This window comes from Bubalus bubalis, chromosome 7 (genome assembly GCF_019923935.1).
Source record: "Bubalus bubalis isolate 160015118507 breed Murrah chromosome 7, NDDB_SH_1, whole genome shotgun sequence".
Classification (NCBI taxonomy): Eukaryota; Metazoa; Chordata; class Mammalia; order Artiodactyla; family Bovidae; genus Bubalus; species Bubalus bubalis.
In genome coordinates this window covers 27108925-27248055 of record NC_059163.1, presented here as the reverse complement: position 1 = coordinate 27248055, position 139131 = coordinate 27108925, and the positions used below count along the sequence as shown (strand labels likewise).

At 40.3% G+C, this 139131-nt stretch overlaps 3 protein-coding genes across 8 annotated transcripts; 2 read left to right on the top strand and 1 right to left on the bottom strand.

Moving 5' to 3' along the window:
- Positions 1–29974: 29974 nt before the first annotated feature.
- Positions 29975–83490, bottom strand: RCHY1 (ring finger and CHY zinc finger domain containing 1). 2 transcript variants are annotated; one of them, XM_025289895.3, is made up of 9 exons: positions 83198–83490; positions 81560–81679; positions 81210–81325; positions 74777–74855; positions 72815–72859; positions 72647–72705; positions 72529–72555; positions 71474–71594; positions 29975–30936 (listed from the first exon to the last, which is right to left on the bottom strand). In XM_025289895.3, the coding sequence occupies exons 1-9, from the start codon at positions 83285–83287 to the stop codon at positions 30760–30762; spliced, it is 834 nt and encodes a 277-aa protein (XP_025145680.2). In that variant the 5' UTR covers positions 83288–83490; the 3' UTR covers positions 29975–30759. The 2 variants fall into 2 exon arrangements, with proteins under 2 accessions (XP_025145680.2, XP_006059715.1); XM_006059653.3 differs by lacking the exon at positions 29975–30936 and adding an exon at positions 68458–69116.
- Positions 83385–109858, top strand: THAP6 (THAP domain containing 6). 4 transcript variants are annotated; one of them, XM_006059650.3, is made up of 5 exons: positions 83385–83522; positions 84422–84524; positions 95558–95765; positions 100093–100218; positions 107329–109858. In XM_006059650.3, the coding sequence occupies exons 2-5, from the start codon at positions 84445–84447 to the stop codon at positions 107578–107580; spliced, it is 666 nt and encodes a 221-aa protein (XP_006059712.1). In that variant the 5' UTR covers positions 83385–83522; positions 84422–84444; the 3' UTR covers positions 107581–109858. The 4 variants fall into 4 exon arrangements, with proteins under 4 accessions (XP_006059712.1, XP_006059714.1, XP_044801717.1 ...); XM_044945782.1 differs by having other exon boundaries at positions 83512–83900; XM_006059651.3 differs by lacking the exon at positions 83385–83522 and adding an exon at positions 83676–83977.
- Positions 109859–120321: 10463 nt separating this feature from the next.
- On the top strand, positions 120322–135790 carry ODAPH (odontogenesis associated phosphoprotein). Of its 2 annotated transcripts, XM_025289894.3 has the most exons (4): positions 120322–121628; positions 125016–125189; positions 125451–125636; positions 134174–135790. In XM_025289894.3, exons 3-4 carry the CDS (start codon positions 125570–125572, stop codon positions 134536–134538), a joined length of 432 nt encoding a protein of 143 aa, XP_025145679.1. In that variant the 5' UTR covers positions 120322–121628; positions 125016–125189; positions 125451–125569; the 3' UTR covers positions 134539–135790. The 2 variants fall into 2 exon arrangements, 1 of the variants encoding a protein (XP_025145679.1); XR_006552190.1 differs by lacking the exon at positions 125451–125636 and having other exon boundaries at positions 134174–134294.
- Positions 135791–139131: the final 3341 nt, after the last annotated feature.

The following is a 139131-nucleotide window of genomic DNA, read 5'->3' as shown; positions in this document are numbered from 1 at the left end:
ATCAGCCTCCTTTCTGGAACACAGGGCTCCTGTTGAAACATTTCCTAAAATTAGAAACAAGCTGAAATGAGACTTGGTCAACCCTATCAGGGGCTTCCCAGGTGGCACAGCGGTAAAGAACCAGCCTACCAGTGCAGGAAATGCCAGTTCAATCCCTGGGTCAGGAAGATCCCTTGGAGTAGGAAATGGCAACCCATTCCAGTATTCTTGATTAGAACATTCTATGAACAGAGGAGCCTGGTGGGCTACAGTCATGGCATCATAAAGAGTCAGACACAACTGAGCACGCACGCATGCACGCACGCATGCGATGACCCTATCAAGAGTACTGTCCTGTAGGAAAAGACTTATGTGTTTGGTTCTAGACTTGATTCTAGACTCCTGGGTGCAACCTTTGGAAAATGATAATAGGAATAATGGTTTGGATAATAGGATAATGGTTAGGAAGACCCTTGATCTCATAAGTCCTTAGGTGAAGATTTCTCCATTTTATTGACAGATTTCTTTTGACGTTAAGATTTTAAGATAGCAAAACTGTGTATTACTCATCTTCGTCTTTCTAAAAATGACATAGATCCAGACACGAGTGCCAAATGCTTGAAGGTAGAAGGAAGGAAAGATGAAAGGAGGAGAGAGACGGAGGAAGTGAGGGAGAGAGGGAGGGAGAGGAGATGGTTCCTACAAAGGCAAACTTGGGGCCCACACTAGCCAGGTGGAGATGGAGGTGGCATCACAGGCATGAAAAATGACTGAAGCAGGACTCAGTCAAGAGCCAGGTGCTCTAAGCCTGACTCTGCCATCAATTTGCCACGTGAATTTTAAAAACTCTATCCCAAACCTTTTTGTAGCCTATGGTCTGAGAAACAGAATTCAGATCTCATCAAGGTTATCTGGACATTCCTGTCCCTTCTGAGTTTCCTGGAACTTAGTTGATTTTAGATTACACTTGGTCCCCTCTGGACAAGCCTCTGTCAGTCAACTCCAGAGGGTCCCTGAGATTTGGGGTCTCTATTCAAGCTTTCCTATAGCACTTGGGTCTTAGAAATATGACCCCAACTAGTCAAAGACCAGCCAAACCTCCTAGACAGCCAATGTCTGAGGAATCTGTTCCTTATTCAGATACTCCTCAGCCCCCCTAGTCCCAGAGCGTTCTGGAAAATAACCCCAGAAGCCTCAAATAGCTACTGCAGATGGTCCCAGACCTGAAAAACAGGAAATATCAGGCTCCAGGCTTTGAGCCCTCATCCTTTAAACTGCCAACAGATCTATCTATAATGTCCCTTTAAATTTAAAATTCTATTTAGTGCTTTCTAGTTTCACGTTTAAACAACTTCTCGATTTTTAGGGTTGTCTCCAGTTTTATGTAAGCCACAGATCACAAGAAGGATAAAGAACTCATTAAGAGAAACTTGAGCTCATCACAGAGGCTCAAGTGGTTGTATTTCAAAGACCAAGGCTTTCAACTACCCTGGAGTCTGTCATGTTGAGCCTTAGTGGAGGATCCTGCTTTTTTAAGACATTCACAAAATGAAATAATTCATAAACCCAAAGTAGAAAGAAGATTCATAAGCTTTTGTTCCTCCGCATTCAACCATCTCCCCCCTCTTTGGTTGTCCTGGGTGATGACCCTCCCAGGCATACAGCAGGATGGACAGTGGCCACTTTCATGTTTCCCAGCAGGCATGCCCCCTCTCAGGCCTGGGAGGGTCTTTGCATGTGTACACGTAACTTTAGGCTATGAGATGGGTTCTGCAGCCCCGGGACCATACAGAGTCCATAAGACAGTGCCAGAAAAGCTGCCAAAAGACTAAAATCCCAATGACACAGACTTCTATGTTATAGAAATGGACGGCACTGGTGTTCACTTGATCTATTCAGGACTGTTAAATTATATTCAATTTTAAGGGGATTACTTTGAATTCTGGTCAAAGATAAGTTCTGAAGCCCATCTGTGATCAGACCCCACCCTCAGTCAGTGAGATAGAGGAGGAAGGTGAGACAGGCATCTCACAGGGCTGGCTCACAATGTGTTCAAGACCCCAACTGACCATAGGATAAGGAAGCCCCACCCACATCGTCCCACAGCCAGGACCCTCTCCCGACCCCCTGGGGCCTTTCAGCTCCCTCCCTGCAAGACCACAGAACCCCATAAGGGCGTTCTCCCTGTATTCCAAAATCTACCTCCTGCCTCCTGTCCTCGCTGTCAGACTCTAGTCCAGTCCTACCCGACTTCCAGTGTAGACCCTTTATTTCAGACTCTATCCTTGACTCTCAACCCCTCTGTACATGGTAATGAGCAATACTCAGTATCAAGTTCCTATGGACCTTGGGCTGCCCTGCACACAGGATGTTGTCCCCAGTTCCCCTCACTCCAGGACTGCCGCTGTGGCTGGGCCCCTCTCCACCCCCACATTCAGCCCCAGAATCCCAGTCTCTGCTGGAACTCTGGGACTCCCACACGCATCAGACAGGAGGGCTCACACTCACTGTGCCCAGACACCAAGTGATTCGTGTCACCCCTCAGGACCTGGGGGGTATTGGCCAAATGCCACGGGCTTGGGATTCAAAGAAAACCTGCTCTTCAACCCAGTGTGTTCACACTGGGATCCTCAGAACTCCAGGGATACCACAGAGTTGCCCAAGTGGTCACCCCAGAGTTCAGGAAGGATGACAAACAAGACGGGCTCTACAGACTTCCCTGGTGGGCTCCAGTGGGTAAGACTCTGCTCTTCCATTGCAGAGGGAACAGGTTCGATCCCTGGTCAAGAAACTAAGATCCCACAAGTCATGTGGCCAAAAATAATAATAATATTAATAAAAGATCGGCTCTAAGCATCCAGCCTCCCTTCCACCACACCAGCTCCCTCTGATCGACCTTGCATGTTTGCTATTCCCATATGATTTTATTGAATGAACATCTCTATGTTTTTAAGTGTCCAATCTACTGCATACACATCTTCATGTAAATAATAATGTGCTAAGTCGCTTCAGTCGTGTCCAACTCTATGCGACCCTATGGACTATAGCCCGCCAGGTTCCTCTGTCCATGGGATTCTCCAGGCGAGAATACCGGAGTATGTTGCCATTTCCTCCTCCAGGGGATCTTCCCCACCCAAGGATCAAATCCATGTCTCTTACATCTCCTGCACTGGCACTTCTTTACCACTAGTGCCATGTGGGAAGCCTAAAAATAATTATAACCAATTTGAATTATGACACTTATCTTCAAATTTTTAACTCTATAGTTACACTTTCTTTTTAATAGCTCAAAACTCCAGCTAAATGGACATAAACTCTTCTACCCACCTCAAATACAAAGCCAATTATTTGAAATCACAGCTGAGTGAGATCAGTCACCCCTGTTTTCTCTGCAATGGGCACAAAAATACACCCATTTTTTCTTCAGCAGGATCTCTTTAAAGTGTCCATATTTATAACAACATAATTATAACCCATGAGCGAGAAATAAAAATGTTAATGACTATTTTCCCCAAGAAACAGAAAGTCATTCAATGTTTGTGAATAAAATGCTATGGAAATGATCTTTTTAAAAAAGATGCATTTAAATTTGGCATTGACCTTTGTAGCAGCCAGCGCTAGCTTTCTCTCAGCTGGGAACAGTATGCAAAGATATCCACAGCTTTCAACAGCAAATCTGCAAATCCCCTTCATTATGTGCTGCCCCAAGCTGCCAGGATAATCCTCATAAAAAAGATGCCACCTCCTCCTCCTCGCATGTTAACACATCTCCACAGAAGTAAGAGGTAGAAACGAATGTTCTCTTTTTTCCCCCTACAGCCACGAAATACACGTTTCTCTGAAGGAGACACAGTGGGGAAGAAAAAGTCCTGTTTTCTCAGACTTGGCAGCTGGCAGGAAGAAAAAGAAATTCTTCAACTCTCCAGGCTGCCTTGCCGCAGTTCCTTGTTTCCCAGACCACACACCTTGTCACAGGACATTGTGAAGTAAAGGATTACAAGTCCACACAGTTGCACACTGGTTCCCTTTCAAAAGCCCAGGGTCCATCATGTTATCCACTTGCAAGAAAACAGGACACGTCCTCACTACCTACAAGTCCACAAAAACAAACTCAAGCCTCCAGTTCTGGTTTCATTCGCTGAAGCCTGCCATGACGCCTTCCTCAGCCTGAGAAGAGTGGTTTCTCTCCTCCCCCGTTCAGTTTCCTAACTGATCTCTGCATGGTTCTTTTCCAAACCCAGCACGTCTACAGATGGCTTCTTCTCTGAACACACTGAGTGTATGAGACCCCTTTAGTGGCCAGAGCTCCTGTTGATGAGGAAAAAAAAAAAAAAAAACCTTCTCATGGTAGATGGAATTCCCCAAGCAATAATACTGTAGTGTGTAAACATTCAATTCTCCAGGGGATCTTCTCAACCCAGGGATTGAACCTGGGTCTCCTGAATTGTAGGCAGATTCTTTACCATCTGAGCCAGCAGGGAAGCCCTACTTATCTTTATCAAAGCATAAACTATATAGAAGAGACTCCTTGGCTTCTAGCACATGTTCTCCCTTTTCTGCAATTCTCCAAGGGATGGTGTTATAATTGCACCTCATTATCCAGTCACCACCACCACCACAACAACAAAAAAAACTCTAGTATTTTTTCTAGAAGTCATTTTTGATGGTTCTGTGATCTTAGACCAAAGGATTATGACTTCATCTTTCAGCTAGTCAGTGTACATTTTTCAGAGTTACAGAATTCTGCAGAGTGGCTGAGTGGGGGGATGGTAGCATCTTCCATCATGCCACCAAAGGAGGAGCCTACTTCTAAATCTGTGTGATGCACTGGGTTTATGTATGTATGCCCGTAGCTAAGGAAGCAAGAAAGGTAACAAGATACAACCGTCTGCAAACAGAAGCCATACTATTCATAATCACACACACACATGCAATGCAGCCTGGGCAAAAGCTCTTTTTAGCTATTCCCCTGGGTTCTAAGTTCATCAGAGATGGATACCAGAGAACCCAGCCTTTGGTCTCCTTCCCTCATCTTCTGCCTTCCCTGTTGAAAGAAGCTCTTCAACACACTTCCTTCCTTCTAGAATTCTTCTTCTTCCCCTCACTCCTGGAGAAATGGGACTACAGGAGGGGCGTTAAGGAGTAGAGACACCTCATATTCAGTCCCTCTGGAGGTGAAGGGGATGAGAGAAAAGAACTTCCTGCTTCCAGACTCAGAGTCAAACATTCACAAGAAAACCCTTGTTCTCCTAACATCCCTCACTTTTGTAGCAAAACTAAAGGCATTATCATGCCAACAGAGATTCTAAATCTTTTCACTTTGGGTAAATTCCCTTTTCCACTATCCTAGACTGGTACAGATCAATGTTCCAGGATGGAAATATCATAAGGAAAGAGGGCAGGAGAAAAAGAAAACTGTGCTCTATCACACCACACACAAAGAGTACTCTTCCAAGAGAGGGCTATTCCTTCAGCCTGGAAGCCAGAATGAAGAAGACAATTGAGCAGAGTCACAAGCTAAGAGCTGGCTTTGACCCAGAGTTGGTGGATTGGTGTAGCATGTAGCAAGAATTATAACTTTGTTGTTGAAATCCACTAAGATATGGGGGTTGTTGCCACTGCAATATAACCTAAAAAAGGCTGACATGTAAATAAATAGGTTGTTGGGACTTCCCTGGCAGTCCAGTGGTTAAGACTTCGCCTTCAGGGACTTCCCTGGTGGTCCAGTCGCTAAGATTCCAGGCTCCCAATGCAGGGGGGCCTGGTTTCAACCCCTGGTCAGGGAATAGATCCTGCATGCCTCAATGAAAGATCCTGCCTGCTGCAACTGAAAGATCCCACATGGTGCAATGAAGGCTGAAGATCCCACGTGCCACAACTAAGACCCAGCTCCACAAGAGAAGCCCGAGAATACTGGAGCGGGTAGCCTATCCCTTCTCCAGCAGATCTTCCTGACCCAGGAATCGAATCGGGGTCTCCTCCATTGCAGGCAGATTCTTTATCAACTGAGCTATGAGGAAAACCCAAAGACCCAGCACAGCCAAATAAGTAAATAAGTATATACATTTTTTGAAAAAAAGACTTCATCTTCCAATTCAAGGGGTGTGGGTTCAATTCTTGGTTGGAGACCTAAGATGGCATGTGCTTTGGGGCCAAAAAAATAAATAAATAAAGCAGAAACAATATTGTAACAAATTAAATAAAGATTTTTAAATGGTCCACATAGAGAAATGGCTACTTGCTGTAAGAACAAAAAATATATATTATGTAGCATTATCTTTGAGACAAGGTGATAGGTGGTAAGAAACTGTTTTAAGTGATGTGCCATTTCTGAGCAGAAACTTGAAAGCCATTGCATAGGTCCATCCTTTGTTGCTTTTCTTCCCTCTGCTATGAGACCAAGATTGCAGCAGCTTCTCCGTGTAGATCTTAGAATGAAGAAGACATGTGGGGCCAACCGCTGAGCCATGGCCATGACTCAGACTGAGGAATGCACCTGTGTGAAGCACCCCCAAAAGTTTGATGAGAAATTTCAAAGGAAGAGGGATGTTTGGCCTATTGTTTGTCACCAAACGGCTGCAAACAAGACCCCAGTGGAGTTAGAAAAGGGGAGTATTCCCATGGAAACTGGGCAGGTGGGTCAATTCAGACAAGTAGTTGCTGCCCCAGGTCTAACTGAGCATGGTTCTGAAAGAGGCATCACAGCAAACAAGTGAAAAACCATTACATTCACAAAGCCTATTGTCAGCAATACCCCCACGCACCTCTTCCCTCCACTTTCCACCCTACCAAATTTATCAACCTAATAACCCATTTACCAGCATCAAAACTGATAAAAACTTGATTCTTTTCCCACAGTGTAAATGGCATTGTGAAATCCTTTCTGGATGCAAAATCCTCAGGAAAGGTGACAGTAAAATTGCCCTAGTCCATTATATAAACAGAACACTTCTTTGTATGTGACTATGAAGATGAATGGAAAAGATTTTCACACCATCATCAGAACAGGTGGTGAGTGGGGATGGAGGAGGGAAGCGGGATGGAGCCCACAGAAGAGGAAGATTATAAAATTATTTGTTCATCCAAGAGGGGCCAGTACCCTTAAGGAACAAGTGGAGTTGGACAACCTCAGGGGCAAAAAGGCAGAAAAGTCATTCTTGATTTTTTCTTTCCTGCTTAAGCCCCTATACTCAATCAGTTACCAATTTCTATTCATTCTGACTCCATAGCACCAACCCCATTCATCTCTAACACCCTTCATCTCCTTAATAGTACTGAGTTCATAGCCTTAGCTTTTCTTGGACCATGGCAATACTTTCAAGGCATCTCCCTGCTCTTTTTCCCTTACTCACCCATTCTACCTGACGTGAATGGATTCATCTTCCTAAAACAATTCTGCTGATAGCACCACCTGCTCCCTATTGCTATGGACTAAAGCCCCAAATCCCCACCCTAGTTTCCAAACTCCTCCCTAATCTGGCCCCCTGTTCCCTTCACACTCTTGGAAATGTGACCAAAATAAAGGACTCATTCCTTTATACAACCATCATTTTTTTCCTTTCAATATATTTTTGAGTTGTTACCTTCCTCTTTAACTTACAAATTTAACTTACTTACTTTAACTTACTTAACCTCTAAATCTTACAAATCCTTCAGAACCCAGCTCATTGTCACTTCCTCCTTGAAGCCTTCTGAAATCCTTCCAGTCAGCATTGCCCCCCATTCTGAACTACAGATCACATCGTCTGAGTCTCTTCTAGGATAATCATCCCTCCCCGTGGGGCGCATTTGTGTGCATGCCTTTCTCCCTCGTAGAGTTTGCTGCAAGGCAAGGTCTGTCTTGTTCTTTCTCCCATAGAAGCTAGGATAGAGGGAAGCAAAACAAGGAAAGAAGGACTCTGGCTAGTCTCCTGGTACCCAAGCATGCCCTGTGTGGTCCCCCAATAAACTGAGTACCTGCTTTACTGTTTCCCTGGACTTTCTATGTCTCTCCAAAATGTTTTCTACTTTCTTCTTCCCCTCTAATTAGCAATCAAATGCTAATTGGGTCCCAGATTAGGTTCCCAGATTCCTGAGCCTTGCCAGCCTTTCTCCGTGTTGGGGAGAGGAAAGCCAAGAATAGGAAACACAAGAGTCAGACCACACCGAGGAAGGCAAGGAGAGGTCGCACGGTAGATAAAGCAACTTGCATGAAAGTCTTGAATCAACATCACATCAATTCACAAGGCTACCTTGGCACTCCAGCCTCAAACACAAAACAGCAAGGTGTCCTGACACCTTCCAGAGACAGAAGAACAGGGCTCTGAAATGAAGGGTTCCCCCAAACCCCGCAGGCACACTGTCCCCAGAGCAGCCCTAGGGAACGGTAACAGTGCTACTTTCCGAGGGCGCCTGCCAAGGACTGCACATGAATTATTTAACTTAGTCTTCAAAATACCTGCCATTTTACAGGTGAAGGGTGTGCTTTGTGGCCCTCTCACAGAGATCCAGTTTGCTGGAGTTGCCGAATTTCACTCCCGCAGCTTCAAGGTGAGGTGTAGGCAGCTCAGATGGCAGAAGGACCTCCTGCCTCTCCTCCCCTCCACCCTCCACCACCCATTTCCCCGGGAAGGTCCTCCCGGGAGGTGACTGCTTCAGCACAGCCAGTTGCATGCAGTCTTTTATTCCATCACCTGTTGTGCTCTGCCAACTGGCACTCTCAAAGCTGTGGCACTGATTGTAAAGCTCCCATGTGACTTAATACACTTGATTAGTTTTGAGCACTGGGACAATGGATGCTGCCTGTCTTCCATCTGCTGTCATCTTTTCTTCTGTACCTGCCACCTTCCTGATAACAAGGGTGGCAGCTTCAGCCAGGGAGTACGTCCTGTTTCGGTTGCTGAGCTTCAGCAGCCTGTCATTCCACAAGGGCTGTCTTTTCCCACCAAAGCCTGATCTCACACTGGTCCCACATAGTGTCCTCAAAGAAGTCTTCACTGCCGCTCTGTATCCAGGCTCTCTCCACTCATCCTGCAGCCAGCTGCCAAATGCTCCTGGCTAACCACTCAGTGGCTCCCTGTGGACTCAAAACTTTGGAGCAAGTGTTCTTTAATGTCTACAGCCCTTTTTGTTCTAGGACAGGCAGATTCCCAACCTCACCTCCAACCTCTCCCATGCAGGTACCCTGGATTCTAGCTGAACCAACCCACAGTCCTCTCCTTCAAACTCTTCAAATGTTGGTAGTACTCTCTCTCCCTCTCTATTTCCACCTCTAGAAATCCCAACACCACCTCAAGACTCCACTAATATGCTGAAGCTTTTCAGAACTTCCTGAGCTTGTTCCTGAGACCCCATTCAGCTAGGATTTCTTCAATCCCTATGACTCTGTGTCTTGTGCCTCTTTTATTGCCCTGAACACATTCTCCCCTCCTCTATCCCTGCTACATTCTCTTCTCACTTCCTTTGTCATGAATTGTGGACTCCAAGGCTTTCCTGCATGCTCATCCCCAATTCCACCCCAGCACTTCCACAAAAGCAGCCCACAGAGCCTCTCAATTCCCAGTGCTCACAATCTGGTTATTGAATTACATTATAAATGGTCGAACTGGGTAAATATACTTGACAGAGCTGTTGGGATTCCTCCTTTGTCCTGGGGTTTTATTCTGAAGTCTATTATTTTCCCCTTCCTTGCTGCTCATGTGATCAAGTGGTGATTAACCAATCTAATCTGGTCACAATCCAGAAGTTTCACAAATATAATGTAATAAACAAAGGGTTTGAATATTCTGGGAATTTCCAAACAAATTTTTTCCATGTTCTGAAGATAAAATTTGAAGGGTACTGAGAAATTATTTTTTTCCCCTACTGTGTCCCTTTCCAACCATGAAGGCCTATGCAAAGCACCAGGCTGAAATGAGCCTCTTTTGATCCCAAAGTTTGTCTTTTAGGTTTTATGCTTTCCCTGGGTTAGAAAAATGATTAAGTGTTTTTTGATCAAAAGGCTTCTGCCTGACTTCAGACTTCAGAGGTAGAGAAATACATAAAAAGAGAGAAACAAAGGATATTAGGGCCTCTTCTGCTTAATTCTGCTAATTTATGGAACTGAAAAACCAAAAGCATCATTAATCAGAGGGCCAACCCACAGAATGGGAGAAAATAGTTGTAAATCATATATCTGATAAGTGACTATATCTAGAATATATAAAATACTCTTACAACTCAATAATTTTTTTAAAAATCCCAAATTTTAAAATGGAGGAAGGATCTCAATAGACATTTCACTAAGGAAGTAAATAGCCAGTAAGCACATTAAAAAAGGTGCTCAACACCACTAATCATTAGGCAAATGCAAATCAAAACTACAATCAATACCCTTCACATCCACTAGGATGGCTGGAATCAAATAAGGCAGATAATAATGAGTATTAGTGAGGATATGGATAAATTGGGACTTTCATATGCTGCAGATGGGAATGCAAAATGATGTGGCCATTTGGGAAACAAACCAGCTGGTAATACCTCAAATAATCCAACATAGAATTACCATGTGAGCCAGCAATTCCACTCCTGGGTGTATATTTCTGAGCAATGAAAACATATGTCCACACAAACACTTGTGTATAAATGTTGTTTAGGGTGGGGAAGGAAGATTAGAGATAAGGAATGGTATCTAAAGGGTACAGACTCTCTTTCTGAGATGATTAAATGTTCTAAACTGACTATGGTGGGAATTCCCTGGCAGACCAGTAGTTGGGACTCTGAGCTTTCACTGCTGAGGGACCAGGTTCAATCCCTGGTCAGGGAACTAAGATCCAACAAGCTGCACAGTGCCCCAAAAATAAATAAGTAAAATTGACTATGATGATGGTTGCATATATATGTGAATATACTAAAAACACGGAGAAGGCAATGGCACCCTACTCCAGTACTCTTGCCTGGAAAATCCCATGGATGGAGGAGCCTGGAAGGCTGCAGTCCATGGGGTCACTGAGGGTCGGACACGACTGAGTGACTTCACTTTCACTTTTCTCTTCATGCATTGGAGAAGGAAATGGCAACCCACTCCAGTGTTCCTGCCTGGAGAATCCCAGGGAAGGGGGAGCCTGGTGGGCTGCCGTCTATGGGGTCGCACAGAGTCGGACACGACTAAAGTGACTTAGCAGATACTAAAAACAAGTATATTCCCTGGAAAAGGGATACACACTCCAATATTCAGAAGACTTCCCTTGCTGCTCAGCTGGTAAAGAATCCGCTTGCAATGCCAGAGACCTGGGTTCGATCCCTGGGTTGGAAAGATCCCCTGGAGAAGGGAACAGCTACCCACTTCAGTATTCTGGCTTGGAGAATTCTATGGACTTCCATGGGGTCACAAAGAGTCATACACAACTGTGCAACTTCCACATACTAAAAATCGTTTACATTTTAAAGGGATGAATTGCATGGCATGCTTAGGTATGAATCAGATCCTAAAGGGTGAACCAGAAATGCTGCAGAAACTCAAGGGTTGCACAGTCTAACTAGGGTCACAAGAATCATATGTGAATTGCGAAAGTTCTCAGGAACAGAAGGAGGCTTACTTGATCAAGTCACCTCCTGGCCAGCACGTACTCTATTTGGGGTTAAATCTTAGAGGTTGTGGATTTTACTAATAAAGAAGATAATTCCCAGAATTTTCCTCTCTTAATCCACCACTGTCCTTGTTTTCAAGCAAGTTTCTTTACTGTGTTATAGTGATGATAAAATTTACACATAACAAAGTTGACTACAATTTAGTCCATAAAGTGACAGAAATGTCTGAAATAATGAAATAGAATATGGTGGTGGGATGAAAAAATTCCTCCTGCTGTGAACATGTATTTAGTCCAGCTGCTTCTTTATTCGTTAGTACTTTGCTCCAGCAGTGCAGGCTCCCCACTGAGAAGGTGGTACTAACACAGTATTCTTCTGAGACGGCTTACTGTGGCATTAATATTTTAGCTCACTTGTTGCAGCTTTCACATGGAGCCAAAATGGGTGTGCAACTGATGGGTTGTGTCATTGTTGTTCACCGTTCTTCAGATAATTATTCACCTTGAGAATGGTCAGCTCTGCTTTTCCTGCTGGGTTTAGTCATGTCTAATCCTTTGATCCATTTTTTCCATTGATGTTTCCTTTTTTTGTGATGATTGCTAATTGAATTGAGATCAGTGCCTACAGTATCTCTGAAGAAAGACACCCAGGGGAATACTTAAGGATCTAATCATATTTCCCCACCCTCCCCTCCCCCGGTGGCATTCATCATGGTATTATCAATAACTTGCTCCACTTTACAGAGGCATTAATTTACACAGTCTGGGTCTGGGTTTAGGATCCCAGGACTGCAACAAGTTTTGGTGAATGGTTTACCTAGAATGGCTGAAAATAACTTCATTAAGAATAGAATGTAAAAATTGTGATCAAGTCCATTGAGTTGGAATTCTTGGCCCTGTTATTGTTGGGTAGAGCCATTTAACCAGTTCTGAACTGAGTTTTAAGCAAATATGATATGTGTCCCTGCCAGGTCACTGCATTTCTTTGCCATTGCAAGACTCACCAGAGCCCTCTTTTTCCTCTAGAGTAGGGATTGGCAGCATTCACAAGGTGACTATAACATCAGCTGGGGTCATCAAGTAAGAAAATGTGGAAAAAGAACCCAACTGACCTGAAATGGATATATAATATAAGCAAGAAATAAACCCTTTTTGTGTTCAGTAATTGAGATTTTGAAGTGTTTTTTTTTTTTTTTTTTTTTTTTTTTTTTTTTACCACAGAAGACGCTACCCTAACCTGTCTAAGGACTAAAGACTAAAGTCTAAAGACTGTGTGTGTGCAGTCATGTCCAACTCTGTGTGACCGAATGGACTAGAGCCCACCAGGCCTCTCTGTCCATGGAATTTTCCAGGCAAGAATACTGGAGCGGGTTGCCACTTCTTTCTCCAGGGGATCTTCCCTGGAGTTCAAACCCAGGGATTGAACTCATGCCTCTTGCGTCTCCTGCATTAGCAGGCGAGTTCTTTAACAGCTGAACCATCAGGGAAGCCCCAATGAAGGGACAAAGAGATAATTCTGCTGGGTTGAAAGAGATGAGTTGGCCGAATATTACTCACATTTATACAAGAAGCATTATGATGTAGTAAAAAGAACATTGGACTAGGATTGTTGGAGGCATGAATGTATGGATGAGTAGATACAAATATACTTAAGACAGATATTGATGGTTAGAGTATCAGCTACAAACTGGCACTTGCCATTTTGCCATCTGCTTCTGTGGAGATTGAACCCTGTGCTGCTTCAGCTGATGACCTTTGACACATCCTGAGGGAGTTCAGGGTGGAGAGTGAGGCACTCTGGACTTCAGGGAAACTGGTGAAACTGGTCTTTAGATAGTTAGATGTTTTCAGGAACTGATTTCATGATCTCAATCCTTGCATCTCCCCATATCTAGAAAAGCACTAAATCACTTCATGGTGGCATCAGCTCCCTGCAACTAACAGAAAACGTTTTGTAAAATGAGTGCTTGATTACATTGAACTCTCCCTTCACCCTATCTTATATATTGACCTCCCCCCACTGCCTCTTTGGAGCAGTCTCTCAGAGCTCTCTGAGGTGCTGTCTCCTGGGCTGAAGTCCTCATTTTGCCCCAAATAAAACTTAATTCTCACATCATGCATCTTTTTTGTAGACAAGAGTGAAGAATTAAGACCTAGGGATCCTGGGTTTAACCTTACCACCTGTTATTTGTAACTGTGTTATCTTCAGTATCAGCTCATTTAACCTCTCTAAATGAACATCAATGTCTTCTTTCTTGTAATGGAAGTAAGAACATTTACTCAGCCTTATCAAAGGACTGTGTTGATAATTGTGGCTGACACACTCCAGGTGACCAACTACGATCCCTTCTTCCTAATGTCCATGACTTTGTTTATAATCCCCTCCCTTTGAGTGTGGGCAGGACATGTGACTTACTTCTAACCAGTTGAATATGGTGAAACTTACAGGTTACTCCATGATTATATTATATTAGATTTCATCTTGCTAATAGACCCTCCCTAAAACTCTTTGTGCAACTTGGTGAAGTCAGTGGGCAAGCTGGAAAAGCCCATGTGCCAAGGAACTATGGGCAGCTTCCAGGAGCTGAGTGTCTGGTAGCTCAGGCCCCAACAAGAAACCAGGGCTCTCAGTCCTACAACCACAGGAAATTAATTCTGCCAATAACCTGTGTGAGCTTGAAATCAGGTTCTTTCCCAGTTGATCCTCCAGATGGGAATATAGCCTAGCTGACACCTCAATTATATCTTTGTGGGACCCTAAGCAGAGAACCCAGCTAAGTTGTGCCCAGACTTCTGACCCATGAAAACTGTGAGAGAATAATCAGTCAAATTTACAGGCATTTGTCATTTGTTATACAATAATGGGAAATGAATACAAGAACTAAATTAGTTCAGTTCAGTTCAGTCGCTTAGTTGTGTCCGACTCTTTGCAACCCCATGAATCGCAGCACACCAGGCCTCCCTGTCCATCACCAACTCCCGGAGTTCACTCAAACTCATATCCATCGAGTCGGTGATGCCTCCAGCCATCTCATCCTCTGTCGTCCCCTTCTCTTCCTGCCCGCAATCCCTCCCAGCATCAAACTGGAAATACATGCTAGGTATTAGGCTCAAAGTATCAAAAATTTCATGGAGAGTTCCACACAGTACAAAGTCAAAAAAGTTACACATATGCTTTGAGGAGTTCACAAGGCATTTTTTTAACCAAGTCATCACATAAACATCTCCAATTTTCCTTAAAATTATAGTATCTACTCTTTTATTCTGACTTTGAAGTTCTAACAGCTGTGTCCACTGATTGTTTTTGGTCTGTGAAAGGTATAACTTCTATATTGCTGTCAATAAAGACAAAATCCGGGGTTTAACTGCTCTTCCTTAGAGAACTATGAAAAACCCAGGCTGTTTTAACTATGGATTCAATTTAATAGGTACACTTCAGCCCACATTTCGGTAGAATTGCCACTTTCATCATTTTTACTATTATCTTACACGTTGCTATGACTATTAACTGCATCAATGAATGCTTGTACTTTTGTGTCTACATTTTTCATCTGGAGACTTTTAAAATGGATGTTGGAGGAATATTGTTGATGTCAATATGCCAAATTTCATCTCAATTACAGGGGTATAAATGATATGCTCTCAATTTCTGTTACCAGTAATAACATTCCTTGCCTTCTGTAGCAAAGCTCTTTCCAAGAACCCCTGACCCATATGTAATCAGCTTTGTGGCTCTGGGACAGGGCAACATAGAGCTTTTCCTTAATCATTCCAAATCTGCTGTATGATGATTATAATAATACCCGGGAATGAGTATCCTCTAAATACCAGGCTCATTGCAGACATTCTACCTAATTCTCAAAACACCCCTGCAAAGTAAATACTTTCATTTCCATTTTACAGATCTGGAAACTCTGGCTTAGGGAGAATAATTTCCTTACCTGAGGTCACACATCTATAAGTCACTCAAGCAAGATTTGAAATCAGATATGTCAAATTACAAAGCCTTATTCCTGCCTCCACACCCTACAAACCCTTCTAACACTGAAAACTGAGAACACAGCACCAATTTAAGACTATTTCCCAATTTTCTTCCATTCATAATGTGTTAGCCCTTTTTATATGGTATCTGTATAATCATCTGTTCAGAAATAGAGCAGTATTCAACTCTGTAAAGGCAAAGGAAAAGAATCTTACATTAGTTAGGATTACACTTGGCTGTGAGTGATTAAAAGTACAAAATTACATTGGTTTAAACAAGACATGAGTTTACTTCTCTTTCATGTATGCACTCTATGGATTTGGTGATGACTAAATCCAGGATCCAGCCCTCAGGAAATTTGCTATCTAAAGAGAAACCTAAACAACTCCTGATAATGGGAAACAGAATCAACACTTTGCTATAATGAAAGAAGGAAAAGGGGACTAGGGAAGACAGAAGTTAGTTCTAACTGGTAGAGTCCAAGAAGACTCCTTTGAAGAAGTGACATTGAACTAAGCTTAAAGGTGAGAAAAAATTCAGTAGACAACAAAGGAATTAGGGAGATAGATGAGATCTAAGTGGAGGCGGGGGAAGGACATTCAACGCTAAATAAGTGACAAAAGTAAACAGATATAAAATGCTAGTCCATCTCCCATTCATAGAAAGGGATATCAGTCTGGAAAAGACTCCTTTTCCTTGTTCCCCCAATATCCATTCTTCCTTTCTTCTTTAGTAATAGGATCTTTAGCTAAGTACATGGCTGATCAAACTAAAGCCTACATTTCCAGACTCCCAAAGGCCTAGATGGACCATGAGACTAAATTCTGATTAATGGAATGTGTGCAGATGTATCATGAGGAAGTTCCTGAGAATCATCATTAAGAAACCAATTAGCACTGCCTTTGGCCTCTTCTACTTCTTCCCTTTTCTCTCTTCTTGCATGTTGGAATGTGAAGGTAGTGGCCAAAGCTTGAGCTGCCATCTTGGAACATGAGATGACCTGGAGCATAGAGGTACCAACATTCTATCCTACAGAACCTCCTATATCCTATAGAATATACAGAATATATATATCATATATAGAATTTTTATCCTATAGAACCTCCCCATGGATCTAGATAGGCTTTCAGTTGGGAATGGGGTCTGTGGGGGAAATTCTATGCCTACCCCTTACTATCAATGATGAGAATGTACCCTACTGAAGCCACAACCCTCAGAGCAATGTTGAAAAGAGACACAGGCTACCAAACAGACATCAGTCCTAGGTTAGCCCACATTCTCAGCTGTGTGTTTTGAGTATATGAAGAGAGTGGATACCTGCTCACAGTAACACACATGTTCAAATCCTCCTTCCCCTCATGTCTACTTTCCTCCCCACAGCTCTACTCGCCCTCAAACTCTAAATTTCCTCAAAAATTCCCTCCTAAAATCTCGTCCAGTAGCTTTAGCCCTCATGCCATTTCTCCCTCTATCCCTCTGAAGACCCCAGGCAGGTAGCAGTATGATGGGGACACATGCCACCCTACAGAGGCTGAGCTCTGCACAGGAAGGTTTCTATTCCATAAGGAACCCAAGCTATTGGAGGAAAGGGGACCTGTTCCAGGGTTAAAGAGCGAGCTCTTGTCTAACACTCAGAAATGAATTGTCCTAGGAGAAAGCAATGGTACCCCACTCCAGTACTCTTGCCTGGAAAATCCCATGGATGGAGGAGCCTGGTGGGCTACAGTCCATGGGGTTGCTAAGAGTCGGACACGACCGAAGCAACTTAGCAGCAGCAGCAGCAGGAGGCACGTAAGTTAACAAAGCAAGAGACTTTATTGGGAAATGGTGCCCAGGCAGACAGCAGCAGGGTAAGGGAACCCAGGAGAACTGTTCTGCCATGTACCAGGTTTTATAGTGATGGGGTTCATTTCCAGGTTGTCTCTGGCCAATCATTCTGACTCAGGGTCCTTCCTGGTGGCACGTTCATCACTCAGCCAAGATGGATGCCGCCGAGAAGGATTCTGGGAGGTTAGTTGGACGTGTGGACTGATGTCTCCTCTTTCCTTTTGACCTTTCCCAAATTCTTGCCGTTGGTGGTAGCTTGTTATTTCCGCATTCCTTACCAGGGCCTCCTATTGTAAGCTAAATCCTGCAAATGATTATCATCAAGCCTAGCCAGGGTGGGCAGTTTCAGACAGTGGTTTCCCTAACAAAACTAACAAGAAACTCAACTTGTACTACAAAACACTTTTATACATCTTTAAAATTCAGTAAGAGGTAATATTTTCAGTCTTAATCTTTGATTCTAACCCCTGAATTATAGGTAACCAAAGAAATTCTAAAGAAATAACAGAAAATATGTGTATCAGACAATATTACTTTCCTCCCCAAAAGCCATTCCATTTTCCCCTTATGAATGACATTCATTTTGTTCAGATTTGAGGAAGCAATGTGCTCCAGGAAGTTTGGACCCCACTCCAGCCCTAGAAGATTAAGCATAATTAGTCAAGTCAGTCATGCTAATCCCACTTCCTTTACCAGTGATTGCTGTGCAAGTGGGCCTATGACCCCTTCTGGTCAAAAGGGCCTGAGGGGAACTTACTAGGGACTTCTCAGAATGATTTTTCTCCATGATTGGAAAAAAAAAGGCATAAAGGAAGAACTCTCCTTCCTGTTTAGATTCAGCTGTGGGGGGACATGATGCTTAGAGCTGCGGCAGCCATTTTGTGACCATGAAATTAAAAGAATCACAGAGAAGCTGACCCAGAACCCACAACCCACACATCAACTGTGCTGCTGAATTAACAAAATTCAGAACCATTATTTCCAGATTCAGGTTATGTAAACAATAAACTCTAACTTTTAGGTGGGATTAAATATTCCATTTCATATAGCAAAAAGCATTATAATTGATAAAATATTCAAGAATGACATCAATTTGCTTCCTTTTCACTCAATATTTCAAGATTATTGAAGTTGTTATAAACGAATTCATTGAATATTATGATAAATAGAATCTTCGATTTTATTTATGTATAATTATAAATTGGATATAATTCATAATTTCTACTGATAACATTTGATAGGTATAATTAGAGTTCTTGGGTGTATGAGGCTAAATCTTTAGAAAGGTCTTCATACCCAGGTCATTTTATGATGCCTAAAGAAAGCCTTTACCATCTCATTTTCATTTTCTTATCTGACTGGCTGAATCCATTGACTGTCCAGCCAAAGAAACTGACAGCCTGGTGACACGTCCATTGTGTATGAGCCACACTCTTGGTGCTTGACTTCAGAGTGGGGCATACAGATGGCCCAAAGCATCTCAATAGGAAGAAAAGCCAAGTGGTCAAGCTGGAAGATTAGCACAGAGAACAAAGATGTTCATAAAACTCTCATGAATAGTTTAAGTGAGAAACCAGCAACAACAGCTAGTGCAGTTTACCTAAGTGCCCTAGGACATGGTGTATGTTTATATGCAGGCTTCTTCACGGTCATTTTTCATTATCTTGGATCTAGGATATCATGTACCCAGCTGTGTAATGTACCTGCCCTAATGTGCGTTTATTTTTAAATGCCATTTGTAGATGATTTCTCTCAAGCCTTCAAAGGACATAATGAAATAATGTGGTGGAAAGCACTTTGTAAGCTGTAAAGTACCACAAAAAATGTTGCTATTTTGGTTAAAACTCTAAATTTTTTTAAATTTTAAAACATTAAAGTGAGCAATGGCTTTATGAAAGCCCTCCCATGGTTCCAGAGAGGCTGCTACTAAGACACTGGGAGCATACCTAAAGGTAAATGCATGCTAATGGTTTTACTATTTTTATCTGCTAAAATTCTGTCCAAGAGACAGAAAGAGTTCAGGAATTGTACTTTCTCCTGTTTCTTAATACAAATATGTAGGGGGCACTTCCAATCCTGGACAACTGAAACAGGATAGATAAACTGTAAAATGCATGCAACACTTGACCCTTCTGTCTGCACCAAATCCAGCCCCCACACCCAATACCAAATTAAATCTTGGAGACATAGTTTTGGGTAAAATAGAAAAGAATAGCTTTATTGAGGCAAAGAGGCCACAGAGGGCTAATGCCTGCAAAACTGTGTCCCCACTTGGAGGGGTAGTGAGGAGTTTTACAGTAATGGTTCAAAGAGGGTGTAATCAGCTCAGGGACATTCTTCTGATTGGTTGGTGGTGAGGTAAGTGGGAATCAGCATCATCAACCTTCTGGTTCCAATGGGTCTGGGGTCTGCGTGCTTCTGAGGAGCATAGTAACTTTTCCCACCTGGTGGAGGTTCCAGTATCTGCGAAATAGCTCAAAAATACTATTATGTATATCCCTTGAGGGAGAACCAGGACCCTGTCCCAAGGCTGCACTACTGTTTCTTTTGATTGTTCCTCCCTTGTCTCTGTATCCCCTCCCTTCCCTAATTAGCAACTGTTTGAACCTGCTTGCTGCAACTCAGGGAAGGTCATGGAGGCCAAAATAAAGCCCATTTTCTGTAATCAAGAAATGGGAGCCAAAGAAAGGCTTTTGTGCCCAGGAGCCCCACAGGGCCCTGCTGGTACCATATTCTGATCTCTCTAGTCCCCATGACAAGCACAGGAAGCCCCAGGATCCAGCTCAACAGGTGAGCAACAAATACATGTTGAACTGAACTGAATTCATGAAAGAGTCTGTAACTCTCTACTCAAAACCTTGTCCATGGATTTGCTACTTTGTCATCATGGGGAACTTTTTAGAAATGCAGATTCTCAGGTCCCAGTTAGACCTAGGAAACAGACTCTGTACTTTCACAAGAACTCCCCTGCGAGATGTTCGGTGTCCACTTTAAAGTGTGAGAGTCCTGCTGTAGCAGATGTCATCTATGCTGCATTCTCATCCCTTCAGTCCACCCTGGAGGTGACCTGAGTCGGTTCCCATGCATGCCTTGCTACACCTTTCCCTGGTGGCTCTCTCTGACCCAGGACCCCTGCTGCCAGGCTGGCACATGCCAGGCCAGCCAGAAGTGCTAGGAACTTGATGTCTTTGTGGGAATGGTGAGTTGGTGTATGAGCATCACAGTTTTCCTGGCTTTAAATAGGGAAATTCCAAGACATATTCCACATTGTTTTTCAGAGTGTACCCAGGAGTACTAAGTTCAGTTGCCCATAGAAATAATCCATATTGGCTTTCCTATCTTCCTCTATCTCACTTCCCCACACTCTCAGCATTGCTTTCTGGACTCTTCTACCAAACAAACTGCTTTTACTCTAATCCTTATTTCAGGATGTTTTTGGAAGAATTCAAGCTAAGACAAGTTGCCTTGCACTTCTGATAGTCAATCCTTTCTAGTCTAGCCCCTATATTAGTCTATCTAGGCTGCCATAACAGAATACCATAGACTGGGTGGCTTGAACAGCAGATACTGATTTTCTCCCAGTTTTTGAATCTGCCTGCAATGCAGGATACCCCAGTTCGATTCCTGGGTCAGGAAGATCCTCTGGAGAAAGAGTAGGCTACCCACTCCAGTATTCTTGGGCTTCCCTTGTGGCTCAGCTGTTAAAGAATCCACCTGCAATGCCGGATACCTGGGTTTGATCCCTGGGTTGGGAAGATCCCCTGGAGAAGGGAAAGGCTGCCCACTCCAGTATTCTGGCCTGGAGAATTTCATGGACTGTATAGACCATGCAGTAGCAAAGAGTCAGACACAACTGAGCGATTTGTACTTCACTTTTGAAGTCTGAGTCAGGGTGCTAGTGTGGTCGGTTTCTGGTGAGGACTCTCTTCCAGTTTGCAGACTGCTGCCTTCTAGCTTATGACCTGACAAGTAAATGCCCAACAGGTCAACGAGATCACCTAGAGCAGAACAAAGAGGGAACTCCGCCACCTGGCTTTTCATTCTAGTTCTACCACTAGGCTCTCTGGGCCTCAGCTCAACTGAAGGATCAGGACATTAAACAGGTGATCACAAGGTGTTATCAGGCTGAGTCCAGGGCAAGAGAGCAGGTCCAGGAACCAGGGTCTCCAGATTCCAGGTTTAGGGTCTTCCAACACACCAAATGGCTTTCTCCTAACAATGTTGGTAGGAGGTTTAAGAGCAATAGCAAAGCCCAAGTTTAATATTAAACTAAAAGTGGAACCTCACTATTGTTCCTCAAACCTAAGTCTTTCTGATTATATCCAATTCATGACAATTCACACTAATGAAAGGAAGCACTGACATAAATAATTCAGAAACTCACTAATAATCAGCCCAGCTGTAAGACACTCCTGCCAAGGGAAGCATCCCAGGAGGCCACCCCAGCTGGGTACATGGCAGGCAGGACTCCCAGTGCACGCAGATGGTCTGTGGTGGAGCGATGGCCTGCCGCCAGCCTCAAGATCAGCTTTAGGAAAGCATTCTTTTAGTGGTGAGGACTGAGGAGACCTTGTGCCCAAGAGGCCACGAAGGCAGTTGAGGGTTTTTTCAACTGACTAATGTGTAAGTCTGTGCAAGCATCCTGCCCACTTCCTAATCAAATCCACCACTCTGTGTTCCGTGAGCTTTGTCTGCAGCCGCCTTCATTCCACATGGCCTCTCCTGGCCTTGGATATTGTTGTGGGCATCTGATGGAGCAGTGAGAGATGCCAACCCTTCTGTGAAATGCCAGATAACTACTGGGCAAATTAACTCACTTCAGTGTTCTCAGTGGAAAATGGGTAGGGTGTCACAGAATCACCTATGAAGCAACTACAAGCAACACTTACTCTCCCACTTTGATCCCTTCCCAATTATCTCTGCTGAGAGCATGATACTGTAAAAAAAAAAAAAAAAAAAAATGTTCCCAAAGTAGATCGGACTGAAAGTCACCCCCATCACTGGAGCCATACATCTTTATTCTGGGTTCTCTCACAACTTGGAGTTCAATTAAGTCTATGTCTACCTCCTCTGAGCCAGAGAGGAGCACACGTTATACCACTACTCAGAAAGCATCAGCAACCACATAAGTTTTATGTCAAAAACAGGTACATGGCATTAGCCACAGGAATGTACATAAGTCTTAGTTTAGATAGAGCACTGGATATTTTTCGACTATAAAGCAAGCTGAGTGCTGAAGAATTGATGCATTTGAACTGTGGTGTTGGAGAAGACTCTTAAGAGACCCTTGGACTGCAAGGAGATCCAACCAGTCAATCCTAAAGGAAATCAGTCCTGAATATTCATTGGAAGGACTGATGCTGAAGCTGAAACTCCAATACTTTGGCCACCTGAGGCAAAGAGCTGACTCACTGGAAAAGACCATGATTCTGGGAAAGACTGAAGGCAAGAGGAGAAGGGGACAACAGAGGATGAGATGGTTGGATGGCATCACCAACTCAACGGACATGAATTTGAGCAAGCTGTGGGAGTTGGTGATAGACAGGAAAGCCTGGCATGCTGCAGTTCATGGGGTCACAGGGTCAGACACGACTGAGTGACTGAACTGAACTGAACTGAACTGAACCAAACCAGATATTTGTGTATTCGACATGACCTTGAACCTGTACAGTAAGTCCCCTATGAACCTTCAAGTTGCTAACTTTCAAAGATGCAAAGTGCATTTGCATGTCCGATCACTTAAGCTAGTTCACATGCCTGGCATGCACTGTCTCGTGCATGCGTCCTCTACAAGTGGTTGTGCTTTTATGTACCTACAGTGCTGTATAGAGGACTTCCCTGGTGCTCAGATGGTAAAGCGTCTGCCTGCAATGCAGAGACCTGGGTTCAATCCCTGGGTTGGGAAGATCTCTTGGAGAAGGAAATGGCAACCCACTCCAGTATTCTTGCCTGGAAAATCCCATGGATGGAGGAGCCTGGTAGGCTACAGTCCATGGGGTCGCAAAGAGTTGGACACAACTGAGTGACTTCACTCACTCATTTACTCAACTCATAGAGGACAGTAGTAAAATATCTTTATTTCAAGTCCAGGATGTCTGGAAGTAAGTGCAAAAGCAGAGATGTAGCTGGTACTACTAAACTTTTCAAGCTACTGTACTGTAAGATTACCAACATTTTCTTTATTTTTGTGTTTATTTGTGTTTGTTTTTGTGTTATTTGTGTGAAGAGTATTATAAACCTATTACAGTACAGTGCTATATAGCCGATTATGTTAGTTGGTTCCTAGGCTAACTTTTTTGGACTTACAGACGTGCTCTTAGAACAGAACTCATTTGTATGTAGGGGACTTACTGTACCACACTGGTGAATGCTCCAAGGGAGGAACTGAGGAAGAGCTAGAGTACCCCAGCCAAGATGGTGTCACAAATGCCTACTCGCGGTATGATTTGATGCCAACTAATCCTGGTGGCTCAGTTGGTAAATAATCCGCCTGCAATGCAGGAGACCCAGGTTTGATCTCTGGGTGAGGAAGATGCCCTGGAGAAGGAAATGGCTACCCACTCCAGTGTTCTTGCCTGGAAAATCTCATAGACAGAGGAGCCTGGCGGGCTACAGTTCATTGGGTGGCAGAGTCAGACGTGACTTAGTGACTAAACCACCAACCACCAATTCAGACTTTAGAAATATATCATTGTTTGACAGCTGTGTGATGATATGTTGGAGCCATAGAACAGATCGTATCTGCATCTGACACCACATGTGCCGCACATCACATGCTCTCAGTGCACTTTTTACTCCAGGCATTCCTGATGTGAACAACTGTGCTCAGATGCGATCTAACTACATGCAGGTGCAGCTGTCCCAAATACACTGCCCATTTCCTGCCCCCAGGCTTCTCTGCTACTCTCAGCCCACGTAAGATTCAGCAGACCAGCCAGCCCTCCTGATCCCACAGGCATCTGGAAGTGGGAAGGAGTTAACATCAGAAAGCAATTCTTGGCCAGCTGGGAACGAAAAGGAGTAAATAAATTCTCCCCTTGTCTGTTCCTCAGGGAGATAACCCCAGGGTACATTTCACACATTTCCTCAAAGGATCTTGGAAGGATCAAGCCTACACCAATAGCTGTTACCAAAACTAGCCCCAGAATGTAAAGAGATCAAACCAGCAAGCTCTGGGAGTTGGTAATGGACAGGGAAGCCTGGCATGCTGCAGTCCATAGGGTCACGAAGAGTCAGACATGACTGAGCAACTTAACTGAATTGAACTGGAAGATTTAAAGGGAGAGAAATCTTACAGTCTGTGCTGAAATTCAGGTATAAGATTTAACTGTAAGGGCAGCAGAGCTACAGAGGAAACTGAATGCACAGTCTCAACAGTCTCCTATGTCGAAATCAGGGCCTGATGTGAAGAGAGGCGGACCTTGAGACATAGAAGAGACTCAGCATGGAGACACGGCAGGGCTTGGGGGCAGAAGAACCCATGTGCCCTTCTCTGTTCCCAGGACATGCATAACTAGCTTGGGAACACTATGACTTTGGCCATAAATCCAGTGGAAGCTCCTTTCATTGTAGCTTGAATTATATTTTGTAAGTATGCAATTATCTTCATCATATCCAAAAAATTACCCTTAGACTTCTTTATATATATATATAATCTCTATATTTTAATTTTTGAGAAGTTTAATATAAAAAAGAGGGGGAGAGCTGGCAAAGGAAGTAACGTAGGAAATTAGAAAGAGCAAAAGCTTTAAAACCACATAAATGAAGGTTCAAACACCAGCCATGCTACTTACTGTTAGCCTTGAGGATATCAGTTTCTTCATCTGTAAAATGGGGGAAATCTTGTTGTCAGATGTTGGAATGTTAATCAATATAAAGTATGTAAAACTCCTAGCTCATAGAAAGCATTCAATACAAGCTACCTGTATCCATTTTTTCACTATTTAAACAATTGAGCCACCTCTTTCAACAGTATATGAGCACTGGCAATTATCAATATTGTATATTTAGTATAAACCAGAAAAATTATTCAATTTACTGGTCTAGATGGAAATTTCCTTACTTTGAGGAAAAAATAAGCCAATTTCTCATAGTAATACTATAGCAATTCCTACCTAATTAATTTACGTATAATATGTGAAGCAGTTAAACTCATTCTTTAACCACAAAGCTTGCAAGAGAGATGATATTAACTGCGGTTCAGCTTAACTTTTGTGGCACTCAACTGTCAAAGAATTTGGACTGTTAATAGTTTTTAATAATTACTGTTGAAGCTTCAGAGCTCCAAAATTGGCAAGAGTGCCATATTTCTCTCGTTTCTGAGCCATAGTATAACATGGAGCAGACATTTGGCTATTGTCCAGAGAATCTGATCCTGTAGTCAGAAAATAGGTCAAAACATCCACTTCTGTAGCTAAACCTATGGCAGCAGACTTTGAATTGGACACTCTGTCCTGAATTTTTCTGGGGAATAATCATGCCCAGGAACATGGCTGAGAAGAAGGCTTAGAGTAGCCAGACCAGACCGTAACAGATGGTTGTATAATACAGTTCAGAAACCTTTCACAGGACAGAGATCCACAGGGGGATTGAATCAGTGTTCTCTGGTTTAAAGGCTCCCTTCAGAGAAACCATTTGTAGAGCATAGCTATAGGGGTAATCCCCACTGAGAAAAGTCCTTCCAGAGGGAATGTGCAATGAAACTGCCAAGTCTCATCACTTACATGAATGAATTTTGAGTATTTAAAAATTAGGTGAATATTTTCTCCACCTAAGAAAGACAGACCAAAGCACAAGTTATTTTAAAAATCAATACTGGTAGGTTAGAAAAGGATCACTGGGAATACAAAAATACAAACTCTTTGTCTTTTTGGAAAGAAAATGCAGTGCCATTCATTCTTTCTTTTATTCATACATGTTTATGGAAAGTGAATTATGCACCAGCATTAGGAAGGTACCGACAAGCAAAACATATCCTTGCCTTCCTGCACGCTATCTAAAGACAAACTGATAAAATGTCATAAAACCACCTTCATATATAAACATAATGTAAGAATACTGGGAAAATAGAGAGAAAAGTGCTATGGAGTCTGATTGAGTTTTATACATAAAAGATGGAAACAATAAACAGAATCTGTATTGACCAAACCCAAAAGAATTTCTCAGAACACCTGTGTTGGGAACATCCTTAAATAAAATAGTTAACTATATTGCTTTACTAGGTTAAGAGCTGTGACATGATTATGGAGCAATAAAAGCATTCTTTAAAATATTTTGAGAGGCAGGACAGTGAAGAAAGTTACCCATGTATGGTAGAGGAGCAGGAAAAAAGTAGAGAGGCAGTCATTTCTGTAGCAGTCATATTATTTAATTTGCTTATTTTGACTCATTGTTCAGACTAGAGGAGAATATTTGAGCAAAGCCCAACAAATCAGATTCCTACTTAGCTAATTTTAAATGGGGACCCAGCAACTCCAATCAAGGGTTTTCCATTGCCTGCTGGGAGGAAGAAAAAGCCAGTCAACATAGAAAAAAAGACATCAAAGCAGAAAAAGAAACTGAGTTGCCAGAGTAGGCAAGAGAGAAAGAGTGGCCTCCTTTGTCCCTGGTAGGTTTCAGAGCCCTGGTGTGTCAGTCCCCTCTAAGACCCAGCTATACTATCTGCTTGCATTGTAGGAAACAGTCTTGCATCCATTCCATAATTACCCTTTTGGCAACTCAGGGTGAGTGATTTGTCGTAAATAATAATCAACTACAACACATCCTTCCAGCAAGACTGATTTGTTCTGTAAATCCCAAAATGCCATTGGCATTTTTAAGAAATGCAGTGTATTCTCTCTTTTCAGTGTCCCACCCCCGCCCAAGCTCGCCCCACCTCCAACTCAAGTCCCTTTCACTCAGTTTTCTCTAGTCTCTACTGAGTAGCCTCAATAACTCTTAGATGAACTCCTAGGAAAAGATTGAGGCTGGAAGCAAGGTTTTGAGTCTTATTTCACAGCACAGCATCTCCCAGATGCACCACAGTGTAAAGTCTCTGAAATCCAGTATGCACTTTATACTTACAGCACATCATAATTCAGACTTACCACATTTCAAGTGCTCAGTCATGACACTTGGCTGTTGGCTACTGAATTGGCCAGTCAGTGCAATTTTACAGGTTGAATCCAGGCTCTGCCACTTCCTTACTGTGGGATGCTAAATTGATTATTTAACCTCTCCAGGTCTCATAAAGCTGTCTTGTGTATTAAATGATATATTACCTGCAAATCCTTTAGCATGGTCTGAAGCATAGAAAGCTCTCAATAAACTTTAACCACTAATTTTATCATAAAATACAAGGATGAACAGAAGGGAGAGTCAGAGAAAACTCATAATTTGGTAGACCACAATAAAATAATTTAGAATAAGTAAAAAATGAATAAAAACCATGTGTAACAGAATTTCTGTGTGTTTTGTAGTACTTAAAAGCTAGTTTGAGATTCAGATCCTGTTTTGCTATTTGAAATTGGGAAATTCATTTAACCTCTTGATATTTCAGTGTTTTCATCTGTAAGATGGGAATAGTACCGCATATGACTGTGGTGAGAGACAATGAGTTAGTAGATGTAAAGCACCTAGAATGAAATTCAAAAGTAAAAACAAGCAGTAGCTGTAATTATCATCATCACTTTTTTTTTTTTTTTTTTTTTACATTTTGTCCATGCCCATGGCGTGTGCGATCAAACTTGCACCCCCTATGATGGAAGCATGAAGTTTTCACCACTGGACCACCAGGAAAGTCTCGATCAGTATCATTACTGCTGTTGTTATTCTACCATCCCAGATGGTGAATGGCAAGTGTAATCTCTGAGTCTCAGGTCCTCAGCTTTAATTAAGTATGTGCTGCCTTTGGAGCTTCCCCAGTTGTGCTAGTGGTAATGAATCCACCTGCCAATGCAGGAGACTGAAAGAGACCCGGGGTTCAATCCCTGGGTTGGGAAGATCTCCTGGAGGAGGGCATGGCAAGCCACTCTAGTATTCTTGCCTGGAGAATTTCATGGAGAGAGGAACCTGATGGACAACAGTCCATAGGGTCACACAGAGTCAGATACAACTGAAGCGACTTATCATGCAGCACACGCACATGCTGACTTTCAGTTGACCTAAAATCAAACAATCCATTGTGCTTATAAATATGAATTTTCTGTATTCAGTATATAAAACCACATAAGGGCAAAAGTACAATTACAGAACCCTAGTTAGAAACATCCAATTCACAAACATCACAATCCCATTCACAATTATAAGTGCCAAGAAATAAAACTATGATGTTGGAGACTAGGCATATAAAATGAACCACAACCAAATATTGTCTATTGGCCCTGTACACTCTGCATTCCCTTCTCTGTTCTCCATTGAATCACAAAGGCTGAAAGACTGGGAACTAAATGTCACATACTCAGTTGCCAGCAGGGTACTGGCTATAGTTTAGTCTACAACACTCAAGCAAGCCAGAGAAGGCAGAACGGGGACAGAATTACTCTTCTTCCTCTTCTAGCTTTAGCAGATATGGTGGGCATCATAAACAGGGGGTTTAATAAATAGTTTCCATGTTTCCTAGAAATTCACCCCGTTAGGCCTACAGAGAAGCTCTGAGACCAGCAGTAGTTTCCTATCAGTTCCTGACCACTGGGAAGCATCAGAATCTCTTTGGCCCTTTGGATGGACCATACCTGTGATTGCCCTCTTGACTTTGGTGTCTCCATTCCTCTCATCAATTTCTGTAGGCAGCTTATTCCCCATATTAAATATTGCTCTGTTTGAAATATCTAGAATGATTTCTTTTCCCACCTGAACCCTAACTGATATTGCTTCATTTCTCTGAAAATTAATGTGGACTCCCAGATCTAGCTGATGTCTCTAAGAGATGCAGGCAACAGAATGTCAGGAATTAACTTTGAAAGTGGAAGTGAAAGTCTCTCAGTCTTGTCCGACTCTTTGCAACCCCATGGACTATACATTCCATGGAATTCTCCAGGCCAGAATACTGAAGTGGGTAGCCTTTCCCTTCCCCAGGGGATCTTACTAACCCAGGGATCAAACCCAGGTCTCTGGCATTGCAGACGGATTCTTTACCAGCTGAGCTACAAAGGAAGCCCAAGAGTACTAGAGTGGGTAGCCTATCCCTTCTCCAGAAGATCTTCCCAACCCAGGAATCAAACCAGGGTCTCCTGCATTGCAGGCAGATTCTTTACCAACTGAGCTATCAGGGAATCTAATTCATTGGCAAAATTTGATTTTAACAACAGAAACAATAATAATGAACATAACAGTCATTGCCATTTCTAAATGACAAAGTAAATAACTTTTTACTGTAAAAGAGATCTCTTTTTTTATGATGCTCTCCTTAACTCGAGTCAACCTAAATCCATCTGCTACAAACTGAATGTTGTGTCCCCCAAAAATTTATGTACTGAAGCCCTAATCCACAATGTGATGGTATGTGGAAATGAGGCCTTTGGGAGATAATTAGGTTTAGATGAGGTCATGAGATTAGAGTCCCCACGATAGGATTAGTGTCCTTATAAGAAGAAGAAGAGACCATTGTCCTCTCTCCTTCCCCAAAGAAGGCAGTTATCTGCAAACCAGAAGGAGGGCTCTAATCAGACACTAAATTTGCCAGCACCTTGATCTTGGATTTCCCAGCCTCCAAGATGTGAGAAGTAAATATGTGTTATATATGCTACCTAGTCTATATTGTTTTGTTATAGCTGCTGCTCACACCAAGACACCAAAGCCCATGCTCTTAACCATGAGGTTGTATCTACCACACTGCACCGTAACTGAGAATCACTGTCACCCATCGGGGAGACAGCCTCAGGCCACATTGATACCTGTGGTCAGAGTCCAGCATCAGTGCCATCTTCATGTAGAGACAACATAACCCATATCTATGTGCTTAAATGTTTGCTTTCTTGACCACAGGAATCATTAACCATGAGTTAGGACCGTTATTCCGATTTCTGGGAACTGGGAAGTTAATACTAAAAGAATCTACAAGCTCAAAATAAGACTGCATCTCAGACGGACCCACTTGAATGTAGATTGAAACAAATAGGCGGTAAGTGTGAATCCCAGTAGTCATTTTGAAAACCATACAGCACAAGTAGATTTTGTTTCCATCTAATTTAGCGAATATTACCTAAAAATACCCCCAAGATGCTCACTTACCCAGGAAAAAGTCCAGGGGCGGGGCCCCTCTCTAGAAAACTGGGTTCAACAGAGATATGGTCAAAGCCTCCTGTCTTTCTGGGCTCTGTCTGCTAATGAGACACAAAGCAGATGGATAAAGCAGCTGGGATTAGCACAGAGTGTTCTTGGAGGCTTCAGGCTCCATGTTTCCACAGCAACATCATACCTGGAGGAAAGCAGCCTTGTGACAAAGCCCTACACATTTGTCTCCATAAAGACAAGATCAAGGCAACTTGGCCATGACTCCTCCCTGTTCTTCCTCAGTAGTGACCACAGTAACTGGTAGTGACCATCCTCACACAACACATGGACAAGAGTCCACCTTGAAACTTCTTTGATGGTCGTTTTGGTCAGGCTCCCCAGATGTAGACCCTGAGAAGAGGATTTGTATGATTTATTAAAGAAGTGCTCCTAAGGGAAACCAGGAAGGAAGCGGGGAGGGGAGGGGAAAGGGAAGGAGACCCAAGCAGCAACGTCCTCCTGGGCACAATCCTGCAGAGAGTAGCTTCAGCCTGCTCCCAGAGAGGAAGTCAGAGTATCAGATTTCACCACAGAATTGTCTGCTCCCAAATGTCATTAGTTAAATGTCACCCCAGGAGACATAATTCCCATGTACTCTCTGCTTTATACCTTTTAGGAAAACCGGGCTCTGGGAGCCAGCGAGTCCAGAGAAAGGCTATGAATACTGTCTTTGGAAAGCATAGGAAACCCAGGTGGCACACAAAAACAGTAAAATGGTACCCCAGGGGGTTGAGCAGAGTACGACCAATATCCTCTGCACTGGAGAAGACAAGTAAACTGTGGAGAGACAGATACAGAAGAAAAGGTGAGGCTGACCATACTTGCTTTCTCATACATCTCAGACAGTGTTTGCCTAGAGTTTTCTACACTGGGATTTAACACCAAGGTCAACTGGCAGCTACTGATTACAAACACTGTGCTTTTCACAGGAGTAGGAATTATGAAAATATCAAATAACAGGATTTATTATCCCATACAATAAACTGAGTTTTATGCTGCCCAGTGAGGGTCCATGTTTTGGTACAAGCAGCAGGAATTTAGGAGTCACATAATTTTTTTGCATGGTCTCTTGACACTTGATGCTTCACGTCACTTGACAGGGATGTTAGACAGAGGATTCAAGTATTGGAAAAGATACTAGAAAAGGATGACTCCTCAACTCTGACATTCAGGACTTCAAAGCCTGAATTTGATCCTGCTCTCTCTCACTTTCTGTGTGACCTTAAATCTATTAACATCTTTCAATATCAGCCCACTTTTCTGTAAAATGTAAATGTTAGACTCCACTTCGGGGAGAATGGAGTAGACAGCATTTTCTCTATTCTTTCCAGTCAGTATAACTAAAAATCTGGATGTTAGATATAAAATGAACATTTTATAAAATGACTGAAATGTGGAGAGAAGGTAGACCAGCTAGGGGGCCTCATGACCTAAAAAATGACACTGTGGTGAATTTCATGGGTTTTCTTTTTGCCTTATATACCCTAGATTTGGAGTTGAAGAAAAGAGCAACCTGAAAACACAAATGAGAACAGACAAATATGTAAATAAAAATAAAACAAAAGCTTGCTCTTTCTACCAAAGGACCAGGAAAGAGGCAATCAAACAAGAGAGAAAACTTTTAGACAATGACATTCTATTTCAGCCAAATGCAACAGAAAATACCGTGGCCCCACCACCATCCATGCTAGCAGATGTAAGCAGATGTAAAGTGGGAAGTCTAGACCTCCATCCTCACACGGTTGTAATGAGGCATCCCAACACCACCACCAGGGGTAGAAAGCCAACTAGAGAGCCAGGCAATAACAAGCCCTCTCCCACACTGTGCCAGTGAGTGAGTCAGACCTTCCAGATCCACCTGGCAGTAACAAGGTATCCCCATCTTCCCCATAGGGACTGGTATCAGCAGTATCGCCTAGTGGAGAGTCAAAACTTTCCTCATAACCCACTAATAACATAGACACCCCACCATTGTGTCAGTGGAGACCACGTCGGGTGATAAAACTCCCACTACCATCCAGCAGTAAAGAGAAGCTTCCTCTGCACCTTGGGTCTCAATGGAGACCAGATGGAGAACTGGACTCCCAACTCCAATGAGAAGCAATAGGCTGGCATCCACAGCACAGTGTCAAAAAGACTATCTAGACCAGAAGGCTTGAAAAAGATCCTAAGTCACATGACATAACACAAAAATGTCTTGTTACAATTGAAAATTGCTCATGATGTCAAGACCCAAAAAGACCTCAAAATGAATGAAAAACATCAATCAGCAGATGCCAAAAATAGGATGACAGAGACGTTGGATTCTAAAACAACCATTGTAAAAATGCTTCATCAAAGAGTTATTAACACAATTAAAACAAATGCAAAAATAAGCCTTGGCAAAAATATAGAAAATAAAAAAGTGACAATTTTAGAATTATAAAATACAAAAACCAAAATAAAAAGTCATTGAATGGTTCATAGCAGAATGGAGGGAACAGAGAAAGAAGAAATCACAACTCATCCACTATTAGAGAAACAATTTAAATAGCCCTATAACTATTAAGGAAATTGAATTCACAATTTCAAAACTTAAAAAAAAGAAATATCACTACTTTGGGAAATAGTTTGGTGGTTCCTAATAAAACTAAACACACTCTTACCACAGGATTCAACAATCACACTCCTTGGTACTTATCCAAAGGAACTGATAACTTACATCCGCACAAAAATCTCTACACAGATGAATGTGACAGCTTTATTCACAATTGCCAAAACCTGGAAGATATCAAGATATCCATCAAAACCTGAATGATACATTTAGACAATGGAACATTTTTCAGTGCTAAAAAGGAAATTAGCTATAAGCCATGAAAAGACATGGAGGAAATTTAAATACATATTACTAAGTGAAATAACCCAGCCTGAAAATTCTACATACTAATATGAGTTCAACTATATGACATCTTGGAAAAAGTAAAAACTATGGAGATAGTAAAAACATCAGGGATTGCCAGGAGTTAAGGAGGAGGAAAGGATGAAGAGGTGAATCATATAAATTTTTAGCGCAATGATAACTATAGTTTTGGGTATATGTCATTATAAATTTGTCCAGACCCACAGAGTGTACAACACATGAGTGAACCCTAATGTGAACTATGGGCTCTGAGTGATAATGATGTGTCAATGTAACTTTGTCAGTTATAACATATGTACTACTTTGGTGAAGATTGTTATAATGGGGGAGGCTATACATGTACAGGGCAGGGGGTATATGGGACTCTGTTGCCAAATTCAGACTTAAATTGAAGAAAGTAGGGAAAACCACTAGACCATTCAGGTATGACCTAAATCAAATCCCTTATGATTATACAGTGGAAGTGAGAAATAGATTTAAGGGACTAGATTTGATGGACAGAGTGCCTGATGAACTATGGACGGAGGTTCATGACATTGTACAAGACACGGGGATCAAGACCATCGCCAAGAAAAAGAAATGCAAAAAAGCAAAATGGCTGTCTGAGGAGGCCTTACAAATAGCTGTGAAAAGAAGAGAAGCGAAAAGCAAAGGAGGAAGGTAAAGAATACCCATTTGAATGCAGAGTTCCAAAGAATAGCAAGGAGAGATAAGAAAGCCTTATTCAGTGATCAGTGCAAAGAAATAGAAGAAAACAATAGAATGGGAAACACTAGAGATCTCTTTAAGAAAATTAGAGATACCAAGGGAACATTTCATGCAAAGATGGGCTCAATAAAGGACAGAAATGGTAGGGACCTAACAGAAGCAGAAGATATTAAGAAGAGGTGGCAAGAAAACACAGAAGAACTGTACAAAAAAGATCTTCATGACCCAGATCATCAAGAGAGTATGATCACTCACCTACAGCCAGACATTCTGGAATGTTAAGTCAAAGGGGCCTTAGGAAGCATCACTATGAACAAAGCTAGTGGAGGTGATGGAATTCCAGTTGAGCTATTTCAAATCCTGAAAGATGATGCTGTGAAAGTGCTGCACTCAATATGCCAGCAAATTTGGAAAACTCAGCAGTGGCCACAGGACTGGAAAAGGTCAGTTTTCATTCCAATCCCAAAGAAAGGCAAGGCCAAAGAATGCTCAAACTACCACACAATTGCACTCATCTCACATGCTAGTAAAGTAATGCTCAAAATTCTCCAAGCCAGGCTTCAGCAATATGTGAACCGTGAACTTTCAGATGTTCAAGTTGGTTTTAGAAAAGGCAGAGGAACCAGAGACCAAATTGCCAACATCCACTGGATCATCAAAAAGCAAGCGAGTTCCAGAAAAAAAATCTGTCTCTGCTTTATTGACTATGCCAAAGCCTTTGACTGTGCAGACCACAATAAACTGTGGAAAACTCTGAAAGAGATGGGAATACCAGACCACCTGACCTGCCTCTTGAGAAACCTATATGCAGGTCAGGAAGTAACAGTTAGAACTGGACATGGAACAACAGACTGGTTCCAAATAGGAAGAGGAGTACGTCAAGGCTGTATATTGTCACCCTGCTTATTTAACTTATATGCAGAGTACATCATGAGAAATGCTGGGCTGGAAGAAGCACAAGCTGGAATCAAGATTACTTGGAGAAATATCAATAACCTCAGATCTGCAGATGACACCACCCTTATGGCAGAAAGTGAAGAGGAACTAAAAAGCCTCTTGATGAGAGTGAAAGAGGAGAGTGAAAAAGTTGGCTTAAAGTTCAACATTCAGAAAACTAAGATCATGGCATCTGGTCCCATCACTTCATGGGAAATAGATGGGGAAACAGTGGAAACAGTGTCAGACTTTATTTTGGGGGGCTCCAAAATCACTGCATATGGTGATTGCAGCCATGAAATTAAAAGACGTTACTCCTTGGAAGGAAAGTTATGACCAACCTAGATAGCATATTCAAAAGCAGAGATATTACTTTGCCAACAAAGGTCCATCTAGTCAAGGCTATGGTTTTTCCAGTGGTCATGTATGGATGTGAGAGTTGGACTGTGAAGAAAGCTGAGGGCCAAAGAATTGATGCTTTTGAAGTGTGGTGTTGGAGAAGACTCTTGAGAGTCCTTTGGACTGCAAGGAGATCCAACCAGTCCATCCTAAAGGAGATCAATCCTGGATATTCATTGGAAGGACTGATGCTAAAACTGAAACTCCAATACTTTGGCCACCTCATGAGAAGAGTTGACACATTGGAAAAGACCCTGATGCTTGTAGGGATTGGGGGCAGGAGGAGAAGGGGATGACGGAGGATGAGATGGCTGGATGGCATCACCAACTCAATGGACGTGAGTTTGAGTGAACTCCGGGAGTTGGTGATGGACAAGGAGGCCTGGCGTGCTGCAATTCATGGGGTCGCAAAGAGTCAGACATGACTGAGCGACTGAACTGAACTGAACATGGAAGAAAGATTTATGTGTGTGTGTGGTTGTGTGTGGGGGGGTGTGTATGGAAGTGTGTTAGTTGCTCAGTCGTGTCCAACTCTTTGCTACCCCATGGACTGAGCCCGCCAGGCTCCTCTGTCCGTGGAATTCTCCAGGCAAGATTACTGGTGTGGGTAGCCATTCCCTTTTCCAGAGGATTTTTCTGACCCCAGTTCAGACGTCAATTCAATTTTTCTGACCCCAGTTCAGTCCCGTCACAGTTCATGACAGGGCAAAACTCCAGTCTCCCACATTGCAGGCAGATTCCTTACCATCTGAGCCACCAGGGAAGCCCATATACAACATGTTTAGGTAGATTTTACTCCAGGTATACAGGTTGGTTCAATACTCAAAAATCAATCAGTGCAGACCAACAGATTAACAGGTTAAGAGGAAAAATCATATGATCATATCAATCAATGCATAAAAGATATTTGACGAAATTCAACACTCATTCATGATCAAAACTCTTAGACAAATAGCTACAGAGGGGAACACCTTCAAATTAATAAAGAACATCTAACAAAACCCCATAGCTAACATTATACTTAACAGTAATAGATTGAATGCTTTTACCTAACATCAGGAATAACCCAAAAATGTCCACTCTGACCATTTTTATTCAACATAGTGCTGGAAGTTCTAACCATTACAATAAGGCAAGAAAAGGAACTCAAGAAAAAGAACTTCATAGGAATCTACAAAAATTTTTTAAAAGACCTTGAACTAATATGTTATTAAGCAAGATCACAGAGTACAGAATATTGAAAATTGGTTTTATTTCTATACACATTAGCATGACCATATAGACACCAAAATTTAAAAATACAATAACAATGACAATCATTCAAAAACTTAAAGACTCAGGTATAAATCTAGCAAACCATGCCTTGGACTTGTATGCTATAAACTCACAACACTAATGAAAGAAGTCAAAGAAGAACTCAAGAAATATGCAGACATACCATGTTCATGGGCTGGAAAACTTGACATATTTAAGATGTCAATTTTCCCCCAAAAGATAAATGTAATGCAATTCCTATAAACATTTCAGCAAGATCTATTGTATATATAGATAAGATACATACACTAATGGACCAGAACACACAATCCAGCAATAGATGCAGACAAATATGTCTAATGGATTTTTGACAAAAGTGCAAAAACACTCAGTGGAGGAAAAATAGTTGTTTTATCAAATGGTGCTGGAATAATTAGATATTCACAGACAAAACAATGGCCTAATTTTCACACCTTATACAAAAACTAAGCAAAATAAATCACAGACTTAAATATAAGACACAAAATTACAAAAACTTTTAGGAAAAAAAATTGAAGAAATCCTTGATATCTAGAGCTGACAAGTTTTTAGACTTCAAGCCAAAAGCACAATCCATGAAGGAAAATATTGATAAATTGTACATCATTAAACTTTAAAAAAACTTCTGCTGTGTGAAGCACCCAGTTTTTATTTTAAATAAATAAAAGAAACAGTTAAAAAGATTAAAAAGTAAGCTACAAATTGGAAGAAAATATTTGAAAACCATGTGTTTGACAAAGAATGGGTGTCTAGGATATGTAAAGAAAACACAAACATCAAAAATAAAAAAATATTCAGTGAGAGACTTCCCAGATGGGTCAGCAGGTAAAGAATCTGTCTGCAATGCAGAAGACATAGGAGACACAGGTTCAATCCCTGGCTTGAGAAGATCCCTGGAGAAAGAAATGGCAACCCACTCCAGTATTTCTTGCCTGAAAAATTTCATGGACAGAAGAGGCTGGTGGGCTATAGTCCATGGTGTTACAAAGAGTCGGACATGACTGAGTGAGGAAGCACATGAGTCAGATCAGACCAGATTTAGTTAGAACATGGGCAAAATACATGACGAGACATTTCACCAAAGAAGACACACAGGAGGCAAATAAACAGATAAAAATATATTTAATAGCATTGTATTCAGTCACTCAGTCATGTCCGACTCTTTGCAACCCCATAGACTATAGCCCTCCAGGCTCCTCTGTCCATGGAGTTTTTTAGGCACGAATACTGGAGTGGGTTGCCATTTCCTTCTCCAGGGGATCTTCCTGACCCAGGGATCAAACCTGTGTCTCCTGAGTCTCCTGCATTGGCAGAAGGACTCTTTACCACTGAGCCGCCTGAAAGTTGCTCAGTCGTGTCCAACTCTTTGCAACCCCATGGACTATATACTCCATGGAATTCTCCAGGCCAAAATACTGGGAGTGGGTAGCCATTCCTTTCTCAAGGGGGATCTTCCCAACCCAGGGATCAAACCTAGGTCTCCTGCATTGCAGGTGGAGGCTACCAGCTGAGCCACCAGAGCCACCTGGGAAGCCCTTTAATATCATTAACCATTAGGAAATTTAAACTAAAACCGTCATGAGATACCGCATACTCATCAGAAAGCCTAAAGTAAAAAACACTGAAAGCATAAAATAAAACAGCAAGAAGTTCTAAATAATAAGTTACATAAATTGAATTCTTGGTTTAGATTGTGGGGGAAAAAAATCGAACAACTATTACTTATAAGAGTCATACTGAAAGCACAATGATGTGAAAAGATTGAAAATAAAGTGATTATTACATACAGCATTTTGTATGCAGCACAGATAAATGATAGATAGATGACAAAATAAAATCAGCTTCCCAAGTTGAATATTTGCATAACTTGTGCTTTAGCAATACCACTCCTAAGTATATGCCCAAAAGAAATTCTTGCACAGGAAGAGTTCATGACAGCACTGCTTGTAACAGCAAAAAAAAAAGTTAAAATCCTTTGATAGGATGATATATTTAAATTGTGAAATACTTGATAGCAGTAAAAATTAATGAACTGCAGTAACACAGAATACAGATGAATATGAGTAGCATGATACTGAATGATAAAAGCAAGTCCCATAAGACTACATGCAGTGTGTACACTCTTTTTAAAGTTCAAAATCAGATAATAAAAAACATTTTGTTTATGTACATGTGATAAAATAATTTTTTAAAACAAAGTAATGATATAGCTACTATCTTTGAGGGAAAGAGGTAAATGGGATAGGAAGGTGGGGAAGAGAAGTACTGCTGCTGCTGCTGCTAAGTTGCTTCAGTTGTGTCCGACTTTGTGCGACCCCATAGATGGCAGCCCACCAGGCTCCGCCGTCCCTGGGATTCTCCAGGCAAGAGTACTGGGGTAGGTTGCCATTTCCTTCTCCAATGCATGAAAGTGAAAAGTGAAAGTGAAGTCACTCAGTCATGTCTGACTCTGTGCAACCCCATGGACTGCAGCCTACCAGGCTCCTCCGTCCATGGGATTTTCCAGGCAAGAGTACTGGAGTGGGTTACCATTGCCTTCTCCAAGAGAAGTACTAGGCAGATTTAATTATTACTATTTTAGATCTTGAGTCAGGTGGTGGGTCAATTTTTTTTAATATTTTAAAAGAGATGAGAAGAGCTAAACAGGATATAAACCAGGGGATTTAAACAAAAGATATAAACCAGAAGAAATTCAATATAGCAATTTTAATATGAGACAAAAAAGAACATTATAATATGAAAAACAACATACAGGATACATAGGGGTAGCACATATTAGCATCAGGGAACTAGGGCCCAAGAAGATATAATGATCATGAATATATATGTACTTAGTAATAAAGCTTTAAAACATATAGAACAAGAATTGAGACAACAATGTAATAAATTAGTCTACTTAGACATTTTTAAGTCATCATTTTCAGAAATTAATAGCTTAAGTAGGAAACAAAGAGCAAAAGTATAGAACACTTAATTCTCAGATTAAAATTAAAATAGTAAAGTAGATATGAAATTTATATAACCCATTCCAAACTGACTTTGGGTGCTTTTCAGAACTGTCTCTTTTTCTTTTCATATATTTTTAACATTTGGCCTTGAAAAAGTAGAGACTCATTTAATTCTGGTGAAAAGTTTTTACAAAATAAGAAGTAAATATTTCCACTTCCCCCTGAAGCTGCCAGAGAAGCACAGAATATTCTGCATCATAAAACTAACCTGACAACTTTAATCTAACAAAGATTTATAAGACATCCAGACTTCAGAATCTGTTGTTATATCCTGGGGAAATAGTTTCTCATCTCTAAGAGACTTATAACACTGATGGGTTATTTTATAATGTGTTGCCCTGGTGATAATATTTAAAATGGCATCTTAAAGATATAAATAGTTGTTGACTTTCTTTGTTAAGCCAGAAGGGGATCACTGGCATTTAACATTCCTAGGGAAAAAGAGTAAAATGACTTTTAGATTTTCATTTTACAGAGCTTGATTGAAAGCCTCATCTTATTTAAAAAAATTAATAAAGCTTGGGTTAAACAAAACATTAGAAGCTACTTATAACTAAATGACAGTGAAAGTATCATATATTAAAATCTATGAGATGCATCTAAATAGTACATAGAGGGAAATTTATATCTTTGAATAAACTGATAGAAGGCTAAAAACAAATTATTCCTCTTCTTCCTCTTCCTTTCACTTCCATTTTCCCCCGTCTTCCTTTCCTGAACAATTCAGTTCTAAATGTATTAGATGAGCCCACTTCTAAGAGATGTAGGAATTTACACCTCGGGACTAGGGAGAGGGTGGGCACGGTAGCCCAGAGGATGGAGCTGGCATCTTAGGAAGATAAGGACAGGCAGGGTAAGAGGTCACCTCCACCTTGAGACACAGGGAGTCAGAGTCCCAGCAGGGTGAGCAGGGCATCCCTGTGGAAGAGCAGCCTGGCATAGGAATGATGGGTCCAAGGAACAGGGCATCACACAGGAGTGGGCATGATGGCAGAGATGAGAAACTGATTGCATAAGGAGGATTAATCAAATAAAAAAGGATGTTCCTGAAGTCTCCATGAAATTTTAAGCTTTAATAACTTCAGAACCATAAATTCTACAAACTTAAACAAAAAATCAATTTGAATGTTTGAGCATTTAAATTTCCTCTATGCTTAATTAAGCTTGTACATTTTGAACAATAAATATTTAATTTTAAATTTTCTTTTCAGTCTCTCTGATTGAAGATGGCAAATAACTGAGGTAAAACTAGAAAACATATTATTCAAAATTCACACAAAAAATATGTGTAAAATGAATTTAAACAATTAAACTTTTAAATGAGGATGGAAAAGAAAAAAAACTAGATTACATCTGTGATGTTGGATTGGAAATTAATATATTGGTGTAAAATCATGGTCTTTAATTTATAAATACAGAAATTAATAGATGTATTGGAAAGATATCTCATGTTCATGGATTAGAAGAATTTTATTTAAATGACTGTACTACCCAAAGCAATCTATGGATTTAATGCAATGCCTATCAAAATATTCATGACATTTTTCAAAGAATTAGAATAATCCCAGAAAACTAGAATGAATAATTTAGATGGAACCACAAAAGACCCAGAATTTTCAAAGCAATCTTGAGAAAAAAGAATAAAGTTAGAGGTATCATACTCCATGACTTCAGACCATCCTACAAAGCTACGGTAATCAAAATAGCATGGTACTGATACAAAAACAGACACATAGATCAATGGAACAGAATTAAGAGCCCAGGAATAAACCCATGCGCATATGTCAATTAGTCTACAAGAAAGGAGGCAAGAATACATACTGATGTAAAGACAGTCTCTTCAGTAAGTGGTGCTAGGAAAAGTAGAAAACTACAAGTAAAAGAATGAAATTAGAACATTTTCTTACATCACATACAAAGATAAACTCAAAATGGATTAAAGACATAAATGTAAGGCTGGATACTATAAAAGTCCTAGAGGAAAACATAAGCACAACACTCTTTGACATAAACTGCAGCAATTTTTTTTTTAAAAAAACAAAAATAAACAAATGAGACCTGATTAAACTCAAAAACTTTTGCACAGCAAAAGAAACTATCAATAAAAGATGCTCTTAAAATAGGTAGTTATATTAAATATGTAAATGCAGTCAAAAATATTTAAGTGAAAAAATATACAGTACAACTTTTAAATTCCCAGAATTTTCATTACAGTATTTTTTTCTTCATTTACAATACTAAAAAAAATTTTTAATTATATTTGTACATGGTATAATGTAAGGGTCAAATCTTTCTTCTAGGGTTACTAATCTTACTCTTCTTCTAGATTTACTATTATGACCAACCTAGATAGCATATTCAAAACAGAGACATTACTTTGCCAACAAAGGTCCGACTAGTCAAGGCTATGGTTTTTCCAGTGGTCATGTATGGATGTGAGAGTTGGACTGTGAAGAAAGCTGAGGGCCAAAGAATTGATGCTTTTGAAGTGTGGTGTTGGAGAAGACTCTTGAGAGTCCTTTGGACTGCAAGGAGATCCAACCAGTCCATTCTAAAGGAGATCAGCCCTGGGTGTTCATTGGAAGGACTGATGCTAAAGCTGAAACTCCAGTACTTTGGCCAACTCATGCAAAGAGTTGACTCATTGGAAAAGACTCTGATGCTGGGAGGGATTGGGGGCAGGAGAAGAAGGGGACAACAGAAGATTAGATGGCTGGATGGCATCACCGACTCAGTGGACATGAGTTTGGGTGAACTCCAGGAGTTGGTGATGGACAGGGAGGCCTAGCGTGCTGCAATTTATGGGGACGCAAAGAGTTGAACATGACTGAGCAACTGAACTAAACTGAAATGAAGTAATTCTAACTTCTCCCAACATAGTAAAATACTGGTTTCTTGCATTTTAAATTCTCTTATACACTAAAATATATTTTTGTATTCTTTCTTTAACCCACTTTTATCTATTTGCCTCTTCCTATTGCCATATTGTTGTGACTTGAATGGCTTTATAGGATGTTCTAACATCTGATTAGAGTCCCTCCTTTGCTAGTCTATGTTTTCAAATTTGTCTCGATTTCTATCACACACCTATTCTTACTCCTCAACTTTAAGATAATTTTTTCCAGTCCAGAGAGTTAGTGCCCTTTGGTATTCTAATCTAGATTTAATCAGCTTATACTACTTTGGGGGAAATTGACATTTGTATTATATTTCCTTCTCATTTAAAAACATTGTCTTAACCATTTGTTCATATCTTGTTTTAGGTCATATAAGATTATTTTATAATTTTCTTCATAGTATTCCTATGCTTTTCCTTTAAAGTTCATTCCTAAGTATGTTGTAGTTTTTGTCACTTATGTATAAATGCTATTTTTCTATTTCCCTTACTTGGTGCTTATTATTAAAATAGGGGAAATGACTGATTCTTGTATAAGAATCTTATGGCAGTCAACTAACCAAACTTTCTTATTAATTCTTGTGTGTTTTTACTTACTGGTATCATGGGTCTTCTACATACAAAGCCGTATCATCAGCAAAAGTGATAGTTCTCCAGAAAGAGGCTCACAGATTTAGAGAATGAACTTATGGTTGCTGGGGGAAGAAACAGGAAGTTTGGGATGAGCATGTACACACTACTCGATTTAAAATGGACAACCAACAAGGACCTACTGTACAGCAAAGGGAACTCTGTTCATTGTTACCTGGCAGCCTGGATGCAAGGGGAGTTTGGGGAAAATGAATACATGTATATGTATGGCTAAATACCTTTGCTGTCCACCTTAAACTATCACAACACTGTTAATCAGCTGTACTTCAATATAAAATTAAATGTTTTTTTAGTGATAGTTTTCACTCTTTTCTTCCCCCAAATTTACATCAGTTACTGTATATTATTGCCTCACTGGCTTCCCAGGTGGCTCAGAGGTAAAGAATCCACCTGCCAATGCAGGAGACACAGGTTCAGTCTCTGGGCTGGGAAGATCCCCTGGAGGAGGGCATGGTGATCCACTTCAGTGTTCCTGCCTGGAGAATCCCATGGACAGAGGAGCCTGGCAGGCTACAGTTCATGGGGTCGCATAGACTCAGACATGACTGAGTACGCAGGTGCACATTGTCTCACCACATCACTAGCATCAATTATAATGGTGACAGTGGACATCTCTAATTGGTTCCAAACTTTAATAGAAATAGCTGTTATGATTTGGTTTTAGGATTTTCAGGTTTTGGTGCATAGTTATATTTTAATTAAATCTGCAATAAACTGGAAATAACCAGTCACACTGTTAATTAGTATGTAAACAAAGACTCAGGAACACAGGGGAAAGTCATTCATCAAATTAGGCTGCATTCATCCCCTTGACCTTCCGTCTAGACGATGTCCTGCTCTCAGGCAAACAACTAACACCTCACAGTTGTATCATAGTAATTAGGAGAATGTCTTGAGCATTTTGTAACATAAAAGAGTTTGGTAGTTAGTTAAAAAAGAAGAACTCATCTGGCTAACTAGTTCTTTGGAAATTTATTTGGTTAGCTGGCCAACTGTTTGCAATCTGAACTTGGTTAGTAAGTTAAAAATACTTGTATTTTATCATAAAGATAAGAAAGCTTAATTTTTTAATAATAGGACAAATAATGGTTGTCAGCCAAAATGTACTACCTCAAAGAATCCTCTTCTGTTTCCATATTACTTCTAGTTTAATTGGGACTGAAAGTTAACTTTTATTAAATAAATACTCTTCCATATCTAGTAAAATAATCATGATATGCTGGTATAATAAAATTATGTTGTCAGGTTTCTTGCTATTGATTATCCTTAAATTCCTAAAATAAAAATATTTGATCAAAATGTATTATTCCTTTGCCTTATGCCAGATTTTTTGCTAACATTTTATTTATAATTTTATATCTATATTCATAAATGAAATTTGTCTATTTTTCCTGACCTTCATAGGTTTCAGTATTATAGTCATGATGGTTTTATGAAACCATCTGGAGAGATGTCTGTCTTTTTACATGACCTGGAATCACTTGAAAAACAATGGAATTATTCATTGTTTAAAGATTAGATAATTGCTCTGAAACCATCTGTGCCTGGGTCTTTTCAGTACATTTGAATTATCTTTTTACTCTCATCAATACTAATTTTCCATTTCTTCTTTTTCCAATTTTGATTATTGACATTTTTCAGGAAATAAACATTCCCTCTGGTTTTTCAAATTTTTCATAATGAAATTGCATGCTCATGAGTTAAAACAGAGAAATAAAATGAGAGCCAGCCTCAAACCCAGCAGCTTCTCTCCTAGTTGTAGCAGGAAACTACTCTCTCCATCATCACTCTGAGATCCTGCACAGCCTTCAACTGTTGCTCTAGGCGGGTCAGGGAACGGATCAGACATGAGTGAGTATCTATTCACCACTTACTGACCATGAGACCCTCTGCTATGACCCTGATTAAGCCATTCTAATCTCATCCCTGAATTGTAATGGTCTTTTAACTGGTCCCGGCGCAACTTGCCCCACTACTGTCTATCCTCTGGGCAGCCATTAGAATATTCTTTAATAGTATAAATTAAATGAACTATCATACTTAAAACTTTCCAACATTTCCCACTGAACCAGGAAAAATATCTGCACTTCTTAATACAGTATCCAAAGCCCTACATGAACTGGCCACCATTCAAACTCTTCAAATACATTTCACTCATACTCCAGTCACCATGGTCCAACCACTCTGCCCTCTTTCTCTCTCCCTGAAGATGCCAAACTTGCTTCCATTTCAAGTCCTTTGCATCTGCTATCCAGGATGCAACTGGGAGTCAATATGAAGAAGATAAACCAAAAAGAGTAACCCTAACTATATTGATGCTTCACATAAAATCTTTATCACAATCCAAAAACTAGGAAGGATGGAAGAAAGGAAAAAGGGAAGGCAGAAGGAAAGAGAAGGAGGGAGGGAGGGAGGGAGGGAGATGGGAAGGAGGAAGGAAGGAAGAAAAGATGGAAGGGAAACACACTTGCCATGTGTGCCAGGATGGGTGAAGGATACAAAAGGATCAAAATAAAGTCCTTTGCTTCTTATAGAGGAGAATTCAAATAAAGAGAAGAAGTAGAATAGAATACAGGGGAAGTTTCTATTGCACATGGAAAATTACAATGCCTGATAAAAGATGTATGAGTTACAAGCAAGCAAGAGAATTTTCTAAAAGACACTGCTAACTTGCTGTGAGAACTTTTGCATATACACTTTAGCTCTCCGACTAGAAATTTAGTTTTCCACAAAAACAAGAACCACTTTTCCTCCTTTCTTCATTTTGGTGGAGACCCCAAAGCTGTGAGTACAGCATTCCACACATAGTGAAAACCATTATAATGCTTCAGTTCAGTCACTCAGTCTTGTCCAACTCTTTGCAACCCCATGGACTGCAGCACGCTTCCCTGTCCATCACCAACTCGCAAAGCTTGCCCAAACACATGTCCATTGAGTAGGTGATGCCATCCAACCATCTCATCCTCGGCCATCCCCTTCTCCTCCTGCCTTCGATATTTCCCAGCATCAGGGTCTTTTCTAAGGAGTCAGTTCTTCACATCAGGTGACCAAAGTATTGGAGTTTCAGCTTCAGCATCAGTCTTTCCAATGACTGTTCAGGACTGCTTGCTTTCCTTTAGGATTGACTATAGGTTGATCTCCTTGCAGTCTAAGGGACTCTCAAGAGTCTTCTCCAACACCACAGTTCAAAAGCATCAATTCTTTGGCACGCAGCTTTCTTTATAGTCCAACTCTTACATCCATACATGACTCAGGAAAAACCATAGCTTTGACTAGATGGACCTTTGTTGGCAAGTAATGTCTCTGCTTTTTAATATGCTGTCTAGGTTGGTCATGGCTTTTCTTCCAAGGAGCAAGCATCTTTTAATTTCATGGCTGCAGTAACCACAAAATTGATCACTGCAATTTCTTTGCAGTGATCACAGATGGGGAAACAGTGGAAACAGTGTCAGACTTTATTCTTCTGGGCTCCAAAATCACTACAGATGGTGACTGCAGCCATGAAATTAAAAGACGCTTACTCCTTGGAAGGAAAGTTATGACCAACCTAGACAGCATATTCAAAAGCAGAGACATTACTTTGCCAACAAAGGTTCATCTAGTCAAGGCTATGGTTTTTCCAGTGGTCATGTATGGATGTGAGAGTTGGACTGTGAAGAAGGCTGAGCACCGAAGAATTGATGCTTTTGAACTGTGGTGTTGGAGAAGACTCTTGAGAGTCCCTTGGACTGCAAGGAGATCCAACCAGTCCATTCTAAAGGAGATCAGTCCTGAGTGTTCTTTGGAAGGAATGATGCTAAAGCTGAAACTCCAGTACTTTGGCCACCTCATGTGAAGAGTTGACTCATTGGAAAAGACTCTGATGCTGGGGGGGGATTGGGGGCAGGAGGAGAAGGGGATGACAGAGGATGAGATGGCTGGATGGCATCACTGACTCGATGGACGTGAGTCTCAGTGAACTCCGGGAGTTGGTGATGGACAGGGAGGCCTGGTGTGCTGCAATTCATGGGGTCGCAAAGAGTCGGACACAACTGAGCGACTGATCTGATCTGATCTGATCTGATTCTTTGGAGCTCTGTATTCAAATGGGTATATCTTTCCTTTTCTCCTTTGCCTTTTGCCTCTCTTCTTTTCTCAGCTATTTGTAAGCCCTCCTCAGACAACCAGTTTGCTTTTTTGCATTTCTTTTTCTTGGGAATGGTCTTGGTCCCTATCTCCTGTACAGTATCACGAACTTCTGTCCATAGTTCTTCAGGCACTCTATCAGATCTAATCCCTTGAATCTATTTCTCACTTCCACTGAATAATTATAAGGGATTTGATTTAGGTCATACCTGAATGGCCTAATGGTTTTCCCTCCTTTCTTCAATTTAAGTCTGAATTTGGCAATAAGGAGTTCATGATCTGAGCCACAGTCAATCCCTGGTCTTGTTTTTGTTGACTGTATAGATAAGAAAGCCTTCCTCACCAATCAATGCAAAGAAATAGAGGAAAACAACAGAATGGGAAAGACTAGAGATCTCTTCATGAAAATTAGAGATACCAAGGGAAATTTTCATGCAAAGATGGGCTCAATAAAGGACAGAAATGGTAGGGACCTAACAGAAGCAAAAGATACTAAGAAGAGGTGGCAAGAATACACAGAAGAACTGTACAAAAAAGATCTTCACAACCCAGATAATTACGATGGTGTGCTCACTCACCTAGAGCCAGACATCCTGGAATGTGAAGTCAAGTGGGCCTTAGAAAGCATCACTATGAACAAAGCTAATGGAAGTGATGGAATTCCAGTGGAGCTATTTCAAATCCTGAAAGATGATACTGTGAAAGTGCTGCACTCAATATGCCAGCAAATTTGGAAAGCTCAGCAGTGGCCACAGGACTGGAAAAGGTCAGTTTTCATTCCAATCCCAAAGAAAGGCAATGCCAAAGAATGCTCAAACTACTGCACAATTGCACTCATCTCACACGCTAGTAAAGTAATGCTCAAAATTCTCCAAGCCAGGCTTCAGCAATACATGAACCGCGAACTTCCAGATGTTCAAGCTGATTTTAGAAAAGGCAGAGGAACCAGAGACCAAATTGCCAACATCTGCTGGATCATCAAAAAAGCAAGAGAGTTCCATAAAAACATCTATTTCTGCTTTATTGACTATGCCAAAGCCTTTGACTGTGTGGATCACAATAAACTGTGGGAAATTCTGAAAGAGATGAGAATACCAGACCACCTGACCTGCCTCTTGAGAAACCTATATGCAGGTCAGGAAGCAACAGTTAGAACTGAACATGGAACAACAGACTGGTTCCAAATAGGAAGAGGAGTACGTCAAGGCTGTATATTGTCACCCTGTTTGTTTAACTTCTATGCAGAGTACATCATGAGAAATGCTGGGCTGGAAGAAGCACAAGCTGGAATCAAGATTGCAGGGAGAAATATCAATAGCCTCAGATATGCAGATGACACCACCCTTATGGCAGAAAGTGAAGAGGAACTAAAAAGCCTCTTGATGTAAGTGAAAGAGGAGAGTGAAAAAGTTGGCTCAAAGCTCAACATTCAGAAAATGAAGATCATGGCATCTCGTTCCATCACTTCATGGGAAATCGATAGGGAAACAGTGGAAACAGTGTCAGACTTTATTTTTGGGGGCTCCAAAATCACTGAAGATGGTGATTGCAGCCATGAAATTAAAAGACACTTACTTCTTGGAAGGAAAGTTATGACCAATCTAGATAGCATATTCAAAAGCAGAGACATTACTTTGCCAACAAAGGTCTGTCTAGTCAAGGCTATGGTTTTTCCAGGGGTCATGTATGGATGTGAGAGTTGGACTGTGAAGAAACCTGAGCGCCGAAGAATTGATGCTTTTGAACTGTGGTGTTGGAGAAGACTCTTGAGAGTCCCTGGACTGTAAGGAGATCCAACCAGTCCATTCTAAAGGAGATCAGTCCTGGGTATTCTTTGGAAGGAATGATGCTAAAGCTGAAACTCCAATACTTTGGCCACCTCATGCGAAGAGTTGACTCATTGGAAAAGACTCTGATGCTGGGAGGGACTGGGAGCAGGAGGAGAAGGGGATGACAGAGAATGAGATGGCTGGATGGCATCACCGACTCGATGGACAGGAGTTTGGGTGACCTCCAGGAGTTGGGATGGACAGGGAGGCCTAGCGTGCTACAACTCATGGGGTCGCAAAGAGTCGGACATGATGGAGTGACTGAACTGAACTGAACTGATAGAGGTTCTCCATCTTTGACTGCAAAGAATATAATGAATCTGATTTCGGTATTGACCATCTGGTGATGTCCATGTGTAGAGCCTTCTCTTGTGTTGTTGGAAGAAGGTGTTTGTTATGACCAGTGTGTTCTCTTGGCAAAACTCTGTTAGCCTTTGCCCTGCTTCAGATCATACTGCAAGGCCAATCTTGCCTGTTACTCCAGGTATCTCTTGACTTCCTACTTTTGCGTTCCAGTCTCCTATAATGAAAAGGACATCTTTTTTAGATGTTAGTTCTAGAAGATTTTGTAGATCTTCATAGAACTGTTCAACTTCAGCTTCTTCAGCGTTACTGGTTGGGGCATAGATTTTGATCACTCTGACAGTGAATGGTTTGCCTTGGAAACAAACAGAGATCCTTCTGTTGGTTTTGAGATTGCACCTAAGTACTGCATTTCAGACTCTTTTGTTGATTATGAGGGCTACTCCATTTCTTCTAAGGGATTCTTGCCCACAGTAGTAGATATAATGCTTACTGAACAATTAAAGGAATGGATGCATGATAACTCCTTCTGCAAAATAAAGACCGTCTCCATGCAGGTCATTCATGGACCCAACCCAAGACCAGAGTCAGACCCAAGAGTCACAACTTCAGCCACGGAAGAAAAGCCAGTGGAAAATCTTTCCTGACAAGAAAAAAATATGACACCAAAAGTACTTACTGATGTAGAGAAGAGGAAACCTGAACCTGGCCCTCTAACTGGAGCTACTGCATGCTTTCAGGGCAGAGAGAGAATTTTCAAGCACCAAAGCAGAAAACACTTAACATAATGAGAGGCTGAGCAGCACGATTATCTCCTCTCTCCTCCCACTCCATGGCAGGCAGGAAAATGGCTGCAAGGGTCAACTGTATGTGTAAGGCAGCAGTGAGAGGCAGCCAGAGGGGACCTGTTTCAACACAGTCTGTGTAAACGCATTCTCAGAGCGTCTGACAAATGATGCTAAGTGTCTGGGAACAGCAGGCTAAGGAGGACAAGCCGCCCATCAGTTCCTGATCTGTATTAGCATCTGAACAGCAGTTCATTTGGGGCATGTCAGCAGCACTTGTCTCCCCGTAGATGAGTTTCAAAAGCAAAAGCATATTCTCAATTTTAAAGTGAGAGAGGCGGGAAGATAAAGTTCTTTCTTTAAAAAGAGGAAAGAATTCATCCTATTTGTGATCAACTATGCGTGGTCAATCAAAATGAGTTTCACTTCAGTGAGATGGTCCTGTCCCCATACCAATGTATTTCATTTTGCTGAGGACACCCACACTCAGGGAAGCAAGAGGATGGAGGGGCAGGTGCTAACACCATCCCTTTGCACAAGATACCAGAAATACAAAGTGAAATGGGAAACTTTCCTGCCAGTCCAGTAGTTAAGACTTCATGTTTCCAACGCAGGGGACATGGGTTCAACCCCTAGTTGGGGAACTAGGATACCACATGCCATGTGGCATGGCCAAAAATTAATTAATTAATTTAATCAAATAAAATGGATTTTCGGAAGGAGATAGCCAAGTTCCAAGATGGCAATGATGTTGCCAAAACTGAACTCTTTGTCATAAAATTAAACTTAATGGGTTGCAATCCGTATCCCTTTTTGATGGTTGCAACCCATATCCCTTTCTTGTTTTTAATGAAAAGGTAAATGATTACCATGTATTAGTGTTTCAAGCACTTTGTAAATAATAACTCATTTAATCCTGTAACATCCCTAGGTGAGAGTGTTTTATGACTCTGTTTTATAGGTGGTGAAACTGAGGCACAAAGAAGTTACATGGCTTTTCCAGAGTAAAAGACGGAAACCAGGATCTAAAATATGAAGATTGCGAGAAAATAATTGCACACAGAGCAACAGACAAAGGGTTAACCTTCAAAATATACAAACTGTATGTTGAAGCTGTATATTGAAAAAACAAACAACCCAATCAAAAAATGGGCAGATCTAAATACACATTTCTCCAAAGACATACAGATGGCTAAAAAGTACATTAAATTATACTCAACATTTTAATAGAGAAATGCAAATCAAAACTCTAATGTGGTATTACATCACACCAGTCAGAATCAGTTCAGTTCAGTTCAATCGCTCAGTCATGTCCGACTCTTTGCAACCCCATGAATCGCAGCACGCCAGGCCTCCCTGTCCATCACCAACTCCCGGAGTTTACTCAAATTCATGTGTATCGAGTTGGTGATGCCATCCAGCCATCTCATCCTCTTTCGTCCCCTTCTCGTCCTGCCTTCAGTCTTTCCCAACATCAGGGTCTTTTCTAAGCAGTCAGTTCTTCACATCAGATGGCCAAAGTATTGGAGTTTCAGCTTCAGCTGAATATTCATTGGAAGGACTGATTTCCTTTAGGATTGACTGGCTTGATCTCCTTGTAGTCCAAGACACTCTCAAGAGTCTTCTCCAACACCACAGTTCAAAAGCATCAATTCTTCTGCACTCAGCTTTCTTTATAGTCCAACTCTCGCATCCATACATGACTACTGGAAAAACCATAGCTTTGACTAGATGGACCTTTGTCGGCAAAGTAATGTCTGTGCTTTTTAATATGCTGTGTAGGTTGATCATAGGTTTTCTTCCAAGGAGCAAGCGCCTTCTAATTTCATAGCTACAGTCACTCACCATCTTCAGTGATTTTGGAGTCCAAGAAAATAAAAGTCTGTATGGAGGTTTATTAAGAAACTAAAAATAGAGCTACTATATGATCCAGCAATCCCACTCCTGGGCAAATATCCATAAAAACCACAGTACAAAAAGATATATGCATCCCAGTGTTCATCAGACACTATTTACAATGACCAAGACATGGACACAACCTAAATGACCATCAACAGAAATGGAGAAATGGATAAAGAAGACGCACTACATATATACAATGGAATATTACTCAGCCATAAAAAAGAATGAAATAATGCCATTTTCAGCAACATGGATGGACACAGAGATTATCATGCTAAGTGAAGTAACTCAAACAGAGAAAAATGAATATCATATGATATCACTTATATGTGGAATCTAAAAAAAAAAAAAAATGATACAAATGAATTTATTTACAAAATAGAAACAGACTCACAGACATAGAAAATAAAAACTTACCGTTACCAAAGGGGAAACATGGCAAGAGGGATAAGTTAGGAGTTTAGGATTAACAAATGTACACTACTATTTATAAAATAATCAACAAGGACCTACTGTATAGCACAGGGAATGCTACTCAGTATTCTGTAATAACCTATATGGGAAAAGAATCTGGAAAAGAATGGATATATGTATATGTATAAATGAATCACTTTGCTATATATCTGAAACTAACACAACATTTTAAGTCAACTATACACTAATATAAAATTAAATTAAAAAAAAATAAAATATGAAGACTACTTCCAGAGACCTGGCTATTAACCAAGCCATTCTGATTCTCATGGTTATGACCTGCGAATTACTACCCCAGAATCAGTTCTTAAATAAAAAATACATTGTTAATGCTAATTATGAAAAATATCAAATATATAAAAATCCAGAGACAATTGTATAACAAACACACAACTCAGCTCCAATAATTATCAAATTATGGCCAATCTTGTTTCATCTAGAACCTTAGTCCTCAATAATGGATTATATTGAAGAAAATCCCAGATATCATAATATCTAGAAACATTTTTGAGTTGGGTATCAGCATATCTTTTTCAATAACAGCTTTATTGAAATAGAATTCACATAATCATAAATTTTACCCTTTTAAATGTATGACTCAATGGTTTTTAGTATGTTCACAAAGTTGCACAATTTTTACCACAATCAATTTTAGAATATTTTTATCACTCCCAAAAGAAGTTTCGGGGATTTCCCTGGCAGTCCAGTGGAAACAGGACTCCATGTTTCTACTGCAGGGGGCACAGATTCAATCCCTGGTCAGGAAATAAGATCCAGCATGCCATACAGTGCAGCCAAAAATAAAACAAAGTTCCATAACCACTAAGACTCACTGCCCATCCCACAGGTTCCCAGCCCCTTGCAATCACCAATCTACTTTCCATCTCTATGGATTTGTCTACTCTGTACATTTCATATAAATGGGACCATGCTATATGTGGTCCTTTGTAGGTTAATGTTTTCAAGGTTCATCCATGTTATAGGACTGATCAGTACTTCATTCCTCTTGATGGTTGCATAATATTCCATTACATGGCTATGCCACATTTTGTTTATCCAATTGATAGAATTTAGGTTGTTTTCAACCTTTGGCTAATATGCATAAAGCCACCATGAACATTCATATACAAGTTTTGTGTAACACATTTTCATTTCTCTTGGGTACACAGCTAGGAGTGAAATTTCTGGGTAATATGGTAGCCCTTGTGGAGAATATATGGAGAATATGGAGAATCTTGCTATGTGCCTGGCAGATTTAAACCAGCAGACTCACTTTTGGGCTCTTTTTGGAACTTTTTTTTTAAATATTTATTTATTTTTGGCTGCACTGGATCTTCGTAGCTTTTGTGTGGGTTTTCTCTAGTTGAGGCAAGCAGGGGCTACTCTTAATTGCAGAGCAGGCTTCTCATCGCAGTGGCTTCTCTTGTTGCAGAGCAAAGGCTCTAGGTACATGGGCTTCAGTAGTCATGGGGCACAGGCTCTTGCCTCATGTCATGTGGAATCTTCCCAGATTGGAGACCAAACTCTTGTCCCTTGCACTGGCAGGCAGATTCCTATCCACTGTGCCACACAGGAAGTCCTAGATCACTTCTTTTAATTCTAAAATATTTGTTGTCTCTTCTACCAATAGAATGTTTGCACACTTTGGTATCCTATTTTCTGCTTCATCATTGTTCCACATACTTCCAACTATTCCAAACTTAGTCTCAAGCCAGACGCCCATAAACAGCTACTCTTTCTAAAGCAGCCCCTCCATGCTATGTTTTCTTCACAGTATTGGGTTGGCCAAAAAGTTCATTCGGAAAAACCCAAATGACATTTTAAGCCAACTCAATATTTATTAGTGTCTGAAATTATCGCATTCACCTGTTTATCATCTGTCTTTCCATACACACTCTGAAACTATCAATCATCCCTTGGTATCTGCAGGGGTTGGTTCCAAGACCACCACCACCACCCCCATTACATGGGTACAAAAACTCATGGGTACTCAAGTCCTTTATATCAAGTGGCATAGTATTTGCATATAACCTACACACATCCTCTCATATACTTTAACTTATCTCTAGATTATTTGTAAATGGCAGAAAGTGAAGAGGAACTAAAAAGCCTCTTGATGAAGGTGAAAGTGGAGAGTGAAAAAGTTGGCTTAAAACTCAACATTCAGAAAACAAAGATCATGGCATCTCATCCCATCACTTCATGGGACATACATGGGGAAACAGTGGAAACAATGTCAGACTTTATTCTGGGGGGGCTCCAAAATCACTGCAGATGGTGACTGCAGCCATGAAATTAAAACACGCTTACTCCTTGGAAGAAAAGTTATGACCAACTTAGATAGTATATTGAAAAGCAGAGACATTACTTTGCCAACAAAGGTCCATCTAGTCAAGGCTATGGTTTTTCCAGTGGTCATGTATGGATGTGAGAGTTGGACTGTGAAGTAAGCTGAGCGCCGAAGAATTGATGCTTTTGAACTGTGGTGTTGGAGAAGACTCTTGAGAGTCCCTTGGACTGCAAGGAGATCCAACCAGTCCATTCTGAAAGAGATCAGCCCTGGGATTTCTTTGGAAGGAATGATGCTAAAGCTGAAACTCCAGTACTTTAGCCACCTCATGCAAAGAGTTGACTCACTGGAAGACTCTGATGCTGGGAGGGATTGGGGGCAGGAAGAGAAGGGGACGACAGAAGATGAAATGGCTGGACGGCATCACTGACTCGATGGACATGAGTCTGAGCGAACTCCGGGAGTTGGTGATGGACAGGGAGGCCTGGTGTGCTGCAATTCATGGGGTCGCAAAGAGTCGGATACGACTGAGCGACTGAAGTGAACTGAACTGAATGTGATGCAAATGCTACATTGTTGTTGTTATTGTTTAACTGTTAAGTCATGTTCAACTCTTTTGCGAGCCCAAGTACAGTAGCCCTCCAGGCTCCTTGCATGGTATTTCCCAGGTAAGAATACTGGAGTGGGTTGCCATTTCCTTCTTCAAGGGATCTTCCTGACTCAGGGAATGAATCCTTGTCTCCTACATTGGCAGACGGATTGTTTACCACTGAGCCACCTGGGAAACCAGCAAATGCTACATAAATAGCTGTAAATACAATGTAAACACTATGCAAATAGTTGCCAGTGTGCAACAAAGTCAACTTTGTTTTTCGAACTTGCTGGAATTTTTTTCCCAAATATTTTTTATCTGTGGTTGGTTGAATGAAGAACTCATGGATACGGAGGGCTGACTTGTATTAGCCCCATGAGAGGAAGAGACCATGTCTATTTACCACTGTATCCCAGTGTCTGGAATAGAGACATAGCAGAAATTCAATAAATATTTGGTGACTGAATGAACAGTTAGATTGTGGAGTTCTTATTTGATTTTGTTATGCTACATTGCACATAAACTTTTCATAGCTTTTTGAAATAAATTGCATTTCCAAAGGATAGTCTCAAATACAGAAGAGTGAAATACATCACTCTTCATCACACATTTACAAAATGAAAAGATATCAGCAACACTCTAAATGCTTAATGTCTATAAACTGAAATATTGTGCAAGACTTTTAAACGATGTTTACGGAGAGACTGTACTACTACAAGCATGTTTGTTCCATTACATGAAAAAGAGCAGGATACAAATATATATGACACTATGGTTACAAAGGAGAAGGTTACAAAGGAGAAGGCAATGGCACCCCACTCCAGTACTCTCGCCTGGAGAATCCCATGGGCGGAGGAGCCTGGTGGGCTGCAGTCCATGCGGCCGCTAAGAGTCTGGCACGACTGAGTGACTTCACTTTCACTTTTCACTTTCATGCATTGGAGAAGGAAATGGCAACCCACTCCAGTGTTCTTGCCTGGAGAATCCCGGGGACGGGGGAGCCCGGTGGGCTGTGGTCTATGGGGTCACACAGAGTCGGACACGACTGAAGCGACTTAGCAGCATGGTTACAAAAAGGGGTGTTTAATGCCTAGAGAAGAGGATTGTGAGGCAATAAACCAAAATGTGCACAGGGTTGTCTTTGGGTGATATAATTCAAGGCCACTGTTTTTCTCTCTTCTTTCCACTTTTACATATTTTCTATCATGAATATGTGTTATTCTTATGGTAAGAAACAAAAGTAATTTTAAGAAAAACTATGATATGAATAGAAAACTCACCATGAAAAAGGAGACATATTTACTGATTTTTATACAATTTTAAAACAATAGCTTAAAAACAAAAAACCCACAATTGTTATTTACATTACCAAACTGAGGTGGAGTTTTCTCCTTATAGTTATGTTCAGACTAATAAACAAACCTCAGCACGCCAGACCTCAAGATTGCCGGGAGAAATATCAATATCCTCAGATATGCAGATGACACCACCCTTATGGCAGAAAGTGAAGAAGAACTAAAGAACTAAAGAGACTCTTGACAAAAGTGAAAGAGGAGAGTGAAAAAATTAGCTTAAAGCTCAACATTCAGAAAACGAAGATCATGGCATCCGTTTCCATCATTTCATGGCAAATAGATGGGGAAACGGTGGAAACAGTGGCTGACTTTATTTTTCTGGGCTCCAAAATCACTGCAGATGGTGATTGCAGCCATGAAATTAAAAGACGCTTACTCCTTGGAAGGAAAGTTATGACCAACCTATAGAGTATATTAAAAACAGAGACATTACTTTGCCAACAAAGGTCCATCTAGTCAAGGCTATGGTTTTTCCAGTAGTCATGTATGGATATGAGAGTTGGACTATAAAGAAAGCTGAGTGCAGAAGAATTGATGCTTTTGAACTGTGGTGTTGGAGAAGACTCTTGAGAGTCCCTTGGACTGCAAAGAATTCCAACCAGTCCATCCTAAAGGAAATCAGTCCTGGGTGTTCATTGGAAGGACTGATGTTGAAACTGAAACTCCAATATTTTGGCCACCTGATGCGAAGAGCTAACTCATTTGAAAAGACCCTGATTTGGGAAAGATTGAAGGCAGGAGGAGAAGGGGACGACAGAGGATGATATGGTTAGATGGCATCACCAACTCAATGGTCATGAATCTGGGTAAACTCCGGGAGCTGGTGATGGACAGGGAGGCCTGGCGTGCTGTGGTTCATGGGGTCGCAAAGAGTTGGTCACGACTGAGCGACTGAACTGAATACACAAAAGATGAATGATAAAATAATCTTCAAGCCCTAATATATACCGGATCTAAGACATAACACTGACTGTCTACTGTGTCCCCTAATGGAAAAACACAACATAACGTTCAAGTAGTCTTGACAAAAATTTAACTTAAACCTGATCAAGCTTCTAGATTAAATGAAGTGTTAGTTGCTCAGTCGTGTTCAACTCTTTGAGACCCCGTGGACTGTAGCCCCCCACGCTCCTCTGTCCATGTGATTCTCCAGGCAAGAATACTAGAGTGAGTTGCCATTCCCTTCTCCAGGGGCTCTGCCCAACCCAGGGATCAAACCTGTGTCTCCTGCATTGCAGGCAGATTCTTTACCATCTGAGCCACCAGAGAAGCCTAAAACCTATTAATCTTTTTATTTGTTTAACCATAATTTAAAATTCACAAGTAGATTGCATTTTATTTCTGTGGCAGTACTGATATTATTGGGGCTTCCCAGGTGGCATAGTGGCAAAGAACTCCCCTGCCAATGCAGAAGACACAAGAGACACAGGTTTGATCCCTGGGCTGGGAAGATCCCCTGGAGGAGGGCATGGCAACCCCCTCCAGTATTTTTGCCTGGAGAATCCCATGGACAGAGAAGCCTGGCAGGCTACAGTCCATAGGGTCACAAAGAAATGGACACGAATCAAGCAACTTAGCATGACCCATGCACTGATACTATTGATATTATTTAGATTCTGGTTTAAACACAAAAACTGATATATTAAAAGAGATATTTAGATAATAACTGCTCATTTCTTCGCACTTTCCTGGTGGCTCAGACAGTGAAGAATCCACCTGCAATGTGGGAGATCTGGGTTTGATCCCTGGGTTGAGAAGATTCCCTGGAGGAGGGCATGGCAACCCACTCCAGTATTCTTGCCTGGAGAATCCCCATGGACAGAGGAGCCTGGAGGGCTACAGTCCATGGGGTCACAAAGAGTTGGACACGACTGAGGGACTTAGCACAGCACAGTTCATTTCTCATTGCTTTAGGTATGACAGTACTATTACAGTTGTTTTTAAAATAGTCCTTATCTTTTAGAGCTATATCTGAAATAAATAGGGATAATATAATATTGAGTTTCCCTGGTGGTTCAGATGGTAAAGAATCTGCTTGCAGTGCAAGAGACCCAGCTTCTATCCATGGGTCAGGAAGATCCCCTGGAGAAGGGAATGGCTATCCACTCCAGTATTCTTGCCTGGGAAAGCCCATGGACAGAGGAGCTTTGCGGTCTACAGTCCATGGGGTCACAAAGAGTCAGACATGACTGAGTAACTAACACACACACAGTATATCATGACTGAGGTTTACTTCAAAATAACGTGAAGGGGAAAGTAAGTCAGGATATAAAGTTAGCCATGAGTTGGTCATGGTGAAACTGGGCAATGAATATGGGGTTCAACTGCTTCACTTTTACATGTTTTACATTTTCCATCATAAAACATTAGGAGATTGCAGGCGGCTACAACCTTAGCTTACTGTCGGCCAGGTCACAGACCCCTCACCAATCATGTCACATCAGACTCCATTACCCACCCCCACCCTTCCTGCGTCTTCATCCCTCTGCTATGCTCACACTCCTTTCCGTTGTTTACCTTTGACTTTGGATAGTCAACCTTGACTTAACTCTCTTATCCCAGATCCTCTGGCTGATAGACCTTAACCTTATAATTCAATTACTATTGCTGGGTAATGAATCACCTCAAAACTTGTATTTAAACAATTACCATGGTTCTGGAGTTTGACCAGATTGAACTTGGCTGTTCTCACATACAGTCTGTCACATAGTTACAATAAGTTTCCCTCATTCCTAAATCTGGCAATCGGTGCCGGCTGTTGGCTGGGATGTCGGCAGAGGTTGTCAGCCAAAACAACTACACGTGGGCTCTCATGGGCTCACATAGGCTTCCCCATAGCATGGTGGTGAGGTTCCAAGAGCGAGCATCCCTACAATATCCCAGGTAGCAAGTCTATCAGCTTTTTGACCTAGTTCAGGAAACGTCACTTCAACCATAATCACTAGTCACACACGTTCAAGGGGAGAAAACTAGGTCCCTTGTCTTGATGAGAGGAGTTTCAATGTCACATTGGGAAATAAGCATGTGGAATGAAGATTTTTGTTGCAGCCATCTTAGAGAATTCAATCTGCCATACTTTGGGTCCCCCTTGGCATGCACATTTGTTTCTCTGGCTCTGATCAGTTCCCAATTACTAGCAAGCCAAACGGCACTTTCCCACTCAGAGGCCTTGTCCATCTGGCCCTACTCAGCTTGCAGATTTCCCTTGGCATCAAAATTTACATCATTCCAACACTGCTGTTACCTGCTCCCAGACTTCCACCTCCCTCCTCTCTTGCCCTTTCCAAAACATATAGGGACACAGCTGCAGATAACATAGGCCGTACACTCTTGAAAATATTCCACCTGTACAAACCTGGCCCAAGGAATACAAACAGATATGAAATATGGTGGTAATAGACATGCTTAATTAAACTTTAAAACTATTCAAGATTGTGCACTCTTGATGTTGTTTTGTGTCATTATTATATAATAGATAATAAAAGGCCTCAATGTCAGTATTCTGAGAAAGCTCTTATTTTAAATACCAGGTAGAAGAAAAATCATTCGGCACAAAACATTCCTATCACCAGAAACATTGTGGCACCCTCTGCTGTCAGGAAACAAACTTGAAGGTACACTGGGCTAATTCTCCCTGCAGGCTTCTCCAGTATTTTTGTACCAAGGCTGCCAATCATCATAGGCAGATGTGAAAGCATAAATCAGAGAGGGGAGGAAAATTATGCAGCTTAATTTGAGCAAAATAGTAAAGAATGAAAATCCAATCAGGGTGTCTAGCTGAATGGTAATAAATAGGAAAGGGAAAAGGAAGCCAGGCAGAGAATCTCAAGAGGTAGCCAGTATCAAGGACATCATAATATAGTCAATCTTTGTTTAAACCCTTTATGGAAGTAAGGTTACTCTCCACAAATAACCCATGAAACACAGAGGGGTTAAACAAGCTGCCCAGGGTCACATAGCAAACAAATGTCAGAGCCAGGATACAAATCCCAGCCATCTGTCTCCACAGTCTATGTTCTTAAACACTCTGCTCTACTGCCTAAGATATAAGTGTGACTACTGTGGGGAAGGAGGGCAGGGAGAGTTATTTTTTAAATGTATCCAGAATTATTACTAGATGGTAGCTAAGACAGTAAGAATCTGCCTGTAATGCAGGAGACCTACGTTCATTCCCTGCGTTGGGAAGATCCCCTGGGGAAGGGAATGGGAACCCACTCTAGTATTCTTGCCTAGAGAATCCCATGGACAGAGGATCCCGGCAGGCTACAGTCCATAACATCGCAGAGTCGGACACAACTGAGCGACTAACGCTTTCACTTTCATTATTGCTTTCACCTAGAAGACTGATTGCCAGGAAAATTACTTGTCCCCAGCTAAGCAGAGACATTAGGAAGCAATCCAAGTCTCCTAACCACAATAAAATCATTCTGAAGTTTAGAAGATTCTTTCCTTCTAAATTTAGGACTTTTTGCTCTTTTGACAAATCAGAATATATTACAATGACCCCAAAAGTAATGTCCCTCATCACAACCTCACTAAAATCCATCAGCTGCTTTTACAAAGAGAATGGATTTCCCCTATAACAAGTTCAAGGCCCATACAATCTGACTGCTTCATGCACCAACCAATAAACCAGCTGAGCAGAGTCACTGAGTGTTCCAAATCTGAAGACTGGTTTACTTGGCAAGTGAAACCTGTATGGTGGGAAGAGGAGGAAAAACCCTCCCTCAGAAAGGACAGAGCAACTCGGTTCCAGTCACAGGAGATGTGGGGATATTACTACAGTTCACCGGGAGCACATGCTGGAGATCATCTCAATACTGCAAACAGGAAGGGTATGAGCCTGGATGTCTACTGAAGGCCCAGTACACACAGGAACTGTTCTTAGTGTTTTGGACTTTTTATCGTATTTAAACCTCACCACACAACCCCTATGAGGCTGTCATACCATCCCTATTTCACAGAGAGTAGTATATCTGGGAAGAACTGACCCAAGGTCACATGCAAGTATCTGCTAGATTGACAGATGTGAACTTCTGTGTTTCTGCTTTCAAAGTTCAAGCCATTTCTCTTCCATCCAGCTGCTCATGCAACATACAACATACAATTCAAGACATCAGACAACTCAAGAGTTGTTTCTGGCCACCTCCCCAAAATTTTAGACTCGCCTGAGTGGTCTGGATATACCTAGACTACAATGCCCACTATGACACTGGTTAAGTGCAGCTTAGAGAACATGCTTTCTGTTTATTCCTCCATGTTTCCCGTCCTTCTCCCGTACTCCTCACGTCTTCCTTCTCCCAACCCAGATCATCTCTCCTGGTCTATATGTCTAGGGTTGGTGTTTATCAAAGGGGACAAACCTATTCATTACTGCCTCCAATGATGTACATTATACATAGCCTCAGAAGAGATACTGATGCAGAAAATAACAAACTTCTCCTTTGCAGGCCTTCATGGAAAGCTTGGGCAAGTAAACTGAAGTTTGCTGGCCTTCGGTTTGATCAAGCAAAATAAGAGTGGGCTGGACTATACACTCTTCCAGCTATAAAGGCTATGATTTCATAATTTTTTTTGAAAGGTGTTTATCTTCACAATGAAATAGCCCCAAGAAGTACATAAACTCACAAAGAAGGTCAAAAGAAGGAGACAGACTAATTCTAACAATACTGCTCTTTGCCTAGAATAGCAACATGATTCGATTGAAAAAGAGAAAACGTGCACAGACATACTGTAGTAAGCACTGCTTCACTCTCAAGATGAGAGTGAACGGTAGGTCTTGCCTGGTATCCCAGCCCAGCATCCCTGGAGGTCAGGCCAATGGTGGCTCAGACAGCAAAGATTCTGCCTACAATGTTTGAAACCCAGGTTTGATCCCTGGGTCAGGAAAATCCCCTGGAGGAGGAAATGGCTACCCACTCCAGTATTCTGGCCTGGAGAATTCCATGGAGAGAGGTATAGTCCATCGGACACAGCTGAGCAACCAACACTTTCACTTCCACTTTTTCATAAGAGGAAGAGGTTATTTTTCTCATTCTCTACAAGTTCCTCTTTCACAGATCACAGCCTTGTTGTGAAAGGGTGTATGTAACTTAATGAAGCTACCAACCATGCCGTGCCAGGGCCACTGAAGACAGACAAGTCATAGTGAAGAGTTCTAATAAAACACGGTCCCCTGGAGAAAAAATGGCAACCCACTCCAGTATCTCGCAGTGACGAACAGATGCAGGGGTTAGGTCTGGTAGACAGAGTGCCTGAAGAATTATAGACAGAGGCTGGTAACATTGTACAGGTGGCAGTAACCAAAAAATATCCCAACAAGACAAATGCAAGAAGGCAAAGTGGCTTTCTGAGACTTTACAAATAGCTAAGGAAAGAAGAGAAGCAAAAGGCAAAGGAGAAAGGGAAAGATACACCCAACCGAATGCAGAGTTCCAGAGAATAGCTAGGAGAGATAAGGCCTTCTTCAATGAACAATGCAAAGAAACGGAGGAAAACAATAAAATGGGAAAGTCTAGAGATCTCTAGAGATACTGGAGATACCAACAGAACATTTCATGTAAAGATAGGCACCATAAAGGACAGAAACAGAAAGGACTTGAAAGAAGCAGAAGAGATTAAAAAGAAGTGATAGGAATACACAGAACTATGCAAAAAATGTTTTAATGTCCCAGATAACCATGATGGTGTGATCATTCACCTACGGGCCAAGATCAAGAAGTGTAGGTCAAATAGACTTTAGGAAGCATTACCACGACCAAAGCTAGTGGAAGTGACAGAATTCCAGCTAAGCTATTTAAAATCCTAAAAGATGCTGCTGTTACAGTACTACATGCAATGTTAGCAAACTTGGAAAATTCAGCAGTGGCCACAGGACTGGAAAAGGTCAGTTTTCATCCCAAGCCAAATGGGTAAATGCCAAAGAATGTTCAAACTATCACACAATTGCACTCTTTTTACCAGCTAGCAAGGTTATGTTCAAAATCCTTCAAGCTAGGCTCAACAGTAAGTGAACCAAGAACTTCCAGATGTATAAGCTGTTTAGAAAAGGCAGAGAAACCAGAGATTAAATTCCCAACATTTGCTGGATCATGGAGAAAGCAAGGGAGTTGAAGAAAAACATCTACTTCTGCTTCGTTGACTGTGCTAAAGCCTTTGACTGTATAGATCACAACAAACTGTGGAAAATTCTTATTAAAGAGATGGGAATACCAGACCACCTTACCTGTCTCCTGAGAAACCTGTATGCAGATCAAGAATAAACAGAACCAGACAAGGAACAACTGACTGGTTCAAAACTGGGAAAGGAGTAAGACAAAGCTATATGCTGTCAGCCTGCTTATTTCACTTGTAGGCAAAGTATATTATACGAAATGCTGGGCTGGGTCAATCACAGGCTAGAATCAAGATTGCAGGGAGAAATATCAATAACCTCAGCTATGTAGATGATCCCACTCTAATAGCAGAAAGAGGAACTAAAGAGCTTCTTGATGAGGGTGAAAGAGGAGAGTTAAAAAGCTGTCTTAAAACTCAACATTCGAAATAACTAGGATTTGGGCTTCCCTGGCAGCTCAGCTAGTAAAGAATCCACCTGCAATGCAGGAGACCTGGGTTTGATCCTTGGGTTGGAAAGATCCCCTGGAGAAGGGAAGGGCTACCCACTCCATTATTCTGGCCTGGAGAATTCCATGGACTGTATAGTTCATGGGGTTGCAGAGTCTGACACAACTGAGAGACTTTCACTTTCATATGGCATCAGGTCCCACCAATTTATGGCAAATAGAGGAGGAAAGAGTGGAAGCAGTGACATTTCATTTTCTCGGGCTCCAAAATCACTGTGGATGGTGACTGCAGACATGAAATTAAAAGACACCTGCTCCTTTGAAAGAAAGCTCTAACAAATCTAGACAGTGTATTAAAAAGCAGATATATCACTTTGCAAACAAAGGTACGGAGAGTCAAAGCTATGGTCTTCCCAGTACTCATGTACGGATGTGACAGTTGGACCATAATAGAAGGCTGAGTGCTGAAGAATTGATGCTTTCAAACTGTGGTGCTGGAGAAGCCTCTTGAGAGTCCCCTGGACTGCAAGATCAAACCAGTCAATCCTAAAGTCAATCAGTCCTGAATATTCATTGGAAGGACTGATGCTGAAGCTCCTGTACTTTGGCCACCTGATGCAAAGAACTGACTCACTGGAAAAGACCCTGATGCTGGCAAAGACTGAAGGCAAAGGAGAAACAGGTAGCAGAAGATGAAATGGTTAGACAGCATCACTGACTCAATGGACATGAATTTGAGCAAACTCCAGGAGAAAGTGGAGGACAGAAGAGCCTGCATGCTGCAATCCATTGGGTGACAAAGAGTTGGACACAACTTGAAGATTGAATAATTTACAAAATAGGATGTGGGCTCTTTACTACTTGCATATTTTGGTTTACGACCAAAATTTTTCTAATTAAAAGAAAATTAAATATGTGTACAATATGAAAATAGGTTTTAGGAAAAAAAACTGAGTTCAAAATTAAAATCTATGACACCATAAACAACAGTACTACTGCAAACATGAACTAAAGTTAATGTCATACAGAAATCCATATACACGTTAAGAAGACTAGAAACTCCAAGAGGTAAAAAGTAAAAAGTAAACAACTTGATACACATTTCATCAATGACAAAAGGGGCCAACAAGCTTCTATGCACCAAGAAATTCATAAACATACTGAGTTATTGGTATTTAAATTAATATAATACATACAAATCCTGCGGCAAGGTATTCTTATTTTCAGGACAAATAATTCTACCATACCACCATACACAAGGTCAGACTAAGCATTTAACATTCATTCCCACAAGCTTTCTAAAGTCTCTATGAACAAGAAAAGAATGAAGTTATCCATTAGAAAACATTAACAGTAGTAATCTCTGAAAGATTTTTTTACCTTCTTTTCCTCTTTCCTACAATTTCCTACAATATAGCTATTTTTGAATCAGGACAAGCCAAAACGTATTTTTAAGGTTTTTCATTTTAAGTATTACATACTGAACACTAAGGGACTTCTGCTTGTCAATGAGAACTGTTGAAGGATTTTAAGCACTGAATTGACATGTCATGGACAAACCCTTGAAGAAACCCTTGGTACCTTGACTTCGAAGCCATTTCAAAATTGCTTCATGCATGACTGGATGTCATAAACAAGCTTTTACATACCAATTCTGCATTACTTCAGACAAATCTGGATTCTGAACTGAAGATATAACTAATCAGATTTAGAGTTAAAAGAAGACATCTAAAAATGAAAGGTCTATCAACTCAGTAGTTCCTCCATGACTTAGCTATCAAGAATAGTTCAGCAAGATGGAAGTTAGAATTAAAGCATGATATAGTGGGTTTGAGGTCATAGACTTGGACCTAATTCCCAGCTCTCACACTGAGTACCTTTCACTAACTCAAGCATTTCATCTCTGAACTTCAGCTTTCTCATCCATGGAATGAAGACAACACGTACCCTATAAAACTATCATTACGATTAATGCTAATGCGTTAGACTTGTAAACAGTAAATGTTCAAATCAGAGCTTTGTTACTATTACATACTCACTGCTACTCAAACAGCCAATGATTCTATGATTAAAAGCAATAGTATAGGGACGTCCCTGGTGGTCCAGGGGTTAAGACTCCATCTTCCAATGTGGGAGGCACAGGTTTGACCCCTGGTCAGGGAACTAAGGTCTCATATGCTCCAAGGTGTGGCCAAAAAATTTTTTTAAATCCATATGATTTAAGTTTAGCAGATTAGATAACAGAAATAAAAAGTAACACAACTGGAAAACTAGTCTTTCCTTATCTGTACACTGACTTGTAATACCTAACAAGATAGCCCATTATTAGGTTTGTTATACAGGTCCAGTACTTTGGCCACCTCATGCGAAGAGTTGACTCATTGGAAAAGACTCTAATGCTGGGAGGGATTGGGGGCAGGAGGAGAAGGGGACGACAGAGGATGAGATGGCTGGATGGCATCACTGACTCAATGGACTTGAGTCTGGGTGAACTCCGGGAGTTGGTGATGGACAGGGAGGCCTGGCGTGTTGCAATTCATGGGGTCGCAGAGAGTCGGACATGACTGAGCGACTGAACTGAACTGAAGCGGACACATTTCTCCACTGACTAGATCTTCTTGTGATTTTGAGTCATCTTTCTCTTCGTGGTACAGAGGAGACCCTTACAAATGAAAACTTCCTTTATAAATGTAACTTTCCCTTAAAAATCTTAACTTCTATCATGTTTTCAGAGCTTCCACACAGCTCTTTTGCAAAAATAATCAGATCAAAATAATCTTTATGCCAAAAAGTCATATTCTGTGATGGCGTATTCTGCTCTCCTTCACTGTATAATAAATCACCCAACACTTAGTGCCTTAAAAAGGAAAAATAAAAAAAGATATCCCATTCCTTCCCCAAATCCAGATCAGCACTCATGCTCTGCCCAGGCCAAGGAAATGGACCAAGGGAGAGAACACAAGAAAAGCAGACAATATAGAATAAAGATCTGGGCCCAAAACTGGAAACCAATGCTGCTGCCTTAGCCAGGCAAAGAGATTTCAACAAAAGAAATAAATGTACGAGAAATGTTAGGATTTTTAAAAGACCATTTTCCTTATACACAGGAGATTCAACTAGATCAAAGTTGGAAACATAATTGGTGTTTAATAAAATACCTGTCAATCGATATATACACATTTTACTTCCTATCTAAAGCTTTTTATAAACAAGACTAAGTAGATATTGGGACACTGGTGTAAAAAAGTTCATTTCAGTTGCTCAGTCGTGTCTGACTGCAACTTTTTACCCACGAACAGTATGAAAAGGCAAAAAAAAGTTCAGGATCAAATATTTTTGTGTACCATGTTTCTAAATTAAGAGGTATATTCAATTCCATCACAAGTCCCTGAAAAAGTTACATTCTATGCCACTTTGACTCATCCATACCTACTTTCAAGCACTGAGAAGAAAAGAACCCATCCCATTCACAACAAAGATAACCACTGCATACATACGAAAAACAAGGAAAAAGCTAGTCAAGTATGAGGAACATTCGAATCTGAGGGCAGGAGCTTTCATCTCTATTGTTCACTATTGTCTCTATATTGTCTAGAAGCATACTCAGCACATAAGAGCTGTTCACTAAATACTTGCTGACTGAATGAATAAATTATTCTTTGAAAAAATAATTTGGGGCAACTAAAACAATTTTTTTCAATGTTGATTATCTTAAGGCTTAGAAGAGTTCTATTATTTTACATTTTTCCCAATTACTCTTATGGAAGAATACCTCAAAACAAAGAAAAGTGGATTTCTTTTACATCATTAGACTATAATGCTCTGAACCAAAAATAAACAGCATTGGAAAAAACTTTCTATAAAATACTGTTTCAATATATTTTTATTAGCAGGTATTACATCAAAATTCACAATTACAGGATCCTAAGGACTGTCTTAAAAATTCTCAAGTATATGTAATTAGATTTTAACAGTAAGATAGAACATATCCTCATTACAGCACAGCCCTTAAAGAGTCAAGGATAATACTGAGAATTAAGTACAGTTCTATCAAGAACTCGAAATTAATTCTGTATGCATAGTGTCACTTAAAACAAAGTTCAAGGAAGTATAAGAAGTCTATGGATGTGAATTTCAGTGGCAAACATCATTGACTTCCAAACAACTGACACCAAAGAAATTTCCAATCAAAACATAAGCATGGTGCCTTTCGTTCAATGTAGAGCTATGATAATTCTATAAAGAGACCCTGAATCCTTAAGTCTTATAATGTTTTTATGCTGTGACACTAATACAAAACATGTCACTCTAATGTATACATTGTGACGCATCATGACAAAAAGATAGCCTTTTTCTATCAGAAAATCCTGATTTTTCCAGTGCAATATAGGCTGTTCATTGCTGATCTATTGAAATTCTGTATTTTCCAGCCTGAGCGGTATTGTAGGATTCACAAATACTACACTTCATGCCTAATATATGGAACTGAACTGTAGATCTTCCATTGCAATCATTGCAGAGAATCTGAAAAGAGATGAATTCAAATTAAGTAAATTAAACCTTATTGATAGAAAGTGGTACTGTCTGTTCAAAATAATTCCTCAAAAATCATACTTAAGAGGTATCTTCCTGGCAGTCCAGTGGTTAGGATTTTGCCTTCCGATGCAGGGGGTGCAGGTTAGATCCCTGGTCAAGGAACTAAGATCCCACATGCCTCACAGCCAAATAAAACCAAAACATAAAACAGAAGCAATGCTGTAACCAACTCAATAAAGACCTTAAAACTGGTCCACATCAAAAAATCATTTTAAAAAACCATACTGAAGATGTGAAAACATATATATGTAAGTCTAAATATTTCCATAAATAGAATACCTTTTATTTGTTCACTGGAAGTTCTAAGAGGCTATTAAGGTAGCTCTAAATTTAGAAAATGAAAATGTGGATTTGCACTAAGAAGTCTTATTTTAAAAGTTCCCAAATAGCATAAATAGTACTAGTACAAAAGTTAACACAGGAATAATCAAATCAACACTTATAATTCAAAACAACACACAATTTCATTATTTTTCACTGACACATAGAAAATTATCTTAGTCAACAATTTTTTACATATTTATAATATTTTTGCTTGTTAATATATTAAGTTCCTGGTCTTAGATGCCTCAAGAATGAATTAAAGTTCAAAAGAGTACTTTCTAAAGTTGAACAAAGAAAAGCTTTTGGTTCAACCCTAAAATGACAGTAAGATGCCACTTAGGAATTAGTCTCTTCTCATACTGAGATCTTGAGAAATAAAAAAGGGTGTTAACATGAAAATAAATCAATACATTACTATGTGAGGAAAGTATTAACTTTAGAAAAGCCACACCATAATAAGTAGAAAACATCCAAATTTTCTCTAAATTATAATTTTGAAAGTAACTTTTTTTTTTTCCTTTAAAGATTTTTCTTTGGACCATTTTTAAAGCCTTTATTGAATCTGTTACAATATTGTTTATGTTTTGGTTTTCTGGCCATGAGGCATATGGGATCTTAGTTCCTCAACCAGGGACTGAACCTGCACCCCTTGCTGTTGCTGCTACTGCTGCTAAGTCGCTTCAGTCGTGTCCAATTCTGTGAGACCCCATAGACGGCAGCCCACCAGGCTCCTCCATCCATGGGATTTTCCAGGCGAGAGTACTGGAGTGGGTTGCCATTTCCTTCTCCAATGCATGAAAGGAAAAGTGAAAGTGAAGTCGCTCAGTCGTGTCTGACTCTTCGTGACCCCATGCACCGGAAGGCAAAGTCTTAACCACTGGATCGCCAGGGAAGTCCTCCTGAAAATTAATTAAGAATATGATCTAAATGGAGAAGGTACTCACTGCCTAGATTTAGAGGATTAAAGAATGACTGCTAATGGTTACAGAGTTTCCTTTTGGCGTGGAGAAAATAGTTTAAAATTGATGGTGGTTATATCTCCAAGAATACACTAAAAAGCACTGAACTGTCAGTCCATTTTCAATGGATGAGTTGTACAGTATGTGAATTATATCCCAATAAGGCTGTTAAACAATGATCTAAACAGAATATAGCATGCTATAGCCTCTAGTAAAACATAACACAACTATCAGTATTACAAAAATGATCCTTCATCGACCTAACAATTATCCACACAAATTATGAAATGCTCCAGTGTAAATTACACAGAAAGTGATTTTTTTTTGGCTTTGTTAAGGGGTTTTTATCTTTTTATGTAGAAATATCTGAACTGAAGATTTTTGAAAATTTTTATGTCCAAAAATCATTAAAGCACCAGAAAGCTATCTACTTTTCAATTCTACTCTGTAAATGAATACGCTATGCTGAGACTAGACAGCAGCACGTCTCAATTAATGGAGAAAAGATGATCGTTCTCCACAAGACTAAAGGCCAGAAATACTTTTTAGACTGCAGGCTAAGACCAAATTAAGAAGTCTTGAATAAAAAGCAAACATTAAAAACCAAAAAAGCAATCTTCAAAAAAAAAGTAAACATGTTTGCCTTAAATAAAATTTAAAATAATTAAAACATAATCAAAATAAAATAGCAGACCAATAATGCACCTCTACTCAGTTATTATCAATTCACTCTGTTAAGTAATAAGTAAATAATTTAGAATCAAGTTTTTGCCTGCCATCTAGTGTTGGCAAGTATTGCACAAAGATATTCTTAGATTTTCTTTTTTCCTCTGAGTTCAGAATAACTAAAATTTAAAGATTATTTGGTTCCTCCCATTAGTCATCACAGTGACATCTATGCTGAAATAGTACTTTTTAGACAGATTTGAGCAAAAGGGCAAAAATACACATGAACATCAACAAGGAACCTGAAAAGTCTTTTTAGGCATTGATTCTACTCACATCCACAGTCATGTTCTGATATTCTGAGGGCATAGGAGTCTGTGCTACCTCATCATCCCGTTGTCTCCAGGACCTACTCATATCTAAAGCAGAGCGCATACACAATGGACATCTGTAGCCTCTAGGAGAGATATAGAAGAGTTATTTTCCAAGTATTAAATGGAGAGTGCATCAACTCAGGCTAACTGGTACAAAAACCATCTAAAACAAGCATTATTCTATACTTCAAGACCATCTCACAAACCTTTTCAATTAAATCTTGTATCATAGGGTATTTTTTAAACCTACTTCTTTTTCCTCAGTTCTATAAAATGGAGAGGAATTTCTTAGTATTCTTTGTAGAATATATGCAATATATTTTAAAAACCAATTAAACTGCTTTTTAGCTAAACCGCCTCGATTTCTTAATATATTCAAGCAAAGAAGAGATTGTATTCCTTAAAAATTATTCAGATCATGTTATTTTCTTTCTAAAAATTCTGAAAATGTTCCCTTTTATCTGGCTCTTAAAATTTCTGCTCATCAGTTTGCAGGACCAAAATACATTTACACAATTTCCCCTTTTCTAACTATCTGCATCTCACTTTAGCATCCTTTCCTCACAACAAAATTAGCATTAGATAAATCTTAGTATGAGTTTTGGATTTTTTTGGAGCTCATCATAGTGGGCTAATAAACAGCTAATAATTTTGAGCAACATGTCTCAGCATGTTTATTTTTTACAATGCTATGACTGTCTCAGGCAGAGACCAAGCTCCCCAATTACTAGCCAGAGAATGAAAGGTATCAGTCTCAAATTGCAAATGAGGTATGGCATAACAGAAACATGAGGACAAAGGCAAAGTTCAGTGTTTCTCTCCCAACATGCTTTGCCCAATTTAACAGTACTCATCTACCCTACCCATCTCAAAGGAAATATCCACCATATCCAAATATGATATAAGTAACTGGGAGGTTTGCCCATTTCCTTCCCCACTCGCCTGCAAAAAAAAAGAAAAGAAACAAAAACAGACATCTTACAGTAACAACTTTTTATAATCCCATCAAACACTCACTCTTTCAACATGTCTTCATAACACGTTCTGAAAGAAAATATAACATTATTTTAATAAAGCAAAAAGTATCTCCACCATTTCCAAACATTTTTGAGGGAAAAAAACAAAGTTACTTTACCTATGTAAAAGATGTCCACATGGCAAGACTTGAGCAGCAATACGAGATGTGTGAATGTCCTGTGAAAGCAAATAAAGTTGGTGGTTAATTACATGAATACAATATAAATCCTGAGTATTTTAAATTCAAAAGGGGATATTTCCAAAGCAAAAAATATTTTAAGCTCACCTCCAAACATATTGGACAATTCTGCCGGGAAACATTTTCAATACACTGTTTAAAAGCAAAATTAAAATTACCAAAAGCTTAACTAGATGTTAATTATATAACCACAGCATTAATAATAAAAACTAACAAAGGAAACAATACCAACTTACTAAATGTAATAATGAACATTAGTATGTTTCTTATATGTCAGACAAGAACTAAACAGTTAACTCTCACAACTATTTCAGGCTTTGCACATTACCTGAAACAATGAAATTGTCTAATACATCTTAATTATTCAAATTATCTTCATTTTACAGATAAAGAAATAGTAATAGTTCATATTAAAGAGATTTTACTACATGCCATAAGTCAAGTTCATTACCTGTATTATCTCAATTAATTCCCACAACACTGAAACACAATTATTTATCCCATTTTCCAGATGAGGTATTTGAGGCCTGTGCATGCATTCAAGTGTGCTCGGTCATGTCCAAGGCTTTGTGACCCCATGGACTGTGGCCCGCCAGGCTCCTTGTCTATAAAATTTTCCAGGCAAGAATACTGGAGTAGGTTGCCATTTCCTTCTCCAAGGGATCTTCCTGACCCAGGGATTGAACCCACATCTCCAGCACTGGCAGGTGGGTTCTTTACCACTGCAAAACCTGGGAAGTCCCTTTGAGATCTAGAGAAGCTAAATAACTCCCCAAATTACATGCTATCAAGAAATGGAAATATATGTGTGCTCCAACAGGCTGCCCACTGAGCCTGAGTTCTTAACTTGACAAGACAAGGTCTGATTAGGTGTGAAGAGGTAAGAGAAAGCATCAAGCCACAAATGATACCCAGGTTTTTTAGCAAACACCTGAGTAGATGATACCACCACTTACTAATACAGACAATAAAAAATAACCGAGAAACAAAACAAAATACCACAAGAGAAACTGAGTATATAGTTTTCTAAAGACAACATAGCATATCTAAAGGCAACACAGCATAGTTAGTCAGCCTAAACTCAAGTCTGTAAAACCAAATTCAATCTTATATCATCTCCTACAATCTATTAATAAAGTACTTAAAGCCAGGACTAAAATCCTTAGGAGTCATCTTCATTCAGCCCCCATTCTCTCTCCTTTATACTTGTCACTATAGTCTCTGTTTTCATTCTTCACCTCAGTTTCTCTTACTACCTCAGTATTTTAGGCTATTATCTAGTAGGGCTTCCCTCGTGGCTCAGTTGGTAAAGAATGTGTCTGTAATGCAGGAGACCAAGATTCGATTCCTGGGTCGAAAGATCCCCTGGAGAAGGAAATGGCAACCCACTCCAGTATTCTTGCCTGGGAAATCCCACAGACAGAGCTGGGCAGGCTAACAGTCCATGGGAATGCAAAGAGTAGGACACAACTGCGTGACTAACTTCCACTTTTTCATTATCTAGTATCTTTTAAAAACACCCTCATCAGATTCTCCATTCTCTCAATTCTTGGATAGAATCAGTACTATATAGCTTATTAGATTTTCTCCTAAATAATGAAAAATAATTTTTAAAAGGCCTAGGACCATGATATAAAATTTCTACATCCAAGTTAAAAATATTTTTATTGAAAAGGAGTACTGAATTATCTAGGAATGCTATATTAACAAAAGGTTACACTGCTCTCTATTTCTCTTGTACCATACATTTAAAAGCTATTCTCAAAAGCAGTTCCAATGATAAGAATCCACAGGCTAATTTAGAGGCTGTCTACGTTATACTAATAACTGATGTTAAGTGTTCTTACACCCTATAGAGAAGAAAAGGGAACTGTAGATCAGATATTCTAAGGTGTATACTTTAAAACATTTACTTAATACTGCTTAAAAATAAAAAGCAACATGACTATACTCAGTAACATCTGAAAGTTACCATGCTTTTAAACAAATTAGGATTTTAGCTGTTTTCAAAAATAATACTTTTTAAATCATACAAACTGAAGTACATACCTTGTGCTTCCCTTGGAGATTCACTGCAAGGCATAAGTTACATTTCAAACAGTGGAAAAAATCTTCCTTTGGACCAATCCTAAAAAATAATGTGAAAACAAAAGATTATGTATGTTTTTATTACATATTTACTCATTATATATAAGTTCAGATTCACTATAAACAAAGTTCAAACCACACTGAAGAATATGAGGTGAATCCCTACCTCCCCAACATCACTCCCCAAATGCAAGCCCTACAAACAGAATGGTATCTATCTTTCTGAGTATTTTTTTCTTCTATAAAACTGCATACACACACACATACAGATACACACGCTTTGAGTTTTATTTTTTACACAAATGGATTCTATCTATCCTGCTTTGCAACTTCTTCTTCACTTAACAGTATTCCTTGAAGACTATTCTATGTAAGAACATATAGAACCACTTTATTCTTCTTCAAAGTTACATAATATTAGATAATATGGATATATCTTAATTTTTTAATATTCTTTTATTGATAAAACTTACTATCTTTAGCTAATGCAATGATACAATAAATAACTCTTACAGACATCAGTCAACTACATATTGATAATTTTTCACAAAATTCCTAGAAGTGGAACTGTAGGGTCACAGGGCAGTGCATCATCAGTTCTGATACTGCCAAACTAACCTCCAAAGACAGTACTAGTTTACACTACCCCCAATGTGTAACAGCACCATGTTCCCCACGCCCTAGCCAATACTGGTTACCCTATATGACAAATAAAAACATCACTTTTAATTTGAATTTCTCAAATGATGATACACAGAGTATATTTTACTCTTTATGAGCCATCTGGATTTCTCTTGTGGATTGTCTGTTCACGTGCTCAGTTCATTTTTCTTAATAGGGCATTTGTCTTTTATAATTTTAAAGAAGCTCTTTAACTCAAATATATACTTGATTTACAATATCAGTTTCAAGTATGTGGCATAGTGATTTCATATTTTTATACATTATACTCCATTTAAAATTACTGCAAAATGGCTGTTTCCCTGTGCTGCACCACCTGGGAAGCACATTGTGCTTCCTTATGGCAACTTCACTATAGTCAGTCCTGTCCGATTCTGTGTGACCCCATGGACTATAGCCCACCAGGCTCCTCTGCCCAAGGGATTTTCCAGGCAAAAATACTGGAGAGAGTTGCCATTTCCTACTCCGAGGATCGTCCCAACCCAGGGATCGAACCCACGTCTCTCGTCTCTCACATCTCCTGCGCTGGCAAGCAGATTATTTACCACTTAGCACCACCTGGGGAGAAGGCAATGGCACCCCACTCCAGTACTCTTGCCTGGAAAATCCATGGAGAGGAGCCTGGTAGGCTGCAGTCCATGGGGTCGAGAAGAGTCGGACACAACTGAGCAACTCACTTTCACTTTTTACTTTCATGCACTGGAGAAGGAAATGGCAACCCACTCCAGTGTTCTTGCCTGGAGAATCCCAGGGACGGGGGAGCGTGGTGGGCTGCCGTCTATGGGGTCGCACAGAGTCGGACACGACTGAAGCGACTTAGCAGCAACAGCAGCAGCAGCAGCAGCACCAGCAGCACCAGCACCACCACCACCTGGGAAGCACAATCTATTCTTGTAGCTTCCCTTACCTCTGTATCTTGCCCTCTCTGCTTCTCTCTCCACTAGTATCCACTAGTTTGTTTTCTATAACTAAGTCTGTTTCTGTTCTGTTATATCTATTTACTTTTTTTTTTTTTTAAAGATCCCACATATAAGTGATAATATACAGCATTTGACTCTGTGACTTCCTTCACTAATACTCTTTAGGTCCACCCACAATACTGCAAATGGCAGAATTTCATTCTTTACTATGCTGAGCAATATTCCAGAGTGTGTGTGAGAGAGAAGACAGTATGTGTGTGTACACATCTTCTTTATTTATCTGTTGGTGAACACTTGCGTCGCTTCCATATACTGGCTACTGTAAATGATGCTATTATAAACTCTTGAGCAAATGTACCTTTTTGAATTAGTGTTTTCACTTTTTTTGGATATGTACGCAAGAGTGGGGGCACCCCAGGTGGTGCAGGAGTAAAGAATCTGCCTGCCAATGCAGGAGACACAAGAGACTCGGGTTCAATCCCTGGGTCAGGAAGATCCCCTGGAGAAGGAAATGGCAACCCATCCTGCCTGGAAAATCCCATGGACAGAGGAGCCTGACAGGCTAGAGTCCATGGGGCTGCCAAGAGTCGAACAAGACTGAGCACGCAAGTGCACACACACACACAGCACCCCAAGAATGGAACTACACACGTATCATATGGTACTTCTATTTTTAGTGTTTTGAGGAACCTAATTAAAGGAGTTCTTTCTATATCCTGGCTTCCCTGGTGGCTCAGATGGTAAAGAATCCATGCAGGAGACCTGGGTTTGATCCCTGGGTCAGGAAAATCCCCTAGAGGAGGGCATGGCAACCCACTCCAGTATTCTTGCCTGGAGAATCCCATGGACACAGGAACCTGGTGGGCTACAGTCCATGGAGTCACAGAGAGTCAGACACAACTGAGAGCAACACTTTTATACATCCTGTATATTAATCTTTTTCAGTTGAATATATTAAATTACTTTTTGGTATGTCAACTATATTTTTTATATCTTTTATCATACATTCAATTCCTAGGTAATAAAAAGACATGATATTTCAATTTATGGCTTATGCGTCTGCCTCTTGTTTATTATTAATCTTTTTATTTATTTTTTTGAAGGATAATTGCTTTATAGGATTTTGCTGCTTTCTGTCAAACCTCAACATGAATCAGCCATAGGTATACATATGTCCCTTCCCTTTTGAACCTCCATCCCATTTCCTTCCCCATCCCACCACTCTAGGTTGATACAGAGCCCCTATTTGAGTTTCCTTTGCCATATAACAAATTCCCATTGGCTATCTATTTTACATATGGTAATTAAGTTTTCATGTTATTCTTTCCATACATCTCACCCTCTCCTCCCCTTTCCCCATGTCCATAAGTCTACTCTCTCTGTCTGTTTCTCCACTGTTGCCCTGTAAATAAATTGTTCATTACCATTTTTCTAGATTCTATATATATGCATTAGAATATGGTATTTATCTCTTTCTGACTCACTTCACTCTGTGTAATAGGTTCTAGGTTCATCCACCTCATTAGGACTCAAATGTGTTCCTTTTATGGCTGAGTAATATTCCATTGTGCATATGTACCACAACTTCCTTATCCATGCATCTGTCGATGAACATCTAGGTTGCTTCCATGTTCTAGCTATTGTAAATGGTGCTGCAATGAACAATGGGATACATATATCTTTTTCAATTTTGGTTTCTTCAGGGTATGCCTCTTATTTTGAAAAAACTTTTGAAACCCATTGGTCATATACATACTCTCCTATATACTTCTAATACTATGGCTTATGATTTGATTTGATATGATATGATTATACTTTTCTTTCATCCATTTGAAATCCACTATGTGAGACTATGTAAAGGTGAGACTGCTAGTTGTCCCCAACGTTCTCTTATCCTCTTCCTGCACAATATTAGCTAGGCACAGGGCTGTACTGAATAAAAACTACTTCCCAACTTCCCTGAGTGTGAACAGAAGAGACAAATGAAAATTCTGTTTTGTGCCCCTTGGAGAAAAGGGTGTACCTTCCCTTCACCTATTTCTCCCTTTCCACTGACAAGAATATGAGTTCTTTTAAATTGTGTAGACAAGGAAGTATCTTATAGATAGCAGGGCAAAAAGAAGAGAAACCTGGGCTTCTGTTTAAATACATGGCTCAGACTTTTCCCTGAGAAACATAAATGTCTATTTTGAGCCACCTGTTATTTAGCATTTCTGTTACAACACGCTAAAACCATATTCTAATGAATACCTAGAATTTTAGTAATCAATTTTTTGTTTCCCGAATGGATTATCAGTTATCTTAGTACCTGTTCTCCTGATCTGAAATGCCATTTTTGCTATAAATTCGCACGTTAAATATGTGAATGTGTGTGTGTGCACACGCACGCACACACACATGCACGCACACACAATTTTTCCCTTTATTTATTTCTCTATTCCTATACAAAGAATACGGAGAAGACAATGACACCCCACTCCAGTACTCTTGCCTGGAAAATCCCATGGACGGAGGAGCCTGGTGGGCTGCAGTCCATGGGGTCGCTAAGAGTCGGATACGACTGAACGACTTCACTTTCACTTTTCACTTTCATGCATTGGAGAAGGAAATGGCAACACACTCCAGTGTTCTTGCCTAGAGAATCCCAGGGACAGGGGAGCCTGGTGGGCTACCGTCTCTGGGGTCGCACAGAGTCAGATATGACTGAAGCGACTTAGCAGCAGCATACAAAGAATATACCATTTAAATTACTCTCACTTTGTCATGTTTTGGTTATGTGGAAAGGCAATCCCCTTGTTCTTCCTTTTCAAAATCTGCTCAGCTCTGTATATTTTCTTTTTCAGATGAAATTTACAATCAGTCTGTCCAATTCCACAGGTAAAACCCTGCGGAAGACTTCCACTACTGCCCAAGACAGAATAATAGACAAGAGACTGGATCTACCCTCTTACCTAAAACTACTACCACACAACCCAAACAAAACATATGAAACAAGTTTCACTGAACATCAAGCAATGAAAGACAGTGACCTGCGAGATACAGGAAACAAATTAAGTGAGCCCTAAAACTGCCCTAGTTTATTGCCTAGAGCACTTTCAGGCAGTAGGACAAGTTGGAGGAACAAAAGCAGAGCCAGAAAGATTTGCTGATCGAAAAGATGAGCTGAGAGTCCAAGGAACTCAAGATTGTTGCAGCTCACAGGACAGAGTATCAGAGAGGACAGAGCTGCACAGGGGAGCCCCTCAAGTATTTAGCAGGATACACATCAGCTCATGCATGTGAAGAAACCCCCCAAGGCCAGAGAGAGAACCATTCAAGAGAACTAGAAGGAACAGTGTTCAGCAGTCAGATATGGTATCAGTGTTTGCTCCCTTTGGCCGGACGGGAAAACCTTAGAATTCATGGGGTACTGGGCTGAGTACTCAGGAAGGTACTGCCTCAGTGGTGAGGAATAATTACTCCTGGAATAAGCACACCTCCAGATTAATCTAACAAGTTATAAAAGCAAGTCCCAGAAGTACCAAACTGTTCAAAGTAACTTAACTGTATCCCAAAATAAAGCTCAAGAAGATCTGCAGGAATATGAAAAGTTCCCAATAAGGTAAAAATCACAATGTCTGGTATCCAACAATGACCAGTCACCCAAAGGCAGGAAAACCAACTAAAAAAATAATTGAACAATCAAAATCAATCCAAACTGACACAGAGGTTAGAATTAGCAGAGAAGAACATGAAACCAAATTATTATTACTACATTTCACATGTTCAAAGAGTTAATACAGATGTAAAAAATTAAAAAAAGACCCAAGTCAAATTTCTAGACATAAAAACTAGAAAAGGGGGTTTGCTTATGATTGTCACATCTTTTGGTATATTTGTTATCCTTCCTTAAAAACACCTTTAGGGACCTCCCTGGTGATGCAGTGGTTAAGACTCCAGGCTTCCAACACAAGGGGCATGGGTTCAATCCCTGGTCAAGGAGCTAAGATCTCACATGGCACAGCCAAAAAACAAAACACTACATAGAAATGGAAAGTGATTTAAAATTCTCCAACAGAAACAAGGAAAAGGACTGACATAGGACACTTGGAGCTCCAACACTGGTAACATTCTAATTCTTAAAAACAGTGGTTTGATGTATTAGTATACTTTAAAACATACATTTGTTATATATGTGCTTCTGGACGGAACACTTTAGGATTTTTAGAAAGAAAAAAATTCCTATATACCAACATGTCAACAATAGCTTGTCAGTGCAGGCTGGACCGAAGACTATTTTATTTTCATTCTTTCTACTTTCCTGTATCATCCAATTCTTAAGCCTATACTGATTTTATCAAAACTTTTGATAATTTTTTAAACTAACTTTCAAAAAGGAAAAATCTACCCTAATTTTCTACCTTAGCTTCCTACAAGCCACTTCATATAAAAGCATAATTTCTACCCCAAATTTAAAATTTAAATAGCCACACAATTGTTGATGGGCTAGTTAAATGATGAAGGCATGAAGAAACTTTTAGGGTAATGGAAATTTTTTTTAACCTTGATTTGTGATGATTGTAACATAGTAGATATATTTGTCAAAAGTTACTGAACTGAACATTTAAAATTGATGCATCCCATAAGATGTAAATTCTGAAGGTCCTCTGTCCATGGAATTCTTCAGGCAAGAATACTACTGTGGGTAGTAGCCATTCCCTGACATAATTATATTCCAATAAGGTGATTTTAAAAACTATTATTGCTAAGATATATTAGAAATAATTTAAAAAGAACATTTTTACATACAGTACCTACAAATTCCACAGTGTTCACAATGATACTGTTTCTTGTCTTTGTCAAACAGATGGCATACACTGCAATAATATTCTCCAAACAATGTGCTACATTCCTCACAAGTCTGTTGTGCCTAAAAAACAAAAAGTAACTAAAAATATACAATTTACCAAAACATTTTGAATTACTAATTTAAACGCCCAGATTTTTTCTTAAAGTACATGCGGTTTTATCTTTACATGTTTTCCTACATTTAAACCCAAGACACTGCATACTTTAAGAGCTATTGCAATACTCTTGATTAAATTTTCAAAACCACCTTAGTACAAGTTTAAAAAAAAAATAGAAATATGTAATAAAATCTTACACGCTGAATTCTTTCACAGTTTATGCACTGCACTTCCTTTACTTTAAAGCGATCTAGCTGATGATCTTCATTGTTATCATGACACAATCGGCAAGTATAAAGCTTGTCACAGCAAGGTGCCTAATCCCCAGGTGAGGGGGAAAAAAAAAAGGTATAAGAAGCAAGACAAGGCAAGTTTGAAATAATGCAAAAAGAAATTTCTTTCCTTCTCCTCCTCCTAGAACAAGGTCAAAGATTACAACCAATGGATCATTTGGTAAACTGATAACTACACATAACATTTCACTGTTTTCCTATCAACATCTGGGTCTCTATCAAGTTGAACACAACCCTGCAGTTCAAAACAAGAATTATGAAAGATGGCTGTCCCTAAACTGAAAAGTTAATCCCACAATACCCTAAACTCATTGTCAGCATTAAGTAGCAGACAGGTAATTTCTACTTAAGACATTTCAGATAAATTCCTTTACCAACTTTAACACTGAAACATTAAATACTATAATGATTATATTTTAGTCCACTTAAGTTTACCACACATCAACTCTGTGTCTTAAAGTTTGGAGGACACAATAAACGTAAAAGACAGTCCTTGTTTTCAAGATTGGCAAAGACTGCCAGTTGTCCAAGGCAAGAAAGCCGACTCTCTCCTTCCTGGACACATGATTGCCCAACTACACTACTGTTTCCTTGCTCTTACTTCTGGTCAAATGACTTTAAGTTCTTAGCAACAGAATACACACAGAATAAAATCAGTGCCTCTCCTGGGCCTGTTTATTAAGAAGCTAGGCATGCCTCTTCCCCCATGCTCCCTTCTCCCTTTCCACCAGATGAAACCTGGGCAGCAACCCAGTTGATGACTATATGCCCTAAAACATGGTTAACAACACAATAGAGAAAATTTGTCCAAAGAGCAGTCATGTGAAACAGCCTCATTACCAGACTAGATCATTCATTCACCTTGAATTGTGAGGTGAGGAGAAATAAACTTTTTATTCTTTAACTCACATTACTACTGGGTCTTTTTGTTACAGCAACTTAGCTTTACCCTAACTAGTACCTCAAAAAGTCTCTAGGCCAGTAAGCTAACCTTATATTATACTTTCCAGTACACTGTGAACTTTAAGATCCACTCATTCCTTTAGACTTCCTATGTCATGACTACCATAACATAGTTCATTCCTTCCGCTTACGTTTTCTGCCTGGCAGACTTACGCCTACTCACGCTAAAATGAAGCTGGCAAGCTATAAAACTTATTTGAGATTTAAGTGTATTCCGAATCTCCACTCGCTTACCCGCCTTCTATTATTTCATCACACACCTGAAAGTGATCCTGGGAAAAGCCAGCACAGGCCCGGGGCTACCTCTGTCTACTTCCAGCCCCAAAAGACTAAATAAATGAACCCCGATAGGCAAGGCCAGGTTTTTGCCAAGCAAGAACTTTGCTTGCAAACTACAACACAAAGGTGGGGCCGTGCTCGCCTTGACAAAACACGCTCTTTACGGCAAGAAGCCAGTCACAGGTAAAGTTATCCTGACAATAGCTTAGCCCTACAACAAACTTAAGCCCAAGCTTCACCTCCGGGGCCACTCCATCCCCAGCCCGGCGGAAGCTCTTAAGAACCCAGTGAAATCGTCACCTTCAGGAGACATCCCCTGTCATAATGCTCGCAGCCCCGCCGCCTTTGGGCTTGCCCGCGGGCGCCATCTTCCAGCGCCGAGAAAGCCATCGCCTCCACCTCCCCTCAAACTCCACGACCCCTTCCCCCAGGCCAAAAGCTACGCTCAGGGAAGCAGCGCCGCTCTAGCCAACCCCGTCCTGGCTGCAGCAGCCTCCGAAGCCAAGATGGCGGCAGGGCACGTGACCCGGGGCAGCCGGATTTCCGGCGCCCGGGACCACGGGGCGGAAGCGAAAGGAGGCGCAGTCTCCGTTGTCGTCGTTAGTCGCTTCCTTCACCGCTAACGGTAATAATTCTTAGGTTGTCTCCCCCTTTCCCCCCATCGCTACCCGCCCACAGCCTGGGCGCGGTTCGGGGCGAGGAGGACCGCAGCGGCGCGGAGACGTCCGGTGGCCCCTGGAAGGGCCGCTCTCCGGCCGCAGCGACACCTGTGACAGGGCGACCCCTCCCTCTCCCTGGAGCTGCGGTAGCCTCGAGAAAGGGGCGGAGCTCTTGCCTGGCCTCCCGGCTGGGAGCGAATCCTAGCGCGCGCGCGGCGACGGCCGAGTAGCCAGGCGCTCGTCAGCGACCCGAATGCCTTTTTGTCCCTTTCTTCATTACTTCCTCTTCATTCCTTCAGTAGTGTATTAACATTTACTATGTGCCAGTCACCAGCTACGCCATGGGAAGGAAAGTGACCAAAAACGGTTCTGGGAACTCAGACTGGTGAAGGAGAAAGTCCACAGACACCCTGAAATAAATGTAGGTTTACAGCTTGGAGAAGTGCTAGGAAGGGGAAGTGTGTGTTCCAAGAGAGCTAGTACTAGAGGGAATCGGACTTAATCGGGTGTCAAGAAAGGTTTCCCTGAGGAAGAAACGCTTGAGCTGCGAGCTCAGAATGAGCATTCTAGGAGACATCAGTGTGCCAGGATCTGGTGACAGAGGGAACACATGCCTGTAAGAAGCAGTGGGAAAGAAATGTACCCCGCCCCTGAAACTGACATAAGGCCTAGCTGAATATGACCTGCCTTGTTAAAGAGTCAAACCCCTAGAAAATTTTATGAGCAGAGCTGCGGGTTTTGAAAGAAAACATTTGCCTTTGGCTTTCTAACCTCATGTAATGTTACGTGGAACGTACTGGGAAAGGTAAATATGTACCCCTTAGCTTTGAAGTTACTGACGCTTGCCCCCTTAATTTTCTTTCAGTTCTCGTGTGAGTTGCTGAAACCATGGTGAAATGTTGCTCGGCCGTTGGATGTGCCTCTCGCTGTTTACCAAATTCCAAGTTAAAAGGACTGACATTTCACGTGTAAGAGTCTGCTGTAGTTAAGCCAAGTACTTTTTGACTGTTAAAAGAAGCAAAAGACAGGTCTACTTAAATCTTCAATTTTGCAGCCAGTTGCTTTACCCCTGAGCTATACCCCCTAGATCTTTGATTTTGAACTTTAGTTCTCAACTCCTTTTTTAATAACCTTTTTAATTGAATTTGAAGTGACAATAATAATTTTACATTTTTATAATTAGTTCAGAAGCTTAAGATACCTGCAAAGGTATCACAGATTAACAAAAATATCATCAAACCTTTTTGCTAATATTACTATTTTGCATTGTAACATACCTTCAAAGAAATTGTGTTGTTTACATGTAGTTTACAATCCAAATCAAGGATCTCTGCTCAAATATATTCTGTCCTTTAGAAATAAATCAGGATTATGTTTATGTTGATGTTTAAAAATAGATCAAGCTTATGTTACAGAGAAAAAGGTATAAATTACTACAACTTCAGACCAAGTTTAGCTGTACTGCAAATAAATCACTTCAGTTCAGTTCAGTCGCTCAGTCATGTCCGACTCTTTGCGACCCCATGAACCGCAGCACACCAGGCCTCCCCCACCTCCCGGAGTTTACTCAAATTCATGTCCATCGAGTCAGTGATGCCATCCAGCCATCTCATCCTCTGTAGTCCCCTTCTCCTCCTTGCCACCAATCCCTCCCAGCATCAGAGTCTTTTCCAATGAGTCAACTCTTCACATGAGGTGGCCAAAGTATTGGAGTTTCAGCTTTAGCATCAGTCCTTCCAATGAACACCCAGGACTGATCTCCTTTAGAATGGACTGGTTGGATCTCCTTGAAGTCCAAGGGACTCTCAAGAGTCTTCTCCAACATCACAGTTCAGAAGCATCGATTCTTAGGCGCTCAGCTTTCTTCACAGTCCAACTTTCACATCCTTACATGACCACTGGAAAAACCATAGCCTTGACTAGACGGACCTTTGTTGGCAAAGTAATGTCTCTGCTTTTGAATATGCTATCTAGGTTGGTCATAACTTTCCTTCCAAGAAGTAAGCATCTTTTAATTTAATGGCTGCAATCACCATCTGCAGTGATTTTGGAGCCCAAAAAAATAAAGTCTGACACTGTTTCCCCATCTATTTCCCATGAAGTGATGGGACCAGATGCCATGATCTTCATTTTCTGAATGTTGAGCTTTAAGCCAACTTTTTCACTCTCCTCTTTCATCTTTCATCAAGAGGCTTTTTAGTTCCTCTTCGCTTTCTGCCATAAGGGTGGTGTCATCTGCATATCTGAGGTTATTGATATTTCTCCTGGCAGTCTTGATTCCAGCTTGTGCTTCTTCCAGCCCAGCGTTTCTCATAATGTACTCTGCATATAAGTTAAATAAGCAGGGTGACAACATATAGCCTTGACGTGCTCCTTTTCCTATTTGGAACCAGTCTGTTGTTCCATGTCCAGTTCTAACTGTTGCTTCCTGACCTGCATATAGGTTTCTCAAGAGCCAGGTCAGGTGCTCTGGTATTCCCATCTCTTTCAGAATTTTCCACAGTTTATTGTGATCCACACAGTCAAAGGCTTTGGCATAATCAGTAAAGCAGAAATAGATGTTTTTCTGAACTCCCTTGCTTTTTCCATGATCCAGCAGATGTTGGCAATTTGATCTCTGGTTCCTCTGCCTTTTCTTTTTTTTTGCATATATACATTTTATTTCTTTTTTTTCTTTTTTTTTTAATTTAAATGTATTTATTTTAATTAGAGGCTAGTTACTTTACAATATTGTATTGGTTTTGCCATACATCAACATGAATCCACCACGGGTGTAAATGTGTTCCCAATCCTGAACCCCCCTCCCACCTCCCTCCCCATACCATCCCTCTGGGTCATCCCAGTGCACCAGCCCCAAGCATGCTGTATCCTGCATCGAACCTGGACTGGCGATTCGTTTCTTTTATACATGTTTCAATGCCATTTGCCCAAATCATCCCACCCTCACCCTCTCCCACAGAGTCCAAAAGACTATGCTATACATCTGTGGCTCTTTTGCTGTCATGCAAACAGGGTTATCATTACCATCTATCTAAATTCCATATATATGCGTTGGTATACTGTATTGGTGTTTTTCTTTCTGGCTTACTTCACTCTGGATAATAGGCTCGTTTCATCCACCTCATTAGAACTGACTCAAATGTATTCTTTTTAATGGCTGAGTAATACCCCATTGTGTATATGTACCACTGCTTTCTTATCCATTCATCTGCTGATGGACATCTAGGTTGCTTCCATGTCCTGGCCATTATAAACAGTGCTGCAATGAACATTGGGGTACACGTGTCTCTTTCAGTTCTGGTTTCCTTGGTGTGTATGCCCAGCAGTGGGATTGCTGGGTCGTATGGCAGTTCTATTTCCAGTTTTTTAAGGAATCTCCACACTGTTCTCTATAGTGGCTGTACTAGTTTGCATTCCCACCAACGGTGTAAAAGGGTTCCCTTTTCTCCACATCCTCTCCAGCATTTATTGCTTGTAGACTTTTGGATCGCAGCCATTCTGACTGGCGTGAAATGGTACCTCATTGTGGTTTTGATTTGCATTTCTCTGATAATGAGTGATGTTGAGCATCTTTTCATGTGTTTGTTAGCCATCTGTATGTCTTCTTTGGAGAAATGTCTGTTTAGTTCTTTGGCCCATTTTTTGATTGGGTCGTTTATTATTCTGGAATTGAGCTGCAGGAGTTGCTTGTATATTTTTGAGATTAGTTGTTTGTCAGTTGCTTCATTTGCTATTATTTTCTCCCATTCTGAAGGCTGTCTTTTCGCCTTGCTTATAGTTTCTTTTGTTGTGCAGAAGCTTTTAATTTAAATTAGATCCCATTTGTTTATTTTTGCTTTTATTTCCAGTATTCTGGGAGGTGGGTCATAGAGGATCCTGCTGTGATTTATGTCAAGAGTGTTTTGCCTATGTTCTCCTCTAGGAGTTTTATAGTTTCTGGTCTTACGTTTAGATCTTTAATCCATTTTGAGCTTATTTTTGTGTATGGTGTTAGAAAGTGTTCTAGTTTCATTCTTTTACAAGCAGTTGACCAGTTCCCAGCACCACTTTTTAAAGAGATTGTCTTTTCTCCACTGTATATTCTTGCCTCCTTTGTCAAAGATAAGGTGTCCATAGGTGCGTGGGTTTATCTCTGGGCTTTCTATTTTGTTCCATTGATCTATATTTCTGTCTTTGTGCCACTATGATACTGTCTTGATGACTGTGGCTTTGTAGTAGAGCCTGAAGTCAGGTAGGTTGATTCCTCCAGTTCCATTCTTCTTTCTCAAGATCGCTTTGGCTGTTTGAGGTTTTTTTGTATTTCCATACAAATTGTGAAATTATTTGTTCTAGCTCTGTGAAAAATACCATTGGTAGCTTGATAGGGATTGCATTGAATCTATAGATTGCTTTGGGTAGTATACTCATTTTCACTATATTGATTCTTCCAATCCATGAACATGGTATATTTCTCCATCTATTAGTGTCCTCTTTGATTTCTTTCACCAGTGTTTTATAGTTTTCTATATGTAGGTCTTTAGTTTCTTTAGGTAGATATATTCCTAAGTATTTTATTCATTTCGTTGCAGTGGTGAATGGGACTGTTTCCTTAATTTCTCTTTCTATTTTCTCATTATTAGTGTATAGGAATGCAAGGGATTTCTGTGTGTGAATTTTGTATCCTGCAACTTTACTATATTCATTGATTAGCTCTAGTAATTTTCTGGTGGAGTCTTTAGGGTTTTCTATGTAGAGGATCATATCATCTGCAGTGAGAGTTTTACTTCTTCTTTTCCAATCTGGATTCCTTTTATTTCTTTTTCTGCTCTGATTGCTGTGGCCAAAACTTCCAAAACTATGTTGAATAGTAGTGGTGAAAGTAGGCACCCTTGTCTTGTTCCTAACTTAAGGGGAAATGCTTTCAATTTTTCACCATTGAGGATAATGTTTGCTGTGGGTTTGTCGTATATAGCTTTTATTATGTTGAGGTATGTTCCTTCTATTCCTGCTTTCTGGAGTGTTTTTTATCATAAATGGATGTTGAATTTTGTCAAAGGCTTTCTCTGCATCTATTGAGATAATCATATGGCTTTTATTTTTCAATTTGTTAATGTGGTGTATTACATTGATTGATTTGCGGATATTGAAGAATCCTTGCATCCCTGGGATAAAGCCCACTTGGTCATGGTGTATGATCTTTTTAATGTGTTGTTGGATTCTGATTGCTAGAATTTTGTTAAGGATTTTTGCATCTATGTTCATTAGTGATATTGGCCTGTAGTTTTCTTTTTTTGTGGCATCTTTGTCAGGTTTCGGTATTAGGGTGATGGTGGCCTCATAGAATGAGTCTGGAAGTTGACCTTCCTCTGCAATTTTCTGGAAGAGTTTGAGTAGGATAGGTGTCAGCTCTTCTCTAAATTTTTGGTAAAATTCAGCTGTGAAGCCGTCTGGACCTGGGCTTTTGTTTGCTGGAAGATTTCTGATTACAGTTTCAATTTCAATGCTTGTGATGGGTCTGTTAAGATTTTCTATTTCTTCCTGGTTCAGTTTTGGAAAGTTGTACTTTTCTAAGAATTTGTCCATTTCTTCCACGTTGCCCATTTTATTGGCATATAATTGCTGATAGTAGTCTCTTATGATCCTTTGTATTTGTGTGTTGTCTGTTGTGATCTCTCCATTTTCATTTCTAATTTTATTGATTTGATTTTCTCCCTTTGTTTCTTGATGAGTCTGGCTAATGGTTTGTCAATTTTATTTATCCTTTCAAAGAACCAGCTTTTGGCTTTGTTGATTTTTGCTATGGTCTCCTTTGTTTCTTTTGCATTTATTTCTGCCCTAATTTTTAAGATTTCTTTCCTTCTACTAACCCTGGGGTTCTTCATTTCTTCCTTTTCTAGTTGCTTTAGGTGTAGAGTTAGGTTATTTATTTGACTTTTTTCTTGTTTCTTGAGGTATGCCTGTATTGCTATGAACTTTCCCCTTAGCACTGCTTTTACAGTGTCCCATAGGTTTTGGGTTGTTGTGTTTTCATTTTCATTTGTTTCTATGCATATTTTGATTTCTTTTTTGATTTCTTCTTGATTTGTTGGTTATTCAGCAGCGTGTTGTTCAGCCTCCATATGTTGGAATTTTTAATAGTTTTTCTCCTGTAATTGAGATCTAATCTTACTGCATTGTGGTCAGAAAAGATGCTTGGAATGATTTCTATTTTTTTTGAATTTACCAAGGTTAGATTTATGGCCCAGGATGTGATCTATCCTGGAAAAGGTTCCGTGTGCGCTTGAGAAAAAGGTGAAATTCATTGTTTGGGGGCGAAATGTCCTATAGATATCAATTAGGTCTAACTGGTCTATTGTATCATTTAAAGTTTGTGTTTCCTTGTTAATTTTCTGTTTAGTTGATCTATCCATAGGTGTGAGTGGGGTATTAAAGTCTCCCACTATTATTGTGTTATTGTTAATTTCCCCTTTCATACTTGTTCACATTTGTCTTACATATTGCGTTGCTCCTATATTGGGTGCATATATATTTATAGTTGTTATATCTTCTTCTTGGATTGATCCTTTGATCATTATGTACTGTCCTTCTTTGTCTCTTTTCACAGCCTTTGTTTTAAAGTCTATTTTATCTGATATGAGTATTGCTACTCCTGCTTTCTTTTGATCTAATTTGCATGGAATATCTTTTTCCAGCCCTTCACTTTCAGTCTGTATGTGTACCCTGTTTTGAGGTGGGTCTCATGTAGACAACATATATAGGGGTCTTGTTTTTGTATCCATTCAGCCAGTCTTTGTCTTTTGGTTGGGGCATTCAACCCATTTATGTTTAAGGTAATTATTGATAAGTATGATCTCATTGCCATTTATTTTATTGTTTTGGGTTCGAATTTGTACACCGTTTTTGTGTTTCCTGTCTAGAGAATATCCTTTAGCATTTGTTGGAGAGCTGGTTTAGTGGTGCTGAATTCTCTCAGCTTTTGCTTGTCTGTAAAACTTTTGGTTTCTCCTTCATATTTGAATGAGATCCTTGCTGGGTACAGTAATCTGGGCTGTAGGTTATTTTCTTTCATCACTTTAAGTATGTCTTGCCATTCCCTCCTGGCCTGAAGAGTTTCTATTGAAAGATCAGCTATTATCCTTATGGGAATCCCCTTGTGTGTTATTTGTTGTTTTTCCCTTGCTGCTTTTAATATTTGTTCTTTGTGTTTCATCTTTGTTAATTTGATTAATATGTGTCTTGGGGTGTTTCGCCTTGGGTTTATCCTGTTTGGGACTCTCTGGGTTTCTTGGACTTGGGTGATTATTTCCTTCCCCATTTTAGGGAAGTTTTCAACTATTATCTCCTCAAGTATTTTCTCATGGTCTTTCTTCTTGTCTTCTTCTGGGACTCCTATGATTCGAATGTTGGAGCATTTAATATTGTCCTGGAGGTCTCTGAGATTGTCCTCATTTCTTTTAATTCATTTTTCTTTTTTCCTCTCTGATTCATTTATTTCTACCATTCTATCTTCTACTTCACTAATCCTATCTTCCGCCTCCGTTATTCTACTATTTGTTGCCTCCAGAGTGTTTTTGATCTCATTTATTGCATTATTCATTATATATTGACTCTTTTTTATTTCTTCTAGGTCCTTGTTAAACCTTTCTTGCATTTTCTCAATCCTTGTCTCCAGGCTATTTATCTGTGATTCCATTTTTATTTCAAGATTTTGGATCATTTTCACTATCATTATTCAGAATTCTTTATCAGGTAGATTCCCTATCTCTTCCTCTTTTGTTTGGTTTGGTGGGCATTTATCCTGTTCCTTTACCTGCTGGGTATTCCTCTGTCTCTTCATCTTGTTTATATTGCTGAGTTTGGGGTGGCCTTTCTGTATTCTGGCAGTTTGTAGAGTTCTGTTTATTATGGAGTTTCCTTGCTGTGGGTGAGGTTGTACCGGTGGCTTGTCAAGGTTTCTTGGTTAGGGAAGTTTGTGTCAGTGTTCTGGTGGGTGGAGTTGGAATTCTCTCTGGAGTGCAATGAAGTGTCTAGTAACAAGTTATGAGATGTCAGTGGTTTTGGAGTAATTTTGGGCAGCCTGTATATTGAAGCTCAGGGCTGTGTTCCTGTGTTGCTGGAGAATTTGTGTGGTATGTCTTGCTCTGGAACTTGTTGGCCCTTGGGTGGTGCTTGGTTTCAGTGTAGGTATGGAGGCGTTTGATGAGCTCCTATCGATTAATGTTCCCTGGAGTCAGGCGTTCGCTATGTTCTCAGGATTTGGACTTAAGCCTCCTGCTTCTGGTTTTTAGTCTTATTTTTACAGTAGGCTCAGGACTTCTTCTTCTATACAGCACTGTTGGTAAAACATCTAGATTAAAGATGAAAAGTTTCTCCACAGTGAGGGATACCCAGAGAGGTTCACAGAGTTACATGGAGAAGGAGGAGGGAGTTAGAGGTGACCCGAATGAGATGAGGTGGAATCAAAAGAGAAGAGAGCAAGCTAGCCAGTAATCACTTCCTTATGTGTGCTCCACAGTCTGGACCACTCAGAGATATTCATGGAGTTATACAGAGAAAAGAAGAGGGAGGAAGGAGACAGAGGTGGCCAGGAGGATAAAAGGGGGGAATGAAAAGGAGAGAGACAGATCCAGCCAGTGATCAGTTCCTTAAATGTTCTCCACCTTCTGGAACACACAGAGATTCTGAGAGTTGGGAAGAAAAGAGAAGGGGGAGGGAAGAGACAGAGGCGACCTGGTGGAGAGTCCAAAGGGGGAGAGAGCAGTCAAGCCAGTAATCTCGCTCCCAAGTAAAAATGGGTACTGAAGATTGGGTTCTTAAAGGTACAAAATTGATAACAAATACTGAAAAGCAAAGATTAAAATTCTAGAGTAGAGGTTGGATTTTCAAAAATACAATATTAAAGAAAAGAAGAAGAAAAAAAAATAAAAGTCCAAAACAAAAATTATTAAAAATATATATATGAAGTTTGCTTCATATATATATATATATATATATATATATATATATATATAAAATTCTTTTTTTTTAAACTAATAGTGGGTTATAAAAATTAAAATTAAGGGAGTAATAGAGGACTTAAAAATTTTTTTAAGTTAAAAGAGAAAAGAATGATAGTAAAAATAGTAAAAAAATATATCTAGGACTTTGGTGGTGGTGTGGGCAGTGTGGGGTCAGTTCATTTTCGGATAGTTCCTTGGTCCGGCTTATATTTCTCAAGATCTATAGGCCCCTTCCTATGTAGTCAGTACTAACTACAGGATTTTAATCTATTGCACTGTCACTTCCAAGGCAGTTCCCTCGGTTTTAGCTTCTTCTGTTTGCTGGTCTCTTCAGTGTCTGATTTCCGTCCTGATACAAGGAGGGCGGTGGTGGACACTTTTTTTAGGCTCACTTGTTCAGTCACGCTGTGGGGAGGGACACTGCAAACAAATAACACTGGCATGTGCTCACAGTGTCTCAGCCACACTGGGCCTGCCCCCGCTCACAGAGTGTGCACCCTCCCTGCCCACACAGCTCAGGCTCTAGGTTTCTCCACCCGGAACCGTCCGAGGCTGGCCCTGGGCTGCATGCACCTCCCAGGTCTAAGCCTCTCGGGTTCAGGTACTCGGGTAGTTCTCAGAGGCACAGACTCAGTTGGGCCTGCATTTTGTGCCTTCCCAGCTCCGAGCAGCTCGGGTGATGAGGTCTTTGGCGAGCGCGGTCACTGCAACTTATCGCCTCTCCCATCCCTGCTGCTCGGTTTTCTTGGTGTACAACCGGCGCACCTTCTCAGGCGGATGATGACTGTCCAGAACCCCAAGAAATCTTAGTTAGCAAAGAAGCCTGCTTGCAGTTTGGTAGATAATGTCTCTCTGGGGCTGCGATTGCCCCCTTCTGGCTCTGGCTGCCTGTCACCGGAGGCGGATGGTCTGCAGCCGGCTAGTTCTGTTTTGTTCTGTGCGCAGGCCTGGTGGTGTCTTAGGGCTTTTCACATGGTAGCTATCCCAGTCTGGTTTGCTAGCCCAAATTAGTTCGCTCTGATTACCCTCAGGGCATTCAGACCCGCTCCTTACTCTAAGCAATGCAGCCCACGCCTCCCTGCCCAGCCCCCGCTTGGTAGTGGCGGGTGCAGGCGTCTGGGCTGCTTCTCCACTGGGGGAGTTACCGTTGGGCTCGTAATCTGTGGGTTTTAATTATTTACTTATTTTTCCTCCCTATTATGTTGCCCTCTGTGCTTCCAAGGCAAGCCACAGACTCGGCAGTGAGAGTGTTTCCTGGTGTTTGGAAACTTCTCTCTTTTTAAGACTCCCTTCCCAGGATGGAGCTCCATCCCTACCTCTTTTGTCTCTTTTTTTTGTCTTTTATATTTTTCCTACCTCCTTTCAAAGACAATGGGCTGCTTTTCTGGGTGCCTGATGTCCTTTGCCAGGATTCAGAAGTTGTTTTGTGGAATTTACTCGGCGTTTAAATGTTCTTTTGATGAATTTGTGGGGGAGAAAGTGGTCTCCCCATCCTATTCCTCCACCATCTTAGGACTGCCCCCTCCTCTGCCTTTTCTAAAACCAGCTTGAACATCTGGAAGTTCATGGTTCATGTATTGCTGAAGCCTGGCTTGGAGAATTTTGAGCATTACTTTACTAGCATGTGAGATGAGTGCAATTGTGCAGTAGTTTGAGCATTCTTTGGCATTGCCTTTCTTTGGGATTGGAATGAAAATGGACCTTTTCCAGTCCTGTGGCCACTGCTGAGTTTTCCAAATTTGCTGGCATATTGAGTGCAGCACTTTCACAGCATCATCTTTCAGGATTTGAAATAGCTCAAGTGGAATTCCATCACCTCCACTAGCTTTGTTCGTAGTGATGCTTTCTAAGGCCCACTTGACTTCACATTCCAGGATGTCTGGCTCTAGGTCAGTGATCACACCATTGTGATTATCTTGGTCATGAAGATCTTTTTTGTACAGTTCTGTGTGTTCTTGCCACCTCTTCTTAATATCTTCTGCTTCTGTTAGGTCCATACCATTTCTGTTCTTTATCAAGCCCATCTTTGCATGAAATGTTCCCTTGGTATCTCTAATTTTCTTGAAGAGATCTCTAGCCTTTCCCATTCTGTTGTTTTCCTCTATTTCTTTGCATTGATTGCTGAGGAAGGCTTTCTTATCTTTCCTTGCTATTCTTTGGAACTCTGCATTCAGATGCTTATATCTTTCCTTTTCTCCTTTGCTTTTCGCTTCTCTTCTTTTCAAAGCTATTTGTAAGGCCTCCCCAGATAAATCAAGATGGTCCTAATTTAGTATTTTAGTCATTCTTCTGACAGCATAGGAAAGAAGGAGCAATAAAGTTTAATAATTATTCATTTGCTTAAGTTTTATTTTGTTGCTTTTGTGCCAGGCACTGTGCTATGTGCCAAAGAAAGATCTCCCAGCTACTTTGCTAAGTATAAGGAAATAAAAAATGAACATGTGTACCCCACTTTATTCCAAAAAAGACTTGAACCAGCTTGGAAAATTGGAAAGATATGGCTATTAACCTCCAGATCTCAAAATGGTTCTGATCTCCAAAATTCCAAAGTCCACAGGTGTTCTCTGCATTCATTCACCAAGCATTTATACCCTTGTTTTGTATTAAATGTTGTACTAAACAACTTTTTGATGTTGATAGAAGATTGGAACTACAAGTGTCTCTGTTCATCTGGGATAAATTCATCAGATAGGAAAAGGCCCAAGTGATATTCTTCATCATCTATAGATGAAGAAAAACCTTCAGTTGTGAATTTTACTCTAAGGTATTAAATGTCTTTGGAAGCTTTTCTTCTTTATAATATGAGAAAGAATTAAATGAGGGCTATTTTCCTGCAGCATGTTTGGTACAAAAATCTGAGTATTAAAACTGAAAGTTATAAAACCATAAATCACAGTGGTTTCCTAAATATTCCAGTTTCAAGAGTAATAACAAACCAGTTAAAGAGTCAATTTAGGCACAGCCTTTTAATTCAAGTATATGTGTTAAATTAAACATCAATACTTTATGTATTTTTTTTCTAGATTCCCTACAGATGAAAACATCAAAAGAAAATGGGTATTAGCAATGAAAAGACTTGATGTGAATGCTGCAGGCATTTGGGAGCCTAAAAAAGGAGATGTGTTGTGTTCAAGACACTTTAAGAAGACAGATTTTGACAGAAGTACTCCAAATATTAAACTGAAACCTGGAGTCGTACCTTCTATTTTTGATTCCGTATCTCACTCACAGGTTTGTTTATCAGATGCTGCTTACCATCATTACTCACTTTTTATGGACTATTTAAGAACCTTCACACACTTGCTACCATTTTTTACTATTTGCTTATTGATTTGAAAACCATTCTTTAAGTTTTTTTAGATTTGTAAACTGTGTAAGCTTTTCTAAAGAATAGTAAGAGTGTTTTACCAGTAGCCCCTCAGAAATGTTAATATCTGTACCTTACTAAGGTTTGGTGAAGCAAACTTGAGTTAGTATAGCTCAAGATTTGGGTCTAAAAATTGGAGGAATGTTAGAGTTGAACTGAAGTTCCAAGCTGGCAGTGTGCCTCACACTGGAGCAAAAGTCAAGAGCAGAGCCGCAACAGACACAAAGTATACTTTGAGAGCCACATACATTCACACTTAAAGCCTGAGTAGAACTGGAAGGTAGAAAACCAAAAGATGAGAAGGAAAGAAGAGGTCAAAAACAAGAAGATAAAAGGATTGTTTAAGGAAACTCTAGTTGTATTCTGTGGCTTTTCTCAATGATTTTAGTGCCATGGATGAACTCCTTCACCCTCAGTGTCTCTCTTGACTTTGTATACCTGAACACGTACTCACTTTCAGAAACTCTAGAGATTGACTGATTCCAGTGTGGAAAATTCAGGGAGACCCTGTGGTTCCCATACCAATAGGAATGAACATCTATTGAAAGGTGTATCCTTCCTGACAGCTGGAAACAGGAAGCAGTTCAGAAGATCTACTCCCATAGGGGTCTTGGTCACATTTGCAGATGTTTGTACCTCAGTATTTGAGTTATAAAGTGGAAACTGACTCAGCTTCTTCCATGTTAATAAATGTACAGTATCTTCTGCAATTTACTCTAAAGGATTTGTTTCCTATACCATGGTGTCATCTGTAGTGTTAAGGGGACCTTAAAAAATATGGACATAATAAGTCAAATAAGCAATAAATTACTAACTTCCAAAAGTTATTTCCTAATAACAAGGAAATCACAGAATCCAGAAGTAACACTGTTAACACTCCATGTGGATCTTTTCTGTCATTTGTATGTGTATGTTTGTATATAAATACATCTCTATTTATAATTCTTACAGAATATGATTATATTGTATATCCTTTTTATTTGCTTTGCTCTTTTTTTTAACATTCATACAGTGCTTACTGTATGCCAGGCACTAATCTAAGCATTTTACATATATTTTGACTCTTTTAGTCCCCTAAACTACCATAAGAGTTAAATAATCTTATTCTCATTTGACCACTTGAGAAAATTTAGACCCAGAAACTGGAATACATTCTCCAAGTTACACTGCTGTTAAATGGCAGAGGCTGGATTTAAACCCAGGTATTTTAGCTCCAAAGTTCACTCTTAACTATTATAATATTTTCCATAATGTTTAATATTTTTCTTTAACAATGGCTTTCAAATTTAGTCTACCTAAATATTATCCAGGGAGCTTGGCTTAAAATGCAGAATCCTAACCACCTGTCCCAAAAAATTTGATTCAGCAAGTTTGCTTTGGAGTCTAGGATCTGCATTTTCTAATAGGTACCCTGCATGATTGTGTTGCCGCTCAGTGGATCACATTTTTAAGAGAAACGTATATGGAACATCAATTTTTTTTTTTAACTAAACTTTATACTGAAGTCAACATCAGTTCAGTTCAGTCGCTCAGTCGTGTCCGACTCTTTGTGACCCCTTGAATCGCAGCACGGCAGGCCTCCCTGTCCATCACCAACTCCTGGAGTTCACTCAGACTCATGTCCATCGAGTCAGTGATGCCATCCAGCCATCTCATCCTCTGTCATCCCCTTCTCCTCCTGCCCCCAATCCCTCCCAGTATCAGAGTCTTTTCCAATGAGTCAGCTCTTCGCATGAGGTGGCCAAAGTACTGGAGTTTCAGATTTAGCATCATTCCTTCCAAAGAAATCCCAGGGCTGATCTCCTTCAGAATGGACTGGTTGGATCTCCTTGCAGTCCAAGGGACTCTCAAGAGTCTTCTCCAACACCACAGTTCAAAAGCATCAAACAAATGCACACATCATAAGTGTATAGACCATTGGACTTTCACAAAGTGAATACACTCATGTAACTCCTCTCAGACCAAGATGGAGAAAGTTATCAATGCCCCAGAAGCTTCCCTCATGCCCTTTCCCAGTCTTTACACCATTGAAAGTACCACTATCCTGACTTTTATCACTGTCAGTTATTGTAAATGGAGTCATATAGTACATACTCTGTTCTGTGGCTGCTTTCACTCAACATTTTGCTCTTGTATTTCATCCACATTGCAGCATGTGGTACTAGTCCATGTATTTTCTTTGCACTATAATATTCTATTGTATTTGTTGTTGTTCAGTGCTAAGTCATCATGTCCAACTTTATGTGACCTCATGAACTTCAGTGCACCAGGCCTCCCTGTCCTCACCATTTCCCAGAGTTTGCTCAAACTCATGTCCATTGAGTTGGTGATGCCATCCAGTCATCTCATTTTTTGCTGCTCCTTTCTTCTCCTACCCTCAATCTTTCCCAGCATCGGGGTCTTTTCCAGTGAGTCAGCTCTTCACATCAAGTGGCCAAAGTTTTGGAACTTCAGCTTCAGCATCAATCCTTCCAATGAATATTCAGGGTTGATTTCCTTTAGGATTGACTAGTTTGATCTCCTTCCAGTCCAAGAGACTCTCAAGAGGCTTCTCTAGCACCACATTTCAAAAACATCAGTTCTTCAGCACATTGTATAAATAAACTATAATTTCTATTCTACTGTTGATGAACATTTGGATTTTCACTTTGGAGCTATTATGAATGGTGTAACTATAAACATTTTTGTCCATGCCTTTTGATGCACTTAAATGTACACATTTATACAGAGTATATGTACATTTCTGTTAGAAGTGGAATTGCTGGATCCTAGGATCAGCTTGAGTAGATATCACCATAGTTTTCCAAAGTGGTTTTACCAACTTATACCCCCACCATCAGCTTATAAGAGTTCCTATGATTCTATATACTTTCTCATATTTAGCGATATCATCTTTACAGTACATTTTTAATGACCATATAGTGATTGACCAGTGTATGGACAATAAATACTTTATGTAATCAATCCTTTCCATTGTATATAGATTATCATCTTTCACTGTTTTAAAAGGCATTAGAATGAACATTATTGTAGTTGAATCTATGTATATATCCTTATTTCCCCAAACTAATTTCCTGGATATAAAATAGCTAGACCAAAAATTACACACATTTTTAAGTCTTTTGCTTTTGATACAAGCCTCCCAAAAGCCCATCGTAAAGTTTGTATCAGTCTGCTGCCCTACTAATAGTTATGCATTAAAATGTCTGTCCATCCTAATCCTCAGTGTAAGTTGTGTTTTTAACCTTTGCTGAAATTGATAGGCATAGATGACATCTTATTGTTTTAATTTATCTTTGAATATTAGTGCATTTATGCATTATTTCCTGTGTTCATTAGACAGTTTTACTTCTTCTTTCCTGAATAACTTATTCAAGTCTTCTAGTTTTATCTTTTTCTAAGCTGTTTTGTAACAACAATAGATATTGAGGATATGAATCATTTAACTATGTAGCAGTTACTTTTTGTTCTTTGTCTTTAGTTCTAATTATGGTGTTGGTTTGTTTTGTGTGAAATACATTTTTTAAGTAGTCCTATATTTTCTCTTGTGCTATCTGATTTAAGATTTTATAAATATTTCCCGTGTATTTTTCTACTTCCTCATTGTTTTCATTCTTACATGAATTTTCATTATATAGAAATTCATTGTGATTTACTGTACATAAAGGATATAACTTTTTCATAATTAGTTCATTTTTCATGACTTATAGCCTTTCTCCACTTATTTAGAATGTCATTTTTTATCCTGAAGGCTCTTATCTACATGATCTACTCATATTTTTCTTAAGAGAATAGTCTTCTGACCCAAGGCTAGAACCCATATCGCCTGTGCCTCCTGCTTGGCAGGTAGATTCTTTACCTCTGAACCATCTGGGAAGCCAAGAGAATAGTATGCTATCTTAAATATTGTTACCTTGTAGGATATTTTTAATACCTTGTAGGATATATCTTCCCTCATTATCATTCTTTTTTTTTTTAAGGAAAATTCATGTTTCCAGGTAAAATTTAAAGTTATTTTAGGGAAGTTCCTTTAAAGTAATCTCAGTGAATTTAAACTTTACTGACTTTTAAAAGCAATTTCCACTAAAAAAATATATAATAATTTTACTACAAAAAGCTAAGAAGGTTAAAAATTTACAAAAGGACAGAAATATCTACAATGATTGATTAACAATTAACTATTCTTAACAGGGGAAAAGAGAAAAGCTGCATTATAGGAAAAACTTCACCCTCAAAGCCCTTCCAGTTACAAACCACAATCACAAGCTTGTTGATACTTCCTCGTGTGTTGAAGAATTCCAGTCCCAGTTCATTTTTGTAAGTAAAATTACTGGGCTAAAGTTGATATTTTTAAGATGAACATGCCCTCTCTGTTAGGATTAAGCTTTTTAAAATCTTACTGAAAAACTAGGAGTTCATGTTTTTGAGATTTTTTTTTAATATGTGTAATAACCAAAAGTAGTATTGCTTCCAAGGGCCATTATAATTTATATATACGTATTTAATTCAAAGAATGCTTTCACAAAAATATTTCAATCAGTCAGTTCAGTTTAGTTCAGTTGCTCAGTTGTGTCTGACTCTTTGTGACCCCATGGACTGCAGCACGCCAGTACACCTGTCCATCACCAACTCCTGGAGCTTGCTCAAACTCATGTCCATCGAGTCAGTGATGCCATCCAACTGTCTCATCCTCTGTCGTCCCCTTCTCCTCCTGCTTTCAGTCTTTGCCAGCATCAGGGTCTTTTCCAATGAGTCAGTTCTTCACATCAGATGGCTAAAGTGTTGGAGCTTCAGCTTCAACATCAGTTCTTCCAGTGAATATTCAGGACTGATTTCCTTTAGGGTTGACTGGTTTGATTTCCTTGCAGTACAAGGGACTCTCAAGAGTCTTCTCCAACACCACAGTTCTAAAGCATCAATTCTTCGGTGCTTAGCTTTCTTTATGGTTCAATTCTCATATCCATACATGACTACTGGAAAAACCATAGCTTTGACTAGATGGACCTTTGTTAGCAAAATAATGTCAACCAATAAAATACAATAAATAATTCCTCCCTTTAGTTATTGGTATTGTAGGTTCTATGTGGAAATATCTAATTTTAAAAATAGTTATGTCTTTAGGTTTTCTTGAAGGACTATCATACACACACAGTATTGAAGCTTGCATTTATTTATTCATCTGATTGCTTTTTCATGTTAGAATCAGGCCTGGAATCCAGATCTGTTTTACTATCTTAATTACTATAGTTTTATAATAATGCTTAAAATCAGGTAGTGTTTATCAGTGTTAAATCTTCCAACTTTCTTTTTCAAAGTTGTTTTGGATAGTCTTGGTCCTTTGCATTTTTATATGAATTTTAGAATCACTTTCATAAATTTCTACAAAATTCCTGCTGGAGTTTTGACTGGTATTCTGTTGAATCTACAGATCCATTTGGGAAGAATTGACATCTTAATAATACTATTTTAAGTCTTCCAGCCCATCACTTCATATATTTAAACTTTTAAATTTTCTTAGCAGGGTTTTGTCATTTTCAGTGTACAGTCTTTCATTTTTTTGGTCAGGTTTATCCCTAAGTATTTTGTATGTTTGGATGCTATTATAAATGGCATTGTTTTAATTACTGTTAGTATATGGAAATAAATTGACCTTTGTATATGAATCTTGTATCTGTCAAACTTGCTAAACTCACATGTTAATTATCAAAGCTTTTTTGTAAAGGCTGTCAGGTTTTCTACAAAGATAATCATGATGTCTGTCATTAAAAACAGTTTTAATTCTTCTTTTCCAATGTAATACCTTTCATTTCTTTTTCCTGCTTTATTGCCTTGAACCTATTATTCACCTTGAACCTCCAAGGGTATGCTGAGTAGAAGTACTGAGAACTGATCTTTATGCTTTGCTCCTGATTTTAGGAGGAAAGCATCAGTCTTTCACCATTGAAGATATTCATATGATGTTAACTGTGGATTTTTCATAATTGCCCTTTATCAGACTGAGGAAGTACCTTTCTATTTTATTCTTTCAGTTTTAGTGAGATATAGTCGACATACATCACTGTATAAGTTTAAAGTGTACAGTAATGATTTAATTTACATTCATCGTGAAGTGATCATCACAGTTAAGTTTAAATGAAGATCTATCATTTCATATAAGCAAAACTAAGAATTAGAAAAAACTTACAATGTGTGAGTTGAAAAATATATTGGAGAGAATTAATGGCATGTTTGAAGGCAGAAGGACAAGGGGACAACAGAGGATGAGATGGTTGGATGGCATCACCGACTCAATGGACATGAATTTGAGTAATCTTTGGGAGATGGCGATGGACAGGGAGGCCTGGCATGCTGCAGTCCATGGGGTCGCAGAGAGTCGGACACAACTGAGTGACTGAACTGAAATGAATGGCATGTTAGATATTTCAGAAGAAAGATTAGTTAAGGTAAAGATATAGCAATGGGAACTATCCAGAATGGACTACAGAGAGAAAAGGAAATGTTTAAAAAATGAAAAACATGAACAGAGCATCAGTGAGAAGTGGCACAACTTCAGACAGCCCAATATACATGTAATTAGACTCCCCAAAGGAAAAGGAAGAAAAGTTGAAATAGAAAGGAATATTTGAAGAAATCATGCCATAATTTTTCCAGGTTTGCTAAAAACTATAAACCCACAGATAAAAAGCTCAGCAATCCCAAGCACAAGAAACATGAAGAAAACTAAACTAGGCTACATCATAATCAAATTATTCAAAACCATTGGAAAAGAAAATTCTTATGTCTTGATAAAGTAACCCCTTTATTATTAAGAAATGGCCTTCTTTATCCCTGGTAATATTCTTTGCTCTGAAATCTACTTTGTCTGATAGTAATATACCCACCGTAGTTATCTGTTATTAGTGTTATCCTAGTTGAAACCTTTAGTTTCAACCTATTTATGTCTTTTTGTTTTAAGGTGTGTTTTTTCTTGGCGGCATGTACTTTAGGGTCTTGATTTTTTTAATATAACTTGGTTATTTATAATCACTAATCTTTTCTATATATAATTTCTGCCTTTTATTTGGATTATTTAAACAATAATAATATGATTATCATATTACTTTATATCAAATTATCTAATGGGATATGGTTTGGTTTAAATCTGTCATCATACTTATTTCCTATTCCATTTTAGTCTTTGTTCTCATTTTCTTCTTTTTTTGTCTTCTTTTCAATTAATTAATTTTTTTTATAATTCCATCTTATCTCCTTTTTTTTAATTCATTCACCATAACTGTTAGTTGCTTTTGGGTCTATAACATCCATGTTTAACTTAGCACAGGCTACATGATAAGTAATATTATTCCACTTAGTGTACAGTATACATATCTTACCATAGTATACTTTTATTTCTCTTCTCCAGCCTTTTTGCTACAGCTGTCATACATTTCACTGTACATATGCTATGAACCACACATTACATTGATATTATTTTTGTTTAAGCAGTAAATTATCTTTTAAAAAGATTCAAATAATAAGAAAAAAAGGTATATGCTACCCATGTAGTTGCCACTGCAGGGCTTTTCATTCCTTCGTGTAAATCCATATTTCCATCTGGTATCATTCTGTCTGAAGGACTTAACTTTAATACTCCTTAGAGTGCAGCTATGCTGGTGATAAATTCTTTCAGCTTTTATAAAATCATTACTTAGTCTGCTAAATAGTCATTATTGAGTCTGGAAAAATCTGAACAATCATTATTTAGTCTTCATTTTTGAAAGATATTGACAAATTCTGGGTTGACAGTTTGGGAGTTTGTTGTTTTTAGTTTTTTTAAGATGTTGCTCCACTATATTCTCATATGCATGCTTGCTAATGAAAAATCTACTATCATTCTTATCTTTTTCCTTTGCTAAAAATTTTTCTTTGCTGCTGCTGCTGCTAAGTCACTTCAAGTCATGTCCAACTCTGTGCTACTCCATAGACAGCAGCCCACCAGGCTCCCCTGTCCCTGGTATTCTCCAGGCAAGAACACTGGAGTGGTTTGCTTTGCTAATGGTTTTAAATAATTTGATTATACCATAGTTTAGCTTTGTTCATGTTTCTTATGCTTGGGATTTATTGTTTCTTTATCTGTGAGTTTATAGTTTTTATCAAACTAGGAAAAATTTCAGTCATGATTTCTTCAAATAGTTCTTTCTTCCTCAACGTGTCTTCCTTTTCCTTTGGAGAGTCTAATTATGCGTATATTGGGCTGTCAGAAGTTGTGCCACCTCTCACTCATGCTGTTCATTTTTGTGTGTTTTAAATACTCTCTTTTCTCTCTGTAGTCCATTCTGGATAGTTCCTATTGCTGTAGCTTCACCTTCACCAATCTTCTGAAATTTCTAATCTGCCATTAGTTCTCTTTAATATATTTTTCACCTCACACATAGTAATTTTTAAGTCCAGGTGTTCTATTATATTCTTTTTTATGTCTTTCATGTCTCTGCTTAACTTTCTAACATATATGATACAGATTAAATAATTTCATTAATTTCCTTGTCTAATGATTCTAACATTTGCTAGTTCTGGGTTGGTTTCTATGGATTGGTTTCTCTGTTATTATGGCTCATATTTTCTGCTGTTTTACATGCCTGGTAAGATTTTGTGTGCCACTTACTATGGATTTTACTTCACTGGATGCTGGATATTTTTGTGTCCTATATGCTTGAGCTTTGTTATGAGGGTTAGTTATTTGGAAACAATTTGGTCCTTTCAGGTTTTGCTTTTTTTAGCCAGGACCAGAACAGTGCTCAGTCTCAGGCTATTTGTTCTCCACCACTGAGGCAAGACTCTTCTGTGTTCTCTGCTCAGAGATCAGATCAGTCGCTCAGTCGTGTCCGACTCTGCAACGCCATGAATCGCAGCACGCCAGGCCTCCCTGTCCATCACCAACTCCCGGAGTTCACTGAGACTCATGTCCATCGAGTCGGTGATGCCATCCAGCCATCTCAACTTCTGTCGTCCCTTTCTCCTCCTGCCCCCAACCCCTCCCAGCATCAGAGTCTTTTCCAATGAGTCAACTCTTCGCATGAGGTGGCCGAAGTACTGGAGTTTCAGCTTCAGCATCATTCCCTCCAAAGAAATCCCAGGGCTGATCTCCTTCAGAATGGACTGGTTGGATCTCCTTGCAGTCCAAGGGACTCTCAAGAGTCTTCTCCAACACCACAGTTCAAAAGCATCAATTCTTCACCGCTCAGCCTTCTTCGCAGTCCAACTCTCACATCCATACATGACCACAGGAAAAACCATAGCCTTGACTAGACGAACCTTTGTTGGCAAAGTAATGTCTCTGCTCTTGAATATGCTATCTAGGTTGGTCATAACTTTCCTTCCAAGGAGTAAGCGTCTTTTAATTTTAAGCCAACTTTTTCACTCTCCACTTTCACTTTCATCAAGGGGCTTTTGAGTTCCTCTTCGCTTTCTGCCATAAGGGTGGTGTCATCTGCATATCTGAGGTTATTGATATTTCTCCCGGCAATCTTGATTCCAACTTGTGTTTCTCCCAGTCCAGCGTTTCTCATAATGTACTCTGCATATAAGTTAAATAAACAGGGTGACAATATACAGCCTTGACATACTCCTTTTCCTATTTGGAACCAGTCTGTTGTTCCATGTCCAGTTCTAACTGTTGCTTCCTGACCTGCATACAAATTTCTCAAGAGGCAGATCAGGTGGTCTGGTATTCCCATCTCTTTCAGAATTTTCCACAGTTTATTGTGATCCACACAGTCAAAGGCTTTGGCATAGTCAATAAAGCAGAAATAGATGTTTTTCTGGAACTCTCTTGCTTTTTCCATCATCCAGCGGATGTTGGCAGTTTGATCTCTGGTTCCTCTGCCTTTTCTAAAACCAGCTTGAACATCAGGAAGTTCACGGTTCACATATTGCTGAAGCCTGGCTTGGAGAATTTTGAGCATTACTTTACTAGCGTGTGAGATGAGTGCAATTGTGCTGTAGTTTGAGCATTCTTTGGCATTGCCTTTCTTTGGGATTGGAATGAAAACTGACCTTTTCCATGAATCTGGTCTGGCTGGTGGGAGTAAAATCTGTGAGCTCAGGGTACTCCTGATCTTTGCTGGCCACTCTTTCCTCAGCCTTGAGCAGTTCCCTGCACACATACTCTGATCTTACTCAGGGCAATACTTGACAGGGAGCTTCTGAAGATCTCCAGGTTCTCCTCTCTCCTATTGATACTTTGTTCTGTAAACTGTAGCCACCTTGGTCTCCCCAAGTACTTTGCACTACCTCCTCAACTCTGACTAACCAGCTCTGCCTGGGTTTCCTCTCCTTGCACTGACGCCTAGAACTCTCTCAAGGCAGTAAGTTGGGCAGTCATAAGGATCATCTCTTTGTTTCCCATCTCAGTCTCTGGCTTCCTTGCCTGATGTCCTTATGTGCAAAACTTTTTTATACCTTCTGGCCGCGTGTTGAGGTCCTGCTACATCTTCTCGTTGCCACTCATGGGCTTTCTCTAGCTGCAGTGAGCAGGGGCTGCTCTTGATCGCAGTGCACTGGCCTCACTGGTGGCGTCTCTCTTGTCGCAGAACACGGGCTCTAGGGCACTTGGGCGTCGGTAGTTGCAGCATTCAGACTCAGCAGTTGCGGCTTGCAGGCCCTAGAGTGCAGGCTTGGTGGTTGTGACACACGGGCTTAGTTGCTCCACAGCATGTGAAGTCTTCCTAGTCTTCTGCCTTAGCAGGCAGATAGCCTTTTACCACCAGGGAAGTCCTGGGTTTCTTTTGTCAATCCAGTTTCTTATTTCATCTTGGCTGAAAGCAAAGTCATTTTCACTAATTTTAAGTAACAGCTTTTCAAAATTATGTCAGTGGTGTTTTTGAATGAAAAAAGTATACCCAACAAACATACCATAACCAAAATAAGTACTGAGCGCTTAAATTATCTCTTTATAAATCCAAGACCAGAGTCCTCTCTAAATCCATAACACCCAGCCTGAGGACCTGCTTCAGTGCTTTCCTGTCATCCCTTATAAAGTGAAATATTCATCAAATAAAGCAATTCCATTAAAAGGTTAAAAATGTAAGTTTTTTGGGTAGGTAAAACTTAAACTTAGCAGCCCACACTTAGGGACCAAAACTGTTATGGTCATGTGAGTGTCATGCTGTTTGTTCATAAGCAGATACCTACCTCCAGGTGAGAAGTGCCTTCCACCCCTAGGATTCTGCCCTCCTTGTGTATGCCAGACCTTAGACAAACAAAGATGGGGACTCTAGGCACCTGAAACATCCCTGTCCTCTCCCTGTGATCTTTGAACAACTCTTAGTATCACCAACTTAAAAATGTTCTCTAAGCATAGTATTCGGAGAAATAACTGAGGCCTAGTTATAATTTTTTTATCTAACTGCTTGTCTGTCTGGTTTAATAACTTAGTGTTTATGTTTTTAGGAACATAGCTACAGTGTGATGGACAGCCCAAAGAAACTTAAGCATAAATTAGATCATGTGATCAGCGAGCTAGAGGATACCAAGAAAAGTCTGCAGAATGTTCTAGACCGAGAAAAACGTTTCCAAAAATCATTGAGGAAGACAATCAGGGAATTAAAGGATGAATGTCTCATCAGTCAAGAAACAGCAAAAAGACTGGAAGCTTTCTGTTGGGACTGCTGTCAGGAGAGCATAGAACAAGACTATATTTAATGAAATAATTTCATGTTATGTTCTACTTAAAATTGGTAAAATTGATACTGGCTTTTAAGAAAATAATTCTCATTTACCATCATTAAATAATGTCCATCATTCCATCATTTAGAGTGCCCTTTGGGTCCTCTGCAGCCTGATGCATTAGAGTTATTATCCAAAGGCTTTTTTAAAAAGATAACGCAAAAATTTTGTGCTAGTTATCATGTTTTGGAGTAACTTGTGAGAGTTATGTTTTTATAGGCCTAAGCTATATGGGCTTCCCTGCTGGCTCAGAGGTGAAGAATCTACCCACATTGAAGGAGACCTGGGTTCAATCCCTGGTTTGGGAAGATCCCCTGGAGAAGGAAATGGCAACCCACTCCAGTATTCCTGCCCAGAAAATTCCATGGACAGAGGAGCCTGGCGGACTACAGTTCACGGGGTCACAAAGAGTCAGACATGACCGAACGATGAACATTTTTAGACCTAAACTAGTGCCAGGTCACTATTTTAAAATGTTAAGAGATCAAGAAAATTCTGTAGGACTAAGGAAATGATTTTAGATCAGCTACATTAAGCTCTAGTAGTCGAAAGTGGACACTTCAGCAGTTTGGCTTCAAAGGAGTATCTTTGCTTATAATACATGGCCATCTAGAATCCAGTTCAAGGTGCTTTTATTATCAATAATACCAAAAGATGTTTTTACAAGGCATCCCATGGTAGGTAACCTTGAGAACAACATAAGGTGCAGATCTTTTGGCTTTTAAGGTTGTTCAGAGCCAAGTTAAGAAGACCCCTGATGAGGCCTTATTTTTTCAATACAGTACATCATTTCTCCTCACTAGGAGCACTTTGATGTGAACCAGCATCACTTTAACAAATTTTTAAAGAGGATCATAAATCTGATTTTTAAATGGTTACTGACAGTTCTTCTGAACATTTTGTTTCATGACTGTTACTTCATCATAAAGGTATATATTCAAAATCTGAATGCCAGTAGTAACTGGATACTTTTAATGTTGTTTTGTATTTTACAGAAAGTAGTATTACTAACATTTTTTTAAGGTACAAAATACAGAAAAAACCATTAAAAATAATGATGTGGCTCTTCTAGTTAAAATAGGAATTAAAAAGAGGGTTATAATATTTTCCTTTAATTAGGAGACAAGATTGCTATCTGAGATTTCATTTAGAGAAATAGATAAGCAACAATTTTAGAATAGCAACAATTTTAGAATAGCTTCTTACTGAATTTACAGAAGAATAACTTTTAGTTATTTTCTGACTGATCCAAGAGTCAGAAATTTAAGTTTATCTCCTGATTTCTTAGTAAAAACAACTGAAATTAGTCATAAATACTGTGCATTAGAATAAAAAGTATTAACCCCAAAACAAATTCTACTTTGAAGCATATGTATATACGTAAACTCCATTCATATGTCTGTGCTATAATAGTTAGAATTTGAATATCAATTATTTCAATATGTTAACTATAAATGAACTGCATTTTGTGTTAAAATGTTCATTATAATTTTATTTGTGTTATATTAATATCAGTAAGGATACAGTCGCTTGAATTTTTATATTCAAGAAATATATAATGCATGTTATATTTTTATGTAAGATGCCAAACCTTCCCACTAAATGGGATTTTACCCACATTTGAAAGATTAGCATTATGCTAAGAAATCACTGAGGTGCTATCTTTTTACTATCTGTATTCTTTAGCTACCCTTTATTTATTTGAGTTATTTAATTGTGCGTTCATAGTGGACATGCTAATAGAAGTTTGGGTATGATCTTAGGTTTTTAAAGTCAGTGGGCAGTGGAGAAAAATAAAAGGATAGATCCAAACACTGTGTGTCCAAATTCTAGATCTCTCCTGGCTGCTTAAAATAAATCAAGCCCAGTAGACCTTTCCAAGAGTCAGCTCCCAGTTTCTGCCACTATCATCACAGTTACCACAGTCACTTTTATTACTGGTATTCCATGTTCATAGTGAACTAAGATTTTGTCTTCTTTTTCATTGGTCTCAGTGTCATTGAGAACGAGTGAGCTGTGGGCAAAGTATTGCTATCGTCAAGAATCCGGAGCTGCCCATTTGCCCTTATGGAGAAAGGATTACCAGTAGAAATGTGACATAACTAGAGTCCTCCCCACCTACCATCCAGGCAAATGCCTGAACGTGTACATACCTCAGTTCCCGATAGCTCAGATATAAAGAATCTGCCTTCAGTGCAGGAGACCTGGGTTCAATCCCTGGGTCAGGAAGATCCCCTGGAGAAGGAAATGGCAACCCACTCCAGTATTCTTGCCCGGAGAATCCCATGGACAGAGGAGCCTGGTGGGCTATAGTCCATGAGATCGCGAAGAGTCAGACACGACTGAGCAACAAACACACGCGCACACACACACACACTGTTCCCAGAGATTCCAGCTTAGCCTGAGGATGAGCCATCCTGTGCAAAACAGAACCAGGCACCCCTCACCCCCATCCACAGGATCCTTAAGCAGCCAAGGTCAACCTAAGGGTTTCACTTTGCTTTCAAGCTTAAAATAGCCTCTGAATCCTGGAGCAAACCATTACACCAGTTCAACCTCAGCACCAAATCAGGTACAATGGACTTGATACAGTGTTTTTCTCATATCAAGTTCAAACCTCTGGAAATAGACTTTGGTTGCTAAAAGATAATCACAGTTATACAATTGTCATTAATTTGAGAAAAGATGAAATTATTAATATTTATATATATATTTAGTCTTAATAAAAAGATAAAAGAAATAATTGAGGGTAAAGAATCCATTATGTATTTAAAAAATAAAATATTTTTTCTAGTAATGTGTTCTATGTTGTATACACTCAATTGTTCAATAAAATGAGCAGAGAAAAATCAAGAGTATGTATACAGTGGTTTTACTTTAATTTCGCCTGCATTTTTCCCTCCACCAGTAACTCTGCTGTCTTTTAGAGTCTGCTAGATTAGGTAACCCAGGTGGCAGGCCTGCTTCCACCACAGTATGCATCTGCCATAGACCCCTTTCAGCCCTCTCCTTTCAGCCTCACTCAAAACTGGCAGCCTTCATGTTACCAGCAAGGGCAGTATTCTTAGATTTGAAATGTGCTACCATCAGAACCTGCTGCTGCTGCTAAGTCACTTCAGTCGTGTCCGACTCTGTGCAACCCCATAGATGGCAGCCCACCAGGCTCCCCCGTCCTTGGGATTCTCCAGGCAAGAACACTGGAGTGGGTTGCCATTTCCTTCTCCAGTGCATGAAAGTGAAAAGTGAAAGTGAAGTTGTTCAGTCGTGTCCAACTCTTAGCGACCGCATGGACTGCAGCCCACCAGGCTCCTCCCTCCATGGGATTTTCCAGGCAAGAGTACTGGAGTGGGGTGCCATTGCCTTCTCCGACCATCAGAACCTAGAGATGCTTATTAAGTATCGTGCTTCCTTATTCATAGTGGGGGGCTTCCGTGGTGGCTCAGACAGTAAAGCGTCTGCCTACAGTGCAGGAGACCCGGGTTCAATCCCTGGGTTGGGAAGATCTCCTGGAGAAGGAAATGGCAACCCACTCCAGTATTCTTGCCTGGAAAATCCCATGGATGGGAGAATCTGGTAGGCTATAGTCCATGGGATCACAAGAGTCGGACACGACTGAGTGACTTCACTTCACTTCCCTGGTGGCTCAGCTGTTAAGGAATCCACCTGCAATGTGGGAGACCTGGGTTCAGTCCCTGAGTTGGGAAGATCTGGAGAAGGGAACAGCCAGTATTCTTCCCTGGAGAATCCCATGGACAGAGGAGCTTGGCAGGCTACAGTCCATGGGGTCGCAAAGAGTCGGACAAAACTGAGCAACTTTCACATTCACATTTCAAATTCATAGTGGGAGATAGAAGTTGTACTACTAATTTGTCTTTGATTCAGAGGGGATGGTCTAGCGTGCCCCTGGTCACTGGACTACCCCCTGCCTCAAATTTTCCTTATGTGGTTGAGTTTAGTCGCTAAATCGTGTCTGACTCTGCGACCCAGTGGACTGCAACATGCCAGGCTTCCCTGTCCATCACCAACTCCCAGAGCTTGCTCAAACTCATGTCCATTGAGTCGGTGATGCCATCCAACCATCTCATCCTCAGTCATCCCCTTCTCCTCCTGCCTTCAATCTTTCCCAGCATGGGGGTCTTTTCCAATGAGTCAGTTCTTTGCATCAGGTGGCCAAAGTATTGGAGCTTCAGCTTTAGCGTCAGTCCTTCCAATGAATATCCAGGACTGATTTCCTTTAGGATTGACTGGTTTGACATCCTTGCAGTCCAAGGGACTCAAGAGTCTTCTCCAACACCACAGTTCAAAAGCATCAATTCTTTGGCACTCAGCTTTCTTTATGGTCCAACTCTCACATCCATACATGACCACTGAAAAAAACATAGCTTTGTCTGTACTGACCTTTGTCAGTAAAGTAATTTCTCTGCTTTTTAACATGCTGTGTAGGCTAGTCATAGCTTTTCTTCCAAGGAGCAAGAGTCTTTTAATTTCATGGCTGCAGTCACCATCTGCAGTGATTTTGGAGCCCTCAGAAATAAGGTCTGGCTGTTTCCATTGTTTCCGCATCTATTTGCCACAAAGTGATGGGACTAGATGCCATGATCTTAGTTTTCTGAATGTTGAGTTTTAAGCCAGCTTTTTCACTCTCCTCTTTCACTTTCATCAAGAGGCTGTTCAGTTCCCCTTCACTTTCTGCCATAGGGTGGTGTCACCTGCATATCTGAGGTTGATATTTCTCCCAGCAATGTTGATTCCAGCTGGTGCTTCATCCAGCCCGACGTTTTCTCCTGGCAATGTTGATTCCAGGTTGTACTTCATCCAGTCCTGCATTTCACATGATGTACTCTGCATATAAGTTAAATAAACAGGGTGACAGTATACAGTTTTGATGTACTCTTTTCCCAGTTTGGAACCAGTCCATTGTTCCATGTTCAGTTCTAACTGTTGCTTCTTGACCTGCATACAGGTTTCACAGGAGGCAGGTCAGGTGGTCTGGTATTCCCATCTCCTTAAGAATTTTCCACAGTTTATTGTGATCCACACAGTCAAAGGCTTTGGCATAATTGATAACAGAGAAGTAGACATTTTCTGGTGTGGTAGACCCCTGAATTTCATGAGTTTCATCTCACCCACTAAAGCATACTTTACTTCATCGAGGCTTCAGATTTACTAGTCACAGCTTGCTCATCCCATATGATTAACATAATCTATCAATATAGTGATTTTCTGTAGAATGTCTACATGGTCTAGGTCTCTTTCAATTATAACAGAAGCAAGACAGTTATAACCTAGGCTGTTAATGTTGCTTTTTTTTTTAGTTCCATGTTAATATGATTTGTTGTCTGATCCTGTTAGTGTGTGTTTTTTTTAGTAGGGATGGTAAAGCAGGCACCCAAGTGATCACTGGGTCACCTACCATGCGCCCAGAGCCATGATAATCAACTCTAGCAAGATGTCACAGCTGGCACTTGGCCACTGTCAGGCCTACTCCTTGGTTGAATTTGCTTTAGTCCTCTGTCATCCTGCAGCCTCTGTCTAAATTTTGCAGGAGCCAGAGTGGTAAATTAAATGGAGATAAGATGGGAGCCACTCCTCCTACATCCTGTAAGATCTGTAAAGGTTTTACCAACGCCACCCACGAATCAGAAGCTAAGGGGTCTGAAAAAAGGGATTAACATAACAGGCCTGAGACTGCTATCCTTAGAAAGGCCTGACTGTAGAATTGACTCTCGGCTAGCATCTGGGAATTTGGATTTCAGGAGGATTTCCATCATCCCCTAACTGATAAGAGGGCCTCTCTGTGCCTTAAGAGTTTGTAGATACAATGTGGTTTATGAAGAACACCTGCTTTCCTTCTGGGAGTCTGGAATTTGACAATGTTTTAGGCAAAGAGTGCCCATATAACCAGCCTCCAGTAAACCTTATACACTGAATCTTTCATGAGCTTCCCTAGTCGAGTTTCATACATGTCACAATTCCATGCTACACTGAAATGACTCTTGGAGGCTTACACCTGATTACCTCCAGACTTTGCTTCCTCAAACTTCATTTCACCACACTTCTAACACTCAGGAGAAACAACAATGCCCACACTCCCACATTCCTTACCTTCCTCCCAGCTGTACTTCCAATCACAGAAGTATACCCGATGCAAAGCAGGAGCTGGAAGAGATGAAATTGGCAGAAGAAAACACTGGATCAGGACCAAGGAACCCAGGAGCAGTAGCCAGATACAACCTGTAATAAGAACCGCATGGGGGTCCATAACGAGCACCAGTAACAGCAGTTTAAGAGGAAATGCTGAGAACTTAGCACAATCAACACGTATTTTTCAAGTTTCAGGAACTGAATGCCAGAAAATACGCTAGGCCCTAGATAACCAACAGAGAAAACACCAGTTCCTGTCCTCGAGGTTAGAGACTAGTAGGAAGTTCCAAAAGCAATAATCTGAGAATGCCAAGGAGTGCATTTCAGGACAGTGGGCTCCCTGGTGCCTTTCTCCTCACTGTGCACGGCTTTATTATTAATAGTAGATGCACATGTGCAATAGAATTCATACCACAGTATCTTAAAGTTTAAGTGTTTGAGTCTCGGTCTCCTTCATTTAATATTTACTTCAGCTGGTGGCTCAGCTGCTAAAGTATCTGCCTGCAACACGGGAGACCTGGGTTGGATCCTGGGTTAGGAAGATCCCCTGGAGAATAGAACGTCTACCCACTCCAGTATTTTGGCCTGGTGAATTCCATGGGCTGTGTAGTCCATGGGGCCGCAAAGAGTCAGACATGACTGAGTTACTTTCACGTTCACTTTTTAGGCACATAAAGAAATTTATAGACTAGCAAATTTAACATCATAACCCATTGAGTGTGCTGCTTTCAAAGCCCCATACAGTATTGTGAGGGATGCAAAGATGACAAGGTGAAGGCATACGCAGCCTACAGGGATGCACACGTATATGACACAAACAGAAGTAAGCAAGGTGGCAGGACCATGGCAATTAAAGTAGGTGACTATGAAATGTACGGAGCCTCCAAGCTCCAAAATGGAACTCAAGTGTGTCGGTGTAGACACTTTTAAACTTCTGTCACAGGACTGGGACTCTATTAGCAGCGTCCTCAGATGTAAGAGTAGGAGACCAAACCACCTGGGGAGAATCAGAGAGACCCAGGTTCAAGTCTCAAGCCTGCCGGTTTACAACATATGGGACCTGGGGCAAGTTACTGAACCTCTATGAGCATTCACAAAGTGGACAATATACCTTCCTCATCAATATAATTGATGAGAATTATATTTAACTGGTTGTAAAACATAGACCATACAATGAGCTTTCCATGCATTGTTTTTCTTTCTTTAAATCCTATGGCAAGATAATGGGGAAAGGAGATAAGAACAGGAAGAAGGGCAGAGCACAAGAGGGGAGAAATGCTCTTGATAGGGAATAAGAGTAGCACAAGCAGCAGTGGCCAGGTGATCTGTTTGCGCCTTCAACAAACCTTCCCTCTCTGTGGCAGCTCAAGGACGAGCAAGGAACATTGTCCCACTGAAAGTCAGGAAAATTTTATTTAATCACATCCTCCCAGGTCAACTCTGAAAAACCACTTATCCATCTTAGATATGTCTCATTCATTCATTCATTTATTCATTCCATTCCATAAAGCACTTGAGACAGTGCTACTCATCATGTGGTTCAGAGACCAGTGTCCAAGTAAAGGAGTTCACATAAGAAAAGAAGTCAACTACACCGCCAAACCCACTAGTCAACATATTTTCATAGTGAGATTTTCTCCATGAATAAAGCAATGTGTTTTAAGATATATTTGTTTTTTGCCCAGAGCATGCGAGATCTTTGTTCCCCAACCATGGATTTATCCATACCCCTTGCATTGGGAGCATGGAGTCCCACTGGACCACCAGGGAAGTCCCACTGAAACTACGTGTTGATCTACATTCTAGGACGAGCACCTCATCTCACTCTGAACTGGCTACTTTGAGTTAGCACTGTCTCATAGTATCTGATCACTTACTAAATAGATACTTTGATTAGCAAGGTGAAAAGACAGCCTTCAGAATGGGAGAAAATAATAGCAAATGAAGCAACTGACAAACAACTAATCTCAAAAATATACAAGCAACTCCTACAGCTCAATTCCAGAAAAATAAATGACCCAATCAAAAAATGGGCCAAAGAACTAAATAGACATTTCTCCAAAGAAGACATACAGATGGCTAACAAACACATGAAAAGATGCTCAACATTACTCATTATCAGAGAAATGCAAATTGAAACCTCTATGAGGTACCATTACACGCCAGTCAGAATGGCTGCGATCCAAAAGTCTACAAGCAATAATTGCTGGAGAGGGTGTGGAGAAAAGGGAACCCTCTTACACTGTTGGTGGGAATGCAGACTAGTACAGCCACTATGGAGAACAGTGTGGAGATTCCTTAAAAAACTGGAAATAGAACTGCCTTATGATCCAGCAATCCCACTGCTGGGCATACACACTGAGGAAACCAGAAGGGAAAGAGACACATGTACCCCAATGTTCATCGCAGCACTGTTTATAATAGCCAGGACATGGAAGCAACCTAGATGTCCATCAGCAGATGAATGGATAAGAAAGCAGTGGTACATATACACAATGGAGTATTACTCAGCCATTAAAAATAATACATTTGAATCAGTTCTAATGAGGTGGATGAAACTGGAGCCTATTATACAGAGTGAAGTAAGCCAGAAAGAAAAACACCAATACAGTATACTAACGCATATATATGGAATTTAGAAAGATGGTAACAATAACCTGTATATGAGACAGCAAAAGAGACACTGATGTATAGAACAATCTTATGGACTCTGTGGGAGAGGGAGAGGGTGGGAAGATTTGGGAGAATGGCATTGAAACATGTATAATATCATGTATGAAACAAGGCGCCAGTCCAGGTTCGATGCACGATACTGGATGCTTGGGGCTGGTGCACTGGGACTATCCAGAGGAATGGTATGGGGAGGAAGGAGGGAGGAGGGTTCAGGATGAGGAACACATGTATACCTGTGGCGGATTCATTTTGATATTTGGCAAAACCAATACAATATTGTAAAGTTTAAAAATAAAATTAATTAAAAAATAAAATAAAAATAAATAAATAAAAACAGGTGAAATATAAAAAAAAAGAAAGAAAGCTAAATAGATACTTTGAACTTAACCTTGGCTCCATGGCTCCGTGGAGTCCCCAACAGATTTGTGTCAGATAATAAATTTCCCAAATCCTTGTGGTAGAGCTTGTGCTGTTGAAAAAAAATACATAAGATCACATCTGCCTCGGCAAATCTAGGTCTCATGCTTTTTAAAACAGACATGTTTTATTAAACAGAGATAGTGAAGCATACTCTGTTAGTGCAGGACACTAACCACAAATACTGGAGATGAGCACCTTGTGGAGACGGGCACCAGCTGCAGACTTGCCAGCAAAGTGTACTCAACATACAATTTAAGTAGAAGCAAAGGGTATCAGTGCCTATAAAAGAGGTAGACTTTATAATGGTACAAAGTGTTGCCAGCCTATACAGCTGAAAGGAACTACTTCTGAAATCCTGAGCATTTAAAAAAACTGTTTTGGCTGCAACTCTCTCTCTGACACTTGTGAGTAGGTCTTAAGAGTATTGAGATGTACGTTTCACCTTTCTGTGGCCTTCACCATTATCTGGATATATCCTTGTTGAAAGGATACGAAATGATTTTAGCGAGCAATAAAATGTGGCTATCCAAAGGATCCAGCCCACAAAGTGCCATAGGGACCAGAAAACTAGAATGAAATGAAGATAAATTCTACAATTTAAACCTAAAAACAATTTCAGCAAGCTACTTTTAAATGTACCTTACGGCAAATGCACTCTGCATGCGCCCTATGGGAGGATTGTTTATAAGAGCACAAAATGGAAAGGAATTCAAATTCCATCAGGCAGTGAATCGATAAATAAAACTATGGTGCACCCATACAAGGCAATAGTAAGCAACAATTCAAAAGAAAGAGATCCATCTATATGAATTGGCATGTGAAGAAAAGACATTTAAGTGAAAAAGAAATAATTTAGAACGCAACTCAAAATATTATCCCATTTATAAAAAAATTTTTAAACCCACATGCAAAACAATTTTTGAGTGTGTGTGTGTATGTAAATACATAAAAAAAGGAATAGAAGGATATGTGGCAAATTGTTAAAAAGTGGTTAATTATTGGACTTCCCTGGTGGTCCAGTGGTTAAGAATTCACCTTCCAATGCAGGGTACATGAGTTCCATCTCTGGTCAGGGAACTAAGATCCCACATGCCGCAACTAGAGAGAAGCCCACACCCTGCAGCAAAGAGCCTGAGGCCCGCAACTAAGACCCAATGCAGCCTAAACAAATAAATAAAATGTTTAAAGTGGCTGGTTCTATACAAAAGGAAGAAGATATTTCCTGTAGGGTAGAGGGAGTGGGAAAAGAAAGAAGGTGTGGGGAGAAGGAGAGAGAGAAAAGAGAGGGAGGGAAAGAACAAGTTTTAACAGCATTCTACAAATTTAAATCAAAGCCATGCCATTTCTGAAAAAACTAGTAGCTGCTTGTCACCATTACCCTCATCATCTCCTGGAGACATTGGTGAATGTTAGATACAAGTCTTTAAGTATTACCATTTCCTGTAATTCCTGAATATTTCAAAGAACTCTCTCAAACCCCTGCCAGCTTAACTACTGCAATTTATAGAAACCATTGTCTGGGTAAGTATGATGACAAGATTTTAATTAGCTTGCCTATGACTAGCCACCTAGCAGAAACCTAAAGAAAACCCCCTTCATTCCCTGTTGAGAACCTTCCCATTCAGCTTTCCAACTGACTCAATACGTCAGAAAATTAAAAAACAGGACTTCAAAGTACTGCTGTGTGAGAGGTATTGCACACGCTCACAAGTCACAATTTTCATAAATCCCCATGTTCTGCCTTTTCTTAGTTTTGTTTCAGATATCCAGGTTCTAGAAGAAACATGTGTCTGAAACAGAAAGTTATTATTTTTCAAGAGTAATTATAGTTGATATTTACATAGCCTCAATTTCCACTGAAAGTGTTTAAATGGCATTAACTCATTTAAACTCACAACAACCCTGTGAGGTATGCACTATTATTATTCTCATTTTATAGAGGAGAAAATTAAAGTTGGGTAATTTGCCCCTTGGTCTTACAGCTTGTATAATGATACATATTCTCACAAAGAGATACATTGTTATTAACCCCAATCTACAACCCAGAGATTTCTATTCACTAAATACTGAATTGCTCATTGAAAACACCTAAAGGCCAGACTTCACTCATTCCATTCAGGAGCTCAAACTGGGGCAGTTTAAGGTTGAAGGATAAAATCTGTACGCACCCTGTGTCTGAAGCTGGGGAAAGCCCATAGTGACTCATCACCACAACCTGGATCTGTCTGATGCTACTGCCAGGCATAAACAGGGCGGCTGAGCACACAGGATGAAGTCACCTGACCACATTCGTAGCCAAGGCACTCAGGTATCCACAGCTTCCACCGGCGGGGAAGTCTGTCTAGTCACCCAGTTTCTCTCAGCTCTCAGGAAGAATGCATGGAATGATAAAAAGAATCATCTTAATTTCTTCAAAGGCCTTACCTTACCCAACCACTGGAACTGACATAGTTTTCTACTCCCTGTCTATTTCTATAGTTTGTAAGCACATACAAGAATATAAAAATTAATAGCTCTTCTTTTCATTTAACAAGCAACACTAGACTAGAATCTTTATTCTCTAAGCGATTTGCTACCATAAGACTGTGCTGGTAATACTTTAGAATCAGTCTTACCATACTGCATGCAGTGCATTGGGTATGGCCTCAGGTATAGCTGGATTGAGGGGATCAAATGATGTCAGAATCTGCTATCTCTCCAATCGGTTTTATTGAGCAGACTCTCTCTTTGTGTAGATATGTCTCTTCCCAACTTCAAGTCCAAAGGCAAAATTTATGTGCCTCTTTTCCAGTCACTTACACAAAAGTTCCAGGATTGGTTTTGACTGGGCTCCACTTGATTTGGCTTGAGTCAAATGCCCAACCCTAAATCAATTTCTGTGGCCATAGAAAAGCAATGTGATTTGCAAGTGTAGGATACAGACAATCCTGAAGCCAGGGAACTTAGGCTAATCAGTAGCACTGGGACAGATGTTGGGCAGGGCAAGCAAAAGATAACAGCAGTGGAACTCAGAGCAGTGTTGTCTCCGAGAGGTGTGAATAGTGGGATATGGCTTCAGAGTAGAGGTTTTAGTAAATCTTCTCATGTACTTCGTCTACCAGGATAAGGCGGGAAGGCGTAGGAGTATTTTGGTCCTTATGATAGTGATAGATAAAGATGCCTTTAAATGCACAATTTGGTTAACTGGGAAACATACAGAATCATTTCATCACTCTATTTGACCTAGAAATTAGATTCTGTTTCTGATCTTGTGACAGACTGGTTCTCCAGCTCATCATGGGCCAGATTCATTCACATTCATTCATCCATATGCTCATGCATTCATGCAGGCCAGAAGAATCCACTAAGAGTCTGCCATGTAGGAAGCACTGGGGTCACCCTAAAATCAATGGTACCCTAGAAGGGGAATCTCCGAAAGAGCATCCAACCCCCTCTCTCCCTATCAGCTGTCATTCTCCCCATCAGCCCTGCAAAGTAGGTCCAGGGGGCTCTGACATCATAAACCCAAATACACCCCTCACCCAGCTTAAATCATTATTAAACATGGACAATCTTGCTTCATCTATACTCCCACTCCCCATCCTCTGATTATTTTGAAGTAAATCCCAGACAACATACAACCTGTAAATATTTCAGCAACTATCTCTGAATCCATCTTTATCTTTTTGTTAAAATCATGTATCACCATCATATTTGCAATAATTACTTAATATCATCAAATATCCAGTCAGTGTTTACATTTCCCCAGTAGTATTTTCTTTAACAATTTGTTTATTTGAAGCAGGACCCAAATAAGGTCCAAATGTTGTAACTGTTTATGTGTCTTAAATCTCTTTTAATCTGTAAGTTCTCCCTCTACCTCTTTTTATTTAAGCCTTGAAAAAAAAATTACGTTAACAACCAACTTTTGTCCTACAGTGCATGCCTGAATTTTCAGGATACTTTCAGAGCCTTTATAACAATAAGCTGACAACCAGGGGGTCAGAGTCCACCTAGCACCGTGATTAGAGCATGAATTCCAGGGCCTAACTGCCTGTGTTCATATCAAGGCTCTGCCACTTAATAGTCACATGAACTGACCTCTCTGTGCCTCAATTTCCTCATCTTTAAGTAGGGGTTCACAATAGTACCTTCCTCATTGGGTTATTTTGAGAATTAAATGGCTTGATGTATGCACAATAATTAGAACAGTGGTGCATAGAACACAGCAAATGACACATTATACAGATGAAACTGAGTCAGTCAGGCTGACAGGTCCAAGGCCTCACAGCTAATGGGTGGCAAGGCAGAGACTAGCACCCTGATTTATCCCACTGGCTTGATACTGTTTCAGACCATTGATAAATGAGAGCTCTCACATGGTGGGCATCATTCCCCCCTGGCCAGGATGTTACTGCCTTTCTGTTGTTAAATCACTGGGATGACTTTAGGAAACTTCTCCAGGTCTCATCTCAGTCTCCAGATCTGCAAAGTGGTGGAGTTGGAGATAAATCTCAGGTGCCTGTAATCCCTTTTAGGAGAAACCCCAGCAGAAGACGCCCTTAGTAAGCCTAGCAGGAGAGTCATACAGTCTGCTCCACATTGGCGCCAACCACAGAAGCCTATAGATTCCCGAAAGGAGTGTGATCCACCCCCAGGCCTCCAGGAAATGAGCCTCGCAGCGCTAACCGCTACTCCCTCAGCCTAACTCAGGGGGCAGGCCGGTACCCATCACTCTCCCCAGGTTATCCGTAATCCTGACTCACGGAGGCCCTGATGGCAGCTTCCCGGCTTATTCACACGGCCAGGTAAGGGGAACGCCTACCCCAGACAGCTTCAGCGGTTTCTGCAGCAGGAAACCAGCCTCACTGGACGTCTGTCGCGCCTTTGGTTATCTAAGGCCTGGCAGCAAAACAGGCACTTCATCCCATCAGGACTGCGGAGGTGAGTGAGGCTAGGTGCTGCTGATCATCCTCAAGCAGTCGTGCTGGGGTCCTTGAGTGTGTGATAGGCGGCTCTGCAGAGTGCCCCTCAAAGCCACAGACGGACATCCAGCAGTTCTCAACTTGTACGGTCTGAACAACAACATGCAAATAAAGACCAGCAGTAAAGATATGTTACAGGGACTTCCTGGTTGGTCCAGCTGCTAAAACTCCCCACTCCCGATGCAGGCCACCTGGGTTAGATTCCTGGTCAGTGAACTAGATCCCACAGGCCGCAACTAAGATCCAGTGTAGGGCTTCCCTGGTAGCTCTCTGAAAAAGAATCTGCCTGCTAATGAAGGAGACACGGGTTTGATCCCTGGTCCTGGAAGATCCCACATATGATGGAGCAACTAAGCCCATGTGCCACAACTACCGTGTTCTAGAGCTTGGGAGCTGCAAATTCTGGAGCCTGGGCACCCTAGAGCCTGTGGTTGCCAACAAGAAGAAGCCACTGCAATGAGAAACTGGCACAGCGTAACTGGAGAGTAGACCCCTACAACTAGAGAAAAGCCCACAGGCAGCAAGGAAGACCTAGCACAGCCAAAAATAAATCATTTTTTTAAAAGACCCTGCTCAGCCAAATAAATAAATAATAAAAGTTTTTTTAAAGGATATGTTAGGATTTTCTGTCAAATAAAAATTCGATGAGGGACTTCCCAGGCAGTCCAGTGGTTAAGACTCCATGCTTCCAAGGCAGGAGGCATGGGTTCCATCCTTGGTCAGGGAACTAAGATCCTGCATGCTGCTCAGTGCAGCCAAAAAAAAAAAAAGAATTGTATGAAACTTTAAACATTTTTGTTCCTTTTGAAGTTTTATTTCTTTACTTCATAAACTTCAGGACAACAAATGCAAACATAAAAAAAAATTCTATTACCGTTTTGCATTTGTTACTTATTTTCATCAACATTTCAAATGAAAGGTTATCAGAAATCCAATACAAAAAGAAAGAGGAGCGGAAGAAATAATACAAATGTCCATCATACAAAATATTTGGCTAAATAGTTTGCAGTAAATCCATAAAACACAACACTGGCAGTAGTTACAGAGAGTATGTGGATCTAACTTTATTGGCATGGCAATGTGATTCTAATACAGAATACAAAGTATTAATAGTCTACGTAATACACACCCATTGGCGTAAAGCCATGGGTGTCTCTGCTTTGCAGCCCCCAGTGCTTTTTTTATCTTAACACTCAAACCTTTTCCTGTCATTCCTTAATTAATATTTAATGTCCCTGCCAGACTAGACACTCCATGAGAGCAGGAACTCCATCTTTAGCCTGAGCACCTATACCAGCCCTAGACGTGGCACAGGACATGTGGTCAACAGAACCGAACCGTGAAATCTCAGGAACTAAGCTTGTCCCTGCTTCCTTTCCAAATTGCTGACACATCGTTGACTTAACCATCTATTTCTAGAATTTTTGCCTAGGATTATCATCAAGTCTGTGGAATTTACCATTTTTCTAGTTGGTGAGTGTTTGCATTCTTATTCACTTTGGTTCTCAGTTTGCACAGTCTCTCTCATTAGATTGCCAGCCTTTTGAAGCCAGGGACTGTGCTCTGTTTTGTTCTTTCTGCAATGGCCAGGAAAATGTTCTGCTCAACCATTAGGTCTTTGAGCGATCAAATGAGTTGGCAAGTATAAGCTCCTAAGAGAACAAAGAATTGAAGTCACTGTAATTTAGCTGCAACCACAACAACTCCCTTTCTTTTTTTTTTCACTTTTGTATTTTTATTCTTGTTACACCTTTTATTTAATATTCGTTTGCAGAGCTAGTGTGGGCAGGAAGAGGGGAGACAGGCTTTGGATTCACACCAACTTAAAAATCTCAGCTCTACCACCCCTCAGTGGTGCAACTTTGGATACATTGCTTGAGTACTTCTCTGGGCCTTGGTTGCAATTTTGGATACATTGCTTGAGTACTTCTTTGGGCCCTGGTTTCCTTGTAGATAAAATGAAGATGATAACATTTGCCTCACGGATTATGGACATTCAGTTATACAATGCAAGCTACATGCTTAGCACAGTGCCTGACACATAATAGATGCTCAATAAACGTTATCAATATCTATACTGACAGTAGAAGACGTTCTCTTAGCCAGTTCAGCAGCTTAAAGGAGGCTTCCAGTCCTTACACAGAACAGTCTGGTGGGTGCCCGCAGCATGTTGAACATTTGAAACCAGAAGCTTCTCTGTAGCGCTTTCATCTACGTCTGCTCCAACTACCTGAGTTGTTTTCATCTCCAAACCTGTTCTGTGTTGTCCTCAAACCTCTTTATCCCAGCTGAATTTGTCCTTGTAATTAAGTGATTTTTTAACTAATTAATTAATTTGGGATGGGCTGGGGAGGGAGGTGGGAGAGGGTTCAGGATGGGGGACACATGTACACCCATGGCTGATTCATGTCAGTGTATGGCAAAAACCACCACAATAGCGTTAAGCAATTAGCCTCCAATTAAAAACAACTCCCTTTCTTGTGCTGGGCACTGTGGCTGGAGCTCTGTGTCAATTACCTCTTTTATTCGTCACAACAATTCTCAGAGGGAAATACTACAAGCCCCATTTTACCCCTGAAGCTTCAAGTCACCCACCTAGTAAGAAGAGGAATCAGGGCTGGAGCCAGTTTTTCCTGACTCTGAAGTCCATACCTTTTTTTAACCTTTATTTTATTTAAGTATAGTTTATTTACAGTGTGTTAATTTCTGCTATACAGCAAAGTGACTCAATTATACACCTATATACATCATTTTTCATATTCGTTTCCATAATGGTTTATCACGGGATATTGAACATAGTTTCCTGTGCTACACAGTAGGACCTTGTTGTTTATCCATTCTGTATATAAGTTTGTATCTGCTAATCCCAAACTCCCAACCCACCTCTCCCCCTATGCCCCACATCCTCTTGGCAACCACAGATCTGTTCTCTGTGTTTGTGAGTCTGTTCTGTTTCATAGATAAGCTCATTTGTGCCATATTTTAGATTCCACGTGGATTTCATACGACATTTGTCTTTCTGACTTACTTAGTATGATCATCTCTAGGTCCAGGGTCCATGCTTTTAATCACTTGCGACCATGCCCTCGCATTCCTCCAGTAGCTGACAAGAAACAAACTGAGCATTTTTGGGGCAGTTTGATGAATCAGAGGGAGTCCTGAAAGGACAACTCACTAAGTTAACCTCCCAAAATTTTCGTGTCTGCTTAGATAACGACCATGACGGCTACTAGAGAAGACAGTTTTTCAACTGTTGCTCTTGGCTCCTGAACCAAAGCAGAAAAGACATAATCCCTGATCTGAAACCTGTGAACAGCCTCATCAAACCGCTTCAGTCCCTGAGCCTTTGGATAACCCCCTCCCCATCCTGTTTGGCTTTGTGAGGTAAGCTATACGGAAGGAAACAGTGTGGAATATTTCCTGGACAGATCCTTTCTCTTGCTGAGGAGACCTATACACACAAGTAAAGAAAACACACTAAGAGAAAAAGATTTGAAGGAATTAAAAGTATAGCGAGGGTGTGATTGTCCACAATCCAACTCCAAACAAGGATGGATAGATGATGTTTGGCCGTCATTATAAGAGGCTCTGGTTGATAAATACTGTCTGGTATTTCCTTGCTGACTTCTTACCCTCACACCACAGGCCCTGATGGCTGTGGTCCATTATGCAAATACAACTCCCTGAATCAAGCTGTGGGTGACTCACCCACCCCCTTTAAAGCCACGTTGGGTTCGAGGCAGTGACTGCTCAGGGTAGAAGCCATGGCTCACAGACCCTGCTTCTCCTACTGGCTATTGGTCTGCTGGTTGGTGGTAACTGTGGCAGAAGGTAAGGGTTTTGCTTTTATTCTCCTGTGGGTCCGCTAATTAATAAGCTGTGTAAAAAGAATGAATTTGGCTCCATGATTATACATATCCATGAATTGGAAATATTTACGTCAGCTTCCATCAGCCTATGTGGTTAAAGAGAAAGACACTGAATTTTATCATCGGAAGATGCTGGTCCAAGTCTCAGTCCTAGCTATATGACTTCAGATGCACTTAACTGCTCTGAAATGCATTTCCTCTTGTGTAAAGTGACGGCATGAATGACATCCATTATTATGGGGGTTGTTAGGACCAAATGAGCTATCCTGCAAGAAAAGCTCTTCAAGCTTCAAGCACTATATGAATACTAGTTATTATTGTTGTGGAGCTAACAATTTCCCCCCTGAATTACAGCAATGTCCACCTCTTTGATTTCCCAATAAGTGTGGTAATTTGCACATGGTGGGTGTTCACTTTCTGTTTGTTAACATTTTAATCACGTCTAGTCAGTTGTGTCCTGGTGCTGCGGAGGTGAGCCTAGACTTCTTGCTTTGAGATTCTATGAAATTCAATTTCTCCACTGCTCCTTTCCTCTTTCCTTTTCCCCCACTACAAAATTTCCAGGTGGCCTGAGCCAGAGAATTGGTTTGCAAACCCTGGGGACAGGCAAGAAAAAGGAGGAGAGCCCCAGGAGTCATACCAGGCCCTCCACCCCTTTCATGTGGCCCTGGAACTTTGCAGGGGTGCAGCCAGACCCTACTGGACCCTAGTCATCCCCCAACCAGTTTGCTGAGCCCATACACCACAGCTCATAACAGAGTGGACAGGAGCCGGGCCATTGGAGCTGGTGGTTCCAGAAAGTGAACCACTCTTCAGGAAACCCTATAAACATGTAGCTACAGAAGTTATAATGAAATTAGAGGTGTATTCACTTTTTTTTAAGCACTACTAAAATGTGGTTTCTGTTTGGGGCTCCGTCTTTCCCATTGTCCCTCAGACTGGCCTCAAAGTCCTTCAAATGCAGCTTCACTCTCTCCAGGCAGCCCTGGTTCCAGGTCATCACTTGCTTACACCTGTCCTGGCTCTGCCAGACAGGATCACGTGCGGGTCCCCGAACTCACCCCATCCTCTCTCATCTCCATGGCAACAGCTGTGGCGAGCCCCTCCCCTGCTTTCACCTGTTTATTACAATTCTGCTTCATATGACGTCATTTAGTGTCACTATGGTACTACCTTCACAAGAGTTTTCTTAAGATATGTAGTTTTAAAATTGCAATCTCCCTCTATCTGACATTTTTGAATTCTTACAGCAATTCGCACATTGCCCACGGTACTTGCTGCGTTATGCTCTGTATTATAGATCCATGTATTTGTAGCATCTCCCCATAGGCCCTGTTTCTTCATCTCTGCTTTTGCCGCAGCTCCTAACACAGTAACCTGCACACTGTTGAGTCGACTAGACTCACAGCACAGGATTGAAAGAGGCCTGTGTGAACTTGTGTAAAGTGGGCTCCAAAGTCTTTATCTGTAAAATTAGGGACTTGACCAAAACTAGTCATTCTGTGAGTCTATGCAGTGGATTAAGTTGCAGTTATTGTGAGCAAGTTAATCACAGGGCTTATATTTCTTTTTGGTTCGCCTCTGAAGGCACCTGAGAATGTATAAAAGAAGAACTGCATACTTATACATCAAGTATAAAGCTTACTTCTCTTAAAAATCAGGGTAGCTCACTACAAAACAGCTATTGTCTGCCCAAACAACCACAGACTACAGGTAATTATATTTTCTAAAAAGAGGTCATCTCATCCTTACTTTTTTTAAAAGTACTAGTTGGTGTACTATGAATTTCATGTCTAGACTATAATAAACCCACTTAAAATTGATGTCCAAACTCCAGCAATAGTTTGGCTTATTATCCTCTAATTTTGAATGTAAATTATTTTTGAAAATTTTATGGGTTTGGCAGGACTTCCTTGGCAGTCCAGTGGTAATACTCCAGGTTTCCACTGCATGGCACATAGGTTTGATTTCTGTTCTGGGAAATGCCATGTAACCAAAAAAAAATTTTTTTTTTAATTTTTTTCTGAGACTAGAATGAAATACTCACTTAGACTTACAAAAATCTGCAGAAGTGAACTCAACATCCATTAATACAATCCACACCTGCCTGCCTCGCCACTCATTCAACTCATCTGTTATGTACTGGGCATAAGTACTCATGCTAAGCGAAGGACTGTTTATAGCAATTACCAATAGGGGCTTCCCAGATAGTACAGTTGGTAAAGAATTCACCTGCAATGCAAGAGACCCCGGTTTGATTCCTGGGTTGGGAAGATCTGCTGGAGAATAGAAAGGCTACCCACTCCAGTATTCTTGGGCTCCCCTTGTGACTCAGCTGATAAAGAATCCTCCTGCAATGTCGGAGACCTGGGTTCGATCCCTGGGTTGGGAAGATCCCCAGGAGAAGGGAAAGAATCCTCACTCCAGTATTTTGTCCTGGAGATTTCCATGAACTGTATAGTCCATGGGGTCGCAAAGAGTCAGACACATCTGAGAGACTTTCACTTTCACTTTCAATGACCAATAGAGTCAACAGTCCTCCTCATCTTCATGGAGGTTCAATAACGTACTAGCTCAGTTCAGTTCAGTTCAGTTGCTCAGTGGTATTCAACTCTTTGCAACCCCATGGACTGCAGCACAACAGGCCTGCCTGTCCATCCCCAACTCCCAGGGTTCACTCAAACCCATGTCCATTGAGTCCGTGATGCCATTCAACCATCTCATCCTCTGTCATCCCCTTCTCCTCCCGCCTTCAATCTTTCCCAGCATCAGGGTCTTTTCCAATGAGTTGGCTTTTCGCATCAGGTGGCCAAAGTATTGGAGCTTCAGTTTCAGCATCAGTCCTTCCAATGAATATTCAGGGTTGATCTCCTTTAGGATTGACTGGTTGGATCTCCTTGCTGTCTAAGAGACTCTCAAGAATCTTCTCCAGCACCACAGTTCAAAAGCATCAATTCTTCAGTGCTCAGTTTTCTTTACAGTCCAACTCTCACATCCATATCTGAGCACTTTACATATCTTATTTTAGACACTACAACAAGCCAATAAGTAGCATTGTTTTCTCCATTTTAACAAATAAGGAAAGGCAGACTTGGAGGAAGCTATCACTTAAGTTATGGAAGCTGTCAATAGTCACACAATTATTAAATGGCAGAGCTCATATAAGTCATAGAGCTCAGGGATTCTATGCTGTTTTTAAAAATTATGAAAGTATGATAACATTTACAAGTGACTTGGAAAATGCAGAACAAAGTTATATATAGTTCCACTGTATATTACAATTATTTTTTAAGTAGATAAATTAAGATTTTTAGTTGGAGTTAAAATAGCACACTCTCAAAAATTAATAGAATGAATAGGCATAAAAGTAGAAGGAGGTAGTGGACCTGAAAAGCATTATGAACAAATTCAATGTAATTATGATTTATACAATTTTCACACCACAGCAGAATACAAATTCTATTCAAGTTCCCAAAGACTGTAAACCAGGAGAGACTGAAACATATCCAGGGGTGTGAAACAAGATGCAAAAATTTCCTGGTCTAAAGGTACTGAAATCATACACAGTCTGCTCTCTTAAGGGATCCTGTGCTTTTAAACACTATGCTATTCTCTCAAAATGTTTCCAATCTGCATTTAAATATTTGACTAACTTTAGTCTAATTAAGGTTACAGAAGAGCTCTTATTTTTGATATTCAGTATCTTTGGTGTCATGGCAGTATGCTACCTAGTGAGAAATATTTGCTTGTTAATAATCACATTATCCCTGAGAGGTAGGAAAGTGATAACTTTTGCAATTATGGAAACTGAGATCTCTCTCCGTCTGATCAAGTTCACTGTAGGCACAGCGCTAGCAATCAGGAGACCAGGCATGCACGATGAGCTCGCAGGTACATCAGTGGAAGAGGAATATAACCACTGAATACTAATCACATAACTGATAGATATGGTGAAAGTGGACTCACGGAGTGCTATGGAAGCATATTGCTAAAGGCCTTAAGCCAGCCTCAGGGGAGGGAAGACCTCCTTGAGGAAATGAGACGTGAAATCTGCATAGAGATAAACCAGGCAAAGAGAGCAGGAAATGATGTTCTTGGCATCTGGAACCAACTTTTTAAAAGCCCAGGACCATTGATGATTGCTGTCAAAGTATCTGTCAACATTTGTCAGAAGAGAGCATTGACTAATACTGGACAAACCAGGGATTTCTCTGGTGGTCCATTGGTTAAGACTCTGAGTTTCCAAAGTAGAGTGCACGAGTTCGATACTAGTGACAACACTAATGCTTATTTGTGGGATGGCGGCAACAGTCAGATTCCTATGGATTAAATAGGGTGGGGGAAAGGGAGTCAGGATGTGCAGACTTCTCTTTGAAGTGAGAGAAGTAGAAACAAAGAAGTTCATGGCAGATCACTGAAGTTTTCTCTCTGAAATATGAAGCAAAGTAATCTGCTTAGAAAGGTCAGGAGAACTGTGAAGAGAATTCTTCATTAGAAAAGTCAGGAGAATTGCGAAGAGAATTCTTCAAATGAATGAAGAAGAATGAGAATGTTGAAGGGGCTTTGAAGAGACTATGGGAGGTTTAGAAGACAGAGAGAATGGATCAGATCAAGGACAGACAGAAGAATTCAGGAGCAGTATTAACTCTTTGGAGACCATGAATGGCATCAACCCACTCACTCAGATGTATGGCCTGAACCTCGTAAAAAGCCTGTGACGGTTCCCCAAATAAGTCCCTAAAGTTCCCATATGTTACAACACTTGAGCTAGCCAACCAGGAACCTGAAATAGTCACCACGTGTCTAGTCTGCTGGGGGAATGTGGTTTTACGTGAGCTAGTTACTGGGACAAGCATATATCTTGACCTTGAGTCCTGAGAAATTCCTGGAAGAAGAGAGCATTGACTAATATTGAACAAATCAGGGACTTCTCTCGTGGTCCAGTGGTTAGGACTCTGAGTTTCCAAAGTAGAATGCACAAGTTCGATCCTTGGTCGAGGAATTAAGATCTCACATGCTGTGTGGCATGGTCAAAAATAAATAAATAAATAAATAAATTTGTTTTAATTTTAAAAAACACTAGACATCCCAGAGTCAGGGAAACACTAACAACTCTAACACCCCAATGTCAGGAGGATTTGGTAAGTAGCCTCAGTTTTAAGAAGTAAAATGAGCACAAAGGGTGGATATTTTTAAAAGCTAGAATCCAATTCACTGAGTGGCAGAGCCCAAGATCTAGCTAAACCTTATCTGATAGCAAAATGTCCCAGTGGAGCTCAAGAATAAGGCTAGCTTCCTCTCTAGGCACTGGATTCTCAGCAGAAAGTTTTTATGTTAAAAAGGTTCATAATTAATCTGACTGTATAGGAGGAAAGAATGAGTGATATGGCATTAAGTCATCTTCTGTAGTTTGAAATGTCTTAATCCCGTTTCAGCCATAACATTTTAATACTCAGTAGCCTGAGTGGATATGGGAGAAAGAGTCAGTATTTAATTCACCCATTCAAGCTGGATTAACAAAATAATAGAGGTGATTATTATAAAGATATTTCCAAGAAACTTAAGTACAGCCAGCCCTCAAAAAGACCAACCCTGGAAAGTCAAGAGCCGAGGTTACTCTCACAATCACCCTGTTACCACATAGGCACTTGTCTCTTTTTCTCTTTGAGAGGCCTTCCCCATTTTACAGCTATGGAAAGACTGGCTCAACTGGCCAACTCCTGACTCTCCAGCCTCTCCCCTACACCTTCTCCTTACATCCTCCACTGTGTCACTTTGTTGAAATTCTTTGATGAAATCTGATTTGTCACTGGCCAGTCAATGAAAGAGTTGAATGTCTAACAATAGTCCTGTGAGGAATTCATTTTTTCCATCATTCACACTCAGCTGCCCTTTCCAGACTTGTATTGGCAAGTTTCTAAAGGAGAGAAGGGATAATTTTCTAAAGGAAATCTTGCTATTTCATAGCCAATTTGATTAAATGATATAGCTAGAGGAAAGACCTTGACACTGGATATTGATCCAAATTTCTTCTTGGAAACTTGTCACCTGGTCCTCACTGCTCATTCCTCTGCTGCCTGTAGACTCTCCCTCTGTCCTCTTCAGGGAGCAATTTCACTGCTGGGAAAGTGAAGCAAGTCTTTTGGATTAATAGCCTTTGGGGGGACAGTTACTTTTCTTAACATTACATTTTTTTCCACCAAATTTTCTTATTTATTTATAATTTATGCACAATAAAGGCAACATCTTAAAAGTGCTGATGAATCACTTTTTACATATATGCATATGTGCATATAATCATATGTGTGTACACATATATTTTTGTGTATATTTATATGTATGTGTATAAATATAAATGTGTGTGCATAGCTCCATATTCATGTAACAACCACCCAGATCAAGATCAGAAGAATTCACTGGTTCCTTTCTCCACTAAATAACACCTACACATAAGCCTAAGCTGTTTTTCACTTTTTTAAAAACCATTCAGTTCAGTTCATTTGCTCAGTCATGTCCGACTCTTTGAGACCCCATGGACTGCAGCATGCCAGGCCTCCCTGTCCATCACCAACTCCCAGAGCCTACCCAAACTCATGTCCATCACATTGGTGATGCCATCCAACCCTCTCATCCTCTGTCGTCCCTTTCTCCTCCTACCTTCAATCTTTCACAGCATCAGGGTCTTTTCCAATGAGTCAGCTCTTTGCATCAGATGGCCAAAGTATTGGAGTTTCAGCTTCAGCATCAGTCCTTCCAATGAATATTCAGGGTGACTTCCTTTAGGATGGACTGGTTGGATCTCCTTGAAGTCCAAGGGACTCTCAAGAGTCTTCTCCAACACCACAGTTCAAAAACATCTTCGGTACTCAGCTTTCTTTATAGTACAACTCTCACACCCATACATGACTACTGGAAAAACCATAGCTTTGACTAGATGGACCTTTGTTGGCAAAGTAATGTCTCTGCTTTTTAATATGCTGTCTAGGTTGGTCATAACTTTCCTTCCAAGGAGTAAGCGTCTTTTAATTTCATGTCTGCAGTCACCATCTGGAGTGATTTGGGAGCCCTCAAAAATAAAGTCTCTCACTGTTTCCATTGTTTCCCCATCTATTTGCCATGAAGTGATGGGACTAGATGCCATGATCTTAGTTTTCTGAAAGTTGAATTTTAAGCCAACATTTTCACTCTCCTTTTTCACTTTCACCAAGAGGCTCTTTAGTTCTTCACTTTCTGTCATAAGGGTGGTGTCATCTGCATATCTGAGGTTATTGATATTTCTCCTGGAAATCTTGGTTCCAGCTTGTGCTTCATCTATCCTGGCATTTCACATGATGTACTCTGCATAGAAGTTAAATAACCTGGGTGACAGTATACAGCCTTGACGTACTCCTTTCCCAATTTGGAACCAGTCTGCTGTTCCATGTCCAGTTCTAACTGTTGCCTCTTGACCTGCATACAGATTTTTCAGGAGGCAGGTCAAGCAGTCTGGTATTCCCATCTCTTTAAGAAGTTTCCACAGTTTGTTGTGATCCACACAGTCAAAGGCTTTGGCATAGTCTATAAAGCAGATGTAGATGTTTTTCTGGAACTCTCTTGCTTATTTGATGATCCAGCGAATGTTGGCAATTTGATCTCTGGTTCCTCTGCCTATTCTAAATCCAGCTTGAACATCTGTCATAGATTAACATAATTTTCCTTGTTCTTGAACTTCATATAAATGGAATCATACACTAAATACTCTTTTGTGTCTAACTTCTTTGGCTCAACATAGCATCATAGGATACATCCATGTTGTTGTATTCATAATTCTTGGTCTTTATTACTGAGTAGTATTTTATTATATGAATACATAGTTTATTTATCCTCACCTATTGATGGTTTCTGTGTGTATGTACTTAGTTCCTTCAGTCATGTACAACTCTTTTTGATCCTTTGTACCGTAGCCCACCAGGCTCCTCTGTCCATGGGATTCTCCAGGTGGAATACTGGAGTGGGTTGCCATAACCTCCTCCAAGGGATTGTCCCAATCCAAGTCTCCCACAATGCAGGCATATTCTTTACCATCCAAGCCACCAGGGAGCCCACTGATGGTTTCCAGATTTAGGTTAATATGAATGAGAGTGCTATGCAGATTTCCTTTGTGGTTAAGACTCTGCACTTCCACTGCAGGGGGCCCAGGTTTGATCCTTGGTCAGAGAACTAAGATCCCACACACCCCACAGTGTGGCCAAAAAAAAAGCTGCTTAAAAAAAAATTCTTGAACTAATCTTCTGTAGACATACGCACTCATTTCTCGTGGGTAAATTCTCCAGCATGGAATTTCTGGGTCACAAAGAGTGTCCATGTCTCATTTTACTGACCTAGACAGTTCTCTCAAACATGCTTTAGGGAGACTCTAGAATTCTCCCTTCCATTCTTTCTCCTCTGCTACACCTGAAGACTCTCCCTTCTGCTCCTGTCATCAGGCCTATTTCCTGACATGCACTTTTCTCCCCACAGGACAAGAAGTGGTCACTCCTCCTGGAGACTCACAAAATAATGCAAACCCTACAGACTGCGAGATCTTTACACTCACCCCTCCCCCTGCCACAAGGAACCCAGTGACAAGGATCCAGTCCATCACCAGGACACCCAGGTGTCCCTTCCATTTTTTCCCGCCACGATGGCTCCGAGTCTACATTAGGTTTCCATACAGGCCTTACCCTCCTCCAACGTGGAACCACCATTTTCAATTCCATCCATATTTTTGTCCATACAGTCGCCTTCCTCCTTATTACAATTATTTCCCCAGGAGAAGACTCTGGAGAGGAAGTTCCTCTGAGGAAAGCAGAGAAAAGAGAGAAGCCCCAAATGTGCTGAAGTAAAAGAAGCCAAGGCCTCAGAAAAGACTAGAAAAAGATTTGTGCTTTCAGTTTTCAACTAAAACAATTGGGTTGGAAAATTATGCATCTTAAACTCCACTGACTGGAAATTGTTCTCCTTGTCAGCAGAGAACGTATTGGTTTATAGGTTATTCATGATAACAAAATAGAAGCAATAACGACATTATTCTTATGCTTTACTTTTTATGATCACAGCATTTTTATGAAGAAAAGTTCTAAAATGAGTGGTTCCCGTAATTCCTATCATCCTGCAATACCGGAAGAATCAGCTCCATCTTCTAAATCACAGTGAAGAGCATTTAAATAAATCGAGACTGCTATAAACCAAATGGAGACATTAATGACACCCTTTTACGCTTACTGGAAAACTCACAAAGCAAGGCATATTTACAAACTGATCTTTAAAAGAAATTATAAAAGACAAAAAGTTTTGTTTTATTCTGTTTGGCAGTGGTTATTCATTCATTTTTAACTGACATAATATTATATTAGTTCCAGGTCATATAACATAATGATTCAATATTTGTATATATTACAAAATGATTACAATAGTTCAGTTAACATCTGTCACCATACATAATTACAAAACTTCTTTCTTATGAAGAGAACTTTCAAGATCCACTCAGTTTTCCAACAACAAAAACAAATTATAAAGATTAAAACAAAAAGCTATGGGGAGTTTAACAATAGGTACTACGTTAAAGATACTATAAACTAAATTACCTAACCAAAAAAGTTCTTTTTAAACTGCAATATCTAAATATACTTTAATGTTAACTGTTTAAGCCACCAGTGAAAACTAGTTTGATATGTATCTCACTGTTTCTCCTATTATCTTCGTATGCATGCTAAGTCACTTCAGTCGTATCCAACTGTTTGTGACCCTATGGACTGTAGCTTGTCAGGTCCCTCTGTCTGTGGGATTTTGCAGGCAAAAATCCTGGAGTGAGTTCCCATTCTCTTCTCTTCATATAGATACTAGTTTAAATTATATACTTGCCCTAAAACTTTCAACATGATTCTAGGCTCAAAATTCAAGTACGGAGATGTTCTAGTAAGTCTAGAACTCTAGTAAATCTAGAACTCCACAGACACAAATTCAGTCAACTATAGTTCCAAATAGGAAAAGGAGTATATCAAGGCTGTATATTGTCACCCTGCTTATTTAACTTATATGCAGAGTACATCATGAGAAATGCTGGGCTGGAAGAAGCACAAGCTGGAATCAAGATTGCCGGGAGAAATATCAATAACCTCAGATATGTAGATGATACCACCCTTATGGCAGAAAGTGAAGAGGAACTAAAAAGCCTCTTGATGAAGGTGAAAGAGGAGAGTGAAAAAGTTGGCTTAAAACTCAACATTCAGAAAACAAAGATCATGGCACCTGGTCCCATCACTTCATGGGAAATAGATGGGGAAACAGTGGAAACAGTGTCAGACTTTATTTTGGGGGGCTCCAAAATCACTGCAGATGGTGACTGCAGCCATGAAATTAAAAGATGCTTACTCCTTGGAACAAAAGTTATGACCAACCTAGATAGCATATTCAAAAGCAGAGACATTACTTTGCCAACAAAGGTCCATCTATTCAAGGCTATGGTTTTTCCAGTGGTCATGTATGGATGTGAGAGTTGGACTGTGAAGAAAGCTGAGCGCCAAAGAATTGATGTTTTTGAACTGTGGTGTTGGAGAAGACTCTTGAGAGTCCCTTGGACTTCAAGGAGATCCAACCAGTCCATTCTAAAGGAGATCAGCCCTGGGATTTCTTTGGAAGGAATGCTGCTAAAGCTGAAACTCCAGTACTTTGGCCACCTCATGCAAAGAGTTGACTCATTGGAAAAGACTCTGATGCTGGGAGGGATTGGGGGCAGGAGGAGAAGGGGATGAAAGAGGATGAGATGGCTGGATGGCATCACTGACTCGATGGACATGGGTCTGAGTGAACTCCGGGAGTTGGTGATAGACAGGGAGGCCTGGCATGCTGCAATTCATGGGGTCGCAAAGAGTCAGATACGACTGAGCGACTGAACTGATAGGAACCTTGTATTGTGAGAAGGCAATACAGCAACAAATCCCACAGGCTCAGCAACAAATCCCACAGGCTGTGTTCATTTGTTATTGATATTTCTTTAGCCATTCTGTAAAATACTGCCTCCTCTTTGTGTGTTCACCTTGCCTGTAACATAGGAACCTCGGTTTCTCATATGTGGTCAGTGGCTTACATCTGTTCCTCCCAAAAACTATGTGCAAAGTTGCTGCTGCTGCTTCTACGAAGGAAAAAAAGTAGGGGTTTGGGGGCACACAAAGACATGGAGATGCTGGGAATGTTGCCTGGGAAGTGGAGAGAGATATCAAGTCATCATGCTATGTTTCCTCACTATATTAAAAGATAAAAAGAAAAACACTGTTTTCTTTACTATATAGCAGATTTTCATCCTAAGAACAGATGTTTGCTTAGAAATCACAAGCTTAAGTAAACCTGTATTTGAAATCCTCATTAAGTTAAAAAAAATCTATATTTTGTAATAAACTTGCTCTCTCATTTGCTTTCTTTTTGGTTGATGGGGCATAATCTGAAAAGGGCCAACCTTGGGCAAACGTGAAGACAGATCAGTGCTGTATTTGAGCCTCACCTCCCTCCCTGGACCTCCTGCTTTATTACCTCTCACTCTCACCTCTCACTGCTCACCCAGCTGTTCTGTGAGCTCACCACACTCCACCGCCCAAAACCAACCTGGTTCTGACAGGTCTTTCTCTCCCCAGACATTTGAACTTTTGCAATCCAGTATCTCAGCGTGGTTCAGCCGCTTAGTCACGTGCGATTCTTTGTGACCCCATGGACTGTAGGGATCGCCATTAAATCTGCTCTGAAATCCAATCCCTGAAGGCCTTGTTAGTGATCTATAAACCTCAGGAAAACTAAGACAAACTAAAAAAGGTGTAACAGCTTCAGTGCATCCGTTACAGAAAGTGGGCTACTCCTGGGGTATTTCACAGTAAGACCCTTTTTCAAAATGGCCTCAGATAAAATTACATCATTTCTCACCCTTGAACATGCATAGAATAGCCTACCTGAGAAACAGCCCACAACCACAATTAAATGTATAGGCCTTTGTGAGTTTCCAAATCCAAATATTACTGCTCCGTCATGTCTGACTCTTTGGGACCCTTTGGAGTATAGCCTGCCAGGCTCCTCTGTCCATGGCATTCTCAAAGCAGGAATATTGGAGTGGGTAGCTGCTATTTCCTTCTCCAGGGGATCTTCCCGACTCAGGGATCAAACCCAGGTCTCCTACATTGCAGGCAGATTTTTCACCCGCTGAGCCATCGGGGAAGATCCTTGTGAGTTTGGGTTAATACATTTTTCTTTTAAAATATGGAGGTACCTAGCAGGTTTATTTGCCTGGAAAATCCCATGGATGGAGGGGCCTGGTGGGCTGCAGTCCATGGGGTCACTAGGAGTCGGACACGACTGAGCGACTTCACTTAATTTTTTCACTTTCATGCATTGGAGAAGGAAATGGCAACCCACTCCAGTGTTCTTGCCTGGAGAATCCCAGGGACGGGGGAGCCTGGTGGGCTGCCGTCTCTGGGGTCGCACAGAGTCGGACACGACTGAAGCGACTTAGCAGCAGCAGCAGCAGCAGGTTTATTGACTTAGGGGGATCATTTTCAAGTACTAATATGTCAAAATGAACTAGTTTACAGGTGTTCCTCTTAGCACATAGATGGGATTGTCTGCTTCTGCAGCAATGGCAGTCTGTTGGGAACATGTGACTTTTTTAATGCATCTTTTATACACGCTTTAATACATCTTTTGCTTTGTGGCAGAAATAGCCTATGCAAGTCTAATTGTACTAAAAAGGCGTAACCTGAATCTAATCATCCAGCAAACCCAAATTTACAAAACAACTGCTCTGTAAGTTCTAAAATATGTGGATGTCAGGGTAGACAAAGTGTAAAGACGATTAAAGAGACGTGACAACTAAATGTAACATGGCCTGGAGCTGGGACGGAAAGGGAGATATCGCCATAAAGGGTATTATTGGAACAACTGGAAAATTTTTATGTGAACCATGTTTTAGGTAGTAGCCGTATATCAATGTTAAATTTTCTGAGCTTGATAATTATGTAAGAGAAGATCCTTAGATAAAAATCTGAAGGTAAAGGAATATGTTTTATGCAACTGTCTTAAATTATTTGGGGGAAAAAATGTGTGTGTGTGTGTGTGAGAGAGAGAGAGAAGGAAGGCGGGGAAGGGAGATAGAGGGAGAAAGGGGGAATAGGAGGGAGGCTGGGAGGGAGAGTGAAAAAAAATCATGGGAAAATGTTTTTATAATTGATATATTTGGAGGAAAGGCATATGGCAGTTCTTTATATCATTCTTGCAACTCTTCTGTAGCTTGAAATTATTTCAAAATGAAATTAAAAAGACATTATTAAAAACAACACAGGACCTAGCAATAGGGGTTTAGTTGTCGGGGAGGAACTGGCCTGTTTAAGGTCTCAGGAAACAGATGAGGAAGATGACAGTTGAGACTGGGGAGCGGGGTACAAAAAGAAGGAAGATTA

What these genes read in the sequence shown, in the direction of transcription:
- RCHY1 (XM_025289895.3), bottom strand. Translation starts at nt 83,287, where the DNA reads ATGGCTTTCTCGGCGCTGGAAGATGGCGCCCGCGGGCAAGCCCAAAGG. An exon ending in TGTGGACATCTTTTACATAG is followed by an intron (nt 72,556 to 72,646) that starts GTAAAGTAACTT and finishes ATTTTCTTTCAG; the next exon opens with AACGTGTTATGAAGACATGT. An exon ending in ATCAGAACATGACTGTGGAT is followed by an intron (nt 30,937 to 71,473) that starts GTGAGTAGAATC and finishes TCCTCTTCTCAG; the next exon opens with GGTCTACATCTGGGGAGCCT.
- THAP6 (XM_006059650.3), top strand. Translation starts at nt 84,445, where the DNA reads ATGGTGAAATGTTGCTCGGCCGTTGGATGTGCCTCTCGCTGTTTACCA. An exon ending in AAAGGACTGACATTTCACGT is followed by an intron (nt 84,525 to 95,557) that starts GTAAGAGTCTGC and finishes TTTTTTTTCTAG; the next exon opens with ATTCCCTACAGATGAAAACA. An exon ending in TCCAGTCCCAGTTCATTTTT is followed by an intron (nt 100,219 to 107,328) that starts GTAAGTAAAATT and finishes TTATGTTTTTAG; the next exon opens with GAACATAGCTACAGTGTGAT.
- ODAPH (XM_025289894.3), top strand. Translation starts at nt 125,570, where the DNA reads ATGGCTCACAGACCCTGCTTCTCCTACTGGCTATTGGTCTGCTGGTTG. An exon ending in GGTGGTAACTGTGGCAGAAG is followed by an intron (nt 125,637 to 134,173) that starts GTAAGGGTTTTG and finishes TTCTCCCCACAG; the next exon opens with GACAAGAAGTGGTCACTCCT.